The sequence below is a fragment of the Colossoma macropomum genome, unplaced genomic scaffold (genome assembly GCF_904425465.1).
Source record: "Colossoma macropomum unplaced genomic scaffold, Colossoma_macropomum, whole genome shotgun sequence".
Taxonomy (NCBI): Eukaryota; Metazoa; Chordata; class Actinopteri; order Characiformes; family Serrasalmidae; genus Colossoma; species Colossoma macropomum.
The window spans coordinates 20,079,819-20,223,997 of NW_023494793.1; the positions used below are offsets into that span (position 1 = coordinate 20,079,819).

The following is a 144,179-nucleotide window of genomic DNA, read 5'->3' on the forward strand; positions in this document are numbered from 1 at the left end:
TTGATTCATCAACAATTGATTGATTACCTATTTTGATTCATTCAGTCAAGCATGTTATTCATTTCTAGTTTTCTGCTTTCTGCAGGTGTTGCTGGATGAGCGGGTAGTAAAAACAGAAGAGGGCTTGCTGTTCCGTCGCGTGTTACGTCATGATGAAGGTGTGTACGTGTGCCGCTCTCGCGAACACGGCTTTACCCAAATCATCTCTCGTATCTGGCTGGATGTCTTACGAGGAGACACCCTTTCCGATTTTCTGTCACGTGACAGCAAGCACAGGGCGTGGCCTCCATGCCCCACCCACCTGGGTCCAGTCAGTCGCACCCCAGGGAAGGCATGGTTTAAGGATGTATTGCAGCTGATTGGTCCATCGAACCTCCCTCAAGTGGAGCAATACTGCGAGCGCGTCTGGTGCAACGAGAAGCTGCGACGGAAACACAAGAACATGATGGACAAATATCGACAAGCGCAAGACTTAGCACGGAAAACCAGGATCACCAAGAACACGGGAGAACGGAACCGTACACCGCGGGATACAAGCAGTAGAATGACACAGACACTGAGAGAAAAGTGAGAGACAGACTGATGGACCAAGAAGTTTCTTAGTTAGAAAGACTTTAATCTTTCTCAAACTTAAAGACACATGCTCCAATATACACACTCCTCTCACTCTCACAGACTGTCAGATGCTGTATATAATGTGTTTACTATCTTAACTGCTCTCAGTTTAAGATGAACCTGTGGAGCTAATTTTGTATGGTGTCTCCTGTTATCTTGCTATTCTATGATGTCATTTTTGTTATAATTTGACGACAGTTGGAGATTCAACAGGACAAATAGAGCCTATATGGAAGGGATGGGTTATACAGCAAAAATATGACAATACTAATATCATAATACTTCAAGACTTTCTCACAATAGAAGATATCATAGTTTTATCTTTTCTGAGGTTTGATAAGTTGGAACAGGAAAAAAGAACCACACTGAAAAAATACTATCAACAATTGTGAATGCAGTTATTTTTACTCATTGTTTACGTACTGTGCTGCACTTAATCCAGGCCTAATTATGCTGTCTTTGTAATTAAACATGCAGTTGTTTAGTGTTGTACAGATATTATCCACAATTTGCTCACAAAAGCATGTTTTTACATTATGTGTCGCAATTTATTGTGATACTGATAAATATTTTCATATTGCCCACCCCTAATATATGGCTCTGAAAAAGAGGCTTGCTTTGAATTTACTTGATTAAAGTGTGCACATCGGCTCAACATGAATAAAATAAAATACATCTACATAATTCTTGCTAAAAGAAAGTAAAATGAATGACAGTAATTGTGATGATATAATATATTTCATTCATGTGGAACCAGTTGAATCACATTTTTTACACATTTGAATCGAGTAAATTCAAAGAAACATTTTTAAGTGTGCTTTGATTTTATTAAAACCCAACTTGATATAGGTTTCTATAACAGAAGCTAATGGGTGTGTTCATTACATTGCTCACAGAATGCTTCAGTATACGCTGCAAACAATACCTTGGAGAGCAAAAGTGTCTTAAATGTTTGTAATATTCCTCAAAAAAGTAAAATTATGTCATTGCAATGGCAGATACTTTGGTTTGTTTCAAGCAATAATACCAGATTTGGGAATGCACTTCAAAAAAATACTTACAATAAGTATGAAGTCTAGAAATTGGTGTGTATATATATATATATATATATATATATGTGTGTGTGAAAAAACATCAATGACTAGAGCCAAAATCTGCCAAGTAGCTATTTATCTGACGTTGCTACTAATACATAGGTCAGTAAGTTCTGTATTACATCCTGATCATTACTGAAACCATTAGTTTGCATTTTATATTGAAATCTGTGTTTGCTAAATGCTATTAGCTAACAATGTGATTTTAACCATTTCTGCTATTCATTATTTATGATATACTACACAAACAGCTATACTGTGAGATACTGGCTGGTTAGATCAGTACTGTCTTGAGTGCATTATTGCAATTATAAATTATTGATATTTATTACTAGTATTATAGATAACGATAACTCATTAAACTACAACTTCATAAAAATACAAACCTTTTTTACATTCCACAACGAAACAAAGATGCAGTAAATGATCTATTTGCTGGTTAAAGTGAATTCAGTGAAATAATATTTGCTAAGACTATACAAATATGGTCAGAATGCCAAAACAATTGGAGATATTTATATAATACTCCTCAGCCGATCCCATTGGTAGTAAATGCCTGAACATCCTTTGTAAGAGTCACCAATGCTGGATAGAATGTTCTTCAATGTTCCTGAATGTTCTGGAATCTCCAGATTACTCTGGAAATAGAAAAGCAATATCAAAGTGGGTAAATATTTTGTCATTCTGCATATCTCTCACTCACCAGGACTAAAAGGGAAAATGATAAATGAAGCAGGAGGCCTGTTGTGAAGCTTGTAAAGTGATTTCTTTCTCCATGTAACTTTAACGCGGTTGTTTGCTTTTTTACATTGAGGCTAGTAGAAGCTTCACTCAGTTTGTGTTGATTCATTTATGCTCAGAAAAGTCTGGAAACACATACCTTGTTTATTCTGCAAATATTTCTGTTGATCTAATCTCCCTGAGAGAGAGAGAGAGAGAGAGAGAGAGAGAGAACTTATACATAAAATATACATCCGCCTGGGCCTCTTTGTGGTCTACTGCTGTGGCACAGAGGCATTTGTGAGCTTTTTTATTGAATGAAATTGTTGTCATATAATATTCTACTACAGCTTAATATGTCTTTAATTAAAATGTATAGGAAATGACTGGGTTTTAATTGAAACAGTACTGAGAAGTATGAAAAATGTGCTGTAAAACTTTCATAAGAGCTCAAAAAGTACTTTCAAGACTCTGAATATGGCAACCAGATTAAGAACATGAATATTCCTCAGACTTAATACTGCATATCTACTTACATCTCCATCTTTAAGTTGTTTTTCTAGTTATTTGGACTGACTTTAAGAGACTTGTTTCAGCACTGTAGTTTTTTCTCTGTAGATAACACACGAACCGAGTATGTGAAGAGTTTGCGTTGGAATATTTGATGTATTTATGTCTTATTTAAAACCGTCTCTTGCATGCGGAGTGTACAGATGTGATTATTTCTCTTTAACGACAAGCAAATAAAACTCTATCCGTCATATTCTGTGGTCATTTTCCTTCATATGCATTGCTTTCTTTCCTATACATTGCTTGGTGTTTGATGTTGCAGATGTTTGTCCTTCTCCTTTTCTCTTTTGCATGTGTGGCTATGTGTGAATGCGCATATGTGATTGAATCTGAAAATCCCTTTTCCCCTGAGAATAGGCCTATGCCTTTGCCTATGCTGGATATAAGTGTCATAAATCACTCCAGATAGAGGTTTACAGTCATATGTTGGTTTGAAACCATTTCTCGGAATGAATATATGCAGTACATAAGCTCTTCAAGGCGTCTATATGGCTGCCAGAGAAAGACCACAGCAAAACATAAACTCGTTTTGGTAAAGCTGATTGAGACTGAGTTGTACAGAACCAAAATCAAGTCCAAATGCTGTTTGTTTGGTGCTGGTTTTGTAAAATATGCCCAGGGTTGATACCACAGCTAAGTGACAGCAGGAATATCATCTTTCTCAGCTAATGAACTTCTAATGCTCTGGAAGATTTGATGAAAGCAATTCATGAACAATAACAATTAAACATTCACTTCCTATTAAAATAAAGCTGGAATGCTAACACACAAATAAACAAATTACATTGCTTAATACATTCTTCTGACCAAATGCACTTAAGAGAATGGAGATCTATCAATCATTTCCTGATGAAAGGTCAACTTTTTGATGACAATAAACATGGGAAGACATGCCTTAAGCCATACTCCAGCAAAAGTATTGTTATTTTGATGAAATAGTGACGCACATAAAAGTAACTATCCAGAAAAACAACTTAGAACTTAAGTAGAAGTGAAGTACCAGGTCAAAACTGCTTAAGTGCTGAGTTCCATGTAAAAATTCTTAGTGCCTCCACATCAGCACATGAATGCAAGGTTCTTCAGCTACACTCTTCTCTTTTTGGCAAGACTTTTTCTAACATAAAATCATAAAAAATCAAAGGTGTGACCAATACAGTACAGATGCTGTAACAGAATGAAATTAAACAGAGAAACAAATTAGTAACTAATTGTTTGTGACAGAAATGTAACAAGTAGAACTTTTTCTAGCAAATAAACTTCAAAATACTCAGTAGTATTCTACCATGGTAGAATCTTTCAACTATTTATGTGGCTTTACTCAATGTATTTAGAGCATAATATCAAAGAGGCTGTTAATCTCTTCATTTGTCTATAGCTTTAGATAAGATATGATGGATAAAACTTTATTGTCTTTGTAGTTTTACAGTGAAGCTCTCAGAGAAACCAGCAGAAGAAAAAACACCCCCCCACACACACACTGTTTGCATATATATATATATATATATATATATATATATATATATATATATATGCAAACAGTGCAAACAGAACAATGTAAACATGAATTAACCAGTATTTCACAGGTAGTTCAGTGCATTAGCAGCAACTTAGGGGGGGTGGGGGTTAAGACAGGCTGGTCTGTTTGCTGCCTTCAGTCTTCGGTAGCTATGGGTGTGTGTGGGGAGGGGTGTAACAGAGGCTACAGCTCTAGGGAAGAAGCCGTTCCTCAGTCTGTTAGTGTGAGTCCTGATGGTCCTGAAGTCTGTGACCTTTACTGTAGTCACTGCTGAGTTACACTTGTTTTTGAGTGTGTCCATGTGAGCAGATCCATAATGGAATAAACAGCACACGGTCACTGAGTGTGCGGAAAGGCTGCTGAAGTGATTGTACGTGTTTGAGGAAACATATGATAGCAAATAGAGCACACTGTAAACGTCTAAGAGATCCCACTGTAAATAACCTGTGTGCACATCCAAACAGGAAGCAGACAGAAATAGCACAGACACTGGAATACTGTTTACAGTGACGCATAATAATGAGCCATTTTCTGCTCAAGAGCATGGAAAGAACCTCAGGGTCAAACCAGCTTCACCTGACATTATATACACACACTCCAATACTGTCTGACTGGCTGAGTAACAGCACAGCTGGGTCATAAAATCTACTAGCCATTCAGTCCCAGAGCTTGAATAGGAATGTAGATGAAACACCTGAGACAGAAAATATTCACCCACACATGTACCCAACATACACAAGTTTCTTTTTATATAATCTCACGGTTTGATCATATATGATCATACATGTCATATATGGCCCATTCAATTGTATTATATATGTAAGTGGCTATAAGTAGTAATAGTATGTATGTAAGTACCTATATTTAACAATTATATATATATATATATATATATATATATATATATATGACATAATTTGGAAGGATGCCTGGTTCCATTCACTTACATTACAAGTACCATTTAGGAGATATGAGTTTTTGTTTTGACAGCAGCCATATATGTATATATACACACACAGACATATATATATAAGGGCAGACAGGGGCAGGGGTTTCAAAGGGGCATATTGTTGGGGGACTTCTGGAAGAGTTCGTATCAAGATTTATAGAGCATATGAAAATACCATTATTAATAAAGTTGTCACAATATTGTTGTATTTTGTACGCAGATCTGATTTTAATTTTACAAATGTACTGTAGTCCCTTTTTCTTGTTCCCAGAAACAAAAACAGACCTTAATCTAATAAATGTCCGATTAAATAATGAGTGAAAATGTAATATTATTGAAACTTTTTATTCAACCAGCGATATTCGTATTTAGCTCATCAGTAAAATGCGTTATTGTTATAATGATTACTATTGTTTGTGTTTTTACTCTCTGGAAACAGAAAACTATGCACTCTACCTACATCTTTCCATCTGGTTTTCCAGCTTGTTAAATGGGCTGTAAACATCAAAACTATCTTGATAATTATAAAGATGTGTGACTGATTTGGAAAAAATGAGGCAAAAAGCTACAAAAATTGTTTGTTTCTGACTGCACTGTGACTGTTAATGTGACAGTGTAAACAATCTCATGGCAGGCTTTTCATTGCTTCTTTAGACTTTTATTTTCTGGCAGGGTTCAAACTTTGAATCAATGTAAGATGTTGAATTACCGAGATAATTCATTCAACTGAGAGTGCTGGCGTAACTGTGGTGTTAAGTGTGCTTGTGACTAATGCAAATAGAACCCACCCCCAATTGAAGACAAACAGAAAACAGGATATTCCGGAGAAACTACATCCATATGGTCTCCGAGAGTTTTGATCGACTAAAAGTACCTATATTTAAGAAAGACATGTCAAATTTATATCATGCATATGTAAGCACCTATATGTGTATGACATTTTTTTTCCAGAAAATGTATGAAAACACACACACCCTCACTGCATAATAGAATTAGGGTTAGAGTGCAAGGAGACAGAGCGTTCATGGGGAAAATACTTCAAAAAGAGAAGCTTTGATCAAATCTAAATCTTTCACACTTTGTTTTTTACTCTTTCTCAGCTGATCCTCAGAGGTGATGTTATTTAAAGCTTAACTCCTCTCTCATTTGCCGCTCTGTTTCTCTTTGCTGACTATCAAAACTCTCTCTCTCTTTCTCTCTCTCTCTCTCTCTCTGTCTCTCTCTCTGACTCTTTTTCTTTACATTTCTTCCTCTACTCATCCATCATCACCATCCATTTGTTTTCTGAAACCCCCTTTCATTAACAGCCCTTCTGGCAGTGTATGAGAGAGAGAGAGAGAGAAAGAGAGAGAGAGAGAGAGAGAGAGAGAGAGAGAGAGAGAGAGAGAGAGGATGGGGGAGCTTGTAATATAGGGCGAAAGTGAGAAGCAAGGGAGTGGAAGAGTGAGGAGAGAACTGAAAAAGTCATGTGACGGTGCAAAGAAAGCATGCAGTGTACAAAACGAAAGTGTGAAGAGAGGAGAGAGGCTGAGTTCACGAAAATGAAAGACAGACAAAGCGAATGAGTGAGGCTGCGTGTTTTGAGGTGTTTGGCTGGTGAAGAAATGAAAGTGGTGAATGAGTGAAAGTGTGCTGGCACAGAAAGCCTGACTCCTTTATGTCAACATGTCTAAGTAGAGGTAAAGAGGTTAATGAGTCTAGCGAGCAGGAGGTAATTAGGCCTAATTAGGACCATTAATCATTGCGGCTGTCTCTGGGTCAGCCTGCCTGTGTAACAAACAGTGGGATGGATAGTTCGACTGGATTTTGGGTGAATTGAAGATAAAATCACACACATGTTGCTGCATGATATGGACAGAATACATTATTGTGTTGCTACATATTGTGAATGTGATTTGGTTTAGCTTAACTAAAGATGGCAATAAAAGTATGATTACACCTCAGCTTGTCTGCTAAGGTTAACACAAAGTAAAAGTATTTTCATTAGTGTACAATCACCTGTAACTATGAATCATTGTGCTCTCATTAGCTTAGAATGAGCCCTGCATATCTACGTAAGGAGCGGGTTCTCTTCCAACAGAGGCTGCCATGTTGTGCTGTCATGTTTCTACAGTAGCCCAGAAACAAACTAAACTCTAGCTCAAGAGAGCGCCTTTTGTGGTTTTACATTGAAGCAGAAGAACTGAAAATATGAAGAACCAAAACAAAATCGGGACAGGTGATAGCAAAAAACCTAACGGCCACCGTTGGTTCTACTACACGCTTGGAAAGGGAAGGGGTTAGGGAGGAGTATTGCAATCTGCAACCTCACCCCTAGATGCTGCCAACTCTTACACTGCATATTTAAAGGGACATTCTGACATTAAACTAGCATTTAATATGTTATTTGACATGTTATTCAGTACTCATTAGCACAGCACTGGAGCCCTTGGCCTTATCGATTTGATTGAATTCACAATTTTATATTGTGTTTGTGTTTTTGTCTATCAGTGCTCTGTAACTATCCAGGAGGCATTATGCAATATAATATGTCATACGACCACTGGAAACCCCCCCACTACTGACTGCTAGTGTAGCCATTAATTAATTAATGATATTCAGCTTTGTAGCAGAAATATTAGCTATTGGCTTGCTTCCTTTTGCATTATTGAGCAAGAGGAAAAAAACAATTAAACAGCCTGCACCCCAAAGCAGTTGCAGTGCAGTGTAGTTCCTACTACCTTCAAATGACATCATCATATGGGGTTTTCCTAGTCTTCAAACTGGAAAATCTTCCTCTAGAGTCTACTGTGGCATGACTATAGGAGGCAAGTAGGCATGTTTACAACAGATGTAGCAGTAGTTACATTTATCATTTTGACCAAAGTTTCCCTTTAAGGGATTAAAGTCTGTTTAGAATAATATCACCTGCATTACATCTTGTACTGTAATTATGCATCTTAATGACAGAGCAAAGTAGTCTGCTCGGCAGTACGGAGGCTTGTTAATCATTCTTTGCAACTACTAGGTCCACTGGCAGTTCCTGAAACTGACTCTTATTTACAGGATCTTGGGAATGTAGCCAATGAGCTAAACCAGTCAGTTTAGCTTGTGATTTGCCTTCATTATATTACAAAAAAGAAAGAAATCAATTCTTGATGTGGTTAAAAATTGACCTGCATTATTTCTAACCAACATTATTTACATTTGTTGGATCATGTGAATGTCTGGGTTCATCGAATCATCTGCAATCTGGATCATATTTTAATATTTGCTCAAGAAGTTCATAGCACATAATAAAATAATTAGTGATTTGTTAGAGGTGATAAATTGTGCAACCTTAATGCTCAGCTTGCTCATAAATCAATCATCTGGCAATGGAAGCACTTCAGCAGTTATGTTTGAGTGTATAATTAGCCACAGCAACACCCTCACATAAATTACCTGCAATTACCTGCAATTTATAAGAAAGGGGAAGTGGAAAATGGAATCACAGGATGTCTCGAAATCACGTTTAAATGTTAAACTCAGGTGAAGTGTGTAAAAACACAGGAACGCAAAGCAGTGAGAACGTCAGGGAATAGAATGAGCTGGTGGAGAACTGCTGAGTGATTCTGTCACTTTAGAAAAACAGAAACACACTCTGCTATGGCTCTAATGGGGTAGAAACCAGATGTGTCTCTCTCTCTCTCTCTCTCACCCTCTCTCTCTCGCTCTCTCTCTCTCTCTACTTATTACCCACCTGGTCTGGTATTTGTGTGTGCAATGAAACAGTCTCAGGAAATGAGTGGTCAGCGTTGAAGGTGTGAGTGCATGCTGCAATTGTATATAATATTCATAAATTTACGTGGCACATAAGTATGTTTGTGTGAATGTGTGTATGGACATCATTCTATAAATGCAGCTCTGATTTCTGAGGTTAAAAGGGAATACCACTGATTTTTCTCAATTTTGAAAAATCAGTCGAATTCCCCTTTAAACTCAGAAACCAGGCCTGCATTTGTAAATTGACATTAAGATGTAAACAAAGTCTTTTGTGGTTTGATGTGAAATGTTCCATTGTAGAGAAACTTACAGAGTCAGAATTGTTCACAGTGGTGGTGATAGGAACCAGACGTCTGAAGCTTTTAGTGCAGGGGTGCACAACTCTGGCACACCTGATTACACTCATCTGTTATTTTCCAGGTTTAGTGGGTGTGCTTGAGCAGGGGAACCACATAGCTGTGCCAGATACTGGCTCTCCAGGACCGGAGGTGTGCACCCCTGGTTTGAAGCCTCTACAAGCTCCCTTACAAAACATTATTACATGAAATTAAGAATATGTTGCCTGATTTCTGAGACATTGTTTTACGATAGTTTTAAACAAGATTTTGGGCTATAATGTATTTTTAAAATCCATTCATGGTGGAGAGGTACATGCAAGGTGCTGTGAAATAGTGAAATAGTCCTCAAAGAAGATGTATTGTTGTAGATTTACCAGTATTTTACCATTATAAACACTACATAAACTTAGAAGGCTTGTGTAGGTTCACTGGTAAGAGAGAGAGAGAACCTAAAATGGCTTTATTTGTGTTGTAGACATTATGACTCCTGGTTCAACACCACTGTAAAAAAGTGAACTATATCACATCATCAAAAATAGGTCAAACTTTTTAGCACATAGGCGAGGAATGGTCTGTTTACAGCTCTCTGACTAACATTTGTTACATTAACTTGTCATTGAGCTGTATTACACTTGTAATCTGATTTGAGCTGCTGTAGATAAGCAAGTTAACTCTGCACAGCTGATAGCATAATGTTGCCGGGTATGGCACATGCAGCACCTGTACCTCACACGATTCAGTCACAAATGCACATATTTAAACCTAGCACTTGCAAAGTCATTGGCTCTCTCCATCTGCACGTTTCTGATGTCACCTTAGTATGAAATTGGAGGAAGACCACAGGGCTTAGTGCCTTTTGGAACAGATACATTTAGCCTTTCAGAGTGAGATATAATCACTTTTGTTAAGCTCACGGCATCGCATCTTATTCATCAGCTTTCTTGGAAGCATTTAGACGTGCTTAAATAAGATATCATTGTGTCTTTGAACTATGACAATTGTTTACTGTAAGTGGTGGTTTCCTGGTTTTGTTGTAGTCCCATTTTTGGGAATCATTTACACCTATATGTCATGCCGAAACAACAGTCTGTGGTTGCCATCCTATATGAGTCAAACAGCCACTTCCTGTCAAAGTTGGTGGTTCCTGGACATGGTAAGCAACAAAATGAACCAGAATTTCTGACAACAGCAGAGTTAGGCTTGTGTGACTAGGTTAGGTGTAGTACAGCAGAGAGAGAGAGAGAGAGAGGGAACATGATGCAGCTGTGGTTCGGCCTTGGCAACCATGGAAACGGCCATAACTTTTTTTTTCCAAAGCGATATTGCCCCCTACTGGTGTAGCTGTATGGTTGCCAGGTGAACTAGCTGAGTACTCACAGCTGCAGGAATTAAAGTGTTTTGCACCTGTGCCTCTCCAGAAGCCAGCAAAGTGAGAGTCGTTAACAAAACCAAGAATGGCAGGTTTCATACCACTGATCCAGGCATCCTTCACTTGACTACACATGAATCAGTACAGCAGAGGTGTTTTGCAGTAACTGTTTATTTCTTTGTGTTAATCAAATACAGTCTGATGCAACAAACCACATAGAAATAGTCAGGAAGTACTACAGTGTTCCACGTCAACTTTGGCCTTCAACGTTTGACCTCTCCATAAAATGAACTCACACTTTTACCCAATAGATTACAGAAGTTATAACATCTAACTGTAGACACACAAAAACACACTTACTGACATGTTAACGTGTGCCATACACACACATACACGCACCCACACACACACATACACGCACACGCACACACACACACACACACACACACACACACACATACGCACACACAATCACACATTTTCTCTCACTCTGTCTCTCAGAAGTTGAGAAGTGTCACAAGGCAAAGAAATCAGTGGGTTTGGTCATTTGGATGATCTTTCAGAAAGCATCGTAAAAAAAAAGGCAAAGTACTGGCAAAATAATTTTCCTACAAGAAATGTTTTGGATTAAGTCCTTAAATAGGGTTTAAAAAGGAAGGGAATGAACAAATAACTTCAAAATATACAAACATATATTTTTCTCCAGTTTTCTCCTCTAGCACAATGGATATATTACAAATGTCAATTTGTCAGCACAATTCACCACTACATATTAGCTTATTTAGTCATAAATATGCCATAAGAACACCAGATAAACCAAATATGACACTGTGCTTCCTCTCCATTGTCAAAACGCTCAACTACACGTCTTTAATCATGCAAAGGAACAAAAAACTGGCATAGCCATTCTTTACATCATAAAGCATTATAAATAGCACACGACAATCCACCATCTCCAACCCAAGACACTCTTATATGCATGGTTCCAAAAGCAACCCAAAAAAAATGATTTGATTATCTTACAAAGTCATTCTCTTATCGCTGACCCTTGTACAATGTCAGAGGGCAACACCCATAGTGGCCACAAAGGGGCATCCTTGGCCAGTGCACTCTGCTCTAATGGCCTCTCCCACACTTGCAGTCCACACTTGCAGTTTTGTGCATGTTTGGACATGTTCTAAATTCAGAAATCCATTACGTAAGTGTACAAAAACTGCTAATGTGGACTTTGGGACATGCCAGAGTGGGGAACTCTGGTTCCGGAGGGCTAGATTTCTGCACAATTTGGTGAATTTCCAGCTTAAACACACTTGATTCAATTCATAGTTTTATTGCCAGGTTTAGGCCAGTGTTTCAGCAGGGAAAATTCCAAATGGTGCTGGACTCCAGTGCTCAGTTGCCCAATCCTGCAGTAAGATCACTGATTTTCCAGCTGCTACTCTCACTACACCGAGCCAGTGCTACTGTGCCCCCTAGTGGCCATACCAGAATCCATTAGTTCCACTTTCAGGCCCTCAGCTTTGGACTCAGTCCCCTGTTCCCACTCACACTTGCCAAAACCTCAAACTCCGAGGGGAAATAACAGAATTTGGCATCAAATATTTGTAACCGCAGAGGCTGCTGCCAAATAAGATAACATTACATTTCTGCCTAAGCGTGGCCCTTAACTGTATATGAAACAGGCACTACTGACTAAAGCCAGTGTGGTCTGAGGGATGAGATATAATTCATCACCAAAAGCAACTGAAATCACTTACAGTGATCCTCCATCAGCAGAAAAGGCTGGTGGGTAGATGTTAACAGCACTGTAATATCAGACTTTATTTTACTTTGTAATTCATTATTGCTATTACTACTACTTGATATATTATTAATACTGAATTAATTTAGAACTTATTAAAGCACATACTATCATGACTGTTGGTGCAGTGATATTTCAAAGCCAGAAACATGCACACAGGTCTAAATACACACACTCACACCCACACACACACACACACACACGCACCTAGACACAAACGTATGGGACCACACACAATCATCTTGTCTTACCAGCAGATTAATTGTGGGTAAAATCTCTGTTTTTCTATTATAACTCAAATTCTTTACCCACATCCTTTCATTGTCCCATACTGTCCCTCTGTGTTGATGCTATGTCTGATACTGCCTCTTTCTGCACAACACATGTCATCAAAAGGCAAGACAAAACTAAAATATAAGCAACAGCTTCCATTTTCTATCCCCAAAGGCTTCAATCTGAAATCTCACCATGGTCAGTACCTCTCAGAAATTTGTGATTTGTGTGAAGTGGGAAGAAAAAGCTGCCCTTAAAGTTTTTGTCCAGCAGGTTGTTAGTGAGCAGCTATGTGTCAAAGCCAACCAGTCTTGCATTGCAAAAACTATTGCAAAAGTGTTTAACCAGGAATGCGCAGTCAGAATATAAATCGGCATAAATCGGAATCGACAGATTTTTGCTCAAAATAAGCAATCGGCCAATTTATAATTTTGATTTTGGCTAATCTGTGTTGCAGTTTTACATAGTAGACATAAATAACGTGAGCCAGGTAAAGGCACTCACATTGTATTTGAATACTGCTGCTACACCTACACTGTAAGAAATAAAGGTTCTGTGCAGGTACATTTTTCATTCATCAAGGTACAAACAATGTAAATGTACCTCAAAGGTACAACAGTGGTTTTAGGGTCTATTTGTGAACCTTGAATAAGTTTTTCCAGGTGAAAAAGTACATATTTGTATCTTTTCATAACCTAATGTTTTAAAACAGAACAATATAATAAAAAGCCTGGAGATGAGACGGGGTGTGTGGAGTTAATACAACTTAGAAAATATAACTTTACAGTTTTTTACAAATACAGTTTTGATTTCCCTTTGTTTCTGGTCGGATACCTGCGGATACCAAACACCTCAGGGCAGCTTTAACAGGGGGGTGACAGGAAGCTAGTGGTGGAGAGCAGTGGGTGGAACAGATGGAGTGGTTTAACACATAGTGGTTCAGGGTCACACTGAGAGAATATGGAGGATAGCAAAGTCTAACTCTACAAACAGCACAAAGCACTAACACACATATAAAAACACATGAGAGAAATATACAAGAGAGAGTGTGTGTGTATGTGTGTGTGTGTGTGGTGTACCAAGACAATGCAGGACAGTTTGTGTGTGTGTGTGTGTGTATGTGTGTGTGTGTAACAGTTCGTTGTGCATGGTTTGAATATTCCTCCATTTGGAATCTTAGCCAGAATGAGACAGTTTGTTTGTAATGACATCATCCTCGTCTGTAGTTTCTCAGCTGGGTTTTTGTCTTTGTAAAGATGCCCACGCAAATGATTATTGCATTAGTTAGTATGTGTGTTTGTGTTCAGCTTAAAGGGAGTGTTTACATAGTGTGGCTGTTTTTGTACCATTTGGGTGTGTATGTATTTCTGTGTGTGTTTGTGTGTGTCCATGTGCACTGTGCGTGTTTGTGTGCATTTATGTCTGATTAGGTATACTAGCAGTCCTTCTGAGTAGGAATGGTTAAAGTGGATGACCACATGATAGAGTTTATGAGGCAGCAGGGAGGGCAATGGGGATAATAGAGTGTAGAGGACCAACGACCATACACATGGAGTGGACAGCATGGCGCTATTGACTTCCATTTTTGCTAGCGAGTAGCCGTAGGGATGCATCGAAATGGGAACTGTGAGCCATTGCCTCATATTTTTTATATACATGTCTACCAATGCTGATACCAATGTCAACCAATTACCTTGTCAACCATGTCTTTTAAATATCACCAGATAACTTCTGTGCGGAAGAAATACCTGACTGTATATGTAACTTGTGCTCCGTTAGTGGACAAGGGTGCAGATGGGGTTAAAAATGATACTGCAAACAGCCACAAGAGGGCGTCAGAGACATACTGGCTTCACTTTTCAACTGCCAACCATCCACTGATGTATACAGTCATTGGTAGGGACAGGCAGAAGGGTCTATAGGGCAGTGAAATGTTAAGCAAGAAGGGACAAGGGCAGTAATGGGGCAATGACGTGTGGTAAACTGGACAATAGGAGTGATAGAAAGTTGTCGATGGAGTTATAATGTATAGAAAAGTTGTGTTAGATGATAAATAGTCACTAAATGAGATGTGTGCAGATTTGTCCGACTCCAGTGATCTCTCTCTTTTTTTCTTTCTCAGTCTCTCTTCCTCCCACTCTCCTTATCCCTTGTTACTCTCCTGCGCTCCGAGGCGCTCGGGGGGCGGGTCTTCCATCATGTGTTCTGCGGTTCCGCCCCTTTCTCACCTCCTTTAGATGCTTCCACTTTTTGTGCGTTGACTGAAGGGGGTCAATAGGTGGTGCCTCGTTAGCTGGCTCTGAAATGCCTTTGGATGACTGGCCGTGCTTACGTGACCACACCTGCTCACAGATCTGGTCAACCGTGCTCAGGTTGGGGTGATCAACCAGCTGCATGAAGTCTCTGTACCACAGCTTCTGATTGGTGGAGGACTGTCCTTGGCTGTGGACAGGGCTGTGAGGAGGGGCAGGGCCTGTAGATGGCACAACCTCAAGTGTGATGCCCAAGAGAGTTTGGGTGAATCCGTGCTCCATCGCATGGCACTGGTACACACCCCCGTCTCTACGCACCACGCGCCGCAGCAGCAAGCCACGGTCCATCTGAAGTACGCGGTCGTCCAGACGCACCTGCAAATGCAAACAGAGGCACAGACAGGTTTGTTTTTAAACACTGTCAGGATATTGGGTTATACATATGTCCTATATATTTCATATATACAGCGCTGTGCAAAAGTGTTAGGCAGATTTAAAAAAGCTATTCAACTGGACAGTTTGTGTTCATTTATTTGGAAAAACACATATGCCAGAATAAATACAAATAACATTAATACAATAAGTAGCAATTTTTGTCATTTTTTTCATTTTTAACATACTTCGGAAATATTAGATACCCCTTTACATTGGGGGTAATTTTTAGGAAAACAAAGGCATACACATAGACACACACACACACACACACACACACATACGCACACACACACATACGCACACACACACATACGCACACACTCTCACACACACACACGCATTGAAACTAGCATCACTTCTGGGTTGGAGCAGCCAGACTGATAAGTATTGAGAGATAGAAGATCATTAATTAAAAAGAAAGCAACAGATTTATCATTTCTTATCAACCCTGTCTTGCCTCTTTCCAGTATTTCACTTTCCATTTCCCTCTTTCACTCACATTATTGCACTTGTATTTTATTCTTTATTCTTTCTTTCTTTTTTCTCTCACTTATTCTCTATTTTCCTCTGTATTCACCTTCACTACCTCTCTCAACCTCTCTGTCTTTCTTCCTCTCTTTGTCTTCTTATCTCCCTCATCCCTCTTTCCACTCCTGTGTCTGTCTCTTTTACCTCCTCTCGTTGGTTGTTGGGGTGTCTCTGGTAGGTCCAGGTGACCTGAGCCTGCAGTGATTTGGGAATGCACTCCAGGAAGGAGCTGCTGCCCTCCACTGCATACAGCTTCTTCTCCAAAACACGCTGTTTCTGGTGATCTGCAAAACACATCATGGAGTATTGTTAGCCCCTTTTCCCATTGTGGATCCTATGAACATTCATAGTAATGAATTATTCTCTAGTAATATTTATTCATAAATTACTTTGCATGTTTTTTTATATTAAAGTTCTTGTAGTCTGACGGTACGTAGACAAAAATAGTATAATGTCCGGAGCAACTCTGTAAATATAAACACTTAGGCAGCATAGTAGCCACTGCACCTTATAGTACATCCCTTACAGTAAGTGTAATAGTACATCTTCATTAAGAGGGAGGTTACACCAGTCTAATCAATTGTGAGACACTGAATAAATACACAAATACATTAGAGCCCAAACAAACACAGTGTGAAATGTTACCAACTTAATTCCAAAGATATTGGGACAGTACGTGAAATGCTAATGAAAACAGTAAGCAGTGATCAGAAAATTCTGTTTGATCTGTATTCAATTAAAAATGGTACAATACACAATATTTCATGTTTTACCTTATGAACTACTTTTTTTTGGTAAATACATGCTCATTCCAACTGGCGACTTGTCCAGGGTGTATCCTGCCTTCTGCCCAATGACAGCTGGGATAAGCTCCAGCACCCCCCACAACCCAGAAGGATAAGCAGTTTAGATGATCCAGTGGTGAGCCTAGACCCATCCTTGTTCATCAAGGACTAGGCCTTTCCTAGACGCTTCTTTTAAATCCAAGCATATTTATGATGTTCATATGATATTAAAATCGAGTGTTATATTATACACCCAGCTGTTATGCCCTGTCTTTCTCTTTCTCTGTTTTACTCTTCCTTGTGCTTTTTGTTGTTATTTTGGTATTTTTTTTGGTTTGCTCCTCATTTGTCCTGCCCTGTCTTCAGCCCTCACTTGTTTCTCATTTCTAGCCCTGCCCTTGTAAAGTGTTCTCACGTGTTTCTTGTCTTGAGTGTTTGTATAGATACCCCTTTGTGTCTTTGTTCCCTAGCCAGCATTGTTCATGGTGTTCCTGATTCCCTGCTTGTGTTTCCTTTGTATTTATCTAGCATTAGTGTTCTCAGGTTTTCACAGTCTGTTTGTTCTTAGTTTTCTGTGTTACAGAGTTTTTGTTTTTTTCTTCATGGATCCCTGTAATGTTTATTTACCTGCTTGTTATCTGGATGTTCCCAATAAAGACCCCCACATTACACATCTAACAAACCTGCCTAAAAAAATGCTGATCAGACCTATCTGAGAACTGCCTGTCCCTAATATTCTAAGAAGCACGCATGATTGACATCCCTCTGTCCTGGACTGCCAGCCTGCTACACCACGGAAGCAAAGAAAACACTAAACAATAGTGGAGGATAATGAGTGAAATGTGGTGTACATATACAAATGGTGTTGTAGACTAACATTCTGTGTCCAAGGCTAATAATATGATCTAGATTCACATGGTGACTCTTAAAGAAGGCAAGATTTTTATTCACTTTACTGCTGTGCATCCAGGTAGGCTGGCATGGCTGGTTGGACATATGGACATACAAACAAATGGACGACAGCTTGATAGCTCAGTAATGTGTAATAGGTTAGGTTTTGGTAGGTGGTTGGCTTTCACTCGCAAAGTTTCACAAACTCAAACACAGAGAAACAGTGGGGTAACAAAGCTGTGTTAATGCTGTGTGAGTGGGACAAGCCACATCAGCCTTGTGACCGGTGGGGTTTGTATTTACACAAGCTTTACTCAGAATTAGGACCACTCACTTTATATCAATAGTGGAGAATTTTGGTGAAATACATTGGTCTTTAATTGAACATTAGAAAGCTTAGCATACTGTATGCTTTGTACATGTACACTGTGCACCCACAATAGCAAGATTAACCTGATTAGACATAAATCATGGATGTAGGTTTCCTGTGGCTTTAAAGCTGATATGCAAATATAATTAAGAAAAAAATCACCTCCTGAGCAGAGTGTGTTAGGATCACCATTCCTTACATCCTGGCGACGGAACCGCCTACAGTAACACATACACACACAATGAGTTAATATTTCACACAGAAGTGATGAAAATGATCTTAAACATTACAGCAACAGCAGCATATTGCCAATTGATATGGTACGTACAATACATGTGTCACAATTTAACTATATCACAATTCATCACAAATATTGTAATTGGATGGTTAAAGCTCAAAACAAAACTTAAAAAAGGGCAAATTTAATTACATGTTATTGATACCCTGAACAACAAAGAACGAACCAGTAACATGAATACAGAACTTGAATATTTAATGTTGACTTTTTCAACTTAACAGATACTATCGCAAAAACTATACTCCAGTCTCTGGTTTCCTAATAAAGTCAAAGTGCGTCTGCACTTTTTTTAAACACCACAGGAGCTGGTCCTATTTCTGACATGGTGAATGTGCAGCAAACAGCAAGCTAAGGAGATCTTATTCACTGGCCTTTCAAAGCTACTACCATCTATAGGCATCAGGTAGATATTACATTGATCAAACTAAAGCAATTGGTATGAATATAAAGATTAATAATAATAAAATAAATAAGTATATGCAAGCGTTCAATGCAAACTATCAAAAAATGAAAATTGTGCAGCAATTAATCATATTATCATTATGGTTTTATCAAGAATTAAGCTGGTGCAATTTTAAAGTTACACAATGGTCCTGCTGTAGCGCACCGTTTGGTGTTGGGCAGGTAACGCGTGCATGCATGTCCATCCCAGGCGCAGTAGGGGTCTCGGGCCAAGCAGCACTCAGCACATGCTTTACCGTACATACTGCAGCGATGCAGAGGCACCTGAGCAAGCCCTGTATCAGAACCCACATAGAGCTGTTGCTGCAGGGAGAAAGAGAGAGAGAGAGAGAGAGAGAGAGAGAGAGAGAGAGAGAGAGAGAGAGAGAGAGAGAGAGAAAGTCAAATGAGCTTCTTTATCTGTTAAATTACTAAAATGAGGAATGGACAAGGACACTCAAGGGCACACTTTCATTAGTTAGAAATCTAATCTGGAAATCTAGAAAGCTCCCAATCTTGTTGTGGTTTGATTGCCTCTTTTATCTTAGATCTTAATCGATGTAATTTCTTGCAGTGTTCATTTAGGGAAATATTTTCATGTAGCTTTTTTGGGGTGGAATTGCTGATGCTGCTGTTATCATGTTATTGTTCAAATGAGAAATCACCCCAGTGTCATTACTCTCACTATACAAACACCAACCTCTATCAATACCTTTTTACGGCCCCTGAGCAGTGACTAGGGGGAGAGAGGAGGTTCATCTTGCAAGACATATAAACTTCTATGAACTTCAATTTAAAGGAATAGTTTGGTAAAAAATCAAATCTACTCATTCTTATCCTTAATTCAGATGAAACCAAGGGCTCATGTTTGGTTTGTTCAGCCCAGACATGTTTGGTGTCTGAGGTTCTCCAATGTAGAAAGCAAGTAATAAAAGCTTATACCTCACTAAGTGCCATCTCACACTTGCTTTAAACAAGCCAAGTCAATCTACAAAAATTGACAAAAGTACAGGCAAATTTCAGTCTCCAGCTGTACTGCTGTTTTTAGCAATATGATGTTCTTTGGTCCGTTTTCTTCAAGCACACTGCTTAAGGTCGTAGGTTAAGGAAGACATCAGAAGAGGACTCTTGAAGCTACAGACATGCTGTAAGTTATTAAAGAACTGCATCAAGAGATGAAGGCAACTTACTCGTTTGGAGGAGATCTGCATGTTGATGATGGATGAAGAGTCCTGAAGAGAGAGAGAAGAACATGAAGCTGTGTTCACACACATGCTGACCTTGAAGTATAGTTGGTCTGCAGCCCATGTGTCAAACACAAGGCCCGAAGGCAAAGTCAGGCCCGTGGCACAATCCTATTCGGCCCGCATCGCTTGTGTCACACCCAAAATCAAGCTGCATGCGCACATATAGCAAGAGAAAATTATAATGCCTTCTTTTCCACTGAAGAGCTTAATGGTTCTAACATTAGCTTAGCCCAGCAGGCTACAGTTCAAAACACTACTGAAGAGGTTCGATTTTGGCTTTCTGTCACTCCCAACCCCAGTCAGTTGACTCAGACATGAGTTTCTATCATCTGCACTTGTAACAGCAGAGCACTACTTAGTCAGAAGCAAACCCGTATTGTGTTTGGATCTGTAGCGGAGTGCTGCTAAAAAGGAGAGAGGAGCCAACTTAGCTTAGCTAAGACGGTACAGATCCAGAGACCACAGAACACATGATTTGACTCCCTCAAAAATGAGTCATTATCATATAAACTTGCACCAGCAAAGCTTCTGTTATCCAGAATCAAACCCATTCTGTGGTGAACAGAACTGTTAGCATGCTAAGCTAATGCTAACAGCTCCTCTCTCCTAGTTAGAAACACCGTTTAACATTTAGTAATTGTTGTTAAATTGATAGTTTCACATTTATTGATTGAGAGTTGAAAATTGTGCACTGCTTTCATTGATTTGGCAATTGCGTGAGTGAACTTAACTTATTTTAACTGTTTTTGATTTAGAAATAACTCAGGATGGAGTGGCACAATACCGACCAAAAAGCTAATAGCTATGTCATAATGTTATCCCACTGAACAGTTCTGTGGCAACAGGCACGGGTAACTAATTTAGAAAACCATGCACCCAGGCAGCCAACAATTATCAAGGGAAGCTATTCACGTCACACTAAAATGCAATGTTAAGTTTAACAGTGCATAGCTATGAAATCAAAAAACCTCCAACCTACAAAAAGCACAGGTCTTTGCAGTGGTTAACATATTTATATTAATAATATTATTTTTATCAGTTGCAGTTAAACAATCTTGAAATATCTACCCCTACTAATCATGTCCGGCTGGGTGCTAAATTTTTTGTTAGGGGCTGCATGTTTTATAGGCTCTAAATATTGAGTGTAAAGACCTAGTAAATATTTCTTAATTAAACTTTGTGTGTGTTGTCTTGAGAAATCATTTTAGATATAAGCATTATAAAATGCACATAATAATCATTATGATACTACTGAATATTGAATGTTATCATGATACATTTTTCCAGCATATCTCCAAGGCTCACCTTGAAGACCTGCAGCTCCTCCAGGAGCAGCTCTGTGTTGCTCCAGCCTCCCTTGGGCACAGAGATCACCTTCAGCACTGTGCCAACATCTACCAAAAGATATGAACATTATAGCCCAGAGGTTTGCAAACAACAAAATACAAAGAGACAGAAATGAGATGCATCCCACACCCCAACTGATATAGTGGTATTCAGATTTACTAGTTCAGTTTATCGCTGCCATACAGTTAATCAATATTATTAATATTGGGCTTTCCAGTAGCACTAATATGTTTTACTCTGTCATGACTCATAAATTTTGAAAATGTCTTGCTCTTACACTGTAAATTCAAATGTTAAGGTTTTAAACAGCTTTTTTAGCTGAGCTGTCTCCCTCTTGGGAATAAACTGACTGCAACATAAACTTTAGTGTTCAAGACTGTTTGATGTCAAGCTTTCCCAAAATAGTTTGAAAAACTAGGTGTCATCAAACTTGATGAGCACAGTAAAACACAGACAGATGCTCTCTGACCTGTTCCGATGAACATGACGTCATAGTGACCATCAGCTGCGTTGACGCGGTCCACTGCAATCTGTGTGAAGCTGTAGGGAATTCCAGTGCGCAGGAACAGCGGGCGGCTCCCCAGCGGCATTACTGGGTTATACATTAGTGGATGATGACGTGCAAACTGGATCACGTTGTCTGGGAAGCCCTTAGTGGACTCAAAACTGCCAAACGTCTTACTTGGACACTAAGCAAGAAGCAGAAAGTGGGCAAATGTGAAAAAGATAACAGGGAAATGAACATGTAAAAAGAAAGACTACACTTTATTTGGATAGTCCCTTATAGCTAATCTACAAATGCTTAAACTGCAGAAACTAGTTGGTGAAAGTCAGTTCATTATCAATGACATTAGGATAGTGTTAGGATTAGGATTAGGATCAGGGTTAGGGCTAGGATTAGGGTTAGATTTAGGGTTAGGGTGAGGGTCAGGGTCATGGAGGAGGATCTATATAAAGCATCTACAGCGGACCATTAAATCCCCATGTTCCTGTTCAGTGCTCAATGCTCTAACTGTAATTTCTCGTTACAGTGAGGAGCTCACCATGCCTGGTCGCGGGTAAGGGACTTTGCCCTGGTAGGGCACCCACTGATAATTGGGTCCTTCTTTATGGGCAAACGGCCCCAGAAACGCCCTGCGGATGTCATTCATAGTGTACAGACACACGGCTGAGCCTCGGAATACACTACTGCAAGAAAGAAAGACACACACGCTCTTAATACACTGCTGGAAGATTAGCAGAAACACTTTATAAAGGAGACCAATAGCAAAAACTTTATGAAGTACGATTTCATAACATGCCTTGGGCATATGTATATATATAAATAAATAAAGTTCAGAGTATTGACCCTCTGACCTGGAAGTGGAGAAGACAGTGTAGACCAGTGGATTCTTCCTATCTCGGGTCTGCAGCAGGAACACGTCCCCTAAAGGGTGATACTAGGGTCAAAGGTCAAGCAAATATGGCCTCAAGTGGTCAGAGCTTAAACTGACACAAGGGACTCTCTTGGGTGAGTGTATGTCTGAGAGGAGCTTATGCGTGTGTGTTGTTGTGTTTGCAAAGTCTATGTTAAAAATCAATCAGATTTAAGTTGCATAATTACTTTAAACAGCCTCAAATGCAAATTACTTTGGGCCCACTAGCCAGGTGGTCTTCTCCAACTAGTTTGTTCAGTTTAAAAAAATTGGGGAAAAAGTGTCTGATATTTTTTTAAAGTATGAAAACTTCATAGTTTACATGTATACTCATATATATCCAAAGACAGAAGTTAATTCTGCATTCTCAGTGGGTTTGTTTGATTTTTCTTTTGCTTTCTGAATTTACATGGTATCTACTGCTATATCGTGAATGAAACCACAAAGGCAGATTAAACTAAGTACCAATCTAAATTAGAACAGTAACTAAGTTAGTTATTTTATAATGTTCTTTCTTTTTTTGTTGTTGTTTTTTCCGTTTGATTTTAATGTTTGGTTACCAGCTACAGTGTGTGGTGAGTGAAGCAAGTTCATCAGATGTAAAATATGGCTGCAGAAAAAAAAAATGATGTGGGGGTCAGATTAAGGATAAATTGTAAATATGTAAAAGCCCTTATGAAGCACAGGCCAGTAGATTACCACTGTAGTTTACCCCTGTTTACTAAACATTTGGATTTTGTCATGATTACTTCATATTGTTTGTTATTTCAAATGAAGTACTATAAATGTGTGTGTGTGTGTGTGTGTGTGTGTGTGTGTGTGTGTGTGTGTATGTGTGTATGTGTGTATGTGTGCGCGTGTTCTTACTGAGCTCATCAAAATGTGTCTCGCTGCCTTCGTTGCCCGGCACAGAGCAGACGAGTCGAGTCTTCAGAAACGTCGTCCACTTATTCACCAAACTTCTCTGTCCTCCCATATCATTCTACAGCACACACACATACATGCTAGACTTACAAACAAGGCCACACAGAGCTGATTCAACCTCTTTTATTGTTTTGCTTGTGTCTTCTTAAGAACTCAACCATGACCGAATCGATTCTCATTAGCCAATCAGTGCTTAGCTCCGCTGAAGTCAGAGTAAAGCTGCTGAGCTGGCTGCTTACCCGGCACAGCTGGCCAATCCGAGCGTAGGTGACCTTGCCAAAGCCTTGAGCTTCGACGGCCGTTTCTCGGAAGAAGAAGAAAACTTTATCGTCATCAGGGTTTTCGCTCTCTGGAACTGCAAAAGCGCCAACAAACTTCGGTTCTGGAACACACACACACACAAATCCATGTAACAGATGTTGAGCTGGACGTTGGAGCATCTTCCGGTATCAGCAGCTTAAATCACTTAAGGACCTCAGTTGCAAGCACTTCTTGGAGCTCTGGAACTCATTAACATAAGTACACCTACACAGAGATAACAATAGGGCTTGCACAGCTATTCTTTCTTACTTGTCTACTAACTACTCAAAAAGTAGTCGACTACTCGTCTTTTCCTTTAGTTGAACAGTTCCAAATTTGCCACTTCAAAACTTTCAGAAGACGCTGATGCTTTTCTGAAGTGATGCTACCCTGCCTGTGTCCCCTGTGGTCCACCTTGTTATTAGGGGCTACTAGAAGCTTCATTTTGAGGTGCTTATGCAAAGCAGAAGTATTCTGAGCTTGTTTGACATATGTTTCATGTTCTTATCATATCTGGATAGTTCATTTACACTTTTCACTAAAATGAGTCGTCCTCACTGTGAGAAGACGAGAAGGCTTTCTTGTGTAAAAAACACACCAACGTATACAGTCATATGCAAAAGTTTGGGCGCGCTGGTAAAAGACATGTTTTGTTGATTTTCTAAGTAAAAATAAGTTAACACATCCTCACACTTCATTTCAATGAACAATTACTCTTTATTCACTGAAATTCACATATTGAAACAAAAGCATAAAATGTAGCCTGTGCAAAAGTTTTGGCGTAATTAAGATTTTTTGCTTGTTCTCTGAAGAGAAAAGGTTTTATTACACATTCCTGTAACTTAAGACCAGCTCAACCAGTTTGCATTGGAGTCCCTGTAGTTACTGAGTAATAAGTCTTAGTATGTAATACTAGTCTGGGATATTAAAAGGTTAAATAAATCACAATCAGGTAAAACATGTTAAGTAATTTAATGTTGATAGATGTTGTTTAACTTCTTCGTCAATAAAAAAGAAGTCATTTACTGTAAACATGGTGACGGAGATTTTGAATAAGTATTGCCTTTATCAGTAATCAAATAGATTAGATATTGTAACCAATAACCAAATAGGTAGCATTGGCTAACAGAGAATATTAATTCTCTCACAAAAGGTCAGCCTTAGACTGTCTGCAAAGGAGATTCTAGACACTGGAAAGCCCCTGGGTTCACAGAGAGGCCTGTGTGTACCTACTGACCCAGTGAAGAGAGGGGCAAGTTGACCTTGAAAAGTAAAGCCGACTGGTACAAACCTGTTGAAACCAGTTTTTAGGAGTGAGCTCATCATGCGATGACCAAATTGATGGACAAAGAGATACACCTATTGGAGAATGAGCTAATATCAAAATTTGAGAAGTAAGGTGGGGGGATATCAAATTACCCCAGATAAATGGTATATAAACTGTTGTTTCGAACACTGTATTTGTGCAGTTGCCACCTGATGCTGAAATAAAGAAGCCTTTTTCCCTCTTCCACAAACCCAGCATCTGAAGACTCTTTCCTTTTAGACATCTTTTGAGAACTTAGACTTAAAACAGTTATTAGTAAGTGTTTAGCTGGAATTAAAAGATTTGTTTTTTAATTCATAATATTATGTTGGAGGCTTGGGGTTGAAGGGGATAGCCCTTGGTCCCGACAATGGTCTCTCGCATGAGCAGTCATCTGCATCAGCGGAGGGGAAGGCTTTGTCTTGAAGCTGTGGTGATTTGTCGGCACCACTACATGAAAATCAAGCCTTGTATAATTCTATGTGGGATACTGAAGATACATTCCATTTACACTTGTGTTGAATGTGGTCAACATTTGTCTCTGACCACCTCCGAATGTGGTTTGAGTGATCCAATCAAAATGCTATTGTAATCTACGCCTTGGATGTGTTTATGCCTGGTATTTCTTCCCCAAACAGATGTAAACAGCCCCTTTGTTGTGTTTTAGTGCAGTCTTACATAACTTAAACATGGCGGTGGACCTTCTTGCATCTGTTATGATGTTTCCAGACTAACAGAGTATGTTCGGCTTCATGATGTAAATGAAAGGAAAGCTGCTTTCTGGACCCTCCTCCTGCATGTATATTGCTGCTTCAGTCACTGCAGTATTTCATTATTAGGATCAGGTGCTGTCTTTGACTAATCAACAGCTGCACAGAGCACCACCTAGTGGACATACAGTACTATTCAACTTGTCAACAATTCAACTTATCCATGCAAACACGCACCGTTGAGCCAGCGAGAGTCGTGTTGTTCAGTTCGTATGGAGGGTCTCTGGCCCAGACTGCGGAAAATTGTGAAGTCCCGCCCCATCAAGTCAGTGGCCACGCCTGAATACAGCTCATCACCTAGGAGACAACACAGGTAACAGTCACTTATGTGGAAAGGCAAGCCCAGTGCTTGCCTCTCTCTCTCTCTCTCTCTCTCTCTCTCCCTCTGTATGTCTCTTATCTCTCTCCTCCACACCCTCCCTCTTGTTCTGATCCAGTGATCTAATGAATATCTGATGAGCTGAATCAGGTGTAGGGAGATGTGGGAGCACATTCTGTGTTGATTACTACAGTAATATCTGATGTGGTTTGTTTATTTTAGATTTCATTTGAAAAATAAATACTTTTAACTGCATATCTCAGGTTGTTAGTGACCTGTACCAACATTTTCCCTTCTACTTCATCTATTTTTCCAGATAAGTGATCTGGAAAAAATCTAATCACAAAATATCAAAACACAATTGCAATATTTATTTTAATTTAGTTTAACTTAATTTAATTCAATTATTCAGTTGTTGTCAGTAAACAGTCTTGAAAAGTCTTAAACTTTAACCTTTTGCATTGGCCCTTAAATTTCTTTAAATCATTCATGTGCATGCTGGCTACAGTAAAAAGTAACAGTGCATAGAATTAGTGCTTTCTACATCATACTATGTGTCCTATCACTGCATAAAAGATGCATGAGGCACCCTTCATTATTGCATGCATTGATATTTTTTTCTGAGAGAGGGCGCAGGCTCATTCAGAAGGCAATTTGATCAGTAAGCACTTATTATTGTTTTGTTTAAAAAGAGTAACAATACATCGCAACTGATTTTCCTGTTCAGAAAGATTATTTTTGATAAAATTAATATTTTTGGCTTTTCTAGATTCTTCACATGTCAAATAAATGCAACAGAATGGCAGAAATAGCCATGTTTTTGTGTCAGTCTTAAATGGTTACTGAGTGTTCAAGTAAAGAGGTTTTATTCCCAATCATTTTTGACCATAAGACAGTGTGTATGTATAAGGAACAAAGAGAAAAGGAAAGCCATACTGACCTATCAGGACAGAGGCTGCTGCATGACGTGGGTCATATGGACTCTTCCCTTTACCGTCTTCTACTAGAGATGGATCGATCCGAAACACATGATCCTAGAGAGAGAAAGAGAGATAAAGAGAACAAGAGATAGAGAGAGAGAGAAAGAGCACAAAAGAGAAAGAGAGACAGAGACAGAATAATAGAGATAGAATGAGAGAGAACAAAAGAGAAAGAGAGAAAAAGAGCACAAAAGACACAGAGAAAGAACAAAAGAGAGAGATGGAGAGGGATTGAAAGAGTGAGAGCGAGAAAGAGAACATTAAACAGAGAGAGATACAGACAGAAAGAACAAAAGAGAGAGAGGGAGAAAGAGAGGAAAGACCCAAATTGAGAGAGAAAGAGAGAGAGACAACAACAAAGAGACAGATGGAAAGAGAAAAAGAACAAAACAGAGAGAAAGAGAGAGAGAAATACAAGTGACAGAGAAAGAGAATGAGAGAGATGGAGAGAGATTAAAAGAGTGAGAGCAAGAAAGAGAACATGAAACAAAGAGAGAGAGACAGAAAGAAAGTAAGAAAGAGAGAGAGGGAGAAGGGAGAAATACCACATTTGAAAGAGAAAGAGTGAAACAACAAAAGAGAGACAGATGGAAAGAGAAAGAGAACAAAAGAGAGGGAGAGAGAGAAAGAGAACGAGAGAGAGAAAGACAGAGAGAGAGAAAGAGAGAGAGAGAGAAACTGTTTTTGACAGCATAACACAGAATCTGCCAGTGGAAAACTGGACTCTTCCTCACAGCTGTGACTGTGCAGCCGTGGGTCTCTCAGGCTCACCTCCATCTTCTGTCCGACCTCCACGTAAGCACAGGTGGGGTGGAAGGCTCCTGTCCCGCACGCATACAGGTGAGTGCGGTTAAAGTGATGCAACACCTTCACGTAGTTAACACAGTCCGTCTGCAAAATGCACACACACACACACACACACACACACACACACACACACACACACACACACACACACACAAATCAGCCTTTATGACATGAATTTTTCACATGCTTCACACAGTTCATAGAAGAGAGAGCCACCATCTGGTTTGTCTCTCAATAACTTCCTGCCAAGGACACACACTCACACACACTCACACACGCGCATACGGCTTCATGCTCACACTCACACATAAACATAGACTGGTAAGTTGTTTTGTATCCGCATGTTTATTTTGTCTCTTCAGAAATATGACGTCACCGCTTTGCGTATCCATAACGACAGTCTGACACCTTGACTGACCTTTCATGCTCACTGTGATTCCGGAGCCATCTGTAATCTCTCTGACTTTCTTTCTTTTAAACACACACACACACACACACACACACAAACACAACACACACACTCTTATAATGACTTGTGACGGCGCTCACTGGAGCGTGCCACGTTTCCCAGAGCTCCCTGAATTGCTACGACAACACGAGAGCATCGGAACGTCCGGATTCCACAGCAGAGAGAGGGAGAGATGGAAGGATGAATAGGGAATGGATGAGAGGATGAAGGGGAGGACTGTGGGAGAATTTAAGGAGGAAAAAATGCACCGGCCACTGAAGGCCCAGAGTTAATCACTACCTTTAAACACTGCCAGCGGCTTCCATGCAGAATAGATGAATAGATGGAGATGAAGAGAAGAGAAGAGAAGAGAAGAGAAGAGAAAAGAAGAGAAGAGAAGACAAGTGAAGAGAACGATTGTCCTCTTTATCAAACCCCTCCACATGGCGGAGGATAAGTGATCCCCCTCTATCAGTCTGTGGCTTTCTCCCATTTCAGTAGCAGCTGTCTGTACTGTAATCACTCCTTCTCTCCGCTTGTCTTTTTGAGAAAGTGGCATCCCTCGTTCATCACTTCCCTCAGAGGAACATTACCTCCAGCCCATGAACTGAACCCCAACATCTGTTTAAGTGGGGTCAGATCACACACACACACACAACCCACACACACACACACAGAGGCCCAAACATCTGTCTTAGTACAATAAGCTTTTATCCTGTGCCTCAGGGGACTGGAGTATTGACCTTAAGGATGATAGATTTTTGGAGAGAGAGAGAGAGAGAGAGAGTGAGAGAGAGAGAGAGAGAGAGAGAGAGAGAGAGAGAGAGAGAGAGAGAGAGAGAGTTATGTTTTTTTAATAAGATACCAAAACAAACCAACGGAAAATTGAATTCTTTCTCATAGAATAGTACTAAAAAAGTGAATCGATCTTTCTTTTGCCTTCACCACACTCTCTCTCTCTATTTTCTCTCTCTCTCTCTCTCTCTCTCTCTGTTATGTCTCTAATTCTGTCTGTATCTCAGGCTGATTCTGCAGCTTGTCTATCTGTCTGCTGCTCTCAAGGTTTTCTACGATTAGATTAAACCGTCTACTTCAAAATGACATCATGTTCCATTCTCAACTGCCTGCTCTTCTTATGTTTATTGGGCTGTTGTAACTTCTTAGCTGACAAGTTTTAGTAACAGCTGAACTGTGACTTAAAATCACTGAACTCTACTGACATCATTATTGTAGGGCTACTATTGGTGTCTCTTGACAGTATCTAATCTGTGAAAGAGCTGATGAGCTAATAGGAGGACCTTCTAATAGAAACACTAGCAATTCATTTGGCGCTGTTCAATTTAATGACATTTATGGAGACAGTAGCTGATTTAAATACTCTTTGTCAGCTTAGTATGGAAAATATGGGCCTGAATATGACCCTTAACAGAGTTAAAGATTGTAAAGATTGTGTACTTGGGGTAGAAAAAGCTTAAATGACATTATGCCCCACACGTATACAGTGGCCCCAAAAAGTATTGGACATTTGTGTCATACTTAAAACGTACTAAGTTCATTGTTTTGGGAATGTCCAACTAAATTGCATTTATTTTAAACTTAAATTTGCATTCTTTCAAAAGGCGGCTGGTGATTCAGATCATTGCTGTTTGACAGTTTCTTTGCAGACTTAAGTGGTTTACATTTAAAATGCTTAAAAATACTTTATGGTCCGATCAATGAACACAAGCTTACCAGCACCATTGAAACAAATCCCACTTTATATGTAAGAAGGGGTGATACTATAATCTATTAAATAAGTGTACCAATAGAATGTATAAACAGAATGTACCAATAAGTAATAATAATAATAATAACAATCATACACACACACACACACACACGCTCTTGCTCTCTCCCAGAACAAAAGCCTATCTTTGAGCTTACTGCTCCCCATGAAGTGAGTGTAAGGGGGGGTCAGACCCATCGACAGCCAATTAAGTCACTGACAAACCGTGTTTATAAAAGGAAGGATCTCTCTCTCTCTCTCTCTCTCTCTCTCTCTCTCTTCTATTTCAGAAGCTTTACAGCTCTCAATTAGTGAGGGGTACAGGGTGGAGAAAAGTGTGTGTGTGTGTCTGTGAAGGGGGGGCAACTAACTGGCACAGAGGGTCTTTGAAGTGAGCCCCTGAGACAAAGAGATGGAGAGAAAAAAGAATGAGAAAAATGAGGAATGAAACAAAAGATGCGAAAGAGTCAGTCAGTGATCTAAGAGAGAGAATATATGTGCAGTTGTGACTGTGTGTGTGTGTGTGTGTGTGTGTGTGTGTGTGTGGTGATTCTGAGCTGTCCTTCCCACTAAGTGGCACTCGTGAACTTTAACCTTTGACTTTTGTATTAGCGTGATCATTAAATCCTCGTGTGACTGTGCACATTGTAGGCAGTGTATACTGACCCCAACATGGCTTAAACTAGCAGGAGACCTCAGTGCTTTTGTATGTGTATAATCTAATGAAAGGCATAATAAGGATAAATAAATAAATATCCAAAGTCAAATCTGAAAAAAGATGCTATAATTCAGAGTTAAATCACTTTATGTTGGTAAATAAACCTGCAGTGCAGTCATAATGAGATCCAGTTGATGTAGTTGAGTTTGGGAAACTGACTGATTCATGCTCCAATCACAAATGGGTTCTTTTTGTATAAACTGTTGCCAGGTTGGACAGCTTTACAGGACGCTGGCACAAATCCTATTCAATTTAATGTCAATTTAAATCCTTACCTTTATGTCAAAATATCTGAATGTAGTGTTAATTTCAAATGAAATGTACATATGTTATGTGTCATTTTGTTAGGATAGAATTAGAGATGGCACAAAACCACTTTCTCTTCTCCAGTATTAATAGTGAAACCCTGATTTTTTTAGTGGATACTGTCCAATATTATTTCTTCAAAAACTACTACGTTTTAAAATAAACTATTTTTAACTGAAGCACCTCACTTAAGATAAGTATTATGATGACACTGTGCTCAAACTACTCACACTCTACCACCCTAAAGGAAGGCATACACAGTTAACACAATGTGAGCGTATGCTAGTTCAGGCTTGAATCTAATTTGTTCTTTTTCCCACCAATATCTGATCCAGGCATTTTCTGCTGATGTCGGCCCAATACTTGGCATTGGATCGGTACACTCTCAGAAAAAAAGGTTTTAAACTGTCACTGGGGCAGAACCCCTCTTGTCACTGGGGTAGTACCCTCAAAGGTACATCTCAGTACCTTTAGTCAGGGAACATAACTGTACCATAATCCATTGAAATTATATATTCTAAGTTGTATTGACTCCACACACCCCGTCTCGTCTCTAGACTTTGCATTTTATTGTTCTGTTTTAAAACATTAGGTTATGAAAAGGTACAAATACGTACTTTTCCACTGGGAAAAACTTATTCAAGGGAAACATAACCCAGCCTAGCTTTTTAAACTGAAAACCCAATGTTATTTATGAAAAGATTGCTATAGTGTCTCATTAGGTTGAATGTGTTTTTGCTAGCATTTTATAAAGCATGTCCAACCTGGCAACAGATGGGTGGAGCATGGATGGGTCAGTTCATTCAAACCCAATTCAAATGGGCCATTCAGTATAAGCCTCAGTACTGCATTAGAACATTACAAAATGAGTGTGTGTGTGTGTGTGTGTGTGAGTGTGTGTGTGTGTGTGTGTGATTTCAGCCTCATAATGTCACCCTCTGACATCCCAAAGAGAGACTAAACACTTCCCTCCTGTGTTTGGGAGGATGAGTAATTACTTTATCAGAGGAGAAAGAGAAAAGAGCAAAAGAATAAAAAAGAAGAAAAGAATGCTTCTCAGTGTCGAAACAAAGAGGGGATTTTAGCGAATGATAAACGAGTACTTTTGTGTCTCCTTGGGCTAAAAAAAAGAGGAAGCAAGAAAATACAGAGAGAGAAGAAATCGAGGGAAAGAAAAAGAGAGCAGGAGAGAAAGAGAGAGAGAAAAGAGAGAGGGAAAGAGAGAAAGAAGAGAGAAAGAAGAGCAAAAGAGTGTCACAGAGAAAAAGAAAGAGATTTGAATACTGAAAAACTGAAAAGGAAGAGATAGAGGGATCAAAAGAGAAAGGGAGAGAGAAAGAAGAGACAAAGGGAAAGAGAAAGAAGAAAAAGAGAGGGAGATAAAAGAAAGATTGAGACAGAGGGAGAGAGAGACAAAAGAAGAGAAAGTGAGAGAAAGAGAAAGAAGAGAGAGAGAGAGAGAGAGAGAGAGAGAGATTACAAAATAACTGATTGAGATGTAGAGATGGATGGAGAGAGAGAGACAGATTAAGAGAAAAGGCTAAAGGATTTCAGTGTTTTCTTCATGGAGGTCTAAATCCCTCCCTTTGGTGTCTGACACACACACCTACTCATAATAGAGGGCAAGTCAGGGGTCAGTGCTCTGAATACGGACCCTCCATATGGGTGTGTGTGTGTATTCCCGTGCCAACTTGATCTGTGCTTAGATCTCTGAATCAGCTGATATTACTCAGCCACCAGAGACCACCCCCCCCCCAGCCCCCTGACACACACATACACAACTTACGTAGATGACCTGAAACACACCCTGCACTGAAGTGTGTTCACAGCCAACCCACACACATCCGCATGATGCATTTAAAACAATTAGAGCCAGATGTACATAAGAGTGCAGGTGCATTGCAAAAGATGCCTTGATGCAACCGCAATAAGCACCCATAATGCACCTGAATTTAACCCCTTACCCCTTAGTCATGGGCCTGCCGACGGGCCCAAGGTTTTATTACACACTTCTATGACCTAAGAAAAGCTCCAATAGTTTGCATTGAAGTCCCTGTAGTTGATGAATAATAAGCCATAGTATGTAATAAGCCTGGAATGTTAAGGGGTTAACAATCAATTTACTAAGACTGCAGCTTATCATGCCAAAAACATGTAGCCCTGCCCACTAACTGCTCACTCATGAGGGTTTAAAAGGAACTAGTGACCAAACAGAAAATGACCATTCAGTGAGACAGTGGTGCTAATAAATGAAGTTCTTTCCTGCCAAAACATTCTACAGGAGTGTTTTTATACTCCAGCTAAGAAAATAGAGTTTGTGAAACAATAGCACACCCAGTGAGCACATTTTGTGCTGCATCTTCTCATTTATGTACATCTGGCCCCAAAACCAGGGGTCGGCAACCCAAATGTTAAGAAGAGCCTTTTTTGTTATTTCAACAAAAATCTAACCACCTTAGGAGCCACAACATTTAATGTCCATTTTACCATCTTGGCTGTAAATATATCCTAGTATGTTTTAATGTGTTAGTATAGACTAACAAATTTAATATAAACAAAAACTCAGACTTATTTTGTTTGCTTTAAGCTTTAGCTCAGCTATAGCCACTTTTCTCACATCTCCTGCAGGAAACTTTTTCTGGAAAAGTAGAATAGTTTCTTGTAAAATGTCTCTCAATGTTTGACTTTTTACAACGCTGAAGTCAGCTTCTCAATCACCAGCTTCTTGTTCGGATTTTCCCTGTTCCATCTTAAATGGTGCAGCAGTTATATTCTGGCGCATCAAGTGCCATTTTAGGTGGAACTGAAAATTCGACTTTTTTAGTGTTTGACAGCTTCTCATTGCAGATAAAACATATCAGGAAACCAGCTGGAGTGCTTATAAATGCAAATAAGTCCATTCGTCTCCAAATTATCGATGTCTTAAATCTTTCTCTTTGCCTCTTCGTTAGCTGTCAGCTAGGCGAGACTGTTGTCTGCGTTGCTGCTTTGCTATGTGACCAGCAGTCTGCGTACTGATCTTCAGAGTTAAACATTGGTGAATTAGCAGTTATAGGCTACATTAACTCCAGTGTTAGAATGATCAGCAGAGCTTTATTTTACTGCAAAGGACCATTATTTTATTTTTACCCAAAAATCTAAAGCAGTTAAAGAGCTGCATGCGGCTCCGGAGCCACATGTTGTTGACCCCTGGTTTAAACATTGTTGCTCTGATAGCAAATGTTCTTAGAGCACATGTCTGAGGCCTCCATCTAACTGCTGTGACCTTAGCACAAATTTATGCTTGGTTTTAAAAAGTGATGCAAAGCTGGCTGCCGTGACCTGATCAGACTAGTAAATCAAGTGAAATACGTAAGCAGCCGCATGTGAAATATCTCCTTCCACATTTTGCACAATGCTGCCATGTTTGTTGAGGCCCTCCTTTAAATGCAAATGCATGAAAAAGTGAAGCGCACTCTGTGTTTTACTATGCACTGGGCTTGTGTATCAGTTTCATACATAACGTGGGCAGAATGGGCCTGATTTGGCTCAAAAGGCTTTATGCATCAGGCCTTCAGTGTTCAAATCTTTTCTGTGACACCAAGTACTTTAGTAGAAATGTCTGGTGTTTGTCCAGACTGCACTCATATACACAAAAAAGACACACAACCCACACATGACTGCTCATGAGGTTTCGGTCTGACAGTAGAACAACTTGGCAGGAAGTTTGTGTGTCTGCTAGTACACATGAACATCATTACCTGCAGTCATGAGCAGAATGCGTAAATACATTGGCTCACGCTGCACATGTTTTCAGTGGATTTTGATTAATCACAGTCTAGACAAAAACAAGCAAAGGAACAGGTCATCAAAGGCCCCTTACAGACAGGCTGAAATGATGTACAGTCCTTATGGATTAATTTTACAGCAGCGTAAAGACTGCTAGAGGAAAAGCTGTTTCCAATTAGACTCTAAGTCACGGTGAGTAGAGTCATATTGTGATTAATCAAAAACACAACACAAAGCAGAACTTCTCTAGAAGGCTTACTTTTCTGTTGTCATCTGAAATATTTGTAAAGTTTTAGCTTTCAGACTAGTCCAGATGGACTTGTCCTCTAGATGAGCAAAAGACTTCAGTACAGAACATTTATATATATTTTAATAAGAAAAACATTCTTAAATTTATATGTAAGTTAATGCAACAAGATTTTATCATTTTTTTTTATTTTATACATGTACTTTTGGACCTTTTACAGTGGTCTATTCTTCATGACATGTTCACATAATGTAAATGGTAGCTGCTGTACTTAAAAAATCAGGAAAAACTGGAGATACATGGTTTTAATATGACAGTGATGGTATGTTAACAATGTTAGCCTTCAAATGCATTGATGTTTCACCAAATGTTTATGTTTTTATGTTAAAAGTATCCAGACATCTCTTCTAATTAGTGAATTGAGCTGTTTTAAGGTGTACCCATTACTGGCTCAGATGTTCAGCTGCGCACACATAGCTTGTATAATCTCTCTAGAAAAGCACTGCCAATAGAAAAGGATGATCTAGAGCAGCTACACATGAGTCTAAGATCACCATGTCCAATAGCAAGCAGGTATAAAGCTCCCCAGCACTGGACTATAGAGCAGTGGAACTGCAGTCTCTAGAGAGATGAAGCTCTATCCATTATGATTTGGAGTGGTATTTTAAATCCAGAACTAATCATCCAACATCAGTACCTGACCTCATTAATGCTCTTATGGCTGAACGCAATCAAATCCTCACAGCAATGTTCCAACATGTACTGTAAAGCCTTCCCAGAAGAGTAGAGACTGTTACTGCAGCAAAGGGGGAACAAGCTCCTTATTTATAGCCTTGATTTCAGAATGAATACCTTTGGACATATAGTGTAAATCATTAATGTTAGCTACCTGGCACTATGGAGCCCTGCTGGTGACATGCCGTATAAATAAAAATAACACGTAGGAATGAGATCCTAATGCATGGCCACGACTTAGTAAGACATGGGAATGATATAATTACGTCGTGACTACGAGATTAAGGTGTGGGAATAAGATCATGCCTTATTAAACTGTAGTCAAGGCTTAATCATCTCATTCCCATGCCTTACTAAGTCATGGCCATGCATTAGGATCTCATCCCCACACTTTACTAAGTTGTGGCTACAACTTAATTATCTTGTTCCCACGCCTTACTAAGTTGTGGCCATGACTTAATTATTTCATTCCCCTGCCTTACTAAGTCATGGCCATGACTTACTTATCTTGTTCCCACACCTTACCACCAGGTTGGTTGTCACCAGCAGGGCTCCGGGCACTTAGATTCAACATAAATTGATCTACAAACTGTCAGATAGACTAAAACTGTCAACCATTTGACTGACCATAACAAAATAATAAAATGTAAATGAAAAAAAAAACAAAACAGGTCAATAGTAACCCGAAGGGTGCACTGAAGGGTTTATAGCAAAAGTTTATGGCCGGTTGCTGTTTTTTTGTATATGGATGTATTTATAAGTTACATGCTGTAGGTTTAGTAAATGTATTGCATGTTATCGATGTATGAACACAGAGCTGTGACTTTCTCTGTGTAGAAACTGTGCAAATGAAACTGAGAAGCTTACATTGATGTCTTTCCCTGCCCAGTTGCACTCCTCCCTCCAGTCCACAGGTGCTGGCCAGTAGATCTGAGGGAGACACAAAGGAGGGAGGGTCAGAGGTCAGGGTGGAGTTTAGGTAAAGGTTATGACTATAGCGGGGTTTGACTTGCCCAGTAGCCTGAGGGACATTCTCTCTGGATACACTGTAGTTAAAACACACACACACACACACACACACACATACACACACAGACGTGCTAGCGAGAACCCCTGTTAGTGACATGATCTAATGTGTGTGTGTGTCTAAGTGTGTGTGTGTGTGTGTGTGTGTGGGGTGTGTGTGTGTGTGTGTGTGTGTGTGTGTGGTCTTCTCTGAGATATCGGTGCCCTACACAGTGACCTCATCTCTTCTTTTTCCTCTTGGGGAGATAAAGATCCATCACTCTGTCATCGGCATGCTGGCCTGCATCACCTTTGTGACATCTGGCATCGGCTCTCAGGCCTGCAGAGATCACCTTTAACATCCATCTAAACCAACATCTGTAAACGGCTCTTTACAAAAGTCCCCACCCCCCTTCTGTCCTCTCCCCCTCCTTAACTTCCCTCATTTCTCTCTGTCTTCTTCTCTCATTCTGTGTCTCTCCCACTTGTTCTTGCTCTCTCTCTGTCTGTTTTTCCATTATCTCTCCCTCTCTCTCTTTCTGTCTTTTTCTCATTCTGTTCATCTTTTTCTTATTGTTTTGTTTTCTCTTTCTCTAACACACACTCCCCGCAGGTTGCGAGATGCACATACACACTCAGCTATCACTTACATACTCTTAGATAATTTAAAGGCTGATTGTGTTTTCTCTGATATCACTTCTATCTAAGTCTCACATTCTGAGAGACAGTAGACACTCAGGTTACACTGATCAGCAAATGAACTGAAAGAGAATTGAAACATGGGTCGGGGGCGGGGGGGCGGGGGGTTAGCTACACCTTTGTTTTCTAAATCTCTTCCAATCCATCTTTTCTTCACTCTACTCTCCACTTCATTTGTCTCCATCAGCTCTAATCCACAGTACTGCAGTGTACAACACCTGATCCAACTCATCAGCTAATTATCAAACCCTTCATTAGCTCCTTAGCCAAGCAGAGGAAACTGTGCAGTGCTCTGACACCTGGAGAGAGAGAGAGAGAGAGAGAGAGAGAGAGAGAGAGAGAGAAAGAGAGAAAGAGAGAGGGAGAAGAAAGATGTACCTTTTGTTCTTGTTTGGCGATGTTGTCCAAACTGAGAGACAACAGGAAGTTGCGCGCTCCAACAAACAGCCGTCCTCTCTCCTCGTCCAATAGCAGCGCTCCAAAACAGCATGAGCGTTCCAACTCGAACCTCTTCACACCGTTAAACTGCTGGAGCTCTGCAGCAAACACACACACACACACACACACACAATTATATATATACATACACAGAGCCTAATGCAAGTTTTATTGAGACAAATGTTTTATTGTTTTTTAAGTGTAAATTAACATATCTTCTATAGCGATCACATTTCTGCACATGCTAATGCACAATAACTGTTTTTAGCTAAATTTAGCACATTGAAAAAATGTAGAATAGAAATTTTTCACTAAAATTAGCAAAAAATGCCATATTTATCTTTGTTCTCTGTAGAGGATGTGCTAACTTATTTCCACCTAAAAAATCAACAAAGCATGTAATTTGACTGTGCATACAAATAGATTTCTATGAAAAAGTGCCGAAATACCCAAAACACTGTCAACTATATATATGTGCGGGAAAAATCGATTCTTAGACGCATCGCGATGCGGACGTGAACGGTTCTGAATCGATTCATTCAACGTCAGAAATCGATTTTCTAAATATTTAATTTATAACGTAATGTTGACGGAACGCAAAAGGCAGAACTGGAAGTGGGAAAGTGCAGCGCCCGGACAGTCTGTGGCGGCACATAACAAAAACACTACTGGATGAGCGAGAAATCCGACCGGCTCCCTCTGCATTAAAAGCCAGGTTAGATCAGGAGTCACAACACAAATGATAAGAAGAGCCATTTTGCCTTTCAACGAAGTCAAACCACCTTGGGAGCCACAACATTTAATGCCCAGTATGTCTCAGTATGTGTTAATGTTCTAGTATGGGCTAAAAATATAAACGAGAGCGCAGATTTACTCCGCTCTGCTTTAAGCTTCAGCTATAGCCGCTTTCCTCCCATCTCCGCCAGAAAACTTTTCCTCAAAAGTTGAATAGTTTCTTGTAAAATGTCTCAGCGTCCGGCTGTTTTACGAGGCTGAAGTCGCTTCTCATTCGCCAGTTTCTCGTTCTAATTTTCCCGTTCCACCTTAAATTCTGCCTTAGGCGCCGAATGTAACTGCTGCACCATTTAAGGTGGAACGGGAAAATACGAAAGAGAAGCGAGTTCATTTTCGCAACTTTTTAGAGAAAGACAGTCTCTCAGCAGATGTAACCAACCGCGCTGCTTATAAATGCGAATAGTCCTCCAAATGTTCGTCTTAAACTGTTTTTTCGTTCGCTGCTGGCGAGGCCAGACCTCGGGGCTATGTGACCTGCTGTCTGTTCTCAGTCGTTGAGAACCAGGGCTTTCGCGCTATGCTGCACACTGTGGAGCCGAGATTCAGCGTCCAGTCTCGAAAATACACTCTCTCTACAACAAAAGGGTGGCTGTGACGTACTGCGTGGACACCCATTGCCACTGGATCTTATTTCAGGGCAACAGCGCATTTTATCGCAGATGAGTGGCAGCAGCGTCTCTGAATGAGAGCCTTCTAGTTCACTTGCCACATCACTTCAATTTGATTTATTAATAAAGGATATTTTAGATAATTAAAGCAAAGTATTCGTAATGATCCGTAATGCATTTACATTATGGATCATTACAAATACTTTGCTTTAAAACTACCAAGTCCTCAGACAGTAGGAAGATAGAAATCATACATAGAGAAAAAAGATGCATCGAGATGCATCGATAATCATTTTATAATCGCATCGCAGCCCTCTGAATCGTAATCGAATCGAATCGTGAGGTGCCTAAAGATTCCCACCCCTAATATATATATATATATATATATATATATATATATATATATATATATATATACCTATCAGCTCCACTTACTATGTAGGTACTTACTATATAGGTGCACTTTGTAGTTCTACAATTACAGATTGTAGTCCATCTGTTTCTCTGCATACTTTGTTAGCCCCCTTTTATCCTGTTCTTTAGTGGTCAGGACCCTCATTATGATATTGTCGTATATTAAATGAGATTATTTAACCAATTTCTAGACATTTGTACTTGTTTTAAGTAATTTTGCCTAGATTATCTTGTTCCACTGGCTTTTTTTTCAAGCACTATTTATTGAAAACTACCTGCATTATTTCTTGAAATAAGCAAAATTATCCAACAGAGTAAAACATTTTCACTAGATAAAACTGCTCAAAATAAGTGAAAAGAGGGGAATATGATACTTTGCAGTGTGTGCTCACACATGTGCACACAGGCTATAAACAAATTCTAAAATGCTTGCAAACATGCAAACAGTAAATAAACAATAAAACCAGCCACGCACACAGAGTGAGAAATTTCACCTTTGTAAGTAAGCTTCATCCTTGGTGAGGATGACGATGAGGTAGAAGATGCAGATGATGAAGATCCACTGGACGACGCGCTGACAGTGATCAGCCCGAGCAGCAGTGATGAGCTGCACATCACTGTCATCACCATCATCATCGTCATCATCTTCAGGCGCTAGCAGAAGTGGTGATGGTTATGCTGGATTTTGGTTGGTCGGTTGGCAGCAGTCGCTGTGGAAGGGCTTGGTGTCCTTGTTGCTGTAGCTTTGTTTGTGTGGTTGTGAGGGTCCAGACGAGAGTGTTTGACACTAACAATAAAACTGGAGAAAAAAAAGAAGAAAACAATTGTTAAATAACTGCAAAATCACTGCTATTAACACATTCTTCACTGCTCTCACAGTCTTCTTCATTTATCTCATTCATGTCCCCTCTTTCAACCTTCCCTCCAATGCGCTTAACTAATATTAGTCCAATATTATTTCAGGCATGCACACACATACCACATACACCCCTCCATACACACACACACTGACACACCTATTTCAGTCATGCACAAATGGTCTAAATGGTACCACTGTTGCTCTCTTTCTCTGTTCTCTTAAAGTAGGGAAGAATTTGATATCACATTCTTCTCTCTCCCCCTCCCTCTGTCTCTCTTTCATATGTGTGGTGTCATTAAGGCACACATACTGGGCCTTTGCCTTCCCCCAGAATGCCCACTGCTTCACTGCATACCCAGAGTGGCCGTGCCAGGCCACAGTCACACATACATACACTCTCTCACATCGCCTCACAGCTGGAGTGGCGTATCTGATAGCACCCCTCACAGCCCTCTAATCACACCCTGGGCCGCTGTGTGTATGTGTGTGTTTTTTATATCCGTCCAAAATAAATGTGTATTTGCTCGGCCGTCACCTCATTGCTTAGAGAATGACAACTGCACAGCACTTTAGTGGAGACAAGACGCCGAGCCCTCCACATCATCTTTCCATCCATACTGGGACAGCAATCCATCTCTCTTTTTCTCTCTCACTCTCTCTTGCTGTATTTCCCTGCATTTAACCCTTAAATTGTCGCCTTATACCTCCAAAATGGTAATATTTAGGTTAAAGGAAAAAAATAAAAAAAACACCACGTTTCTTCAAATTTCCACATATTTCTGTCACTGAGATGTAAACAAAGCACCATTTGCTGTGAAATGAGCCACTGTAGAAAAACTTCTTGATTCTTTCTGCTTTCTTAACAGTGGTGGCGATACCAACCAGAGGTCGCAGTGTCTATGACAAAAATATAACCATTTTATATACTATCGAAAATGTCCAGTGAACCTATGTTACCAAAAATAACATCTTGTCAAGTGAAATGATCTTAAATCTAGTCGATGTATCTAATATTTCCCATTTTGAGATGGTTGTGCACTTATTATAACACTAGCTTATTTCTAGACATTTTTACTTGTTTTTAGTCATTTCAGTAAGTAAAATGTCTAATTATACTGGCAGATCATTTGCTGGTTTCAAGTACATTTCTTAAAACAAAATTATCTTCGAATATAGTGAAACTATAAACAAGTAAAACATGTCTAGAAATAAGACAAATAATCTTAAATTAAGGGTACAACAATCTCAACCATGTCAATCCTTTAGCTGAGGATGTCTTCTCCACTGGATCCTTTTTGCCTCTTGGCTCACTTAGGGCATAGGGACTGTCTGGAAAACTCCAGTTCCCATAATTCAGTGGGAGATCACGTCACTCCTCCATCATCACCAGCAACCAGTAGACATTCATTTCAACGCTTGACCTCACCTGAGTTCTGAGTCTACACACCTGTTTTCCATTACTTGTAATCAGTTCGTTTGTATATAACCCAATTTTCTCGTCCTTCAGTCACACTATAGTATCAACGCTAGGAGGGTGAAGGCTAACACAGGCTTCCTCCGAGACCTGTGAAGCGCCACCGCTTCTTTTCGAACTGCCGCTCACGCAACGTCACTGGACAGCCGAACGCGCTCGGAGGAAAGCGCCAACCGCCAGATCTGTTACGTCAGCTAACAAACGCCTGCGCTGACTAGCATCGCGCTGAGTGATGGGGGGAGAAGGAGGGGCCATCCTGTCCACCCAGAGAGAGCGAGGCCAATTGTGCTCTCTTGGACTCCCGGCTACGGATGGCTGTAGCATCACCAGGGATCGAACTCGCGATCTTGTCTTTTAATCTGCAAGCGTCTGATCTGTTTTGACCGCCTGATAAGCAGGATAAATATTAGATTTATTGGCTATATTTAAGATGACAAGATGCCATTTTTTGCATCTTTTTCTTTTAGATTGTTTTCCTTCTTGAAAATGTGGGATAAAATTAAAGATATTGACCTTGGAATAGAAACAAATATGAGCGATATTTTATGGGATTTTTAATAAAAACATGACAAAAGCATGATTTTTTTTGTGGTTAGTTATTTGTATTGTGAAGTCTAAACTCTGGAAAATGAGGTGTAGGATGACGATCAATCAGCAATTTATTACAAGTGCAAATGTTTTTTTTTATTTAAACTGAACTAAAAAGACTGAAGACAATGAGCATATTATTTAAAGTGGATGAGCTCTGCATTTCAGGTTTAAGGTTAAGAAGAGACTGAGAGAAATATGATGATGAGCAGGCCTCACAGTGACCCACAAAGAGCATTGTGGAAAAATCCAGCGTGCCGGTGTGTGTAACTCTACCACAGCGCTGTGAGGTGTGTGTTATGTCAGTGGGTTAAACAGTTCGACAGATGAAGTCTGCACTTTCGTTTTACATTCTGCTGCTCGAGCTCTCTCTCCATCCCTCCCTTTCTCTCTCACCATCACACGTCCCTGTGGACTCATCAGGAATAGAGTGAACATCCATTTATCCCTCTTCATTTCTCTATTTTTATTTTCACTCTCTCTCTACTTCTCTTAGTCATTAAACAGTTCCCTTCAAACATCTGTCACTTTAACAAGGCCGGAAGGTCTAAGCTTATCTGAGAGAGGAAGAGTGTCTGAGTGTGTGTGCGTACGTTTGTGTGTGTGTATATATGTGTCTGTCTGTGTGTGTGTGTGTGCACTCATGCTCGCAAGAGTGGAGAGGAGGAATAAATTGCAATCTTTTCATCCATTACGCCAACCACCAAGGCCAAGAACACTGACAGACACACACACACACACACACACACACACACACACTCTTGCTGCAGTGTTGAATATGAAACAGGTTTAATCTGCAGTACTGAGGAGATGAGAGGAGACCTACTGACTTAACGGAATATGAATAGTGATGCAGTAAGTCGTGACCTTTTTTCCACTTTTCTATCTAAGCATCTCTCTTTGAGTTTAGCAATTTACAATCACCGTCATGCTATTTCTGATACTGTACTGCACTGATACATATGAGACTAAGCAAAAGTCAAAAGAGACCACCTTTCAGTTAGTTAATTTCCTGTCAAAGCAGCAATGAACCCCTTAAAATCCCAGGCTTATTACATACTAAGGCTTATTATTCAGTAACTACACAAACTATAATGCAAACTAACTGAGCTACTCTTAGGTTATAAAAGTGTGTAGTAAATCTTTGGGCCTGCTGGTGGGCGCTGACCATTTAAGGGGTTATTTAAATGTTATTTATTTTTCAGTGTAATAAAAGCAGAAGACATATAACACAAGATTCCACAGGAGCCTTGACAGCCAAATATAATATCTGGGTATTTAGAGTGTCCACCCTTTGCCTTTATTACAGCTACTATTCTTGCTTTCAGTTTTTCAAAGAAATCTGCTGCCTCCAGAGGTTCAGTCTTGGAAGCTAGTTACATTTTCTGCAATGTACAATCCAAGTAATCCCAAACACATTCAGTGATGTTGAGGTCTGGACTCTGGGGTGGTCAGTCTATTGTTCTGGTGGTCTATCAGGTCTTGCATTAGTCCTGTTTTCACTGCTGTAACTCTTTTTCCCTTCCTGATGCAGGTGGATTATCTTATATCATATCTCCACAGAAATATCTCCTGAAAAACGTGTCATTTGTACTTAATTGCTGATATGACTAGAAATGAAACACATGAAGGGTGGTCTCCGACAATTCCAAAGTACATGGTTTCAACACACGATCGCATTGATATGACTAATTCTTGTTAAAGTGGAGGGTCTTGTGGGGAACTGGAGCTTTCCACTTTGCTATTGCTTTTGTTAGTTTGCTGCTCATTGATTTATCCATAGTTATAGTTCTCCTGAGAGCACTATCCAGCATAATTTGCTGAATGACGCTGAATGTGCTGCTTTAATAGCCATTTACAAATTGTATTTAAATGAGAGGTCTACAATGGTCAGTTCTATCCTGTACAGAATATACAGCATACAAGCAACTAGGCTTCATCCAGCATTAACAGCAATTTAAAAATTGGTGGCCTTTAATAATTTGTCACATTTAATGCATGTATTGTACTGATAGCATACAGCAAATTGTATGCTACACACATACAGTTGGAGATGTGGTTAGGTAGGGCATAACCCTCCCCAACCTGTGAGAAATGGAGAAAATAAAAAACGAGTGCAGGCCTCTGTCCTTCACACCTCTTTAAGCTCACTGTCTCTGTTTTACAATACATCTTCATTACAGCCAAGGCTGGAGCTCCACACACACAAAGCACAGTGAGTGATCAGTTCATTTCAAACTGGACTAAATGGCTCCACACCAACACAGTCACAAAGAACAAACAAGAGAAGGAAGGAGAGGTAGAGGGAGAGAAAAACACAGAAGTAATGCCTTTCAACACCTCAAATTCCAAAAATAAACAAACAATAATTACCCTTACGACCTCAGTCACAGAGTAAACAATACACAAACCGGAGAGAGAGAAAGAGAGAGTGAAAGAGGGGAGAGAGAGGGTAATTACTGTGTCATAAGCCTCTTTTGCTCCACAATAGGGACATGTGAAAGTGAGGCCCATGAAAAGAGAGGGAGAGAGAAAGAGAGAGAGAGCGAGAGAGAGAGAGAGAGAGAGAGAGGAGAGAGGAGAGGGAAAGGGTAAAGGAGAAAGTGAGAGAGAGTAGGAGAAAGGAGGCGATTGTTCTGCAGAGTGGCTCCCCTGGCCTCCTGCCACAGAGAGAAGAAGGAGAAAAGAAAGAATGGACAGAGAAGAAAGGAGAGAGGGAAGGGCTGCGCTCACACAGGGAGAGCGAAAAAGAGAGAGGGAGAGAGGGAAAGAGAGAGAGGCAGCAGGTGATGGTGGCTTTTGGTCTGAAGGAGAAAGGGGGCAGACATTCATCCAGGGTTCAGCCCGGGGGTCCGAGACTGGCAGTGTGCCAGAAGAAAGAGAAAAGGGGAAGGAAAACTAAAGAGAAGGGATTCACCTGCACAAAACATTCTAATTCAAATTTAGATTCACATTTTAATTCAAATTCATTAGCTTTATCAGCAAGAATATTTTGGCAAAGCATTAAAATTTCTCACATCAGTCTATTACAGGCTACATGTCCAACATTGACACACACATTCCCTCCCTCCCTCTCCCTCTCTCTCTCTCTCTCTCTCTCTCTCTCTCTCACACATACATTAGAACACAACCATTTACAAAATTAACACATATACACATATACAGCACCGTCTACATTAAGGGTGTCAGATCCAACCACTAAAAGGCCTTATTTAAAAAATCTCAACAAATCTGTGGGCCAGAAAACACCTTGTAGCAGACTTTGAAATATTACTATTAAATACATTAAATACATTAATACATTAAATACATTAAATATTAAAACACATACACACACATAAATGTCCCCAGGAGGTATTTTAAACCTACCTATTTCCTTGATCTAGATCTTTGCTGCAAGTTCATTTATTCTTGGGATCATTTTCTGAGCTACTGAGCTGAGTGTTTTGTGGTGTTTTGTAGTGTTTTGTAGTGTTTGTGTTGGTTGAACTGCTGCTGAAACACAGCTAGTGTGTTTGGTGATATGACTTCTGTGGAGTTGTGTAGAATTTTGGTGTAATTTCTGTCCCATATATTGTTGTTTATTCGCTCAAAAATGCTAATATTTGAATAAATACAAATAATATTGATATTATAAGCAGAGACTTTATGTATATCAGTGTTTTGTATTAAACCATTCAGTCATCTCTTTATGCCCCCCATTACTACATGTAATTATCATCCAATAACTGTTGTGTCCGATCATTCATTAAATTAATCAGGTGTGCTGGATGTAGATTGAAATAAATCCATGCAATGGTTGGAGTGCACCGAGATGTCAGGAACCAAACCTCTTTTCTACTAACCAGCTCAGAAGATATTAACTACTTTTCTGAAAATGATGAATTCTTATTTATTTTTCATGCATTAATCATTGCTGATATATGCTGGATAATTGAAAAGGTCAACATGGCCTTCATTGACTGCATCAAAGCCTTTGACTGTGTTGACCATGTAAAACTAATGGAACATCCTCAAACATTGGGTATAACAGAGCATCTCATTGTTTTAATGAGGAACCTCTATACTGATCTGCAAAGTTGGCTTCAAGATTGGTTGATGACATATCAATAATCTAACAAAACTACACTCAAGTCAGTGAGACCTGAAGGCCCTTATAAGTAAAGTTCAAGAACAGAGTGAAAAGCGCAATATGAAGAAAACAAAGGATATAACGATGGGAAAGTTGCTTACTTTACCACTGATGGTGAAGATGTAGAAGTGGTTGACAGTGCTTGCTTACTTGGATTAGTTATTACAACAGGATCCAGTGGTCAAGAGATACAACACGGATTGGTACTCGACCGAACAAGGATGAAGGCGCTTGATAAGATCTTTGAATATCATTGCTGTCGGAACAAAACCTTGTATTTCCAAAATGATAACTTTACAGTACAAAGAAAAAAAACATACTTTACTTTTAATGTAAGTCAATGGAACCAGACTTTTTTACAAGTCATTTTGGACCATTTCTTTTCGTCCATTCGTCATGAAATTTACACACAACGTAAAGGACGAGAGGCATTTTCAAATCATGTCAAAAACTGAAAAACGACAAAAATGGAGATATGAGGTTTTGTTCCAGCAGCAGTGATATAATGATGTGCCTCTACAAGCAAACATCACAACTGTCCAGGCTGTGGTCTTTTCTGTGGTACTTGTGGAAGTGAAAGCTGAACAATAAGAATGCTAAAAATCTTGATGCCTTTGAACTTTGGTGTTGGCAAAGACTCTTAAGAAAATCTTGAATGACAAAGAAAACAAACGGATCCTGGACCAAATCAAGCCTCACTTCTCTCTCAAAGCTCAGGTAACTGAAAGTGTCTTATTTTGGACATATTTTATGAAGTAACAGTTCATTAAAAAAGACAGTCATGTTTGAAACAGTTAAAAGTAAAAGACGCAGTGGATGGCCAGCAATAAGGAAGGAGACAATCAGAGGAGTCATGAACGAGCCATTACGAAGCCGAACAGAAGACTGGATATTCTGAAGAAATACTATATATATATATATTTTGTATGATACTGTACGGAGTAAATGGAGTCCGTAACAGTGCAGTCTATAACCCCAGTGGGAGTACAACCATAAGTCCCAGCGTGCGTGTGAGCGTGTGTGGCAGTGATCTCCACGGTCAGCCACAGGCACTTCAATCCACTTTGAAAAACACACAAAAACTCCTACACAAGTGCAGCACACACACACACACACACACAGACACACACACACACACACACACACACACATACATTCTATGAAACTCTCAGACTGATGGCCGACGCACACTCACATACATACAATCAGAACAAGAGCAGGCAGGAATAATGGACTTAACTCAAGAGCAGAGAGCGAACGAGGGGGAGAGGGAGAGATACAGAGAGAGAGAGACAGCGAGAGAGAGAGAGAGAGAGAGAGAGAGAGAGAGAGAGAGAGAATTATGAGGGCCAGGGAATAAAATATGTTAGGGCTCTACAAGACATTTCAGCTGTGTGTTTTTGACTGTGTGTGTGTTTGTGTGTGTGTGTGTTTGTGCATGTGTGTGTGTGTTTAGTATTGTTGTGTATTGAGTGTGTGTGAGTTTGTTGTGTGTGTGCTGTGTGCTTGTGTGTGCGAGTTTGTTGTGTGTGTGCTGTGTGCTTGTGTGTGTGAGCCTGTTGTGTGTGTGTGCTGTGTGCTTGTGTGTGTGAGCCTGTTGTGTGTGTGTGCTGTGTGCTTGTGTGTGTGAGCCTGTTGTGTGTGTGTGGAGCTTGTGTGTGTGAGAATTGTAGTGTGTGTGCTGTTGTGTGCATAAGGTGTGCATGTGTGTGTGTTGTGTGCATGTGTGTTGTGTATGTGTGCATGTGTGTTATGTGCCTGTGTGCGCATGTATGAGTCTGCAAGTTTGTTTGTGTGTTGTATGCTTGCATGTGTGTGTGTGTGTTTTGTGTGCCTGTGTGTGATGTGCATGTTTGTGTGTGTGCTTGCGTGTTTGTGCGAGCATGCGAATTGTGTGTGCTGTGTGCGTGTGTGTGTGTTGTGTGCTTGTGTGCACGGGCATGGCACAATGCCAGAGTTGCCAAGTGCTCCCCAAAGCTGTCTAAAGGAATGAGACATGAAAGAACCGAATAGACAAGAAGACTCTGGAACACATGTTTATCCCCAGCTGGACGCATTCTGCCCCAAAAGCATGTGTGTTAAGACAAAACTGGTGTTCAAGCCTAAATGTGCAGTTTACACAGAGGGTGCATGAACAAAATACAAATTTCTATTGCTCATACACTCAAGCACTTACAGGAGGATGACACAAAATCCTGGAAATGCAGCTGATTACATATTCTGTTTGGTTTACTGAAAGTTTTGCGTACATTTTTCCACCTCCTAAAGCTTGGCATAAATTAACGGTAGTGCTCCAAAAGCATGTTATTAGGAGACTTCTGGGAGGCAGCATTTATTGTAACTACACAGAGACACAGACCTCAAAAGACAGTTAACAGTACTAAAAAAGAATAAACTACTATAGCAAAATAACACTATTACAACTCTCAGAACTCCTCCAGAGTTTGTTTAGTGACTCTTATGGCACCGACTGTTTTTTTTTTTTAATAAAGCAGCATTTATTACCACTGCTATCTGATCATCACTGAACTTGCACATCCTCATCAGTCACAGGTTTGTCGACTGTTCCATTATATCACTGCACCTTTTAAACCCTGCCTTCAGAAACATAGTGCAGCTGTTATGAGGTCCTGTATGCAGTTCACCTGACCAGCTATATTTAGAGCTGCACCTTCTTACATATGTATGTATGGCCCTCTTATTCTATGTCTCTCTCTCTCTGGCATGGAAGGGACAGTGGTCAGTGTGCAGTTGTTAGATGTGTTACAGTATGTTCCATAACTAACTGGATAACATTAATCACTGCATGAGGTGGAAGTGGTGCAAATACAAGATTACTTATAGAGTACATGTACACACTCACACACGCACACACAAACATTCCTAAAGTAATAAGATGTTGCCCCAGGCTACAGCATCCCACTGCTCTAAACAAACTAACCTGACGTCAAGGAGAACAACTGACGTATACAATGAGCTGATTCATCACACACACACACACACACACACACACACACTTGAAATTTGTCCGTCACATTCAAATAAGGATGATAACCCTGCTTCCTTCTTTTAGGACACAGCATAGTTTGATGAGGGTGCCAAAGTATGAGATTCTAAACAGACATCAGATTGGTAGCTTTCGGCTTGTGTTATTGAATAGCGTATAGACTGTAGGAAGGTTGTTCCTTAGATGGGGGCAACCATATGAGTGATTTATAGCAAAAGAATACGGATATCATATAGTGCTAGGAGATATATGATCTATATTGGAATCACCCTGAAAACATTCAGTAATCAATTTTTGGCAAATGGATGAACAGAAATGGTCCAAAATTGGTGGAATAAAATCTCATTATGCTGATACACTACTATAATATATATTATAAAACGGATAGTTCCGGTCCTAAAATCTGAATGGCTAAGCCGCATTTGAAGCTGATGTAAAATCCATGATATACACACACCTATGACCACCTGACAACAACTGAATTGTAGATTACTGAGCCACGTCCTAAAAAAACTCTTGTGCTGTTGATGGTATAATCTTTGACTCTTATTCTGCTCTCATAGTACATAGTACCACCGAGTATATTGATGAAGTACGAGCCTGTTTTTTGTTAGAACTGAGGGGCTGGCAGCTATTGTTCTTAACCAGAACTAGGCTGGTCAGCTAGCTAACAGGCTAAAAGATAGCCAACAGCCTAAACAACTCCATCATTAATATCGCAGGCTTGAATTAAAGTACTTACGGTATGATTAACTGTAAAACTGCAGTATAAAAGTCTAAAAAATGTTGAATGGATTACACATTTCAAATGTCCGTGTTTCAGTCAGAAGTCGCATCAAACCCAGGCTCAATCCCAAACGGCTCTTTACCCCTAAATACTGTGCTACGAAAGTTAAGAAATTCTAGCCTCTACAGCCAAATAGTGCTTCATTTATCGAGTATGGATGTGGCTGAATCCCAAATCATTATTTCTTGGCTATATTTTGCACCATTGGTGTGCAAGATCCAGTAGTTAAATTCCTATGTAGAGCACTAAGTAGAGAGCAGGGAGCTGTTTGAGATACAGCCCAGCACGAGAAGAGGGCTGCTGGATTGGTGCTAAATAAGACTTGCGATGCTAATTCGGTGACCAAAAAGTACTTATAAGGGAAGGTTTCTGCATTACACTGTGCTGTGTTATCATATGTCCATTGTTATATGACAAAAAGTTAAACAATTCATGAAATGACCGCAGTATACAGTAATGGCCTACTGAACATTCTTCTCCTCATTCAGTAACTCACAGCCTCTCGTGGCCTCATTGCTTTAGTGTACTATATTACAATAGTATATAGTATACTACACCATAATAACTAATACTATAAAATTGGTCTGAGAAACAAGGTTTCATTACAACAGTGAAGATCGTGAAAAACCTTTTAAAATTCAGTAAACTTACAAAATTAAGCTGAAGACTGACTCAACAAAAGGCATTCACTAGTATAGAGGCCACACAGATACAGCAATGGAGTGTGAAGAGTGAGAAAAGCGCAGTGAAACAATGCACATGTGTGAGGATAAATATAGCCTACTCTGACCTTAAATACACCCTTTCACTTAAAAGATGAATGGCAATTCTACACACAGTCTTACACTTCTGTGGGAAGCTTTACTCCAGCACTTCCAACACTGCTGGCTCCGCTAGAGTGTGTGTATGTGTGTGTGTGTAAGAGAAAGCATGCCATTAGTTAGTCCCACAAAGAATGATAATTACCCCATCTCTATTCCCTGAGTTGCTCTCGACCCCATTCCGGGGCAGCATCTCTCTGGCCGTGAGAGAGCCATAGCTAATCGCTGTGAATGCGATGGACACAGCAACATGACATAAAACAAATTCCAGAACTAAGAGGGTGATTATCACCACGGCGACCATCACCGTGTCACCCACATGGCTCTCACCGCTGTTCTCCAACCTCACTGGGCAAGTACGCAGAGGAACTACTTTGTGATTGGCCAAAACAACAAGGCTTCAGAACGTCATAATTCCCACAGCTGACAGCTTTAAGTGCTCTTTTTTCTAAGTGCTAAAAACAATGTGCCTAACTAACACAGTAACGTCCTAAAAGTGTAAGTTACACACCATCTTTATCATGCTTTTTTCAAAAGTAGTCTTGGGAAACTCTCTGAATATAATTTATGTCCTGTTCCTTTGTTATTTTCCAAGCTAAAGTTATCATTTATTCATTCATATCCATCAGAAATGTTACAACATCCAGCAATAACAATCAGGTTTACTAACGGTATCTCTGATTGATTCTGGCAACCACTTGTTTGAATAAAGTAACTAAAAGTACTCAAACATTAGTGGAACAAATATTCATCCCACTTTCCTTTATGGGGGTATTTAGTGTTTTATTTAGGTGAGTATTTTGATGCATATCCCTTCTATTGTATGATAGCTTGCAGTCTTCTAGGCATGGATTACAAAGCTACGTTCACATTACGAGCCTCATTTCTCAATTGCAATTTTTGCTCAGATCCAATCTTACTAACACGATGGTTCACATTCGTTTGGCTATGTGACTCAAATGTGTTATTAATGTGAATGAGCCTGTGTCCTGAAACAGCCCGCATGCCCATCATAATCAATAACATCACGTGAATGATCCACGTGCATCATGAACAACAAACTATCCAGCGCCACAAGACCTCATTGCACAGATAATTTGCTCTAAACAGCTCTCTGCTGTTCATTATTAGAGCAAACCAAAGGTTAAAAAAGGGTCAGATGCATTGCCTTTTCACTGTTTACTGGCATTAACTCCTTAAATGGCCAAAGCCAAACCAATAAACCAAAGTTTTATAACACATTTCTATAACCTAAGAATAGCTCAACCGGTTTGCATTAAAGTCCTTGTAGTTACTGAAAAATAAGTCTTAGTATGTAACAAGCCAGGGATTTTAGGGGATTAAGTTCAGGTGTGGTCCTGCTACCGCGTTACCCTGAATGATGGCACATGTGCACTGAAAAAACCTCAATTAAATTCTGATTCTCACTAAAGTCGCATGACTACGAATAGGTTATGTATCTGATCTAGGATCACATATGTAATTGGCTCAGTTCTGATTTGGAAAGACCAGATTTGTGTGTCCACACAGCTCTGAGAAACATTAAGGCAATAAATCAGATTTGTGCCACTTCAACCTGGTAATGTGAATGTAGCTCAAGGGTTTACACAACTGATGCTTAACCAGGCTTGCTGGATTTTCTTTTCACTGTAAAAAATGAGACGTCAGCTCAAAACTATAAGGTAACTGGGCTCTCTGTTATGGATGGCTGTGGCACCACTGGGGTTCAAACTCATGATCTCCTGTTTGGAGTGAATGCAATCTGTTCTGTGTCTTTAAATGTTTAATAGACTGTAAAAAATATTCATTGTTTTAACTCTGGAAAGTAAAATATAAACATGTGGTGCACTGTTCAAGGTTTCACCCCAACATCAGGAGGTTGTGAGTTTGAACCCCAGCAATGCTGCAGTTGTCCATTTCTGAAAGCCCAAGACAAGAAACTTTCTGGTAGGATTGTGTGGATGGAAAAAGTCCTAGCTAAAGTAGAAAACACATTGATATTGTTTACCTACCTGAGATCTAGAAAAGTGACTAGAAAATGGACTTTTCTTTTTTGACTGAACAAAGAAGTTTGACTTGGGTTACCTCTAGTGTTCTCAAGTGGACTGAACTAAAGAACAGCAGCGTGGTCAGTTGTCTTGTAATTTTAAATTGAGGTACATTCTCATGGTATGTGTTTTGGATGGCCAGAGTGTGGTAAGTTTTGAAGTCCCTCCTCGACTTCTGTATATTTTCCACACTGATGTCAGAATTTTTATGGATCTGCAGTTTTTGTCACAGACATTTTGTTACCAAGCAGTGTTGCAGCAGTTTTCCATTAAAAATGACTGCTTACTTCTTTCAAACTGTAATAGTACTAATTTACTTACGACTTGCTATAAAAAGCAATTACTTCCATATTAGTCTTTAAAACCCATACACATCTGTACCAACAAAATGATGTACGAGAACAGGAACAAATAATCTATATAGAGGAAATTTATACTTTAAATGCATCACTACTAATATTATTCTGTTAGGAACATATGATGAGTGCAATTCTTTGTAATTCAGAAAGTCTAATGTAATCATAAGCATATATACTGTAATATTGTTACACTACTTCTTTACAGGAAAAAGTATCCACATTATTGTAATGTGTTACTTTGCACCACATTACTCTCAGCAATATTTTTTGATGGATTATTTCAAACCAGTACAGTACATTACATGTTAATGAAATTTTTAATTGTGGCTTTCGAGGAGTAGCAATGGAGATCTCTGGTTGAATTTTTTTTTTCATCTTTGTAAAGTAAAGTTGGCTGTAAAGTGTTCTAGTTTGCTATTGTGCAGTTGGAAAAACTGATAAGTAATAATAAGTCATAATGTAGCTAAATATATCCATAAGGTTGACACCAAAACGCAACAATAGCAATATAAACAAAGAATAATATCCTAAACACTCACATATTCTGTTTCAATCATGAAGCAAATCAAGCACTATGTATTTTAACTGTCATAATTCTGATTTGTGCCTTTTTGCTCTGGAAAACTAATTTTAAAAGCTTTTATGTGGGTTACAAAGTCTATTTCTATGACAAGTACTCTCTGTGGTGCAAATTATGTCCAGCGCTCATGAAAAAAGCATTTCACTCTCTCTCTTTTTTTCTTTCACGCTCTCTTTCAGGGTCACTCCATCATGAACTTAATCCTCATCAACATTAATCCTTTCTGTCTTTGAAGTGGTCATCCCTCGTCCCACCCAGGTACCACAGTTCAGCAGGAGATTCAGTTCCCAAGGATAAGGGTCATCTAAAGATCAGTGAACCCTTATTTAGGTTATACACACAATTATGCTCACAATAGACCCCCCATCCTTTCACTAGCCCCTCCTACACAAGCATTGACTCACTTCTTTTAGGAGATTAGCTTAGTGTCTGCCTTTTGCCATCCCATCAGCCTGCTGTGACCTCAAAAAACAAGAGAGTGGGAAACCCACCACACGCACATACTCCTAGTCCTGCCCTGAGGTGGGATTAGGGATGACTGACAGGTGCTTTCCAGATGAGATGACACTAATTAAGGCTGTGTCAGCTTCTTCGTACTGTTCCATCTTCCCTCTCTCTCCCTCTTTCCATCCCTCTCTCTCTCCCATGCAGGGCTGCATTGTGGAGTGGATTAAGAGCAGGCTGCTGCTCAAGTGATCATTCATCCTGAACATTTCTCTCTTTCGAAAAATCTCTCTCCTCTTTTCCTCCCCCTCTCCGCCCCATAAAGCCTCTCACCTCAGCACAGGCCGCTAACCACGCCATCAACTATATCCAACAAATCACACATTTTGGTTGCTTTATTAGCTGTGGTATCCAGGAGAAAGATTCAGTGACGTTTTCCTGAAATCAAAGTTTAAGCTGTAATATGAAATTGCTTCAGTGAACAGTGATGCGAAAGATACTGGAACAATACTGGAATTTTGATGCACATATCTGTGTTATAAGTGTAATAAGTGTTAGGACAGGCTGCTATAGATACATTTTTCAAGCAGCAAGCAAACAACGAACAAACGTGTGTGAAAAGAGATGTCAGTAAACCATGAATTTGGGCACTGTGGGCGGGGTCCGCTTGGTTTTTGGACAGCATGTAGGAGGGAGTTGGTTAGGTGTTTGGGCTGTGTGTGGGTAGAGCTAGTTAAAGTAAGAACAGTAGACAGTAGATGGAGCTGGCAATGTTTTTTAGCTGTGTACAATAGACTGAGGTGGTTGGAGTTTGAGCAGTATATGGAGCTAAAAATGGTTTGCTTTGGGCTGTGGGCAGTAGATGGAGCTACCAGTGGTTTGGTTTCTGGCTACGCACGGTAGGTGGAGCTGACAATGACTTGGTTTGGGCTGTGTACAATAGGTGGAGCTGACAGTGGTTTGGTTTGGGCTGTATACAGTAGACGGAGCTAACAATGCATTAGTTTGGGCTGTGTACAGTAGGTGGAGCTAACAGTGGTTTGGTTTGGGCTGTGTACAGTTGAGTTAACAGTGGTTTGGTTTCTGGCTACGTAAAGTAGGTGGAGCTGACAATAACTTGGTTTGGGCTGTGTACAGTAGGTGGAGCTGACAATGACTTGGTTTGGGCTGTGTACAGTAGGTGGAGCTGACAATGACATGGTTTGGGCTATGTACACTTAGCGGAGCTAACAATGCACTGGTTTGGGCTGTGGGCAGTAGGGGAGCTAACAATGTTTGGTTTGGGCTGTGTACAGTAGATGGAGCTGACAATGATTTGGTTTGGGCAGTGTACAGTAGGTGGAGCTGACAATGATTTGGTTTGGGCTTACAGTAGACAGAAGAGACAGTGATTTTAGCTGTGTACAGTGGACTAAGCAGGTCTGTACAGTGTACAAAGCTGATAGTGATTTGGTTTGGGCTGTGTATAGCAGCTGACAATGGTTTTAGCGGTGCTCAGATGGCTAAGCTGGTTTGAGTTTAAGCAGTAAAGAGAACTGACAAGGATTTTTGGGCTGTGTACAGCAGGCAGAACTAACAATAGTTTGGAATGTGCACAATAGTCCGAGCTAACAATGATTTGGGCTGTATATGTTGGGCAGAGCTGACAGTGGCCTGGTCTGAGTATAGTAGGTGGAGCCAATAATGATTTAGTTTGGGCTGTGTACAGTAGGTGAAGCTGACAAAGATTTGGGCTGAGTATGCATACATAGCTGACACTGGTTCTCTCACTCTTTCTCTCTTTCTCTCTTTCTCTCTCTCTCTCTTTCTCTCTCTCTCTCTCTCTCTCTCTCTCTCTCTCTCTATGCACATATACATGTACACAGACCCAAATGGCAGGACATACAGAACACTGGTGGTATTAATACCTGCGGAGCACATCCAGTGTGCAGATCCAGCACACTGCTGACAGGCTAAAGATGACAGAAGCATGTGTGTGTGTGACCTGCAATGCTGAAATGTGCTGCAGGGAGGCTGTCAGGGCCTCTGGTAATATACTAATGATGCATGCATGCCAGCTTTTCCAACAGCAGTAATGCTATTCAAGCAAACAGGAATGATACCAGTAATAAGCCAGTGACAGAATCACCGAGTGAGCAGCTCTGACACACACACACACACACACACACACCGGCCCCCTGGATGAGAAGAGCTGATGTGAGTAGACAGCAGGCTTTCACCAACTCTCTCTGAGATTACCAGCCATTGAACCCTGCACATACCCTACTGAGTATGTGTGCATGAATGTTAGATCTGTATAAATAGAAACAGTGAGAGAGAGAGACAGAGAGAAAGACAGACCGACAGAGAGACAGACACACAGACAGACAGAGACAGAGAAGGAGAGAGAGATACATAGAGAGATAGAGAGAGATACATATAGAGATAGAGAGGGAGAGAGTGAGAAAGAGAGATACATGGAGAGAGAAAGAGGAAGAGAGAGACACATAAAGAGAGATAGAGAGAGAGACAGATATAGAGAAAGAGATACATAAAGATACATACTAGATAGAGCAAAAGAATGTGAGTGAGAGAGAAAGAGATAGAAAGAGAGTCGGTGCAAGAGAAAGAAAGGAAAATAAGAGACAAAGAAAAAAATAAAGAAATAAAGGGAAAGAAAGAGAAAGAAAGGGAGAGAGATAGAGAAAAAGACAGTGAGAGAAAGAATGAGAGTTTTTTCACCAACATTTCAGGTCCCTTTTATTGACCACTGAATACTCCAAAAAAGGACGGAGCCAGAAGAAAAGGAAAAAAGGAGCAGTTCCAGCATCAAAGGCTGGATCTGCCTGTTTCAAGCTAAACGCTCTAATGCATCATTTCCCTGAGACAGGAGCCACATTATACGAGTGAGTATCAAACACACACATGCACACAGCCTTATCCAAAGGCAGCAGGAAAAACTCTTTTATCATTACACCCTTAATCCTGCTCTACTTTTACTGCAGTCTCACATTTAAAGCCCCTCACACACACACACACACACACACATACACACACACACAGTCCTGCCCCCTCCTAGAGACCTGTCTCATCAGTTGAAGAGGCAGAAATCCCCTCCATTTAGGTGTAATTGAAGGCACAAACACGTGGAGAAAGTGATAAATGGGTTTTACACACACACACACACAAGCGCACACATCAGGTGCCTTGTTCACTTGAAGTAGAGAATCCACTTCTGACACCAGACGATGTCTGCAGGTGGGCCATTTACTGTTTCCACGGAAACGCCCACCTGGGAAATCACCGTTATATTGAGAGAGGAGCAGCTCCCGACGCACATTCATGCACACACGGACACACACAGGGTGTAATAAACTAGAGGTTTCTCTTTATCTACTGCCAAAAGGTACCCAGTCAAAAGAAGACAACTGCATATGGAGTCTGTTAACCTGCAGCACTAACACACTCACACTCAGGCCTTCACAGACACACACCATGACTGTGCTTCTTTTCCATGCCGTGGCTCTAGTCACCTTGTCAGCATGGATGTTTAATTACTCTCTTACATCTGCAGCTGTTCTGAACTCCCCCTCTGCTTCCACCCCCCTTACTCTCTCTTTCTTTCCCTCTGTAGTAACTTAATTGGCCATGTTCTGGCAAAGTGGTACCATGCACCAATAAATCAATCTCAAATAGGGCTGCAGCAATTAGTTATCAACAACACATGAGTTATTCAAAAACAAATGCGTCCTATGAGGTTTGAATGGTTTTGGTGAGGTTGACAGTCTGATAATGTCGGTTTAGTTTGGAGCAGTGTTAGCTTGCATGTAGCAATCTTCATATTTCGACTCTTTAAAGACCTCATAATTCAGAGGATCTGGCAACTTACAGAAAAAAATACATATATATAAATATATAAATAAATAAATAAAAACAATGCATATATCCTGACCATTGAAAAAACGGAGTGAAAGGGGCTAACAAAATATACAGAGAAACAGATGGACTACAGTCTGTAATTTTAGAGTACACCTATATAATAAGTGAACCTGAAAAATGGACAATGAGCATAGATGCAAGGAGGTGTTCTTAATAAAGTGCTCAGTCAGTGTATATAGAGAGAGATTCTGTGAGTGTGCGGTCTTGGCCCTGTGTGTCATGGTTATGTGTAGGGCTGGGTGATTAATCGAATTTTATTTTCAATTATGATTTTGGCCTCCAAAGATTATGAAAACAAGATAATCGAGATAAAACGATTATTGAGCCACATTCCATTTCGCAATGATGTTCTTGTTTTGTCTTCTGTCATAAATCCAGCACACCCTTTCCTTTATTTTTATTTGTTTTCACATGAATTATATGTAAAGTGAAAGGAAATCCACTGTGAAAGCCATAAGGTTTTTTTTAGTTAAATAAATTGGAGGATGATTCCAAAGTCAATAGTAATCAATAATTGTGATCTCAATATTGATTAAAATAATCATAATTATGATTTTTGCCATAATCAAGCCGCCTTAGTTAAGTGTGTGTGAGTGTGTGTGCATGTGTCAGGGGTAGCTATGGCCAGGGTGGTTCAAGTAGAGCCTACATCGAATCCTCCTCTTATTCCAGATTTTTGACCTTTAAAAAAGGAAGGACTCTGGTTAATTAGCATTTACCTGCTGGGGTGTGCTGTGGAGGCTGAAGTTGACTTCTTATCCATGAGCTTCTTATTCAAAATTTCTGTTCCGCCTTAAGTGCTTGAGCAGTTCGCTCGAATGGTGCAACAGTTAACTGCCATACTACTTAAGGTGAAATGGAAAATTCTGGCCAAGACTGAAAAAGTCAACTTCAGCTTCTTCTGTGTGCTTTCAGTCGTTATAGTAACTCATGTTAGCCAGTTAAATTTTGTGAGGTAAGCAATTGTGTGTGGTATTTAATATTTTAAAATGTTTCCATCTGAATACAGTTTTCTGTATATGCCATTGTGTGTGATATATATAAATATATCTTAGTTACAGTATCATTAATATTTGATTTGATCTAAGTGTACAATGGGGTCACATATGTGCGTGTGTGTGTGTGAGTGATGCATTGTTCTCTGCAGGCTGTGTGTGTATTCAGATGGATGTACCATGGCTGCGTGTGTGTGTCTTTCACAGTAGCACTGTATGTTTAAGCATGGTGTGTGTGTGCTCCTGTGTGACTGCTAACACCCCACTGCTCACACACACATGAAAGCGCATACCACACACACTTATGCTAACCTGTGAGGCCGGTTCGACTTTATTTGGTCAGTTTTCCAATTATAGTGCAGTTATGTGTGGAAGTCCTTGAGCAGGGGTTTTATACCTGTGTAAATTTGATGTTTTCTTCACTTATTAATACATGTGGGAGCAGCACACGAGGAATAAATGAACTGAATTTACACTAGACTGGAAAATCTGGTCTGCTCTTGAGTCTGTGGGGGAATGTGCTAGAGCAGGAGAATATAATCAGCTTATTGATTTTAAGCACTGTAGGAGCTCCATGAAATTTAACTATGTCAGATACAGGTTGAGGGAAAGGCCTGGAGACTACAAAGGAAAATTCCATTTCTACTGAAATTAATAAGTACAATTAACAGGGCTCTATGATACATTTTCTTGCATTTTATGCACACTGCCTTTTTAACATGCCTTGTGCTTAGAAAGAAGCAGGGCCCTCTTTTTTAGTGGACAAATTAACACATTTGATTAACAGGTAAACACAAGACAGCAGTTTGAGAGAGCACAAATGACCAAGACAATAAACTTTTTGAATGAGACATAAATCATCACCAACAGAAAATGTAGATAATATTTCTAAAATAAAAACATTATCATCTGAATGTCCCCCTTATAATGATTTTGTGTACCATAAATGGTTATAATTCATTTTTACATTAACACTTCTTTATCTTATTCTTAACCTCTCTTTATACTTCAGAATTAAACAGGCTGCTTTTCTTGCTGATTGACAAATTGATATACATTGATATACATTGATATAGCAATTCAGACTGAAACACTACTTATAACTTCATTGTGAATGGGTGGAGCTAGACTGCTATAGGCTACATGGGCAAATATATGTAAAAGTGTTGGCTTTCGTGATGTTACAATGATTTTGATACTTGTAAACAGTATTTACATAATCTGTCAAACTCTTTAATTTTTAAATATGAAAAGAGATTTAAAGTAAATTCCACCACAAAAAGAAGCTTAAACACAATAAACTAGACATTTTACCACTTATTTGTGTGTTTTTGTTTCTAGGTTATTGTTCTTTTTTCTCTTTCACACACACACACACACACACACACACACACACACCTACTTCTCAGATATACACTAGAGACTTAATAAATTACTCACTATATAATTAATATCATTAAACCACAGGACACATGCACCCCCACAAGAGCACATGTACACACACACACACATGCTAATTCACACCAGAACTAATTTGACTAATTTAGGTTACCACTCATATTCCTTTATTTTAATTACAGTTTCATTAGCATTTGGGTCCAAATGTACATGTGGGAAATTGGAGTAATCCTCTGGACATGCTAATGTCACATTTACTTGCTATACATCAAAGACGAGTATATATCTATTTATTTCTTACACACAGTTTCTAGAATACCTTCTTTGAAGAGCACTCTTAGCGTGCCAATAATTCAGGTTTAAAGGCAAATTACATTATACATCATTTGAAAATGCCAAATTTGACATAAATCAACAAACTCCTGTACCATATTATAATTTGTAATAGTGTAATCTGAGATGTGAAAAATAATAACGCATTGAGTTGACTTGATTCAAATGTGTACATAATTTCTGCAATAATAAAATGCATTACAACACAGTTTTGTCTTTCATTCCATTTACTTTTTGCAATAACTGAGATTATATGATATATTTTATTCAAGTAAATTCAGTGCATTAATCTTTCCATGTGGGTTGATAACTCAGGTTACACTGTTAGAAATTATGATAACGTACAACGTGTTTGAGGTTTTTGTTCTCTCAATTATTGTAATGAGTGTAAAGTACATGCAAAGCGTGTATACAAAAATTCACCACGGGTCAGTATAGACTGGAATGCTGACTCAGTGCTTTTCTTTTGACAATCTCACTTGAATTCTAACTGAATTCCATGTCCGTTCGCCTATCTTGTTAAATCCTCTATATATTCATAAGAATCATGTTTTTTTCCTTTACTATTGTATCATTTCACTATTGGTCCAAATATAATCATAAGTAACACAATATGGGTAGTAACCGTGTGTGTGTGTTGGCATTCATGGAGGCTCCAGAGGAATGCAGGCAGGAATTCTCTTTATTGTCTGATCTCCGCCTCGCTGAGCACTCCCCTTTCTCTCTCTCTCTCTCTCTCTCTCTCTCTCTCTCTCTCTCGCTCTCTCTCTCTCTCTCACAAACACACACACTGTTCTCAGTGCCTTACTGTCCCACCACTGCCCTTTGCAGAAGCCTGATGTCCCCTGTACCTCATGCCCCTTTACATTGTTCGGCCCTATATCAACCCCTCAAACCCCACCCTGAGACACGATGCCAGCCTGACCCCATTTAGCTCCATCTCAGGACCATGTGGGCACCATCTGCTTTGGCAGCACCAACGCCTACTGACAGAAATGTTATACTCTATGTCTAATGACAGGTGACTCTACTGCTGAGCTCAGAAGAGCATCAAAGAGCATTTGCTTGTAATGAACCAAAACCCTTACTAATGGAAACACTCTGCTTCACTCTCTTTGTACACTGTGAGAAGAGGCAGAAAATGAATTGAAGTGTTTTTGAATTTGAATCATGTCTATTATGTTCCATCGTCATTCTCCAGTGAGTTCCCTATGAAGTAAATGCTATGTAGTGAATAGCGAATGAGCTAACCATTCCTAGCACAGCGAGTGACAAGCTCAGACTCATAGATTCACAGAACTCACAGAATCACAGTTACACTTGTACTACAGTACTAGTTACTATAGTGTACTACAGTACTATAGTGTACTACAGTACTATAGCACTACATTGTACTGCAGTACTACAGTGAACTACAATACTAGTTACTACAGTGTACTACAATACTAAAGCATCACATTGTACTACAGTGCTACAGCAATACAGTACTACAGTGTATTACAGCAGTACAGTAGTGCAGCACTATGGTATGCAGCAGTACTACAGCACTACGGTGTACTACAGTACTATATCACTAGTGTACTACAGCGCTACAGTACTACAGTGTACTACAGTACTATATCACTACAGTGTACTACAGTGCTATAGCATGACAGTTCACTACAGTACGACAGTGCTACGGTGTACTACAGTGCTACAGTGCTCTGGTGTACTACAGTACTACAGCACTACAGTGTACTACAGAAGTACAAAAGTAGTACAGCTAGCCCAGGAGCATAGTTACTATAATACCCTACTACAATTACTACACGGTTGCTGCAGCAGCACAATTCTACAAGTACTACAGTTACTTTGCTAAAATTTCTATAGTACTACAGTACTACAGTATTTTTGAACTACAGTAATTACAGTATTACATTGCTGCAGTTACTACAGTAAAACAATTATCATAGTACTACAACAATGACTATATTAATTTACTTCGACAATTACAATTACTACAGAATGATATTGCTGTGAGTACTACAGTTTCTACACTATAGTTTCTACAGTAGTGGGTTACGATTTCTACTGAATTCCTACAGTATTATAATACTACGGTTTTGCCATTGATAAAGTATTACAATTCCTACAGTACTCCGGATAATTGTACTAGAGTTACTACCCTACTATTTTGCCATATTCGAAAGAGTGACCAGGTCAGTGACTGTATCATGAATATTTCCAAATATTAATTTTCTTTTTATAACCTATGCTGTAGGAGTGCAATAACTAACATTTCATAATTTTGTTTAGCATCAAATGGTGCCATTGTGGATGTAGATAATAAAAAAGGGCTAAAACTCAGCAAGAAGCACACATATGTGTGCGTTAGTTTACAGTTTACATTAAAGACATGCAAATGTCTTAACAGTCACAACGCACCATCACTGGCTCACACCAGCAAGCACAGCACAAAGAGAAAAGAAACAAAAGAACTTCTCCTCTCTCGCTGCCCCCCTACCTATCCCTCCTACCTATCCCTAAAACCACTGCTTTCTCTTCACACACACAAAAACACTCTCACACACATAAAACTTCCCCACTCTTTGCTGAGGGGCGCCCTGGGGCAAATAACCATTAAGGGTGTGTATAGAGTTCAGGTGTGTGTGTGAGAAGGAGATACAGACTGACAGGTATTGGATTACCGAGATGCCCCAGGGTGCCAATGGTTAGAATGTCAATGATTTTTGGTGACAGACACTCAATATTACACACAGAAACACACACACATAGATATACACACACTGACAGTAGGACATTTGATCTGTCCACACAGTTCTTCTGTGCAATCTATTATTGCAGTGCTCTCTCTCTGTAAGTCTCTCAGTATCTCTCTCTCTCTCTCTCTCTCTCTCTCTCTCTCTCTCTTTCTTGTGAGGCAATATGGGTAGTTGTACAGATATAATATGATAAATACTTTTGCAGGAGCAAGTTCTCCCCATCTCTTCTGTCTCTTTCTCCTTCTCTCCCTTTCCTTTCTCTTTCTCTCTCCCTCTCTCTCTCTCTCTCTCTCTCTCTCTCTCTCTCTCTCTCTCTCTCTCTCTCTCCTTGTAGATATGCAAAGCATACTGAAAATATGTGCAAAGCACAGATAAGTGTCACTTCATTCATGAGCTTAAATAAATTTGCTTGGAGTGGATTAGAGTGATTTGCTCTGATACTTTCTCTCTTCCTTACACATGTGCACAGACTGACAGGCAGCTCCTCTCATTAGGGGTGTGTCTAGTAGAGCGCAGACTGCAGAGAGTCCTGTCTGCACTCATCCTTACACTGTACACAGACACACACACAAACATGCAGCTCTCCATGTCCAATCTCTACCAGCATCTTTTATTATTTACAGACCGCCTGCTGCATACACACTTCGGCCTCTCACAGCAGGGAAAGGTGTCTGCAACACACACACACACACACACACACACACACACACACACACATACAGTACTGTGCAATAGTCAGCCTTCGTTTATTAATTTTCAGTCAGAATGGCCAGTAAGTACAAGGTATTCACTTTTAGGAGATCTGAGGACATAGAAAGATAATCCACTTTCATAGGGAAGGGCTAAGCCAAAGGAAATTAGGTTAAAAAAAAGAGAAAAAGGGACTCCTAACAACAATGTTGAACCTGGTAGACCACCAAAACTGTCATGATCAGATAAACAGTACTTAAAGCTCTCCTCTTTGAGAAAGAGGAGAAAATCAAGCTCAATGTTTCAATGTAATGCTCAATTTCATACTTCACTTTTCTGCATGTAGCTTTACAAAATGGAAGGCACTAGCTTCATTCGTTTGCTGCTTTTTATTATTTTGCTTGGATGCAAACTCTCAAGCATAACAACTGAGAGTTATTATGAGTTGTGGCAATTTGTGCTCGAATGCCTTCTTTGCACCATATATCTATTGGACATTCCTTCTCATCCGCTGTCCACAACAATACATAACATGAAAAGGGTAGTGATTGGATAAGTCACCCAATCACACAATTCCTCACGTAGCCCCAGAAGCATATAGCCAGTGATTCCAGAAGGACTAGAGATCCGCTTTCTGGACCGCTCCCAGGCTCGAAAACAGCTTCCACTCTTGACCAAACGTACCAAACTCGCAGATCAAGTGGTCCTGGGTCTGGAAAAAACTCAAGTGTAAAAATGCCCTTATTCACTCTCTCACTAAGTATGTAACTCACTAGCACGTTTAGCAGCCTGGAAATTCTCCACAACATTCACAAATACCTTAAAAATACTTGGCTGCTCTGCTAGGTAGAATGGTGTGCTTAGACACACACACACACACACACACAAACACACACACACACACACATACACACAAACACACATACAGCTCTGATGAGCATTAGCTAATCCACACCGACGGCCCTGCTCCATTACCCATAATCCTTAATGCCTTTTTAATGTCTCTCTCTCTCTCTCTCTCTCTCTCTCTCTCTCCCCTTTCTCCCACTCTCTCTTTTTCCCTCTCTCTCATAACTTTCACATAATAATAATCTAATTGCCAGTGGCCTATATACAAGTATAGCAACCAACTGAATATCATTACATTTCAGGGTCTAACAGATTTTGAATGTGTAAAGCTGTAGGATGCTCTGAAAGTCCGGGTCAGGCTTTAGTTTCTGCAGGAGGCCATCTGCCTCTCTCAGTCAAACTGTGTTTCAAAGGGAATACATCAGTGTCCCGCGCACCCGCACTGCTTTCACACCAGTGTCACACCGTATTGGGCTCCCTGCCACACAGAGTTAGGGTTTAATCGAGACAGAGAGACAGTGAGAAAGAGGGGGGGGGGATGGAGAGATGAAGGGATAGAGGGATGGAGGTGTGAAGTTATAACACACTCACCACAGTCTCCAACATGTTTTCAACCCTTAATTCCAGTCATCGCCTGCTTGTTTTACAAACAAAAACATTGTAAACTGCCAATCAATACCACATTTGTGTCTGTAAGTAGAAGAGCAGATATGTAACTGTAAACTGAATTTATAAAAAGTTATTGTTGTGTTTACAGTCTTATTTTGCTAAAATAGTAGCACTATTGTTTACTTTTGGCCATGTTTTTGTCATTGTTTTGAAGCTGAAGCTAAAAGTGCAGACTCCATTTTAGTGGTACAGCAGTGGATGTCTTTATCCCTGTGATTGGGTATTCCCATTGCTGTATGATATTTTTGCATACTGCATGCTGGGTATTGTAGTGAGAAAACACTGATGGACACTAAACATAAAATAAAAAGATTGTGAATTTTGTCAACTCGCTGAGGCTACGGGGGTGCAATGCTACATGCTACACAACAGAATACTACATAACATCATAAGTAACATATGAAATACCAGAGGTCTAAAGTCACCAGATTTGTGACTCGTATTGGACTTGAGTCCAAGTCATATGACTCGAGTCCGATTCGAGTCACAAATCTGGTGACTTTGGACTCAACTAGAGAAAAACGAGAAAGACTTGGGACTCGACTTTGACTTTAACACCAAGAAATTGAGCGTCAGGACTCGGAAAGACTCAAGACTCAAAATGGAAGAAACTTGGAGAGTCTGACTGCAGACGGGACACCTGACGACTACACAGTCGATTATTTTTCATGTGAATGAATTCATTTCCTGCTGTAAATTGAATAAACAGCAACATCGTCAGATGTCTGTCACTGTGCTTATGCTCAGTTTATTTTATTTCGAAAGACAAGAGAAGCATTAGAGCTCAAGTTATCCTTCATAAGCTGGAAACAAGCGAAGCGCCAACAGCATCAATTCACCCTCGCTCAGCGCTTAAACTCCAGTCTTATTGGAGAAACTCACCTGGCGATCTGACCATTTTTAGTGGTTGTTTTTAGTTGGCTGAGCTTGTTTTTATTTTAATCCTGTGCTCCCAATGTTCCCAAAAATCATCAAAATTATCTTTTTTTTTCAGTAGTACTTTTAAAATTCTTTTCTAGTCGCTAGTCTTTGTGTATACAGTATGCCTGTTATGGTTATCTGTGTACCATGGATTTTGTTTTTTAGTTGGAAGGGTGTAAAAAAAAGGGTTATTGACTTGGGACTCGACTTGAGACTTGCCTGCACTGACTCGGGACTTGAATCGAGACTCGACTATCTTGACTTGGGACTTGACTCAGGACTTGAGTGTGAAGACTTGTTACTTGCAACTTAGTGACTCGTTCCCACCTCTGTGAAATACTAGTTTTTGGCTGAAATATCCATTAAGATTATGCACACACACACACACACATACACACACACACACACACACACACACATACAGTTAGCTATTCATTATCACAACACTGGTCTTCACTATACTGCTGTCACAGAAGTATGCAATATGCAAATGAGCCCTCTAACTAATCACATAATGCTTTACTGTGTACTGTTAGCATCCTGACCAATCACAGATGCTCTTTGAGTGCTTGGGTGAATCAAAGCATTTGAATGACCTAATAAACATAAATCATTTTAATAAAAATTATGCAGGCCAGTTGTTATCCATATCAAGAATATTCTAATGCATTTTTAGCATATTGCAATCATAACACGGTACTGAGCAAAGTACTGTATGTAGCAGCATAATGACAATATGCTATCACTTCTTGCAGTCCCTGGCTGTCAATTCCACTACAAGTGATGCAGAAGGAAGATGCACATAAATTCACACGTCACATATGAATATGCATGAACATAAAGCAGCTATTATGCTCACACACACACACACAGAGCTAATCAGACAAGTGGTGGCATACTGACCGACCCCTACACACATACATACTGCCTGTTTTTAATCAGCAGTGTTTAGTTATAGCCACCCTAAACGTCTATACACACACAGACACTACTATACCAGCATAAACACACACACACAGATACGCCTGCGGGTCATGCTTAATGAGATTGCTCCTCTGTAGGGGCTAGTTGGCCAATAAACAAACATTCACTCACACACACACACACACGCGCACACACACACACACACACACACACAAACACACACACACACACACACACACAATGGTTTCTCTGTTAAAACTTGTCATGGTTTCACTCAAGATGCAATCAAGACACATAAACCCAGACACTCTTAAGAAAAGGTGCTCACTAATAGTTAACACACATGCTTTAACTGGCTCACACAAGAAAGAATCTTTATCACACTGTATACAAGAACAAGAAGAGAGAGAAAAACTTAAGAGAGAGAGAGACAGAGAGAGAGAGAGAGTGAGAGAGAGAGAAAGAGAGAGAGAGAGAGTCAGAGAAACAGAGAGACATAAAAAATAAAGAGATAAGTATATAAACTGAGAGACACACAGAGAGAGAAACAGAGAGAGAAAGAGAGAGAGAGAAAGAGAGCAATGCAGTACTAAGCAAATGGTTTGCATACTTGAGAAAATGTGAATAGCAGTCTATCTGGCAAGTAAGTGTATTAGCTCAGAAACCAGTACTACTACAATAAATACAAATAACATTAATACAGTAAGCAGTGATTTTATGTACAGTATATAAGTGTTAGTTTAACCTTTTCCTCTCCTCGTGGCAGCCCAGTATTACTTGAAGTTAGCCTTCAAAACCTAGGCTGACTAGTCAATGCTTCATCATGTTAAGTCGAGTGCGCTGTTGGTGGATACGCAATGGCTGGGGTCATTCCCAGAGAAATCTCATTCTTTAAACTAGCTCAAATGTCAACTATGTTTTATAAATATGAATATCTTGTTACAGTCCAACTGTGTTCATTTATTTGCATCAATCCTGATGATCTATTGTGTTTTTATAAGGAAAAACATGCTTATTTAGCCAATATAAACAATTTTCAACAATGTGCTTAGGTGCCCAAAACTTTTCCACAGTACTATATACAAATAGGGAGAGATACACACACAGAGTAACAGGAACAGAGTGAGAGTGACATAGAGAGAGAGTGAGAGAGAGAGAGTAGTAGAGTACCCACAGCCCTGCAGTGTAGTAACAGCACAACAAAAGGCCATGACAAAGACCTTAATCAGCACATGCACACACACACACACACACACACATAGACGTACGTAGTGTTTCTTTAGGCTGGCTCCAAAAGGCAACACTCTCCCTTTCTCCCCTCTAATCCTATGTTATCTCTCCATCTCTTCTATCATTCTGTCTCTCCCACATACTTTCTCACAGTCCTCTTTCTGTCTCTCACTGTTTCTGTCCGGAGTTCTCTCTGCATCTCACCTGCAGTTAAGGAGCCTAAAACACAGATAAAACACGGTATAGTCCTTATTCGCTGTGTATAAGAATACAATCCTGATCTTTTCAATTTTAAAACCCCATTTGATATTACAGAACAGTTCCCCAGCCACCTCTACACACTTAAAAAAAGAGGGTTCTTCAAGAGTTCTTTGGTAAAGGCAATGTTTCTGTTTAGAAGAACTAAATAAGGTTCTTCTATTGTTACAAGCTTGATGTTGTAACAATAGCAGAACTCTTTTTGGCACAATATAGAACCATGTACAACACATTCTTCATCAATCTGAAGAACCATTTCACCATGCAAAGGGCCATTTAAACCTGCAAATGGTTCTATGCAGAATGCTTGGTTCTAAATAGAACCATTGCCTTTACTAAAGAACCCTTGTAGAGCCGTCTTTTTGAAGTGTGTAGACCAACTCTTATGTAACTGATGACATGTTTAAAGTGATAATTTGGTGAAAAAATTAATTTACACTATTTTCTATTTAACCTACGTGAAGTCAGCCAACCAAGACATTTGACGTACCTAACAATGACATAATTAGATTGTTTGCATACGTGCAAAAGTATATTGTATACCTAAAAGCATGAGTGGCATCCAACATTTTATATTTCCAGTATGTTATACAGTGTCAGAAATGACATAAGTAAGTCTATTTGAGAGTACTTAACTCGACACAGTTTGAGAGTAGCGTGTGATGATTTAGGCATGAAGCTAATTGGTGGGATTATAAGCTTTCATTACATAGCTACTTTCATAGCTCCAGCGCAAAACTGAAGAAACAGACTTCGAATCCTAAACGTGTCTTGGCTGATTGCTTACATTTGGAGTGAAAAATGGTTTAAATAAGGTTTATTTTGTAGAATTACCACTTTAAGGTGCAGAAGGCAGACTGTCCTAAGGGAGTGTTTCTGCTAGATTCCCTGTGTTGTTGCAGTATGCTGATCTGGCTGATGCAGTGATTCCTGATCAGGGCTCTAATTCTGAAGATGAAGGTAATGAGGTACGCTGAGGCTAGCACAAATGCTAATCGTGCGACTCTGACATGAAATATTTATCATCCCACTCATCACCTTAACTACAGTACACAAACACTTCACATAAACACAGGCATTTGCATTACCTTTACTCCTAATAGACCACAGCACAGAGGATTGAGCTCAAACAAACAGGCTGTATTGATGTATTGGGATGCTAGAAATAAGTTTAATGTTCACATACATGTATCATATACATTAAGCAAGTAATCCAGCAATGCATAAATGACCAAAAGGTCTGATTTAACCCATAAACTTGCAGTTATCACTCATAATAACAAAAAATTCTATTCATTATTTCTTCATGTAGCATAATGAAATAAGTGAGGAAACTATCAAAACTTGCAGTTGATATCATATTTGTATGTGAAAATGATATTGGGAGAGATATTTTATTTTGATTTGAATGAAAAGTTACTGTTGTGTATACAGTCTTGTTCTGCAAAAAGAAAAAAGTATGGTTTCGAACTTTTTGTTTTTACATCAAAACATGAAAAAACATCTTATAAAAAAGCTTACATTAATAATTTTATCTGAGTATTTACTTACTTCAGTAATAAAACATGACTAGAAGAGCTAGGCCTTCAGTTCGGGCCAGAGCGAAAATGTAGCACTCTCATAGTATGTTAGCCCTAAGCTAATGGCGATTCACATGAACATTTTTTTAGCTATTTTAAATTAAATGTGGACAGTTAAAGCCTGTAAAAGACATCCCGTGTTTTATTTGAAGCTTGTAACAGACATATTAACAGATAACATACCTTATATGTTGTAGTTTTACTGTGAGTCTTTCAGGAAAGAGTTGTAGCATAGAGCTGCAGCTGCTGTTTTACATTTCTAACTGACATGAAACACACTGGTCAGGCAACCGCTCTTATTCACAGTCAGTGGCAAATCTAAGACTTTCATCTTTGGTTGCATACACTGGAAATCAAAACTTCATGAGCAACCAGTGGTTAATTTGACACGTTAGGCCTTCATTTCAGCTCCTGAAGGCCCTGAGGGCTCCTCACTGATGTAATGTAAATCTAATGTGTAGCCAAGTGACACTAAGAAGTTTAGACTTCTAAGAGGTTAGACATGTAATCCACCAATGAGCATAGGCTTTGATTCAATGAACAAGACCAGTAAGATACAGGCTCAGGGTCTGTTTTGGTCACGCCCCATCTCCTAAACTCTCAACTCTAATGACGTTTCAACGACACACACAAGTGGCCACTTGCTCAGTGAGGGGGGGCGTAGGGAATGTGTGTTCTAATGGAACGCCCCGCAGCGACAACACACCTGGAACTGCTGCACATCATCTGTCCAAACAGCCACAAGCAGATAAAGCCACTTTAATGGCTTAGAACATGTGGGTGCCATAGATGAGGTTACTCTGTTAAGGTTCCACTGCAGCTATGAAGTAAGATATCATGAATGAAGTATTTAACCCTTAGATGTCAACAGAAAGAAGCAGTAAAGCAATAAAGTGCAGATTCCAAACTTTCAATCGATACCATATTGTGTTTTTAAAGTGAAGAATAGATCTTTTATCATGAGTTTAATTGATGAAGAGCTACTTTTGTGTTTACAGGTTTGTTTTACCAAAAGACAATGCTTTACATGCTCCCCACTTTTTTGCCAATTCTTGACATCAAAAAAAAACAGAAAAATGTTTGAACCTGTTAATAGAGAATGTACATCAAGGGTAAATGAAGTTTATTGCATGACTATACCATGTAATTAATGTGTAATAATAATAATAGTAATAATATCTTTATTTATAGAGCAATTTTCATATGTTTTACAATAATAGACAAGACAATGACAGTTGAAGTTAAAGAAGATACCAAAGACACATAGAAGTTAATTGAATGCTAAGTTAAAAAGATACGTTTTGAATTGTTTCTTAAACATTCATGTGTAATACATGAATAAACTGCAATACTATGCCAATGCAGTTAACTTCTAAAAGGTCAATCACTTTTATCCTATATAAACACTTGACAACTGCTTTTTCAGTCATTTTCCCAGGAACTTATGAACTTGAGGACTTAAGAACGTCCCATTGAAAGCACTGCTTTCTAGTGACACCCAGCTGCAGAAGGCTTGTGACTGGCCTTTTCAAATTCAAATGCACACTGGCTGCATTGTAGGCAGATGAGAATCTATAGGAACCCATTCTGCCTTCATGCTTTAGTCAAAAGCTGGACTGTGTGAGGCCATACAGGAGGGAGAAAAGGACTGTGGGTTAAAATGGGCTCAGATTAAAGTCTGTAGCCCCAACAGCTGGAGCACAGGAGGTGCAGTTTCACCTCATCCTGATCAGCCCTCACATGACTGTATCTGGCACATACATACCTCAATTAAATGAGTTAGCATGTTGTGATGGATTTACACAAAAAAAAGTAGTTTACAAGTCATTTAAATGACAATATCAGTTTTAACAACTTCAGTGGACAGTTTCCAACATTTATGTGTTTTTTATACACAAAAAATTTCATAATTTATCGTTCATGTCTTTAAGTCTGATTTATGTATGTGTTCTGCCTCTTTTGTATTATGCCTCTATCAAAAACAGTCCAGGCTTTCAACTTTAATGTGAATGGGTAGGGTAAACTGATGTAGGCTAAATAGGTAGATAAACGTAAATGTGTTTGTGACATCACAAAAGCGATAGATTCAAAGCAGGCTGTGTTGCAGTTTAGTTTTCATATATGGACTGCACAGGTTGGGGAAAGAATGGTACCCACTACATCAAACTCTTATTTATAAAAGTAAGGAAAATTCATTTTTCTGTGAATTTAGGCCCTTTAAACTGCAGATACCTGCACACTGACCTGCATTCCACTCCTCACTTTCATAACTGCATAACCTACATATTAGTCTCACCAAATAATTTACAGTAGTTACTGAAGAGATGGGGATTTTAGCAGCCCTCGAGTGGCATGTCATCCTGACTTATGACTTGCCTCCGACTTGCCCTTACCTGAACATCTCTGTGTTATTGAATAGTAAGCCTTAAGATTAAAAGTGTTCAATAGTGTCAAAAGAGAACAAACATACCACAAAATATAAAAGGCAATGTGCAAATGAATTTCCTCGAACACAAATGCACACAGAGAGAAAGTGCACCATCAGAGCATTTTCTCTCGGTAACAGCTGGGAAACGGACGGCGCTAAGTACTCCTGAGGTCTGAGAGATGGAGAGGGAATGTGTGTGTGTTTGTGTGTGTGTGTATGTGTGTGTGTGTGTGTGTGTGTGTGTGTGTGTGTGTGATGTAGGGGAGCCAAATTAATCTGGGGTCTGATACCCCCCTTCGGGAGCAGCTCAATTAACGACCCATACCGGCTGAGGCACTCGGCTAAAAGCCATCCACTCCCTCTAACTCTCTCTCTCTCTCTCTCTCTCTCTCTCTCTCTCTCTCGCTCTGTCTCTCTGTCTCTGTCTCTGTCTCTCTCTAACTATCTCACTTATTCTCTTCTCCCCCTGAACTTCTGTTATTCCTTTTCCTCCCACATCCCCCTGTCTGTGATCTACAGCATGAGGGGTGCAGGGATGCAATGAATGAAAGAACAGGTAGAGGAGAAAAAGAAGAGAGGAAGAGAGAGAAAGATGGGAGAAGAGAAGAGAAGAGAAGAGAAGAGAAGAGAAGAGAAGAGAACACATCAGAAGGGAAATGAAGGACAGAAGACACCAGGAGTGCAAAGAATAGAAAAAAGTTATCAGGAGAGAAGAGAACACATCAGAAGAAAAGATAAGAGAATAAGAGAAAACATTAGAAGAGAAGAGAAGAGAAGAGAAGAGAAGAGAAGAGAAGAGAAGAGAGAAGTAGTACAGGATGTATGGGTCACTATGTGTAGGTGTGAGTGGAAAATCAGACAGACTCACTGAATGACAATCCAGACCAGCCTTTTGTGTGTGTGTGTGTGTGTGTGTGTGTGTGTGTGTGTGTGTGTTAGTCCATCATGTGTTATGCAGCTGCACTTGTGAACTTTGTTCCAAAAAGCTCAAAGAAAACTTTTTTAACCTCAAACTGAAACGTAATGTAAAAAACACTCAGTCCAACCAAATCCTACAGCGCACACAGGAGCTCCCTGACTCCTTTAATCTATTGAAGGAATGCTCTGTGATTTCAGAACAACAAAGCCATGTCCCCCGCTTGGCCTGCTGTAAAGCTGAATCAGGATAGAGGACAGCTTCTGGATAGCTACCCTCTGCACACACATACACACACACACATATCTATGCAGATATCTGCATCAGTATTCATAAATCTAAAAAAATAAACACTGTTATTTTAACTGCTTAATCTGTCCTGTACTGTGCCTCATTCAAAAAGTAGTCCAGGCAAGAATACTCTTTTTAACTACAGTGTGAATGGGTGGCGCTAAACTGCTGTAGACTGAGTAGGTGGATATATGTAAATGTGCTGGTTTTGTGACATCAGAGCAACAGTGAATTCAGAAGGGACTGAATAATCTATACAGATTAGTTTTCATACATGGACTGTACGGAATGGGGAGTGAATGATACAATTTGAAACTTTAGCAGTGTTTATATGCTGCATTAAATTATGTTATTAATTCTGTTTTCCATGGTCTGGGCCCATTACAGGAGCATGCAAATACACACATACACAGTACCACATTCACCACTGGCTTACTGTCTTTCTCTTTCTCCCACACACACACACACACACACACACACACACACACACACACTCACATATACATATACATACACATGTGCATGCTGCTAATGCGAGATATATATCTATATCCATATATCTATCTATCTATCTATCTACATATATATACATATATATATATATATATATATATATATACATATATATACACATACACATACCCAGGTCATCGCACACCACACACACTACCCAAAATGCTAATTAACCACACACCCACTCAGCTGTGTTTATAGTGAGTGAAAGAATGTTGTGTTATTTAAGTGGAGGCTCTGAAAGGACAAAGTCTCAGTGTTTCAGCCAAAAGTCCTTGTGTGTGTGTGTGTGTGTGTGTGTGTGTGTGTGTGTGTATTTAACACATCATCAAATGAAAAACACCAAATCTCATTCAGTGGAATTTCAGCAGCATCCTTACTGCAACGTAACACACGCACTCACCCGTCCACTCCTGATATGGAGCTCTGCACATGGGAGAGATCCTTCATGCTCGAGGTTGAAAATAAAAATCTCATAAAATGTTGATGATGACAGCCTTTTGCTTTTTGTGCGAACGAATGAACAACTTCGCTTCTTTTTCTCTTTCCCTCGAGCAATGACAGAAAAGTCAATATTTCAGCGCAGCGGAGGATAGTAAATATTTCAGACCAAAAACTGACAGCGATCCTGAATTTACTACTCTCTATCTCTCTCTCTCTCTCTCTCTCTCTCTCATCACACAAACACACACACACACACACATTCCTTCTCTCTCTCTCTCTACCCATCTCTCTCTCACTCTCTCACACTTATACACTCCTACACTCTCTCTAATATCTTCATATGAAGACGTCCCATCCATGTGCTGGGACTAAGTGTGGATATCACACAATGCACCTATAAAAGCACAGGACACACTTGGCCCAAACACCTGCCCATACGCACACATTTACACAATACACACACACTGATGGATCATTCTCAGCACCGCAGTGACACTGACGTGGTGGTGGTGTGTTAGTGTGTGTTTTGCTGGTATGAGTAGATAAGACACTTGAGTTTTAAACACCTCAATGTCGCTGCTGGACTGAGAATAGTCCACCAACCAAAAATATCCAGCCAACAGCGTCCTGTGGGCAGCGTCCTGTGACCACTGATGAAGGACTAGAGGATGACTAACACAAACTGTGCAGCAAAACATGAGCTACTGTCTCTGACTTTACATCTACATGGTGGAACAAGGTAGTGAGTGTCTAATAGAGTGGACAGTGAGTGGACACAGTGTTTAAAAACTCCAGCAGCACTGCTGTATCTGATCCACTCATACCAGTGCAACACACACAAACACACCACCACCACAACAGTGTCACTGCAGTGCTGAGAATGATCCACCACCACTATATATAGTCAATTTATATGTACAGTTGTATGCAAAGTTTGAACACTCCTGGTCAAATTACATGTTTTCTACATGAAAATAAGTTCATACATTCTGTACAGGGAGCACAGTTCAATATGGTGTTTTCTGCACATTTTAGTGCACAATTTATGTCTATTTAATGAGTCTACCATGTTGAAAAAAAAAGAAAACAAAGTGTAAAATGTATCGTAACTTTTGTACAGGATGCATTTTGTTTATTTATTTTTTCCAACATATTAAATTGAGCAAATAAACAGTAACTGTGCATTAAAATGGGCAGAAGTGTGTTCTCTGTAGAGGATACGTTAACTTGTTCACATCTAAATCGACAAAACACATGTAATTTGACCAGGTCAAGAGAGAGAGAGAGAGAGAGAGAGAGAGAGAGAGAGAGAGAGAGAGAGAGAGAGAGAGAGCAAGGTAAGAGTAAGGCAATGTGTAAATGTATTTCAGAGAAAGATTAAGTGTATGTATGGTTGTGTCTGTTAGAGATAATGAGATTTTGAGAGTATTAACAGTGGATTATGCTGTTCACTAAAATGCTCTTGAACACAATACAGTGATTAGTGTGAAAACGCCTTTAAATTAACTCAGCCACCCCATGAGAAACACACACACACACACACACACACACACACACACACACACACACACACACAGAAGGTAGCCAGGCAGTTCTAAAGAACAATTCCAGTCTTCACTCACCTTTGTACTGGTCCTTTCCCCTTCTCTCTCTCTCTCTCTCCCTCTGAGTGTGTCTATGTGTGTACACACTCAGCGTAGCGCCGCTCCGTCTCTGACAGGTGCCATGGTCCCGTAGACTCCAGAGGAACGGCAGGCTCTCTCACTCTCTCTCTCTGCAGCTGCCGCAGGGGGAGAAAGCTCTCTCTGAATGTGTGTGTGTGTGTGTGTATGTGTGTGTGTGTGTCAGGAGTTCAGCATGCGAGGGCTCCTCTGGCAAACACGTCTTATTCCTCTTTTCCCCCTTTCTCCTCTGTCTCTGTCCTGTCCAAGAGCAAAAGGGTCCAACACAGCACTCTTTTCTCCCTGTTTGAAATTCTTACATTAATCTATTCCTCTCCTCTGTTACTGTACTGCTTTAAACAGGCTGATGTGTTCTCTGCATTACACTAAACTCTCTCTATCTACCTCCCTCTATATCTCTCTCTATCTTTCTAGCTCTACTTTGGTTCTTGCACTGTTTGACTCGTTCCTTGCTACTGCGGAGTGCTCCTGCTCTCTTTCCCTCCCTCTCTCCCACTCTGTCTCTTCCTCTCTCTCTTTCTCTCTCTCTCTCTCTCTCTTACCCCTCCCTCTTTCGGCCACTCCTTCCTCCACGGGGCAGGCTATTATGTGTGGAGACCGGTCAGAAGTAAAAGACTCCAGCTCTTCGTGCAGATCTCTTTCTCTCTGCACTGGATTGTGATAATAATAATTCTAACAACAACAATAATCTTTATATTGCACTTTTCATTTTGAATAAGAAAAACATAAAAAGCTAAAACATTACACATTCACACTTTACATGAAAGTATGAATGAAATAAGAGCACAGTTTTAATATTTTTGGCATAATTAAATCATTACAACGTAAACAAAGTCATTCAGGGTGGTTTGATGTGAAAATGTTCCATTTTAGACAAACGTATTAAGCCAGAATCGTTCACAGCAGTGATGATAGGAATACCTGAGACACTGTTTTATGATAGTTCTTAGATGAGATTTTGGCCTAATACTTATTTTCTGTACATAAAGAGTGTTGTTAGCATTACATATTAACAACTCAGAGGACACGTATAGGTTCACTGGTCATTTTGGAAAATAGATAAAATAGCTATATTTGTGGTATGGACAGTGCGACCCCTGATTCCTATCTCCACCACTGTATGGAAATCTGTGAGTCTGTAAATCTCTCTACAATGCCTTATTTCACATCAGACCACTCTGAATGACTATGTTTACATCTCAGTGACTGGACATTTGCAGAAATGATAAAAAAAGTCAGAATTGTTCACAGTAGTGGTGATGGTGAAATTAGTGGAATACCTCTTTAATGACAACATTCATCCTCTGCATTGTGGATAAACATATTTTGCACATTAAAAACATCTCACTGTGTGTGTGATATCTGTGGCGAGTTAGTGTTGTGCCATTAGGTTCAGAGAGGTGTGTTTAATGGGTGTGTTTCACATGTGATTGGAACACTGAGTTAATCATTTATGCATTGCATTGCATTCTCAAGCTGAGGTCAGACACACATGCATGTACACACCCACACACGCACACACGCACACACACTCTATACAATAATAAGTTCTATATATTCTTTTTATACACGTTACTGCATTTGTAACAGTATTGAAATGTTATACGTCTCTGTATGTCAATTCAGGTAGATGTTGATCCAATTTCCCCATTTTGTAAATGTTTACATATCAGCGTCAGTGTCAGCATCATCAGATATGTACATGCAGAGGTTGTTAGTTCAGGACCAGAAAGTAAAAATCCTTCCCAGGATTTTGTTCAAATTGCCTGGAATGTATTTTTAAGTGAGTAAACCAGTAGATGAATAATTTATTTTGTCAGAAAAGAACAGAGAACTCACTGAATCAGAGCGTACTTTGTGGCAGCACCTGCCCATTGGCTCCTATTATAAATGTGTTTGAAGTCAAATACATGAAAATTGAAATTATTGTTTGTGGTAATTGATCGCACACTACAGATGTTGTAGATAAATATTAGGTCAGAAAAATGCTGTGGTACCCAGTTTATACCCATTTGAACCTCTTATATATGCACTCAGCTCTATTATATTGACAAAAGCAAACCATCTGATCCAGGAACAGTGTGTTGGGTTCACTTCTGCTTTCACTTCTCTTAATCATACACATTGTGAATCATCCAGAGATGATGTGTTATGCAATGACACCACCTCTTATCATTCATATATGCCCTTGTGTGTGTGTGTGTGTGTGTGTGTGTGTGTGTAGCCACGTTATTTGATACTTTGACCACAACATGTCATTGTCACGGGTGTCATGGACACCCAATCCCCAACGTGTAATGTACACTTTTGCTATCCATTGTACACACACACACACACACACACACACACACACACACACACACGCACACACACATAGTGGCACCAAAACATATTTGGATCAGAAATGCAAATTTTGCAAAATTCTTTTGACTGATAATCAACCATCATGAGCAAGTAATTGTTAACCAATAAGCCTAAAAGGACATGACCCATCAAAACCTCAATTTTAAATGAATTGTTCTGGTTCTTACATCTGATTGGCTTAGCCATGTTCTCCATTGTAAAATACTTGATATAACTCACTAATGAGCTTGCACATCAACTGAATTCTATATTAATGCATAGAAGCAATAGAAAGTGTTCCTTGTGTACCCTGCATAAGAACCTGGTTTTGTTTAAGCCGAGGGGCTGACCACTACAATGTGTTTTTCATGACTAAATGATCAAAAACTGAAAAGGTGAAATATACAGTGATGGGCGACTGAAAATTGTATATTCTATACTCTATGCCACTCACTACTAGCCCATGACCAAGACTAGCTTTGGCTCAGTGTACTCAAAAGCCATCACTGTCTACCACGTCCTCTATAATTTTGCACACTCATGTGAATTCATCACACCCATTGTGTATCACAGTCTCTGAGAGCATGAATGAAATAGGTATCTGTCTCATGGCAGATTTTTGATTTCAAAGCGATACACCATCGAGGTTCTACTACTGTCCTCTCTGAAAGTGATCCTGAACACCACAATTTAGCAACGCACTTCAATTTTAAGTAGGTCTATATCGAGACACCAATTGCCTATTGTGTCCTCACACAGATGATTCAAAAACATTTACCAATTTTAACAACAAGCCCGCCTATTCAATAAGGACTGTTGTTTAATAGAGATGAAATCAAATTAAGGATTGGTAGAAAAAGACCAAAGAGCACACACACACACACACACACACATTCACACACACACAGTCAGTAACTTGTATGTGAGGACAATAAGTGTCTGAATGGCACAGGTGGTGGAGCCAATCACAATGCAGGATTCAAGCTGTAGAGTTCACAAAGGTCTTGACCACCCTGAAAAGTACCACAATCAAATAACCAAAAACAGAAAACATTTCCTTTGATAGCCTCAGTCCCCTATTTTCAGTACTGTGCAAAAGTCAGACACCATGGTTCATTTATTTGATTTCCTGTCAAAATGTCCTTTAAGAATCAGTGAATATTTTTTGGAGAGATTTCTGAAGTGATTAAATATAAGACAACCTGCTTGCATAAAGAAGGGCGAAATCAAAGTAAAGTGAAAATAACGATAAAAATTGTGGAAAAAAAATATTTTACAATCACAGATGTTTCATCTCCTATACTGTTACTGTTTCTGAGATACAAAGTTCTCCTACAGCAGGAATATGACATCTCCACATACTGCTGTCCTTTAGTCATAGTGTCATCATAAAATATAAACATAAAACAGTACTATCTGCTCTCTCTTTCTCTCTGACGGAAAGAATGTTTTCAGAAAAAAAAACAGGATGCCTTCCAAGATCATCTCTCCAAGAGGGACACAAACTCACACACACACACACACACACAGGCAGTCTAGTGATCTCCTTAATCACTGATCACATACTACTGTTCAAATATTTGCAATCACTGTTTTCAGTAATATGAGACCAATTTTGTTGCAGATACATTTATAAAATCATTCTAATATGATGCTAGTCCTCTACAACTTCATAGATTATAAATACATTGCAAGAATCATTTAAAAAAAATGAAAATTAACATCCAGAATGTTTCATATTTGAAAAGTCATAATCAAGACTAAAGGCAGAAAACTTGAACAAAAAATGACCATAAATAGATTATTAAAACAGAAGGGAAGCCTCAGGGGCCTTCTAGGCTTCCAGAGAAGGCCTGGTGATTTACAGGAATGCATAAACACTGCGTTTTTATTTAATAGGATCATCAGGCATGTAGTACCCTGTAAGTACTGTGGTCCTACTCTTGTTTCATTGTTAAGTTTGGTTTGGAAACAAAAGGGTTAAAATCTTGAAATGCCCAATGGGAAATGATCCAATCTGAGTTTTTCCTCCAGGGTGTCTTGGTTAGGCCTTAAGGAGCTGAACTGAAGGCCTTACACATTAGATAAGCTATGGACATTATAAGGACGTAACATGGGTACCATGGGTCTAGAAGTCTTAGCTCTATCACTGACTGTTAATATGAGTGATAGCCTAAGTTTCAATCAGCTGTTAGGAATGGAAAATAGCAGCAGCTCTATGCCAGGACTCCTTACTGAAAAAGTCACTGTAAAACTGCTAAATACAGTGAAATATATCGCTGCTGTCATTTTTCAGTTTTTGATATATTTTGAACATATCTGCTGCCCTTTACATTGTGTGTAAATTTCATGGTGAATGGACAAAAAGAAATGGCCCAAAATGACTTGGAAAAAAGTCTGGTTCCATTGACTTACATTAATAGTAAAATATGTTTTTTCCTTCTCCTGTAAAGTTACCATTTTGGAGATACAAGGTTTTGTTCTGACAACAGTAATATATGTTGATGTCCCTTACAAGCTTAAAAAATGTAGAATGGCTGTCACAAACTTAAAATGTCTGTGTTAGTCTAGAATGGCTACAATATGTTCATGTGCACTAATGTTAGCTTAGCACTAATGTACTATCAGAAATCCGATGGGCGCTCTATCAGAAAGTAGCATTATCATAGAGGTGTTTCTTTTCCTTGACATTTATGGATTAAACTGAAGGCCTAGCTGTAATAGTCACAGTTTGCTACTAAATTACAGCATGTTGTTTATCTTTTAATAACTTTACATGCAATGTGTTAAATACTGTATAAAACAGTTAAAATACATTTTGGTAAACAGACAATTTTCAATAGACGTTGTCAACTTTTTAACAGTAGTGTATGGGTGCATGTTCGTTTGTGTGTGCATAAGTGACAGAGAAACAGCGTATGGTGTCATGTCTGTCTGTGCGTCTGTCTGTGCGTTGATTTACCGGGGTCTGTCTAGTCAGTATTGTTTCTGCCCGAATGACCTTTGACCTTAGTCACGCCTTTGTGACCTTGTCACTTCACACTGCACTTCGGGTTGAGCCTGTGACTGTGTGTATGTGAGGGGTGTGAGGAGTGTGTGGCCTAAGAGAACAACACTTTTAAATAATTACAGAGAAAAGCCTAAAGAGCAGCATAAAACATCCAGCACATTCTGTATGAACAGGCAGGGCACTGTGAGTCTGTTATCTGTGTGTTACTGTCTTTGAAGGCTGATAAACATTAAGGAGAGAATGAGTGTAAGAAAACATTCTGTCTCACTGACGCTGCACTCCGACAGAGTCTGAGAGAGAGAGAGAGAGAAGGAAACGGAGCAAAACAGAGAAAGACACCAGTGAGAGCGCGAGAGAAAGAGTGAGAGAGAGAGAGAGAGAGAGAGAGAGAGAGAGAGAGAGAGAAGGACATGGGGCAAAACAAAGAAAGACACCAAGAGAGAGAGAGAGACAGAAAGAGACTTTTGACTTTTAACCCCCTTTTATTGAAGCATTAATAATTAAAGGATGTTACATCCTACAGAGACAGAAAGAGAGTGAGAAAGAAAGAAAAGGAGAGACTGAAAGAGGAGAGAGATGTAGAAGGTCAGGCAAAAGTAGAAAGACTGAAAGAGAGAGGGAAAGAGAGAGATGGAATGAGAGATGCAGAGAGATAAAGGAAGAGAGAAAGAGAGTGTGAGTGTGAGGGAGTGATGGAGACAGAAAGAGAGGAAAGAAAGAAAGAAAGAAAAAGAAAGAAAGAAACAAAGAAAGAAAGAAAGAGTAAGAAAAAAGGAGAGACAGAGAAACTGAGAGAGAAACAGCTACAGAGAGGCAGAGAGAAACAGAAAGAGACAAAACAGAAAGAGAGAAGAGTGAGAGAGAGAGCAGAAACTGCACAGTTAGTTGTGCTGTAAAGAGAAAGAAACAGCAGGACAGAAGGATAGAAGGTGAGGATGAGAAAGAAAGAAGAATGAAAAATGAAAGATTTTAAATATCGAGGAGAAAGTGTTCCTTCTTTTCTTCTATCTATCTCTCTTTTTACACATTCACACATTCTTACATGATTTATTGACTAACTTGAAGAAGGGACTTCCCTGTACAACATGTAACCTCTAATTCAGATACTCTGCCCACACCGTCTGGGCTTTCCCCCCACAAACACACACACACACACACACACACACACACACACACACACACAGACACACACACACACACACACAGCGTCTCCTGTGTCTCGTGTGTGGGCCTCTGCCTCTCTAATTGCAGAGCAGACCCATGCCCCCCTCTGATAATGATTTTAGAGAGAAACCATCACCTTCACCCTCTCTTTATGTGTGTGTGTGTTTCTGAGACAACTTCAAACACACACTCACACACACAGTGAATCAGCTTGAGTGCCATTTCCAAACAACAACCACTGAATGGAGAGAGCGACTCAAACCCATTTTCTAACACACAGGACTTCTAAGACACAGCAGTGGTGGACCTGCTGTCAGTGGCTTTGGAATTCTTTGGACTGTCTTTGAGTTCTGAACTCTTGGGTGCATCAGCTGGGAGAAACTCTGAGTAACGCTGGACACTGGTCAGCCACTTCCTCGGTTTCCACTTCCTTTGAAAAGTGTGTACCAGTGTCAAAGCAGAACAAGGACTTAAGGCTAAAACTTAAAAACTCATTAAAGTTAAAATGTCAGGGCAAACAAATCCCTGAATGAACTAACATGGTTCAATCCATGTGAAATTATCAAAGGCCTCCCGACTAACCACTGACCACAAGGCCTCCTGACTAATCGCTGACCACAAGGCCTCCTGAATAATCACCGACCACAAGGCCTCCTGACTGATTTAGGAAATAATTTGCTTTCAGAAAATAAAGTTATTGTGCACAACAGATTGGATGTCAACCTTTACACTTGTATCTTCTTCAGTTTCTGATGTTTTAACCCTCTGGGGTCCACAAACTGCGCATCAAACCTTATGTTTCTATTTATGTTTCTCTATCTTTGCGTTAAATACAGCGCAGAAATACAGTTCAAACGTCTCCTGAATCTGCAGAGTCTACTCTTTCCATTCTATCTAATCGTGAGATCATTCATGACTCACATGCAGAGTTATGAGGCTATGAAGAGGGGCTTAGGAACATGTCATCTCCCTCTCACTGTGTGTGATTAGTAGATTCTTGTGTCTTTGTACACCCTTCATGTGTCTATGTAACCCTTCATTCTTCATTTGGTCAAAACTGGAGACACATTTAAAATGGTGTGCAAAGAGTTTACAGCTGCTAAAGTTGCTGCAGTGATTTTGGAAAGTAGCAACAAAGATAACAGATCACTTAAAAGATAACAGAGTATTTTGATATGAAACATATGGGTATCATTTATATACAAGAGCCTTTAAAGGTGAATTTAAGAAGCCTAGCGGGTTAAAAATAAATGGACATAGGAGTTGAGACTGAAAAACGGGGAAATCAGAAGGGAAATAAAAATAACTTTCATTAGCAGGTGTCACGCTACCCGTTTTCCCCGAAGTCTTCTCCACACCTGTGAACTCCAACTCCCATAATGCATCTGGTTCTGATGTCACAGTCACAAGCCGGCCATCAGCCAATCATGGACAGTTAGATAGATCCTCCTCTCCTGAATTCTAATTAAACTCACCTGTTCTCTTTAGTTCTGTTCGTATGTATACCGGTTCATTTTGTTCACTCCTTGTGAAGTATTGCCAGCTGCCTTATTTACATTCTCTCTGTCTTTGCCTCTTTGGCCCTCATTTTCCCCTGTCTGATTTTCCTTTGTACTTTGATGATATTGGTGTTTGGTTCTCAGGCTGCTGACCCTTGCTTGTTTATGGACTCAGATCTTGGTTTCCTGATGTACCTGTTTGTTGCTCTCTTGGTTCCGACCTGGCCTGGATTACTGACCCTCTTGCTGTCCTGTTGTCAATAGGTGTCTGGTTCGTCTGCCTTTGTTTTTTGATGACACAAAGAAAAGATCCATAAGAATTAATGTCCAGTATTAAAAAGAGGTCTATTGAAAAATGTCTAATGCTGAAGTCTTCAACTCTAAATCCAAATTCAGTCCTGGATTTTGGAATAAAAACTGGATTCAAGGTCCAAGATTGAAGATCTCTGGTCTATGAGGACTGCTTGTTATGTTGTACTACAAGATTGTCAGTCAGGAACTTGTTGTGGAATCTGGTGATCTGCGACAGATTTAGCCACTTTTGAGACATTCAGTATTAAACCACAACCAGACTGAACACAAAAAAAAAATTGTCTGGCAGAAAAAAATTAATTCACCAAAATGGAAAAAGGATAGAACAGAAGAAAGTAATTCAAGTAACAGTTAGTTTCACTTTGAGACATGAGCTGAAAAACAAGAGGATGGGCTGTTATCTCTTCCTTTGGGAAAGCAAAAAAATAAATAAATAAATGGAAATGTCAATGTAAAGTCACTTGATGCTGTCAACTACCAAAAAAAAACTAGCTACCTATCCCAATATTTCAGTCCATGCTCTCATCCTGTGCACACAGGAGACTCCAGAGAGCATCATACTGAAACTCCACATGTGCATGTAAATCACCATTTACATCACTGTGAATGACGGTCATTAGATCACATCCTTTCTATGTCCTCAATCAATCTGTAGTTCCTCTATGTGCTTTTCTCTTCTTTAAACAATACATGTTTTCCTTTCCATCTCTCCATCCTGTCTCTTATCTATGGGTTTTTCCCTCAGTTGCTCTAAGCGCAAGCCTACCTGCTCCATTTTATATCCTTTTTTATCTGTCTCTCTTTCACCTACTTGTGAGGTATCTTTAAATGTGCATTTTCATTACTCTAAAGATTAAAGACTCTATGATTATAACATGCATACTTACATAACAGTGAAGGGAGATGCACAGAAAGAGCAGAGGAATGAAAGATGAAGAGGGAGGGAGGGAGGGAGGGAGGGAGAGAGAGAGAACAATCCCTTTAAACTTTAAGGACCCATATGTAGGTCTACATTTCCATTCTTCCATATACTGTTAACTATAAATCTATCATATTCACTTCATTATAGTTACAGAATAATTTGTAATAAATGATAATATTTACTGATTAGCATTACAGTGCTAATGATTATTCTAAAAGGACAGAGAAAGCTGTATAACATTGAGAACTAGAAGGAGAAAGTTCATGAATGAACTAAAGCCAAGTAGCTCCTAAAGTTGTCGCAATGTTATCCCAGGTGGTTGCTAAGGTGTTGCTAAGCCATTGTTACAGAATCCCAGGTGGTCGCTGAGATGTTGCTAGGCCATTGCTAAGCAGTTGCTATGTTTTCCCAGGTGGTTGCTAAGGTGTTGCTAGTCCTTTTCTATGGTATCCAAGGTGGTCTCTGCACTCTGTGTTGCTAGGCTGTTGCTATTGTATCATGCACACAGCCTCACAGAAAAGTAGATCCCGCTCAATGTTTAGGTCTCAAATGCAAAATCAACATCATACTGATGAAAATATGATAACAATAGCAGATAATTCACTTACATCCTTGAAGCCACGTCCTTCACTAAGTTTTCACTGAGTTCTCTTTGAATACTCTTTCACAGTCATCTGATTTAACCATGGTGAATGAGTCTGAAGCACAACTGACAATGTTGTTCCGCATGTTGCGTGCAATTACACCATTCCCAAACATACAGCTTTACTGAACAAAATAACAAATACGTTAACGCATATGATATATTCCATATTCTTGCCTGATTATCCATCTTCATCCTCTTTTATCATTGCCTAAACTTTCTGTCCTTTCTCTCTCTCTTTCTCTCTCTGACATTTTCTCTTTCATATGCTGGGAGAAACTCTGAGTAACACTGGACACTGGTCAGCCACTTCCCCGGCCACAACGACTGGAACTCTTTATACATGGACACATTGATAAGTGTGTGCCAGTGTCAGAACGAAGACTCAAGGCTAAAACTTAAAAACCCATTAAAATTAAAATGCCAGGGCAAACAAATCCCCTGTATGAACTATCATGATTCAATCCATGTGAAATATCAAAGGCCTTCCGACTAACCACTGACCACAAGGCCTCCTGACTGATTCAGGAAATAATTTGCTCTCAAGAAATGAAGTTATTGTGCACAACAGATTGGACATCAACTTTTACACTTGTATCTTATTCAGTTTCTGACTGATGTTTTAACCCTCTGGGGTCCACAAACGCACACTCTTTTATCATTGCCTAAACTTTCCGTCCTTTCTCTCTCTCGCTCTGTCTCTCTCTCTCTCTCTCTCTCTCTCTCTGACTTTTTCTCTTTCATATGCTAGTCCTCACTCCATCTCTTTTCATCTCTCTCTCAGATGCTCAGCATGTTTTTTAATCTCCTCCACAGAGACTCTAGTATAGTAAATGCAGTAAAAATGCATTGTCAGCATGCAAACACGCACACGTTCATGCACGCGCCCAAATCATAGATGAAAAGTAAGTAAATCTTTGAAAACTCTAAAAAAGTACACATTCGTATTAGTGAAAAACTTCCTCCAAGGTGAGCACCATGACTCATGAGCCATCATCCACCAGTCCCCCAGTGCAATATAAATCTGTGGTACATTCCAATAAGTCCTTTTATTTCCTTTTTATAATTTAATCGTTATTTTGACTGAAAGCTAAGGATACTGCATTAAAAGACCAGTTTGGTGAAAAATCAAATGTCATGCAATGTGCCTCATCTCCCAAATGTAATCAATCAACCAAGGCATTTTTTGTGTCTGCTTATTTAGTTTTGCGCTGCAGCTACGAAGCTACCGTAGCTAACATGGAACAATGAATTTTATATTTTACCAGGTTAGCATCATGCAGAGTGCATGCCTTTCCACGCCCTTGAATTACACACTTGCTTCAAACTGTGCTGTTACATAATCTAAGATAGACTTGCTTACATGATTTCAGACAATGTATCTATAAAAATGGACATAAAATATGTTGCATTGCTAAAACAGTAGTTGTGCTTTCCAAACAAATAGCACACCTGATAGCATCTGGACAGGTGTTTAATCAGATTGACTGGTTTTCCTCATTGTTTAATCCAACTACCACACATCTCCTCTTGTGCCTTCTGTTGTGGAAATGGGTATAAAGAATCCCCAGACCCTTGGATATCGAATATATGATTAGCAACAGTCATGCACAAAGCTGTGGCAAATTATAAAGCTCTGAAAGCTTGTAAGAGGTGCCTGTACTTAGTTACAGTAGCTAAGCTTGACCGGGCAATCTGTATTTGAGGGCATTGTTTAGCCACTGTCTCATTTGTAGAACACTTTTAGGGTTTTGTTTTTGTTTTGTCAGCCAGCTTGATGGGGAGTGAGGAAATTTTTTTATTTCCATGGCTGATGACGTTTGGGTTTTGGTATTAATTGAGTACTTTTCCATCATAATTGTACGTATAATGGCAGATATAAGTGTCAGTGTGTGTTTTCAGTGAGCATCCACATATCCTAGTGGTTTCCCAGTGGGTATATGAGGTATAGCCGCTTATCTAGACTACACCTCCAGTTGGAAGTGATTTCAATGATATTATAGTTTCAATTTTAGTTTATGTATTTTATTTCAGTAGACTTATCCTACAGTTTTATATTTTGCATTTTATATACAAATGAGTGTTTTGTGACATTAGCACAAAAGCTAACATGGTAGCTATAGGCAGGGGTGCGAATGGCCAGGCTTTGCTGGGAGTATCTTGGTTGCTTTCACATTCCAAACGCAGTGCACTTACAGTAGTTACTATACTGGATGGGCGGGCGCTGCTGCAGCACTGTGACTTTCCATTGGCTGAATGGGCTGCAGGTTGAACTTGACGTGCATTCATCAGACACTTCACTTCATGAACACACTTTAGACCAAAGTAAGACAAGAATACACAGTTTCCCTAAAAAAAAATAGTTACCTGGGTTTTCAAGATCTGAGCCAGAATGATGTTCCATCTCTATTTTTAGTCCCAGAATGGGGTTCCACTGCCACCACAGCTATTGACTTCAGTGACTTGTTAGCTACATTGGCTTTGCATCTCCACTGCAAGATTTAGACAGTCTTTGGCCATGAAACATGTCTTGGCTGATAATATTAATACGAGTAAAACTCCTTCTATTTCTATTAATTGAAGTTCTGAACTGAATCTGCAATTCTTTGTTTTTCCTCTGCTGCGGCTCTTGCCGTTAATGCTAATGGAGCCCACACACAGCAACTTGCAAATCAATGTGGCATGTTCTCTTGTTCTCTCAGTTTTAGCTTTATCATGCACATTACTTTGTTCTTTTAGCTTGTGGCATTTTTTTTTCTCTTTGTCCTTCTGTCTAAGTTTGGCTTGTGCAGCTGGTTTGGTAAATAGTTTAAACAGATGTTTGCCTGGTAGCCACATTAGAATGAAATATTCTGTGCATGATTGAGTATGGATGTGTGTTTGGATATGCATCTGCAGTAACCTTCACATCATTTATTTGTCTGTCTGGGAAAAATATGTATGTTCTTCAGCATTCCTGTATGTCTGTGCATGCACAATTGTGTGCGTGTGTGTGTGTGTTTGTGCGTGTGTACTGGCGCAGAGATGTTAGGGTGTACCAGGGAACACATGGGACACTAAGTAGTCCAACTGAACTGAATAATGAAATGTGCAGTGGCACATCTCTCTTTCTGTCTCTCTCTCTCTCTCTCTCTCTCTCTCTCTCTCTCTCTCTCTCTCTCTGTATTAGTACAACTTTCTAATTTTAATACTAATGTCATGCATGTTTAATGAGAAATGAAGTTCATCTCTTAAGTCAATGAAAAATGTATCATAAGGGACACACTAAAGTACACATATAGTTACAGACTCCAAACACACACCCACCCACACACACACACACAAGCACACTGTAATTTAACGATTCCAATACTTCCATATACCAAGAGATCAATATAGAAGACAGTCATTTCCATAGTGTGTGTATGTGTGTGTAAGTGTAATGGGCAAAAATATGTAAATGTGTTCATGGTTGTGACATTTGTCTAAAAACAGTAAAAAAAATGAAGTTTTCCAAGATATGTGCCCTTTAGGGCATATAATAACCCCAAACTTTTGTGTAATTTGCCCCAGCAGAATTCAATCCTACCGTTTAATCCTGAAGCACAATAACACCAGCGTGTGTGTGTGTGTGCTTACTTTCTCAGGGTTTCATCCTGCAGTCGAGGAACCTACTTCATAGGGTTTTCTTGCAGGACTTTTTTACACAGCTCATAGACCAGAGCACTTACCTCAACAACAAATAAATCAACATCATTAGTCGTTAGTGACAAACTCCACACAAACACACACATACACACACACCCACACACACACAGACACACATACGCCCTCAATGGTATGTGACAGACTCTCTATTCATCACTAATGAAGTGTGCATGTATGGACAAAGCAGTTGTGGTAAACCTGACCACACACACACACACACACCTGTCTAAATGGTTGTAAATGGTCAGATCTACATAATACAAAAATGAACAGACTGAACACACTCGAACACACACACACACACACACACACTCACATACAGAGAGAGAGAGAGAGAGAGAGAGAGAGCAGTGAAAGTAAATAAGCCTTTGAAATTTTCTCTAGACTCATTTTAGTCATTAACTTTTATAATATATAATCAGTTCTGCTGCAAATACGTGCATATGAATGAATGAAATGAATCTCATAGTCATAGTCATTTCAAACAGTTTGTAGAAAACTGTAAAAATGAAGAACCAAGCTGTAGAATCTCTCATATTCAAAAGGGAGGGACGAAATCTTGCTGATCAAATAGCTTTTAAGAGACAGAAAACTGCAATCATTAGTTTATCATTTAAAAACACTTGCTATGTTTATTGCCTTGTCATAACTTCTTGTTTTTCTCAAAATACTTTAATTTATGGCAAATGATTCCAGACTTTTGAACAATATTGTATATAAACTGATTTATCGTGATAATTGGCTGATTCTGATAATGTTATTAGTCACTGATAAGGAGGAAGAGGAAATTGTTAAGACAACAATACAATATCATCAAGTTAGCTGCTGATGTCAAGTGCCATACAGGGGTCAAACAGTAGCAGTGTGTCAAACACAATGAGCCATAACAGTATAATGATAATGCACACACACTGAGCAAATGCAGTCAGGTTAATGATTCTGATGATAATTGACTTTTATTCATTAAGTGAATTGTGGGTCATTGACTATGAACTCATAATACAAGTGTAAAAATGCTTTGAATGCATCAATTGTTTAAATGTTAGAATAGATTATAATCATTTCTAACAATATTCAGTGAAGTATGCACTCATGTTTTGGACCAAAATTAAAATTGTCAGGTCATTTTCAAATGTAAAAATCTAAAATAAATAAAAAAATAATTGCTCCAGTCACATTTGTGCATTCAGTATAAGCATGGTGGCCAGCCAAGCAGGCCAGCCCAACAGAGATGCTGTCTCTTACTGACTCACTAACTGACTGACTGACACCAATAGCTGAAACATGCATAACCAAGCATCTTCCAAGACAAGCAGTAGGTGGTGGTAAACACCTAATTAAACGAAGTGATGTCATTACCTGCATAACCATACCCCAAACGTAGGGCTAACATACAAATAATTAAAGAAAGCAGAAAACATTCACTAAAACATGCAATGGGTCTTACAAAAACAACAAAAGCACTTCCCAATACCAAGTACTGAAAAACAGCAGTGTATACTGAGTGTTTATTTGAGTTTGGCTCAGTCTGACTGTTCAACTGGATATTCTCACCTTGCATTATGAATAAAATAGTGTTGTTTAGAATTTTTCACTGTTCCAGGTGAGGACAAAGTCATCAAGTACTACCCACTAAGTGGAGCACAATTTAAACTGGAATAGTATTTTGATGTGTCAATTGTAGTATTATCACTTTGTAAAGAGTTTGTCAATGTTCAGGTAACCTTAACTATCTCAGCAGCTATGATGCTAGCACTTTTAGCCTGTATGCTAGCAGCTAGAGAACGAGTGGTGTTTGCTCTCAAGAGAAAATTGTACATTTGCTTGACTCTACATGTGATTTGATATCCATGTTTGTGTATGTGGGCGTAGAATTCATCTTAGCATCTGTTATTATGCTAGTAAGAGTCATAAAGTCTGCTAATTTAGATCTAATACAGAGCTAATTAAATCAGTGTTAACACATTTATTCATGACATAGCAGTATATACAGCATGTCAGAAAGGAGCCCACAGAGAACACACATTTTTGGGCTTCTTTGTTATATTAATTTAGCAGATTTTACGAACATTATTATTATCATTATTATTAAAAGTAGTGGTTGTATTTGTTTTATTATTATTATTATAGTGTAATATGATAAGAAATTTGTGTATTTAAGAAAAAAAATGTCTTGTAAAAAATTCAAGTGGGCATCCACTAGACCAGGGGTCGGCAACATACGACTCTGGAGTCGCATGCAGCTCTTTTACTGCCCTGTTGCTGCTCCACAGCAGAACTGGATTTTTAGGTAAAAATAAAATAATCGTCCTTTGCAGTAAAATAAAGCTCTGCTGATCGTTCTAACACAGTTTTAACAATAAATGGTCTTAAACTCTGCTCATTCACCACCCTATAACTCTGAAGATTGGCGTACAGACTACAGGTCGCACAGCAATGCAGACAACTTTCTTGTCTAGATAATAGCTAAGGAAAAGACAAGGAGAAGGATTTAAGATGACCATCAATAATTTGGAGACTAATGGACTTCTTTGCATATATAAGCAATCCAGCTTGTTTTCCTGATATGTTTAATCTGAAACAAGAAACTGTCAGACATTAAAAGTCGAGAAGTTAAAGTCAGCTTCTTGTTTGAATTGTCCCGTTCCACCTTAAATGGTGCAGCAGTGACATTCTGGCACCTCAGACACAATTTAAGGTGGAATGGGAAAATTCAAACAAGAACCTGGTGAAAAGTCAAACACTGGGAGACATTTTACAAGAAACAATTATACTTCTGAGGAAAAGTTTCCTGCCAGAGATACGAGAAAAGCTGAGTTAAAGCTTTAAGCATAGCAAAGTCTGCGTTTTCGTTTATATATTTTTCAGCCTATACTATTACATTAGCACACACTGAGACATATTTACAGCCAAGAAATGGACATAAAATGTTGTGCCCCCCCTGAGCTAGACACTGCAGGCAGATGAACTAAAAATGCTAACTGGCCACCCTGTACATAATGCACATGAAAATAAACGTTAAAAAAATACCCCTCTGCTGATGCCAGGCCGAGTCTTATTTAAGCAGAATTCCAAATGGTATCAAAATAATGTAATTAAATTCAATCTTGGGGAAATCTGAGATTTCATGAAGCACTGACTCATTTCCTAAAGAATCATAATCAACTCAAACTGTTGAGAGGTCAAAGATTTACACCTATAACTCGTACTAGGGGTGTCAAGTACAATGAATGTAACTGTCAGTGTTGGATTACCTAAAGAAACCAAGGGGCACTTTGTTTCATTTCACTTCACTCCTGCATTGTCTGCCCTTCACTGTGTGTCCAAAAGAAAGGAAAAGAAAAAGACATGGAAAGAAAGCGATTAATCCCACAGTAGCATTCTGAGTCAATCAGCGCAGACAATCTAGAACAAAGAGTGTGTGGAGGGTCTAGACACGGCAAGCCCACCCAGTCCTGTCATTTAAAATGTGTTTTCCTTCCTCTCTGCAGGTTCTGCCCTGCTTCTCTTTTTCTCCAAACAACCTCTCCGTCCCTCACCTCCACCGCTACCTTTTGTAAAAAAGAAACTTTTCCCTGCTTTGGGCAACGAACCGCAGAGGACACACAATGTGTCAAATTAACAAAAAGAGAGCACACACACATGCACACAAAGGTGGGGTTTCCACTGGGGGTGGAGGGAGGCTAAGCTAGTTAGGGGTGAGCTTGAGATTGAAGAGGTAATTGCTAAATAGGTCTAAATACTTTTGCTGCCCATAATCTAGATCAGGGGTGTCAAACTCAAACAGTAAAAACAACATTTCAAAAAATCTCAACAAACCTGTGGGCCAGAGGATTTTTATTTCATTTTTAATTAATGTTGTGCTATAACCCAAAGTGGCCATTGTTTATTCAACATACACACAAAAACGTCAACAGTAAAATATAGGCACTTATAGTACACCTTGAAATATTACATGGATTCTTGAAATATTCAAAATTTAAATGTCCCCAGGAGCTCAGTCCTTTAAACCTACCTATTTGCTTGAATTAGACACCTGGCATCCTTTCTTTGCTGCAAGTTCATTAAGACTTGGGCTCAATTTCTGAGCTGCTGAGCTAACGTTAGGTATTTTGTTGGTTGAACTGCAGCTGAAAAGCAGCTAGTGCATTTGGTGATGTGACTGGTGTGGAATTGTGTAGAATTGAGGTTTAACCACTGTCCCATAGACTTTAGTTGTGGTAGGAGAGTCAGAGCCTACAATATATTGCAGTGCATGCTGGGGACCGTAGTGAAGTGCATTGTAAAATGGGCTGATATTAATAGAAAATTAATATACTTTTGCGGGCCTGATCTGGCCTGCGGGCCTTGTGTTTGACACATGGGATCTAGATTAATTACAATTACTTAGAATAGAATAGAATAGAATATAACATAATAGAATATAATATAACATAATAGAATAGAATAGAATAGAATAGAATAGAATAGAACAGAATATAATAGAACAGAATAGAATTATAGCACAGGTTGATGGAGTAAGAAACTAAAGGAGACTACACTGTTGATGCAGCACTACACCTCCAAAGTTCAGGCTTACGAAGTTGGTTGCATTTTCTGTTTCTCACAATTCAAGTGGTCCCAAACACATTCAATGATGTGGAGGTCTGGACTCTGGGGTGGTCAGTCCATTGTTCTGAGAACACCAGCAGCTTCTTTGTTTGATTTACCATTTTTTTCCTTCTAGTCTATTTCCTCTTCTCAGTTCTGTCTTCTTAACAGCTACACATCCTTTCAGACTCATAGTGTTGAGTTGTCTTCTCACAGTGGAAAGATGGACAGAAACACCTGTGGATTTTTTCATATTTGAAGCAAGAGTGGAGCTTGATTTTCTCCTCTTTCTTAAAGATCAAAGTTTTAGGCACTGTTTATCTGATGGTGACAGTTTTTGTGGTCTACAGGGTTTACACAGTTGTTAGGAGTCCTGTTTTAATATCATTTAATAATTTTTCACTTATTTTCCTTTGACTTTCCTCCTCTTTCTGTAAGTGTAGTGGGGCAAACAACAGAGAGGGTGAGAATGAGAAAGGTGGGGGGTGTCACACCCGACCCCCACAGCCCGAGTCAATGGCCTGTGCCACATCTCTGAAGCAATGAGGTGTGTGTGTGTGACAAAGGATACAACTCAACAGGGAGTGATAAAGTAGGAAATTAAAAATCTCATTTGTGATTAATCATTGGCGCATTTCAGGGCCACACACACCTGCAGTCCCCATAAGATATGGGGTTGACGATAACCTGCCAGATGGCCCTGGAAACAGAGAGAGAGAGAGAGAGAGAGAGAGAGAAAAGAGACAGACAGACAGAGATAGAGGGAGAGAGAGATGAGGGAAAGACAGAGAGAAAGAGACAATAGAGGAAGAAAAAGAAAGAGAGAGAGAGATAGAAAAGAGGAAGAGAGGGGAGGAAGAGAGACAGACAGAGAGAGACAGAGGGAAAGACAGAGAGAGAGAAACAGTGAAAGAGAGGGATAGACAGGGGGACAGAGAGAGAAGGAGAGGAGAGACAGAGAGAGAGATGAGGCAAAGACAGAGAAAGAGAAGATAAAGAGAGAAATATAGAAAGAGTGAGAGAAAGAGAGAGAGAGAGAGAGAGAGAGAGAGAGAGAGAGAAAGAATAGAGAAAAACAGGGGATAAGACAGACAGAAAGAGAGGGAAAGAGAGAGAGAAAAGAGAGAGAGAGAGAGAGAGAAAGAGAAACAAACACAGTGAGAAAAAGAGACAGAAATAGAAGGAAAGACAGAGAGAGAAACAGAGATAAAGAGAGACAGAGACAGAAAGAAAAAAAAACAAAAGAAAGAAAGAAGAAAAAGAGAAAAAGGAAGAGAAAGTGAGAGAAACAGAAAGAGAGAAAGAAAAACAATAAAGGTGGAGACAGAGATGAAGAGAGGGGCCCAAACTCCTTTTTCCCTGTGTGTCCCTGCACTGACTGTATTTGCTGAGTGCAACACGTTGCAGATAAATCACACTGCTGCTGTCCTCGGGGAGAGACAGAGGGACAGAGACAGAGCGAGAGAGACGGGATCATTTCTGCCTGCAGTATTTGCACGTGCATTAAGTGCAAACCACAGCAAAAGGGACGACAAGGACATTTATCACACTTAGACTAACTGACCTCTCTCTCTCTCTCTCTCTCTCTCTCTCTCTGTGGGCTACAGCAGGCTCACCTGGGCAGGTATGGACTTGTATTTGAGGGACAGGCGATGCTTGCGGTGTTCACACTGGCTTTACCTGAAAGAGAGACAAAATGCATGGCTTGTGCTCATTTATCATTCTTTAATGTTATAGTTGATAACATTAATTGTGTTCATCATTATTAATGTGCTGCCTGATGTCTGAAACATTGTTTTATGATAGTTTTGAGATATGATTAAATCCATTCATGGTGAAGAGGTACATGCAGGGTGTCATCAGGCAAAATTGTTCCTGAAGAAATCTTATCTTTTCAGATGAATCACTATTTTATCAATATTACAATTACATACAAAACCTCAGAGGGTGTATGTAGGTTCCCTGGTGGTTTTGGATAGTAAATAAATTGGCTATATTTGTGTTGCAGATATGACGACCCCAGGTTCCTATCACCACCACTGTAAAGGAATCCAACTTTTTAAGTTTCTCTGCAATAAACCATTTCACATCCAACCTCACTGAATTTGTTTGTTTATATCTCAACCACTGAATTATGTAGAAACTTTGAAAAATCAGTGGAATTCCCCTTTAAGCTTCAATTACCAGTTAGCAACAATAGCCTCGTAGCTTCCGTGCAAAACTAAAGAAGCAAACTTTAGACGCAAAACATGTCTTAGCTGATTGACTGTATTTAGCATAGAATAGAAAATTGTATATTTTGTTTTTACATAAACCATCATTTTAAAGAACACTTCTTCTGCAGTCTGAGGCCTAAACTGACCTCACAAACTCAGTGACCACTTTTGCTGCAGTAAACTGATATCTGTATTTTGCCTCACCAAAAACAGCAGCTTCTCTGCTCACCAGTTTACTTCAAACATACCATGGAGCTTTCTCAACAGGGGTGTTAGCTGGTGTGTATGGACACGCAGGGCTTGAAGGCATTGCCTAGTGGGTATATTTGTGTGTGTGTGTGTGTGTGTGTGTGTGTGTGTGTGTGTATGAAAGGTTAAGGGTCATTCTCTACTCTTCCTATTCTCTCTTTCTTTCATCACATCACCTCAGTCCATCACTCCATCCCCCTTCATCTTTCAGAGAGAGAGAGAGAGAGAGGGGGAGAGAGAGAGAGAGGCAGGCAAGCAGGCAGAAAGAGAGAATGCAACCTAAGGCACCATATGCTTGTGGCCTGCCCTCTAACTCTTCCTCTAAACACACACACACACACACGCACACACAAACACTAAAACACATACAGGCAAGAGGCCTTTGACTGTGACACTAAATATCAAAATATTGATATAGCAAAATGTAGTGAACAAAATTTGGGCAATACGTGAACCAATGCAAAAGTTTGGATACCTGTGGTCAAATTCTGCTCGGAAACCAACTTAAACATGACATATATTAAATAGTAATAAGTCACCAAACTTTTAAAACTATTTATATATTTGTTTGTTTGTTTATAAATTCACTAAATAAATAAAAAATATTTGTCCATTAAAATTATCAGAAATATGCCATATTTACGTTTGTTCCACACAGAGGGGTTCTAACTTCTTTTTACCCAGGAAACCAACAAAACATGTCATTTAATCAGAGATCACACTTTCACATACGACTGTATCAGTGTTTATAAATCTCCTTTTACACAGTAAAAAGGGGATGAGAAACCACTACTACTGTAGCAAAAGCAGTAACAAATGGATCTCTGTTTATACAGTAGGGAATTGGATGTATAAAAGCTAATACAGTGAATTTTACTGACTTAAAAAATATATAGAGACTCCATGCACATCATCTCTTGGATTTATTATTATTGCACCATGTAGCACAAGTTAGAAAAGCTGCTGCAGCATATTTTTGCGTACTTGGGTGCTGTTTTGCATATAACAGCTTTATTGGACATCGTCCATAGACATAGAGTTGTCTGTATGAGTGTGAACACTCATGTTGCGTGTATGAGTGTTTTCATACACTGTGAGCATATACATCGCAGGCATTGGCTGAACACAATAGGCGATTTAAACATACAGCTTGAGTTTTTTACCAAAGAACAACATTTCTAAAAACGCACATATGCCTGGCTTTATTGACTGACTGATCACAATGAGCATGTATGTACAGGTGAGGTCAGGGTGGAAAAGGCGTGGCCTATAAATCACTGACTGTGATCATAGCCTCCAGATAGACACACAGATTCTCTCTCTCAAACACACACACACACACACACAACTACACCAAGCTCAACCTCCAGTAACCTGTCCCTGAAATGTGTGTGTTTGTGTGTGGTAGCTTAGGCCAACTTACTGAGGGATTTCAAGATTGTTGTACAGCTGATTGCATTCAATAATCAAATAATCCTTTCATTTACCTTATCCCTCCCCTACTGTGGTCAGAAGAGAGAGAGAGAGAGAGAGAGAGAGAGAGAGAGAGAGAGAGAGAGAGAGAGAGAGAGAGAGAGAGGGGCTGTGGCAAAACAGGACTGAAGCAAAAAAAAATAAAAAGTGGGTCGATAACTGGTGGCAAAAATCAACCAATAAGAGGCAAACGATTAAGGCCAGATTTGAAGAAGGGAAGAATGGAAGAAGGGGGGATGTATGAGAAAGAAAGAGAGTTTAGGAAAGAGGGTAAACACAATAGATGGCTTGATATCAGCTGGTACGAAATGACCAATGAGAACTTAATTGAAGAGAAAAAGGATAGAGTGAGAAAGAAATGAAAGGATCAGCAGAGGTGGGCATGGACAAATGCCAAGAAAAGATTGAGGGGGAAAAAAAACCATACTCATAAGCTTATTGGAGGTAAGGAGGTGGAGCCAACATCAGCTGATCCAATGACAGAAAGAAGAGAGAGAGAGAGAGAGAGAGAGAGAGAGAGAGAGAGAGAGAAAGAGGGTTTAAATGGCGTAATGAGCAGTAATCGGCTTGGTTCAGAATGCTGGGTATTTGAGTGTCTGCTGATTGTAAGGTCTTTTGTTGCTGCCAGGTCTAAATAGCTTCCGCTCTCCTCAGAGCGTACAGTATTTGCCGTTTCACTGAGCTGATCATGTAGGTCACTGTGTTCACACAGACCCAAAAGGGCAAACTGCTGATCAGATTCTTATCATCTTACTACGTGTGACAACGTGTTACAATTCAAAAGCCACACTCTTTTAAAGTGATAGTCTCTTTTAAAGTGAAAGTAATTGTCAATCAGTCAAGACATGTTTAGCATCCAAAGTTCGCTTCTTTTGTTTTGTACTGGAGCTACAAGGCTGATGTGCACTATATGGACAAAAGTATTGGGACACTTACATATTACACCTATAGGAGCTTTTATGACATCCCTTTCTAAATCCATAGGCATTAAAATGGAGTTTGTCCCCCCTTTGGAGCTATAACAGCTTCCACTCTTCTGGAAAGCTTTCTACAAGATTTTGAAGTCTGTCTGTGGGAATTTTCGTGCATTCATCCAGAAGAGCATTTGTGAGGTCAGACACTGATGTTGGACGAGAGGGCCTGGTTTGCAATCTCCATTCTAGTTCATCCCAAATATCTTCAGTGGGGTCAGGGCTCTGTGCGGGCCAGTCAAGTTTTTCCACACCAAACTCATCCAACCATGCCTTAATGGACCTTGCTTTGTGCACTGGGGCTCAGTCATGCTGGAACAGAAAAAGGGCCTTCTCCAAACTGTTCTCACAAAGTTGGAGGCATAAAATTGTCTAAAATGTCTTGGTGTGTGAAGCATTAAGATTTCCCCTTCCCTGGAACTAAGGGGCTTAGGCCAACAACACCATTGCATTATTCCTCCTCCACCAAACTTTACAGTTTGCACAGTGCAGTCAGGCAGGTAATGTTCTCCTGGCATTCTCCAAACCCAAACTCATCCATCAGACTGCCAGATACAGAAGCGTGATTCGTCACTCCACAGAATATGTTTTCACCGCTCAAGAGGCCAGTGGTGGGCTGCTTTACACCACTCCATCTGACACTTGACATTGTGCTTGGTGATATAAGGCTTGCATGCAGCTGCTCGGCCATGGAAACCTATGTCATGAAGCTCCTGGTGCACAGAGGAGGTTTGGAATTGAGTTAGTAGAGCGTTGGTGACTTTTATGCCCTATGTGCCTCAACACTCAGCGACCCACTGTAAATTTATGTGGTCTGACACTTGTGGTTGCTGTGGTTCCAAAACACTTCTACTTTTCAATAATACCACTCACAGTTGATCGTGGAATATCTAGGAGCATGGCTAGGTGCTTGATTTTATACACCTGTGGCAATGGGACTGAACAAAACACTGGAATTCAATGATTAAAAGGTGTGTCCCAATACTTTTCGTCCATATAGTAAAGCTGCAAGTAGTGTAGGGGTCGACCCCAGGCCCTTAATTTACTCCTAGGTAGCAGCCCTGTTTTCAGGGCCTTATGTTCCCCAAGCCAAGTGTTTCCTCTTTGTAATTTTTAGACACAGCCCTGTATTCCCAGGGTCATATCTTCCCTTACTGAGTCACTAGGAATGTCATAGGAAATGTTCCCATGTTGCCTCAACCATATTTCCTCAACATGAATAAAAAACATATTGCTGTTGTCGGAACAAAACCTTCTATCTCCAAAATGGTAACTTTACAGGAGAAGGAAAAAACCTTCTTAACTTTTAATGTAAGTCAATGGAACCAGATTTTTTTCCAAGTCATTTTTGGCCATTTCCTTTGGTCCATTCATCATGGAATTTGCTTAGTTCTGACAGCAGCGATATATTCTGTTATATGCTCAGTAAAAAATATGAAATTGTGTTCATGTTAAAGCTGCTTCCAAATATATTTCCTAATTGAAACACAGATTGAATATTACAAAACATTACCCTGTTTTACCTCTAAACCTACTAATTAGCTGATTGTCTAAATCAACACATACTTCAAAATGGACAAAAGGATGTCACATAGCTAAAACAACAGTAGCAGCCAACTTGTAGTCTGCGTTTTGTCTGTGCTTTTGACCATTTCTAAGATAACAGTGTGTCATACAGTGTCAGAAACTACATAAACACGTCTATTTGATCCAGTTCAATGCAGTTTTAAACATATGTGATTATTTAGGCATTAAGTTTGCACACTGCTAAGAGTATGGTAGGGTATATTACTTGTTAGCTAAATTAGATGACGTTTGAGCTTAAAAGGAATGTTGTGTAAAATGGATTTCATCACTCTATGGAAGGTCTGAGGTCATTTTCAGTAGAACTGTGGTGCATTTCTTTGTCTAAACTACTCAAACTAAAATGAAAAGACAATGGACTACACGAGGCTAGGTCAGGCATTTCAATACATGTGAAGTGCCTGTAACCAACCAGATGACACTTGTTTGAATGTTAACCGTGAATCACTAAAATCATTGGAGTTGGTAAGTCATAGCAGCAGGAATGTAAACGGATTGTGTAACTGCTTTTTCCTATTTGATGAGTTTCCAGTTCATGCAACATTTGAACATAGTTTACCACTTTAACTTCTTACTGTTCGCTCTCATAACTTAATAATAACTATTTTGCATGATTTCCCATGTAGTTACTAAATTATAAGGCTTGCATACAATGAAGCATAAGGGGTTAAAGGAATCAGGAGTGTGAACATGAATTTTAATCTCTCTTATAATAGCATAAGAAATACCAAAGCAGTATTTGTTGGTTATAGTAATCTTCAATTTACCTAGGACTTGTTTAGTATTATCTCAGCTCCCCTCAAATTAACAGAAAATGTGTTTTATGATCATACACATATTGCTATATGTTTACAGTTTACTGCTGAAAGCCAAAAATCTTAGACGCTCTTTGTATTTTTTTATAAGGATAATTTTTACAGAGCAGATCACTGAAGAGACACCATCTGGGATCCAGTTTATAGCTCAGATTTGTGGAAAATGGGTCAACTTTCAGACTGCAAACTTTGTTTGCACCCACACTAACATGTTATCATGGAAAAAAATGGAGGATATGAGCCTTCTAAGCCCTGAAAATGTGGCCTTGTATGCCTGTTTTGTCCCTGGTATGCATTATGCTTGCTACAATGCCAGTTTATCTTTATGACAGCTTCTTTTATTTGGCTTAGTTGAATTGTTTCTGGCTTATAACAACAGGCCTCAGTTATTGGAGTTGAAAATTAGCCAGTTGGCTATCATTGGCACTTATAACTTCGTGGTTGATTAATGTGCTTAGTCCCTGATAACATAAATGAAAAATAAATAAATGTCCAGATGACTAAAGCCTGTTTCTGGGACAGCTCATAAAGTCATGACTGCCAGTGAGAAGTTGTGCTGTCACCACAGCTCCCTAAACATATCATCAAAATTAGCGCCGGAGGAAAAGCGCACGTCCGTATGTATGTATGTTTGTGTTATTGCAGGCCAGCTGCAGGTGATATGCCCTCAAGACAGAGGTAAGTAATAGACTCCCTCACTTAAAACACTTTTCATTCATCTCCTCTCAGTTGTGGGCTTTCTGCGAGATAAGGTTGCCTAGGGCGACCGCAACAGGAAGGACGATAAGTAATGTACACTTACATTTCCCCTCCAGTCAACATGCTGAAAATTAGTATCAATAATCCTTCACACACACGTAACACATTCACAACAACATCTTTTTAGCGTCTCCTTGTTTTCAGATTGTCCCGTGAAGAATCTGTTAGGCTATAGCAGGCCGAGGTCAAACACGCACTTATTTAAACAGCTGCTCTCTCTGTCTCTCGTCTCTCTCTCTCTCTCTCTCTCTCTCTCTCTCTCTTTCACTCTCTGTTTTTCTCTTTCACCCCTTTTTTCCTCTCAAACGTGGCTCCTTATCTCTCTCTTTCTTTGTCTCTTTTCTGTCGCTTCTACTAATAATTCACGGGAGTTTCACTTGGCCTCTCCATGACTTCGTCTGAAAACCTGCCTATAGGAATTCACCCACACACACACTCGCACACACGCAGAGGAAATGCCAGGCTCACTATGTTGGACATGCAACAGGTAGTAAACATAATGTAGCAAGAGCTGCTATTAGCACAGCTTTCAGAACATAACAGGTGTCCAGAAGGGAGACAAAAAAGCAGCTTTACAGATAGATAAACACACACTTGCACACACTAGTGCACACTGGCACTGACACAGATGCTGGCATAAACACACTCTTGGAACAGTGTAGAAAGTCAGTTCAAAACACATGTATAAAATTAATACATTATCTGTATATGATACATTATACATTAGCTACACATACATTATAATAAATTACATCTACATACATATGAAGAGCTAATGGTTATGAGTTATTCTTAAACATAGCGAATTCTGAATCCTAAATACATTTTATCACAAAAGCCGTTCACATTTTACAGCAGAAAAGGCAAACGCCAGCGCTGTTCTCCAGCAGAAGCCCATAAATCCAATCAGCACGCAGTATTCGGGTCAGGTGACATACCGCTGCTGCAAACTATTTTAAGCAGAATCTCGAATGGCTCCCTTCTCCCTGCAAAGTGCACTAGGTAGATCTTAAAACAGCGGCTACTGCCTCTAAACAATGCACACTGTGTCTAATAAAGAACCACTTTGGATTCAGCCAGTTCCATACTGGACATAAAGGGCCAAAATTTCATAACTCACATAGTCCACTATATAGGGAGCAATGAGCCATTTGAGATTCAGCCTTAGGATTTTAGGTATGATCATATATAGATGTTTAATATTGCTCATTCATGGGCTGTTTTTGTTGCAAATTTCAGCACTTTACCTGCTTGTTTTATGTTATAGAATGTTAAATATTGCACTTATAAGAATACTTATACTTGTATCCATTAAATGGCTTTGTTTAACTCTGATATATGAAAAGAGTATTTCATTCAAATTCATTAAAATGGAGATATCTGTTTAATTAAAATTTGTTTGTACTTCAATTACCAACTCAAGATGATTTACATCCCCACTTGCACTGGTCTTGCACCGTGCTTGAAAATTGCAATTAGCAGCTAAGGTGTGTTTGGGTAGTTGCTTATGTGAACGTTAGTGTCTCTGTGGAGGGGAACATAATGTCAGTGACACTTTGGGAGTCTTTTGTTTGGAGGACACAGCTGGAACTTGTTGCTTTTAGGACTAGAAGGGTAGAAATGTTAAAAGTGCAACAGAGTGCACAAAAGATCAGCGTGGACAATTAAAAACTGATAGATTTGATATTATACTTAGTGCTGGAAGCTTTGTGTAATTTCCTGTTAAATGTGTCTCTTGTGTTTTTTCTGACATGAAAAATTAATAACCGGTACTTAGCGGCTATTGGAAATCAATATTGTACTGTGCTGTACATTGTGCTGTATATAGAAGTGACACATGCCTACAGGCGCACACCAATGACAACTTTTTACGTGAAAAATAAATGCAGAAGTGGGCGACCAGACTAAGTGATGAAAACACACACACACACACACACACAAGCTCTTTAATCAAGCCTAGTGTGTCTGTCAGCGACCCACTGAGCACAAACAGATCTCCAGAGAGGGAGACAAGACCAAACACAACCTGCTGTGTCTCATACACACACATATATATACATACACACACACACCTGGCACGCAAGTGGAGATATACGTTTGAAGTCGGATCTGTTATGAAACCATGTTAACATTAGATGAGCTACGAGATGCATTAAAATGTCTCGTTAGATTTAAAGCTGAATTTATGAGTTCTGGAGAAAGAGAGAGACAGAGAGAGATAGAGAGAGAGGGAGAAAGAGAGAGAGAGTAAATGTATTAGATTTTCAGATAAGATAAATAAATCATCGTAATCTTTTCCACTGCCGTAACTAACTGATTGTACTTCTGAGCGTAAGAGCCTTGGCTACCGTCACTGCAGATCCATCAGCTTTTATAACGTACAGCAGTCTGTGCGAGGGCTGCAGCATGTGGATAAAAACCTTATCATTATTATGGTGTTATAAACACATTCTTAGCTGTGAATTCTTAATGCATCATGCTTAAATATTGGTCTATATTACTTTTGACCAAATTACATTTATTAAACCTGAATTGATTCCTCTGGACTGGCTTTTGGGTCTAAAATCTGTCATTTTCTTCCTAAAATTTTTACTAAATCCTTAATTAATGCTAGTTAGGTTCAATCTGTCCATCTACTTAATTTGATGGCACCACCAGTCCAAAAGCCATGTCTCAACTAGTAACTAACTAATGCACACACAGCCACAAACACTAACTACAGTCGCTTTAACATGACAACAGCATGTTCAGAACCAGTCAGTAAACGTGCTACCATGGGAACATGATGGCAGTTTGCTCTTAGTCCTTGCATTCCATTGAAAACATCCAGTATGAGTTTATATGTTTACAAATGAATTGAATTAAAGAGAACACTCATAGTCTTTGCTTGTTTGCTTATTCTTTAATATTTCTTTGTGTAGTTGTTTTTTTTAAATGGAACATCGAATGGAAAATTGAAACTTTCTTCACTTTTTCAATTAAAGAGTTTGATGCAATATGTAAACACTGTTAAAATTGCACAACATAATATTCATTCCCCAGTCTATAACATCCGTATCGTCGCTGTTCAGAGAAAACCATGTATCTCCATTTCTGTTGATTTTTATTTTTCAACATCATTTCAACACACCAGCTGTCGTTTATGTCTTGTCAATTGGAATAAAATCTCTTTACATTGATCTAGATTAAAAGGTAAGAGTGTTTTTGCCTTTTCCTTTTTCCTTTTTTTTTCTTCTCCTTTTTTTTTTGGATAGTGACGGTATATAGAAACTACACTGCAAAAACAAGCTGTTTTGAATTCATGGTTTTAATGATGTCACAAAACAAACCGTCAGGCTCATATAATGAATCAGACGCTCGCAGATTAAAACCCAAGGTAGAGCTTTACTTGAGGCTAAGGGATTCACACAACAATTGAGGTTGAAACAGTCCAAGGTCAAAACCAGAAAACAGGATATCCAGAACAGGAGAATCATCCTGTTTGGACCAATCAAGAGAGGTCCCAAAAACACGGTCCAGGGTGAAACATGGTTATGCAAAAACGACAACGACCGAGCCAAAGGGAAAAGGCAAAAAACAGGTCAGGAAAAGGCAAAAAGGTCATACATGGGTCTTCAACAATACAATGAACACTTGATATGCAACTGGAAATGATGGCAATACTTTTCAATTGACTAAATTAAAGCCCTGGCTTATACACTACCTAACTGATTGCATGTAATCACAAACAGGTGAGACATTAGAATTCAGGGGATGAGGAGCATAGAAAAGAGAATCCATTGGCTGATGGAGAGGAGGGAGGAGACATAGGCTCCCCCAGAGACTCACGGGAGTTGTAGTGCTCTTCACAGTCCATTGATACTACGGAATCCGCTGGTTTCAAGAAACAGACAGAAGGAGCATCTTCAGCAGTTGGCATGACACAAACACTTTTACAGGTATTCACCTATTCAGCCTAAAGTAAATTAGCTTCACCCTGCTCATGCTGAAGTTATAGGGAGTGTTTCAGTTTGGACTGCTTTTTGAATGAAGGACAATACAGTACAGCCAATCAGAACAGAGTTAATTTACTTAGTCTTAAAGGCACAGTAATACAAACCTGTTTAACTCTAAAGGATTCGGAATAGGAGGTTGGGAAAAAGCCACATAAAAAGGAATCCACAGACCTTGTATGTAGACTACAGGGTGAAAAAAATGTAAGGAAAATGTAGGATAGGGGCCCTCTAAACAACTTTTCCTGGCCAACAAATGCAACAGCAGCTTCAGTTGAGGACCCATATGGAAAACCTTCCAAAAGCATTTATCAGATTTATTTTTGCAATGTATGAAAATGGCCAAAAAGTGTATTTGTTGAATAAATGTGTAAAATGCACTTAAATGTTTTATTTAACATTTTTGTATTTGTTACTATGTTTTTTTCAATTGTATGTTGTGTTACCAAAGGTTTCATATATAACTAAATATACATGAATTGAATGAATGATACTGACTTCTGTGTTTTGCATTGTACTTTGCAACAACCATTGTATACATCTGGTAAGACAGAGCTCACACAAAATGTATAAACAAGATATCCAATCATCAAACTTCAGTTTATCAATACCTACAGCACTTGATTTTGACATTGTGTAAGTTCACACGCAATGGAGCACACAACATCAGCCCCACATGGCACCATGAGGCGCAGTGGATACAAACACTACACCATGTTAAAGGTTCATTCGCTAATATTTAACATTAAGAAACTGGAATACAATTTTTTTTCAAAAGGTTTTCCAAACAATAAAATGCATTAGACAAGTATTTTGGGTTATTTTCATATATTTTTAAAATGAATTTGATAGATACATTTACATATATTTATTTTGTATGCTACATTTCAATGTGTAATTTATATGTATTTCAAAATGTATTTCAAATAAAAGTATTTTAAAATGTATTTGGTGAATATAGTAATATATTCTGAAATACTGTTAATTAATTCTGTTTGTGCTTGGAATGTATTTTGGAGGGACTGTAATGTATTTAAAATGTAAATTAAAATATGTCTATATATATATATACATACATCATCTAAATATATATATGCGGTTTCTGCTGGTTTCCCCAACATTAACACCGGCTTAGGAGGAGGTGGAAATATTTAGAACTTCTGTACTCAAAGTAAAAGCTAGTTTATGTGGTGCAACCTGTTTTGATGTAGTACTGCATAAGGTTGAACTTATATATAACTTATAACTTACTCTATAACTAGCCTACATGTGAACAGCTGGTGCAACAGGCCTCTGGAGCTTATGAGCTTGATCTGTGACTTGTTTGAGGGCTTATTTGCATATTGCAGCCTTCTACAACATCAGTATTTTACAGGAAAATATTACAATAACGATTCCCAAACAATATATTCCTGTCCTGCTGCAATGAACAGTGCAATAACACCCAATATCATCAGCTGCAAGGCAATGCTCTGAGATAAGTTTGCACCACAGATTCTTTATTTATTTATTTATTTATTTATATGTTCTCTTTTTTATAAAATGAGATATGAAACAAGGACATGCCTCTCAAAATAGAATTACACCAATATACCTTTCAAAAAGACAAAATTGATTATTCAAACCAAAGGACATAAGATAATCTTTCTTCAAGCTTAAATTTCCACAGCACAATATGTCCTGCTTTAAACATCAAAAGTGGACAGGCATGACCTTATAAAAAAAGAGTAGAATCAAGTTTATACCTTTTTTAAAACAAAACAAAAAAAAAAACTACACTAACCAGCATTAAGGCTCAAGTGTTGGTGGCTGTCTTCAGGGGAAGATTAAGAGCTCCTCATAGATTAAGTGTCATGCCAAACACACACAATCAAATCACACAAAGTGAAACAAAGAAAAATCACATTTACACAACTAAAAAAACACCCAGTGCAGCGATGAGCTGTCAAGCTACAGCCACCCACTTGAAACCACTGACCACTTGGCCTAGCCCAATCTAAATCAAAATAGAGACAAATTCAACTAGATAAAAAGTTATACAGTCCATATACAACCTCAAAATGAAAACACTTAGAACCTTAAAACTTCTTAAACACAAAAAAGTTCACTAAACAAAAAGAAAGGAAAACGGGGGAAAAAAATACAGGCAAAACAGCAGGATGACTTGAGACCCTGTCTTTGGACAAAAAGAAAAAAAAAATATTATACTACAAAATTATATTTTACATAAAATAAAATTACTTCCATGTAATGATTACCCTTATAATCAAGTTATAAAACTTCAGTGCTCCATATGCATATAGCACCTTTAAACTAGCTAGTATGAAGCAGCTCTAAACAAACTATCAAAACCCCTTATCTTTGCAGCTTCAGGAGACCAATAAAAATGACAAAAGGCACCAATAAAACTAAAGAAGATTCAAAACCACAAACCTACCTCTTGTAGGATAAGATTAGGGCCTACCCAATAAAGAGGAAAGGAGTAACACCTTACTAATGACTGCAACAGATACCAAAACTTCAGTTAGATCCAACCATCCATTGAACTAAAGTCACAACCAAGATTTTTTCCTACCTTAGGCCATCCAAAGCACCAACAAAAATGCTGAGAGATCCAACTGCTATCTTAGCAGGCCACAACAAACAGCACCAAAGGCCAACAAAGAAATACCGTTCAAGGACTCCTGCAACCAATTAATAGGGGGAGACCTACGGGAAATGGGAAGACACAATAAAAGCCTCCAAAGAAATATTGCACCTGTCATAATAAAAGGCATCCAAATACTTCGTCCTGCCACATCATGTTGGCTGTAATACGCAAATATGTCCTCAAACAAGCCACGACCTTTACTATTTACTGTGAGCTTCCTGATCAGGCTAAGAAGCTCCAGATGAGCTTCTGTTGTATATATGTACTACCAGTCAAACAGCAACCAAAACACAGCACATACAATCATTTGCAAAAGTTTTGGCACCCCTGGTCAAGTGACATGCTTTGTTGATTTTCTAAGTGAAAATAAGTTAACACATCCTTACAGAAAGCACACTTTTGCACAATTTTAATACACAGCTAATAAAAATTGAATAAAAATTGTACAGTAAAACTGGCAACACAATGCCATACTTTGCTGTGTTCTCTGTCGAAGATGTGTAAACTTATTTTCACTTAAAAAAAAACAACAAAAGATGTCATTTGACCTGGGGTGCCAAAACTTTTGCATAAGGCATTTTGTCCCTATTCTGCATCTCTAACATATTCCAGAGAGTGAAAGAGAGAGCGAGACCACTGGGTCTTCATTTGACTCCAGTCCACGAAGCACTCACCTCAAAGCAGAGAATGACGCTATAGGCTTGGCATGTGTGTTTGTGTGAGTGTGATGTAGATTAACTTAACAGGTAGGCTGATATATGTGGGCAGGAAAAGCCCTGAGAACCTGCAGCTCTTTCTGATCTCAATCAATGTGGGTCATTTACACTGCTGATGACGCGCGCACGTATACACGTGCACTCGCGCACAATCAAACAACATTTTAAGTGGCTTTTTCGTAATTTCTGCATAATTAAACCAATAAGATGTACACAAAATAATTCTGAGTGGTTTCTAGAACAAGATCTGTTTACACTGGTAGTGATAAGAACCAGATATTCGAAATGTTTAATACCTTAAAAGCTGCCTCACAAGTTAAGTTTTTACATGGAAATAAATATGTTAATAGTTATAAATATGTTAATATCTGAGATATTGAGTGTGTATTCATGCTGTCAATAATCTGATCATAATAAGATGTCTGCAGTTATCTGATTATTCAAATGGTCATGTAAACAGCATACTCCAATTTCTTAGATTGGAGTAAGGTCTAGAAATCCAATTAAGAAATCTAATAAAGAGAGCTGGATTTTAGCTCAGTAATCAGATTTCTCAGTGCATGTAAACTCTTATATATCTCTGTTGTCGGAAGAAAACCTTATATCTCCAAGATGTAAACTTTACAGGAGAAGAAAAAAACCTACTTTACTTATAATGTAAGTCAATGAAACCAGACTTTTGTCCAAGTCATTTTGAGTCATTTCTTTTGGTCCATTCATCATGAAATTTACATACAATGTAATGGGCAACAGGTATTCTCAAATTATGTCAAAAACTGAAAAATGACAACAAGGGAGATACAAGGTTTTCTTCCGACAGCAGCGATATGTTCATATTTTCAGGTAAAGTTGCTCAATGATTAAAGCAATGAAGTTTTCTTCTGTGAGTTTATTGGCTAGTTGCAAAGCAGAAATCTGATTACTTCCTGACTTATGTAGACCAAAAGTTTTTCCATTATCTGATTATTCAAGTGTAAATGCATTGATCGGATTACTGTCAAAATTGGATTTTCAGCAGTTATCGGATTATTAAGTGCATGTTAACACACTCATTGTTTGAAGATAGTTCTGAGATAAGCTTTTGGCCTAAAACATATTTTAAAAACCCATTCATGATAGAGAAGTGCATTCAGGATGTTGCAGTGCCCTAAGACTATGTTTCAGATTTAACTCAGAAGATGTGTGTAGGTTCACTGACCATCTTAGATAGCAACCAAACTGACTATATTTGCAAAGCAGACATCACAACCCCTGGTTCCTATCACCACCACTGTAAAGAATGCAAGTTGGTAAGTTTCTCTCCATTGAATCATTTCACATCAAACCACTTTAAAAGACTTTACTAACATCTCAGTTATTGAATCATTGAAAAATAGATGGAGTCTCCTTTAAGTTATATGGTTGACTTGGCACTTTAATAATATACTAAATATTCTTTTTCACATTTTATTCCATTTACCCAAAAATTCAGCCTTTACTGTCAACTGACTATCATCAGAGAGGGAAAAAGTGCACTGCACAAGCTCTTCTCCAAGCTGCTGTCTGAGCTATGGAGGTACAGTACAGTTCTCCTGACAGCTGGCAGGGTTCTGACACATTCTTTTCTGCAAGTTTTGATACTGAGCCCCTTCAGGGACCTTTGCGAAAACATTTAAATCATTTCACTGAAAGCTTTCGCCAGTAACTTTTGTGAGCACACTGAATTTTTGGTGCACACTTTATTGTGTGTGAGCGAACCTGGGATGTAAATGGATCTGATGTGCATGCAGATGTTTCTTGCAAACTTTCTGGTGCTCACCTGAAAGCTCCAATCTTCTCACAAAGGTGATTTTAATTGGCATTTTGTTTGTGTTTTAGAGTGTATTCAGTCTGATTAGAGTGTTGAGCTCATTTCTCTGGATTGTCAGGCACAGAGCACAAAATGAATATAAACAAGTGAGATGAAAGTCTGAGCAGCCAATTAAGTTTGATTCTCATAGCTGAAGTCTGTGAAGTGCTATTCTCCACTGCAAATGTTCCATAACGGAGGACTAGACTGTGTTTATGTGCAGAAAGCACCTGAAGGTTGAAGTCCACACACGTTAAAGGTGCCTAAAACACGCAGATTGTGAAGAGTGTATGTAATGACCAGCTTAGGCCTTTCAGCAACCTTGGATTGTGTGTGTGTGTGTGTGTGTGTGTTCACGCTTTGGGGTAATAAATCTTCCAAGCATACCTCTGCAACGTCCAGGCAGAGCATGCAGTTGGATGGATGGGTTGAAATATTAACAGGGGACAGAGGAGCAGAAGGATGGAGTGATAGAGAGGAGGAGTGAAACAGCTGAGCTCACGCTTAAAGCAAGATTTCACTTTTTTCCTGAAGGAAGCAGGACTGTACGACAACAAAATGGAAAAAAAATGGTAAAAGACTAAGCGGGCTTCAGCTCATTTTTTCCACTGTCTTTTTCCCCTTTTTTTCTCCATACTTCAAAACGAAACTCGTTCAGTCCACTAAAACGTTTCCACAATGCTGCCCCATACAAACCCCCTTATAAATACTCAATATGTTACTGCTTGACTTCCAACAAGAAGCATTCTGTCTCCCTCTCTCAGTGTGCCAGCAGCTGAACCACTGTTATTATCTAATTCAGCCAGTTATTACGAAGAGAGTATCAACTTTCACTGCACACTCCAACACTGACTCATAGGGGAGAGAGAGAGGGAGAGAGAGAGAGAGAGAGAGAGAGAGAGAGAGAGAGAGAGAGAGAGAGAGAGAGCGAGCACCACAGCAGTAGCTAAGAAATCTCTTAAATCTCTTAATGTTGGTTCTTGTTATCTCTATGATGCTTTGGCAACACTGTAACTATATATGGCCTCATCAATATAGATCACTGAAATTAATTACAGTTCAAAAAGAGGGAGAGGGAGGACAGGAGTAGGGGGAAGAAACAGAGAGAAAGAGAGAGAAGAGACCAAAAGACAGCAAGAAAGAATGGGATAAAGAGAAATCGAGAGAACAAAGAGAAGAAAAAGAGAGCAAAAAAGAGAGAGCAAGAGAGAAGAGGGAGAAAAAGTAATACAGAGAAAAAAGGGATGACAGAGAGGGAGAGAGAGAATAGAGGAAGAAAGAAAGAGAAAAATACAGAGAGAAAAAGAAGGCGGGGGAGAGAGAGAAAGAACAGGGTGAGGGTAAGAAAAGGAAAGAAAGAGTAAAAGAGAGAGCAGAAGAGGGGGAGAAGAAGGATTATGAGGATAAAGAGAAATATAGAGGTCGAAAGTGAAAAGAGAAAGAGCAAAAGAGACAGAGCAAGAGAGAAGATGGAGAAAAGGTAATACAGAGAGAAAGAATGAGAGACAAAGAAAGAGAGGGTAGAAGAGAAAGAGTAAATGAGGGAGAGAAAAAGTAAAAAGAGAAAAAGAGACAGAGAGGAGAGAAAGAGAGACAGAGAGAAAGTAAACCATGGAGGAGACAAAGAAAGAGAGGGCAAGAGAGAAGAAGGAGATAAAGTAATACAGAGAGAAAAAAGGAGGAAGAAAGAGGGAGGGAGAGAGAAAGGAGAGGAAAGAAAGAAAAATACAGACAGAAAAAGAAGGAGGGAGGGAGAAAGAATAGAATATGGGTGAAAAAGGGACAGAGAGAGAGAAAAGGGGAGAAAGAAGAAGACAAATACAGAGAGAAGAAGAGAAAGAACAGGATGAGGGTGCAAAAGAAAGAGAGAGCAAAAGAGGTGGAGAAAAAAGTAATAAGGGGATAAAAAGAAATATAGAGAGAACAAAAGAGAAAGAGCAAAAGAGGGGGAGGAAATGTAAGATAAGAGAAAAAGTGAAAGAGTAAAAAATAGAGAAAGACAGATAGGAAGAGAGAGAAAGGGGGATAAAGAAAGAGAAAAATACAGAGAGAAAAGGAGGGAGAGAGAAAGAATAGGGCAAGAAAAAGAAAGAGAAAGTGAAAAGAGAGAGAGCAAAAGAAGGGGAGGAAAAGTAGATAAATAATAGAAATATAGTAAACATAGAGAAAAAGAGACAGAGAGGAGAGAAAAGAGACAGAGAGTAAGCAAGCCAGTAGGAGACAAAGAGAGAGAGAGAGAGCAAGAGAGAAAAGAGAGTACAAGTAATACAGAAAGAAAAAAGAGGAAGAAAGGGAGGAAGAGAGAAAGGAGAAGAAAGAAAGAAAAAATATAGAGTGGGTGAAAAAGACAAAGCAAAGAGAGAGCAAAAGAGAGGGGGAGAAAAAGTAATATAGAGAAAAAGAGACATTGAGGAGAGAATGGCAGGCAGAGAGGAAGAGAGATGAAGAGAGAGAGAGAGAGAGAGAGAGAGAGAGAGCACAACAGCAGTAGCTAAGAAAAGCAAACATTTTATGCGGGTTTTCTTCTCTCTTTTTCTGGGCTACTGGGGCAAACACTCAATGAAACCTGAGACACGGCAGCGATTTAGTGAGCTTCTCTCAATCCTCCTGAAACACATCACGGTCTTGACACCAGCATCAACAGTGCATATGAAACAGTAGCTGCTGGGTTTATTAGCACTAATCCGATGGGAGCCAGCACTGAGGCCTGGTGCTTAAAAGCCCACAATTTGGCACTAGATTGGAGATTGGAGGGCTGTGCGTGTGAGAGGGAGTGTGCGATTTGGTATTCTGGTTGTGCTGGGTAGGGCCCAGATGTCTCTGGCATTCTGGGTCGCATCAGCCTAAACAGAACCAGTGAAACAGGAAGGGAGTGGAAGAAGTAAGGGAGTTAGGAAGGAAGCGGGATTTATTCCTCTGCACGTTCTCAGAATGAAGATTAAGAAAAAAATCCAGAGTGATGGTAATGAATGAATTATCTTCCACAATGAAGATAAAATGAAACCAAGTAAACAAACAATTATCCTTGCCAGGTCACACATACAAGAAAGCATGAAACATGAAAACTTTGCTGTTTTTTGTACTTTTAAACCTCTTTAATATTCAGTATCATTTTTTTTGTTATGAGAACATGCAGAAATATGTCTGTTGCCTAGAAGCAACACTGTGTGACAGTGGAATGGATTTGACCAGTCAGAAACCAGGTCTCACCACTTCAGGCAGCACGGCTCTATATCATTTCTTCCCATTGTCACACAATGTTGCCTTAAGGCAGCATACCCCAATATGACCCCTGCACACATTATTTTTTAAAAAAATGTTTTGATATTTAATAATCAAGTCCATTTTATACAAGAATTGCAAGTGAATTGAATATACATTTTTTTAATTGCTCCCATATGTGCAGTAGTAGTAGTAGGTTAACGCATGTATGCGAATGCAGGTGACAGTTCTTGGCCAATGCACTGCAAGCACACAGTCCTTCTGTACAAACTCAGCATGTGCTCTTATGTTACTGTGGCAGTTAAAACAATCAGTATGCAAAGGGGCAATAGAGGATAAATCAGAGTGGCATCTACACCATTTTGGACATAAACAAGAATAAAGGTGCTGTCATTGTATGTCAGGTTTTTAGTAAGTCATGTTTTCAGTCATTAGGTTGTATAGGCAAGTAAGCACCTGGTTAGATTCTGTATTCAACAGATAACATGATGTTTCCTCTGTGAATGTTTGCACCTCTTTTGCAATTAAAGATGTCAGTCCTTGGATGTCCTTGAAAAATAATACAATTACAAGACTACGTAGGTGACGTTTCAACTAACAGCACTGAGTTTTCTGACCTTAATATGACTAGTGATACAAAACAGATATCTAGAAGAAGTCTAACATACATGCACAGTGTACAGACACTCCGCGTCAACGTGCACCGGCATTCTGCAACATTCTCAATTGCTCAGCGCTCCACTCAGCATTTTGTCATTATTCCATTAAAGTAAAGCCATATTGAGACCACAGAAAGCCACAGTAGATCACATGTGGCTTGACATTTACACAGAGAAAGGCAGTCAGTCTTTTGGATAAACAGACAAATGTATAAAAACAGAGAGTTTGTGAAGAGATCTTAAACTGTTTCCAAGCATAATAAATGACAATGTTTTATTTCATTAAATTTAAATGAGAAGAGTGTAAAAAAATAATGCTGTATGTGCTCAGAGCATTGTAGTCAACTGTAGCCATTTTTAAGGTCCAGAAAAAAGATTGAGGAAAGAGTCCAGAATAAAGATTAAGAACACATGCAGAATGAAGATGGAAAAAAGTTGATGTTCCTCTGTATGTCAGAATGATGACTGAAGAAAAATGTCCAGAATGTAGACTGAGAAAAATGTCCAGAATGAAGACTGACAAAAAGGTCTTGAATGAAGACTGAGAAAGAGATCCAGAATGAAGACTGAGGAAAAGGTCCAGAATGAAGACTGACAAAAAGGCCTTGAATGAAGACTGACAAAAAGGTCCAGAATGAAGACTGAGAAGAGGTCCAGAATGAAGACTGAGAAAAGGTCCAGAATGAAGACTGAGGAAAAGGCCTTGAATGAAGACTGAGGAAAAGGTCCAGAATGAAGACTGAGAAAAATGTCCAGAATGATGACTGAGGAAAGGCCTTGAATGAAGACTGAGGAAAAGGTCCAGAATGAAGACTGTGGAAAAGGTCTTGAATGAAGACTGAGGAAAAGGTCCAGAATGAAGACTGAGGAAAAGGCCTTGAATGAAGACTGAGAAAAAGGTCCAGAATGAAGACTGAGGAAAATGCCTTGAATGAAGACTGAGGAAAAAGGTCCAGAATGAAGACTGAGGAAAATGCCTTGAATGAAGACTGAGGAAAAGGTCTAGAATGAAGACTGTGGAAAAGGCTTTGAATGAAGACTGAGGAAAAGGTCCAGAATAAAGATTGAGGAAAGGGTCCAGAATGAAGACTGTTGAAAAGGCCTTGAATGAAGACTCAGGAAAAGGTCTAGAATGAAGACTGAGGAAAAGGCCTTGAATGAAGACTGTGGAAAAGGTTCAGAATGAAGACTGAGAAAAGGTCCAGAATGAAGACTGAGAAAAAGGCCTTAAATGAGGATTGAGAAAAGGTCCAGAATGAAGACTGAGAAAAAGGGCTTAAATGAGGATTGAGAAAAGGCTTTGAATGAAGACTCAAGAAAAGGTCCAGAATAAAATTGAGACAAGGGTCCAGAATGAAGACTGGTGGAAAAGGTCTAGAATGAAGACTGTTGAAAAGGCCTTGAATGAAGACTCAAGAAAAAGTCCAGAATGAAGATTAAGGAAAATTTCCAGAATGAAGATTAAGGAAAAGTTCAGAGTGAAGATTGAGAAAAAGATCAGAATGAAGATTAAGAAAAAGGCCCATAGTGAAGAAAATAAAGGTCTTGGGGCTCAACAAGCACTACTGAAAGGATGATAACTGTGTGTTTGTGTGTGTCTATGAAGACGGCCTCAGCTGGTCATTGTGTTTTTCTCTGGCATCATGGGGAAGCATGATAATCCTGACTTTATGAAGAGCGCGCACACACACATACACAAACACACACACATGGACCCATACACACACACACCGTCTCGTCACACTCCCACTTACAATTAACAGCACAAACACACTGACAGACATGATTAATCACTCCAGTCCCAGGAACATTATGCATCAGATGTTATCTGCTTTTTTGTCATTACTACCGTCGCTTTTTTAACATCTCTTTCTTTCTCTCCAGAAGGTGTACGTTGTCACTCCTTTACCTCCACTCCCCTCTCTTTCCTCCTCTTTATCTGCTTCTCTCCCCTGTAGTTGTCGCCATCTGTCTGAATTCAACGTGATAAAGAACAGCAGCTCCATATTCACACACACACATGCACACATTCACACTGGAGCACTAAAGAGCTCAGTCACTAACAGGTCAGCCTCCCTCACTTGCAACAATGGAGACTTTATACTGTAGAGAGAGAGAGAGAGAGAGAGAGAGAGAGAGAGATGGAGACGGACAGAGAGAGTGTTGCTCTGGGAGAGTATGAGAGAGAGCACGAGAGTGAGAGACAGAAGATAGAGAGGAACAGAAGGATGGAGACACATGCAGAGAGAAAGAGCAAAAGAAAGAGAGAGAAAGAGAGATGGAGACATATGGAACAAGAGAGAGAAAAACATAAAGAGTGTGAATGCATGAAAGAAAGAGAAATGAAAGAAAAAGTGAGTGAGTGAGAGAAATAAAGAGATACACAGAGAAAAAGACAGAGAGATGGAAGGAGACAATCTAAAAGAAAAGAGAGAGGGACTATATAGAGAGAGATACTGTGAGCATGTAGGAGAAATAAAAATAAAGATGGAGAGACTGTGTGAGAGAAAGAGGGAGAGAGAGAGAGAGAGAGAGAGAGAGAGACCACTAATACAGAAAATTAAACCCATCTGTACTCTTACTGTGTTAATTATACACATCAGCCCCGCCCACTTTCTGGCCATCTGCCATCCAATCACAGCTCAGATTAACAACCGCCAACCGTTTAAATGGGTGGCAGTATCCATAGCGACACGCCAGGGTGGCAGTTGAATGATGAGCGGACTGAGGTGGGTGGGGTTAAGCCGTATGCTCCAGACATCACCCCGCCAAAGACACTTACACATTAACGCCTCCATAGAAACGACTTCTGCCCTCGTGATGAAATGAGAGAGCAGTTAATGTTTCACCACTAGATACAACACATATACACACAGAGAAAGAGAGGAAGACTGCCACACGAGTCACAGAGATCAAGCCTTTAAAACATGGAAACAAGGCCATGTGTGCTCACTTCTGTATGAGGCAAGAGCAGTGCTTCATGCGAGTGGTCTTCGTTTTCCCACTAGGAGTCACCTTATGAATACCTTTCAGAGCTGCATAATGAGATCAGAAATTTCAGTGCAACATCAACATGAGTTGGCCGAGTTGTGACGTCAAAAGCATTTTCATCATGACTGAAGAACGAAGGAAACAGTACAGCAACTGAGAGATCCAACACACAAATGGTAAATGAATGATAACGATAAAGTAATTTTAAATATCTGCAGCCAGTGCACCAGCTGAACATGAGTTTGATCGTAAGTTGGGGTGTAAAGTCCATCCTAAACGTTAAGTTGAGAGTTTAAGTTAAGTTTAAAGTAGCGACACACAGAATTTCCACTTATAGTACATCTTAATTAGTAGTGTGTAAAGTGATCGTAGATCAAAACACTGTTGCACAGAATGACGTTTACAGCCAATCAGTAACGCCACCCTCCATAAACAGGAAGCATTACATGTATGATCTTGACACACAATAAATTGCTTGTGTTTCTCTCTTTCTGTGCTAGATTTACTTCGCTTGTCGAATTGGCTACAATTCAGAGACTATATTTCACAATAAACTGGTGTCCTCAAAGCGTCCATCTCTTGTATGTGTGTTTATTCTGCTCTGCTGCTTAGAATTTTGTTCTGATGTTCAAACTTGGCTCTTGGGCACTATATTTTAACAGCACTTGATCAATGAATGGTTGGAACCGCTAGCAAAGCTGCAGCTAATGTGATTGCTATTTGAATCTGATGAAAGACAAAACAGCAACGTTAGCTATGTTAGTCATATTTTTAAAGAGGTCACCATCACACACAACCTGAGCTATGATGCAGTTATTGCTCTACACACAGTTTACTTGTGTACTTGAAAAGAGCCACCCACCTGTTTTGTAATGATCCTGTAGAAAAGTATCTTGATGCCAGACATACGTTTGACTCAGGGCTCCGTTCATGTCTGTGTTGTATAAATCTAGGAAGTCTGTGATCTTTTCTATGTCCAATCAATGAAAACAGGTGTAATCTATCCTGCAGAACTGGTCGCCGATGCAAACCGAGACGTATTTCCTTTTCTTGAAAGTTTTCCCATCAACCAAATAGACCAGCCATTTCAACTGATTTTAATGGCAGAACTTACACCTACTATAGGGTATGCGTCAATTTTACAGTTATAACTTAAAGCTATGTTGAAACTATGTTACTTGATGCAACTGGTTAAATTCTAGAAGCTCGTAAACTTGAATGTAGTGGCAGTTTACGTTCTAACTAAGCTACGATCGAACTTACGTTCAGTTGGTGCAACTGGCTGCAGGGGTGTAATAATTCACAACAGTGGCATAACTTAAAAAATGAAAAAAGAACAATGTAACTTGCTTGTTTACTCACTATTATTGTCTTTCAAACACACTGAAGCTCTCAAGCAATGGCATAAATGATGATACTGGGGGGGCATTCACACTGAGGCTTTTATTGGCCCCTCATATAGTTACAGACAACTGTACAGCCATGTTTCACAGAAAGATCCAACGGCTTAACAATATAGTTAGTTCCATCAACATCTGCAATATAGTTTTAAAATCTTAAACAGCATAAAAGTATCGTAAGTGTTGTAAAAGCATTTATGTCGCTTTTGTGCAGTGCAAAAAAAAACTCTAAATGCTCACTTATATGATAACCAAATATCAAATAGTGTGTTATTTTCAAGCCATCAGTCATTAAGTGTCAAACCATCAGTAACAATTGTTACATGTTCACCAGAGCCGGTTAGTATTAGTTCGGCTATCATGATAACAGCTCCATTCACCACAGAACAACACTTTGTTCAGGTCTAGCTAACTAAAGAACTGTGTCAACAAAGTTGCTAATGATTCAAATCTGTGGGAGTGTTTAGATGTATAAACCTAATAAGCTAAATGTTAGCTTAGTGAACTCGCTACAGACCCAAACAATGCAACACACTACAGTACAGGTTTGATTCTGACTAAAATATGCCCCTGTTGAAACAAATGTTGACGATAAAAACTAATATCTGAGAGAGCAAAAGTGGAGTGACCGGTGTTTGAGTGACCAACAGCTGAAATCAAACCTGTTCTGTGGTGTTTGGGGCTGTAGCATTTTGGCTAAGCTAATGAGAGCTTAGTTAGCAGGCCAAATGTGCCACACACCACAGAACAGGCTTGGTTCCAGCTAACTGATGCTAAAATGACAGCCGTTTAGAGCATATATGAGAGCACATAGTCGAATGACTGTGTTAGAGTAGTGTGTGTTGCTCATAGTTATCGTTTAGCCATTATCATGCTTAGTTTTCTTGAGCTTTTTCCCAACTCTGGTTTTCCTCCTCTTTCAAGGAGAAATATGAAAAGGTGGAATGTGTTTGTTCAGATGTGGATTAGAAATGTAACGTCATAATTTTCAAATAGCATCATCATTTTCAAATATTGTCAATCCACCTTTTATTTATTTATTTGTTTGGTTGGTTGGTTGTTTGGTTGGTTGTTTATATTCAACTTGACTAAATCAAGTCAACAAGTTCTTTCTCTGAGAAAACTATTGCCTGATTTGCACTTGTAGCAACATTGACAGAGAGAGACAGAGAGATTGCAAGTGACCCTTGCAATCTATGACATCATTTCCTGATCTGAATCCTCTCTTTTTCCAAAAATCTCACTTGTTGTTGAAAAAAGAAAGAAAGAAAGAAATGTAGGAAGTTTTCTTCCCACACTGTCTGTGTTAATACAAAGGCCTAGTCATGCAAACCTACATCTCCAAAGACCGAAACGCAGATTATGAACAGAGACCTACAAACACACAAGCAGTAAATCACAGTTCACACACTGCAATAAACACCACCCATATGACTTAAAAAGATGGAAAGACCCATATATACCAGACAGCTTGGGACAGACTGCTGGGCTAAGGTCAGCTCCACCCTGTTGGAATGGTCGTAGTCACCATAGTACAACTTTAAACCTAGATGAGCATTCTCACCGAGAAGTTTAACAGAGTAAATAAATATGACCCCAAACAACCTGATTAAGGTGGGCTGATCCCACTTTGTAAAAAATAAAACCATGTCAAAAAAAGGCAGTAAATATTACAAACTCAAACTTTCTATTGGTGAAATGTTTGTGTTTGTTAGTAGAAGAAGTGAAAAGTTATTATGCTGTGAAATGGATGAAAAAAAGAAAGGAAATCTATCCTTCACATTTTTTGTTATTTCAAGGTCAGAAATGTAAACTTTCTCCAGTTGATGCAGGATGTAAAATGTAGTTCATTGCTACATTATTACTGTACAAAGGAAAACCCAGTAGTCATTTGAACATCCTCTTAGCAACCACCTGGGATGCCATAGCGACAAACTGTGTTTACAGACAGTAGTTTTCAGAAGTGTTCCTGAGCTCATGCAGTGATTTCCACTACAGAATCATGTCTATTTTTAATGCAGTGCCGCCTGAGGGCCTGAAGATCTTGGCCAGCAAATACTGGTTTTTGGCCTTGTCCCTTGCATACAGAGATTCCTTCAGGTACTCTGAATCTTTTAATGATTATGTACTGTAGATGATTAAAAGCAAAAGTTCTTCGCTATTTTATGTTGAGAAATGTTATTCTTAATTTGTTGCACTATTTGATGATGCAGTCTTTCATCTTTAATTCTGAAAGACTCAGCCTCTCTGGCATGCTCTTTTTATAGCCACTCACGTTATTGACCTGGTGCCAATTAAGCACCAGATGTTTTTTTAGCATTACCCAACTTTACCAGCCTTTTGTTTCCCCATCCCAACTTTTTTGGAATGTGCTGTTGGCATGAAATTCAAAATGGACATATTTTTTAAAAAACAATTAAATTTCTCAGCTTCAACATTTGATATGTTGTCTTTGTACTATTTTCAATTAAATATAGGGTTTAAATGATTTGCACATCATTGCATTTTGTTTTTATTTACATTTTGCACAGCATTCTAACTTTTTTGGAAGTGAGGTATTGACTCCACACATCCCATCTCATCTCCAGGCTTTTTCTTTTATTGCTCTATTTTAAAACATTAGGTTATGAAAAGGTACAAATACATACTTTTTCACCTGGAAAAAACTTGTTTAAGGTACACAGTTGGACCTTAAAACCACTGTTGTACCTTTGAGGGAACTTTGATGTACGAAAAAATTACCTGCACAGAACTTTTATTTCTAACATTGTACAACCAGCTGTAACACCACAGGAACCAGCAACACTACAGTGACTACCTGGAATCCCACAGCAACCATCTAGCAACACCCTAGCAACCACCTGGAAATACTATATAAAGTCTATAAAGTTATCAAAACTATCCAACAGCTATCGACAACTGCTTGAACTTTTTAAGTTTTTCTAGTTGGCTTTGTCAGGCCAACTTAGAGTTTGTGCACAAACATTCATCTTGAAGTTTATGTTGTTCTCTCAGATACATAAGAGTAACGTCAGTAACGAAATTCAGAAATTGTAATGTGATTACAAGAAAGTTTTTATTTTGTTACAGAAAAGTAATCATGTTACTGTAATAATACTTTGTACTGCTTTACCCCAACACCATCCGAGAGGAGGTTAGCAGGTCAACAACTACAACACACATACACACACACACACACACACACACACACACACACACACACACACACACACACTCACTCACACACACACACACACACTGTAATAGAAACAGCTCTCTCTCTGTGAATGACAACTTGATAATAAAGAATGCCAACAGTTGCCAACCAGGCCGATCACCCAGCAGGTGCCATGGCAACTATGGGTCAAATCAAGCATGTTTACTGGGAAAAACACACTGTGCCAAAAACACACCCTGATTAACATAATATCAGCAAACGAGTGAGTAAGTGAGCAAGAGAGAGAGAGAGAGAGAGAGAGAGAGAGAGAGAGAGAGAGAGAGAGGGGGGAGAGAGAGGAGGACAGAGATCTGTTTGTGCTCCTGAAAATCAATCCTAAATATTAAGACTACTGTGGTTTCCAGTTTCCAGTTTCTCTGTAAAATTACAATTTACTCAGTGTAACTAGATCTTCAGCCACAAGTGCAGTTTCTTCCTTTTTCACTTTCCACTCAGTAAACAAGCCCAAACTGAGCTGAGAGAGACAGAGAGAGACAGAGAGAAAGAGAGAGAGGTGGAATAGAGAAACAGAAGAGACCTAGAAGAAAAAAAAGAGGAGAGAGAGAAAAAAGAGAAACAGAAGAAACAGAAAGAGAGAGAAAGAAAGACAGAGGGATAGAGAGATAGGAGAGAAAAAAGAGGGGTGAGAGAGGGAGAGAGAGAGAGAGAGAGAGATGAAGTAGAAAAAGGGAAAGAGAGAAACAGAAGAAACAGATAGATAAATAGAGAGAGAGAGAGAGAAGAGAAAAAAGAGGAGAGAGAGCAAGCGAGAGAGAGAAAGAAAAACAGAAGAAACAGACAGATAGAGAAAGAGAGATAGGAGAGAGAGGGAGAGAGAGAGAGAGGAAGAGAGACGGGGAAATAAGCATGAGAAAGAATGAAAAACAAAGAGGACACCATGTCGAATGGACAGAATGTGAAATCGTGAGAAAAAAAACAAGAGGAAGAAAATAAACAGAAGATGGGATTGAGACACATGGGACACGGTTCACACGGTGATCAGGTCAGGCAGACAAAACATACACACACACACAAACACACACACACACAAACACACACACAAACACACACACAAACATGCTTCTTCCACTGCCAGTGTATTGCTTTTCTATCCCTATAACTTGTCTTTCATTCTCTTTTTTTTTCCTTTCATTCATGCAGCAGAAAGGCACATGCACCTGTTTCAACTGCCTCTGCTGAGACGAAAAACAGTCAAATCCAGTCATTCCGCTGCTCCTTCACACAACACACAAACGTCTTCAAATACACCACCCACTGGCCTTCTCTTCACTAATGAAAGAATGAACGTCCACCGAGGAAGAAAAAGAGAGTGAGAGAGAGAGCTGTCCTGTATTTGCCATCCATCAGTGTGTCACCTGATAGAAGAAAAGAACAGCATAAAGAGTCCCCCAAACAGAGAAAAGACAAAGATGGTGACTTGAAAGGAATGACAAGAGAGTGAGTAAGAGTGAACAGATTCCAACAGGTCCAACAAGAGGAAGTGGTTAAAACTCAAAATGAGTGTTTGAGCCTTTGCTTTACAGAAGAACTTCATGAATGAAGGTAAGAGCTCCATTCATGTATGACACAATGCCACTATAAACACACTATATGAGCAGCAGTGAAAGGTCACTCTCATACTGACTGTTTCTCACTTACCATCAGGGAGGGAGATTGATATGTCACAATATGTTTAAATAGCATTCATACACAGAAGGCCATGCACACACACACATATTGCGCAAAAGTAGTGTGTAAAACTAATTATCTGGGCAGTATGTCAGTGAGTAAGTGGTTTTGCCAGTTAAAACACAATATATCATTTGACTAAATACATAAAAATGAACATAAATACAGTAAAACATAGCAAAAGTGTTTTGTTCTTTTAAAGCAACACTGTGTGTTTTTTGTTAAAACTGAAAGAAGAAGCATTATTGCATCAGGAGGAAAAAAAAACTGCTAAAATATGGTGTGTGTGTGTGCTGCAGTGAGTCACCCTGGAAAGCCTGAAATAGTCATTTAAAAGTCAGAGCAAGTTGGGTTGGATTCTGCAGGTGGTTTTCTAACCAGGTTTTGACCGGGTTCTCTTTTGATACTCTCTCAAAAAATCTGATTCATCCGTTTGGGAAAGGAGTCCAAAGCACTACCAACATTGCAAAATGTTCTGGTGCGCATTGCATGCAATTACACAATTTCCACCAGAGAGGTCCCCAAATCCCCAAAACTCACAGAGTGCAGTAGTAAGTTGGTTAGTTATTGATCAGAGAAATACATTTACATCTCAATTACATATCATTATTATTGTTTACTGATAATAAGAAGCAACTGCTGACTTGTACATAGTATATGTGTCTGATGTGATACCAAATCCCCTACCTAACTTGAATTAAGGAAGGTAGTACCATAATCAGCTCAGTCATCACACCATAACTCCTAAAATACTCCTAAAAATGGTTCTTAAAGGATTCTTTAGCACAGGCAATAGAAACTTAAACACCCAGAGTCATTTGCATGATTAAATGGTACTTTAAACTGATGGAGAATGTGTATAGAACCATACACAACACTCTCCATCAACCTGAAGAACAATTCCACCATGCAAAGAACCATTTAAGCATGCAAATTGTTCTTTGAGTGTTCCAGGTTCTATATAGAACAATTGTTTTTGCTAAAGAACCCTTAAAGAACCAACGAGTCTATGTAAACGTTGATGCTAAAACCTGAGTAAACTGATAAATCAATGTGACGAATCTGGTATTTAACTCAGCGTTTAGTAGCTCAAATGGTCAATGAGAGGTCGAGCCACAGACACAACTGAGACATCTGAATAAGTACAGTTAGGCTAACCATGAGAGCCTAAGTTAGAATTAGAAAAGATATGTATCACTTTCAGTGTTACCTAGACAAGCCAACAGGTTTTTACATCATCCACTGAAAATAATTTACTTTGTGTTTAAGACAACGACCACCCTATTTATCTAACGGGTTGTGATTTAACTCTCGGTGGCTAAAAGATTCCCCTTCACTTTTGAATGACTGAGGCAGTTCATATTTATAATTGTACTCCTCTATCTGCTTCCTTTGTGCTACTGAAGTTGTAGTACAGCCTAGCTGGATAAATGACTGAGAAAGCAAAGTTAAAGCAATCCTGGGACTGAAATGATTCTCAGAGGTCACCATTCAGAAACAGCAAACAGTGCCTAAAAGAGTTAATCAAGTGATCTTTTTTTTTTTCATGTCAGCTAGTGATTGGGTCACCCAACAGTTTCATGTTGGTTGACCTGGTCAGCAGGTCCCCCAGCAAGTTCATGTTGGTTGACCAGCATGCCAGCTCCCAAAACACAACATATGCTGGTTTTGGTGTTGATGTTTCCAACAGGGAGGTTTTCACAATGGACAGTCTGGGCCTGCAGAGGGTCAGGTATTAATCATTTGTAATTGAATTAACATTTTAAGATGAATTAGTCAAATAATATAATACCAAATCCATTGTTTTCTTAAGTACTGTTCAGACGGGACCATGTTTACCATGTCTTTACTGGTATGTTTATTATTGATTTTAGTCCCGCCCAAAGTTATACCAGTGATTTTTATGGACTGTGCACCCACATCAATAAAGATTCCAGAGGCTTTTACCTGCTATAAAACTCACCACAGAGATAAAGTTATACTAATCCTGTGCAAATTTCCATGACAGTAGATAGTCCATCATATCCTGTGGAAAAGGAGTTTTTGCAGTTTTTCTGTATGTATTTCTGTAAGTATGGAGGATGTACTTGTGTTCTCTGTTGGGGTTTTCAGTTTAATTTAGTTAGACTGCTTTAGAACTTTACCCATTTACCCAAAATAACTATCTAGTACTTTGGAGTTTGTATCTCACTCTTACCTGGTTAATGTGTAGAACTTAGCAGAGTTTCCCCCAAATCTATAGAAGTATCATAATAATATTGTATTGCACGGGCTGATTTCCACCCCTACTTATATGGGTAACAATAGTCACTCTCTCTCTCTTCTGTCTCACTATATCTCTCTCTCTCTGAAAGACGTGCAGTGAAGCAGTGTTTAACACACAGGCCAACACTACAGGATCCAACACCACAACAGCCCTTTGTGCCCCAGCAAAAGAATGAGAGCGAGAGAGAGATTTCGTCTTCCGACTGCCCACAGTGTTACTCAGTTTGAGTCCACCCCTCTTAGACAGAGCAGTGGCTATCTCCAATAAGCTATGACCTCACACCAACCTACACACACACTGACAGAGCTCTCTGTGGAAAGGGTGAGAAAAGAGACGGGGACAAAACTTTCTGCCCACAGTTCCAGTGCCACAATATGACTCCATCTGCCACTTCACTCCCCATCGCCGCCACCCCCCCCCCAATCCCCACCCCATCTCTGTCTCTCTCGACTTGAATGACTTGCTACTAGGCTGACTATGACAACAGGGCAAACAAGGCCTTAGAGAGACAGAGAGAGTAGGCTATACAGGAGAAAGAGGGAGAGAGAAACAGAACAGGCAGTGATGGAGGGGGTCAAAGTTTGGGCAATTGAGTCCACAGTGGACAGGGACGCAAAAATTAATATAGCAACAAGAAGAATTTGACAACACAAACTGTATAGCACAGATATTGTGCATACCCTAACCCCAGCCTGCCAGTGTTTATATTTGAAAAAGCACCGCCATCTGCTGGACAAAAGCAACATTACAGCAACCACATTAGTAACGCATATTAATGTCTTAGTAAATCCAGCATACGAACTGAAGATTGTTACACTCCTTTCTTCTCTTTTTTGGATTTTTCAGTCTGAAATAAAGCGCTAAATCTCTAAAGTCAGAGATGTGACCTCTCTGAAAGCAGTGTAGATGTTGTCACTAACAAAACAATGAAATTGAACACAAAAAAGGATTTAGTAACTATACACCAACCAGGCATAAGATTATGACCACCTCCTTGATTCTATGCTCATTGTCCATTTTATCAGCTCCACTTACTATATAGGTGCACTTTGTAGTTCTACAATTACAGACTGTAGTCCATCTGTTTCTCTGCATACTTTGTTAGCCCCCATTTATCCTGTTCTTCAGTGGTCAGGACCCCCATGGACCCTCACAGAGCAGGTATTATTTGGGTGGTGGATCATTCTCAGCACTGTCCTGAATATTTACTGTAACGTCCATGCTTTGTTTCATGTCTGTTGATATTAAATTTATTACAGTCTTGTGACATATGAGACACTAACACTTGGAAAAAATGTTCAAATTTTCATTTTGCCAAAATTCACCAGTTTTCAATGTAAAGTTTGTGTTTCTTTGTTACCTTGCAGTGCACTACACTGTAATTTTATGGTTCTGTTGCCACTATGGTGAAAGAAAAAATTGCAGTGTACTGACTGCCAGGCGATCTCTATCACACTCCAAAACAGAAGCCAATATCTCCTATATCTCATATCTCCACCTATAGTGATAAGCAGGCCGTGGCCTGGTAAGTTGCAGTGTCATAGTGTCTGGGTATGCAGAGCATGCACTTGTGTATGGGCCTGTGTTTTGGGGGACCCAAAAATCAGTTCTTAGGTTATAAGATCATGATCGCATCTGCTTCTTATCACCGATTATTGACACTTTGTTAACCCTGGCCTCATTTTTCTAGTACTTCACTCAGTCCTGAGCAACCATTACTATCCACTGTTACCTTTCAGCTTTTTACTAGTGCAACAGAAAGTTTCCCTCAAATACATTTTTTGAATGTGAAGCTACTTGTATCAAACACCTGTTACCCTGACAGAACAGGGGATGTTGTGTTCCACCCATTTTCAAAGCCAAAAACAAATAAAAAGCACGTCAGCTTTGAATTTGAGTTAAACCTCACCATCACCTGAACACACTCACAGACACACACACCTTACCTAAAGACGCTTATAGTTTAAGTGAAGTTTGCACTTGATATGAATATGAACTTGATCTTGATAAGAGGTCAGCTTTTGGCAGTAACATTTTATTATAATGTTGTGTAAGAGGGAAATGAATAGGGCAGTGACCCACTACTGCTGGCGCTGCGACTCTCGTAAGGCATGGCAGTGCTGATGGCCATGCCAGGAGGATTGTGGGAGGCTTACGTCCTCCGGAAAAGGGACTTAAATGTTGTTTATTTTGTTTCTTTCAGTTAAAGATATGTGGTATGTGTTTATGGTGCACTGCTCATGGTGGAATCATGGCCTCCCCTGGCGCTACAATACTGCCAAAATTACCAGCTCTGTTTTTTTTTATCTGATGCCTAGGAATTGAATTCAGTTTCAAAAATGCACTCTGCATTGTGGTAAGAACAGTGAGGTTGTGTTGGATGTGAGTTTTCTGCCTACTTAATATAGCTTCATAAAAACCTCTGCTTATAAATAAGAGAGACACCCATTCACCCACACTGTTTATACACTGGTTGTTGTCTTTTATTATATTTTACTTTGGCTCCATGAGCAATTTGCGCTAATATGTGAGGTCATGCTGGCCTCTCCTTGCGCTGTTTGTGTCTCGAATTAAAGGAGCCCTGCCCAAAAGCTTTACTTACAGGCCTAGGGTTGACTTGCTACACCACTGGTGAGTTGGATGCAACATTTGCTGCATTGCAGCTTCGACGTAGCTCACGCATTTTCTCTGTAATCATGTTTTGTGTTTTTACTTATGTGTTCTTAACCCCTTAAGTGTCTGGCGGGCGCAACATTTTATCACACACCTCTGTAACCCAAGAATAGCTCAACCAGTTTACATTAAAGTCCCTGTAGTTTCTGAATAATAAGACTTAGGACGTAATAAGCCTGGGGTTTTAAGGGGTTACATTTTGGAAAGCACAAAACAGAATATAAGTTTGGTAATCTGCACATGGACTCTGTGAAGAGGACAAAGTAACTTCTCTTTTTGGAAGTATTCTAACAAGGTTTTTAGGTTGTTACATCAGAATACTTAACTGTGTGCTCTGGTCACAGATCAAGCAGCATCTGACTGTTAAAGAACACAAGCTCGTTTTTGGCAGCATCTGATTGGGACTGTTGACCACTTTTACGCAGATGAATCAAAGACATGTTTTATGTCAGGGACTCTGTGACGGCTTTGTATGAGGAGATTTTACAATCATGACTTGTCCATGGCTTGTGTAGTGTAACCAAGAATGAGCAAGAGGAAGCAGATTAAGAAATGGTCAGTGACCTTAACCTCACCCTAGCTTAGAGGAACTGCCCAGCTCTGATGAGATGATAGCAGATAATGTGTCTATGTAAAAATAAGTCAACAAATCCTCTAGGAGCAACAAACTTACAGATTCTCTTCTGCTTTTTTTTTTTTGGTGCACAATTTCTATTTATTTGAGTTTAACATATTGGAAAAAAATATAATATAAAATATAATATATGCACAGACCTTTTGCACAGGCCACATATGTATTTTTAAACTGTAATCATGTGTTAAAATGCGTTTTCTGTAAAGGACATGTTCTCATGTTTTACTTATTTATCAACAAAGCATATAATTTGACCAAACATTTGCATGCGACTAAATTGCAGGCTCAAAACTCACAGTATCAGACATAGAAGGTGTTTGTTTATTGTATGAGATGCCTATTATTTTTTAAGTTTTGCAGATGTAAAAATATTAAAACTTAAACCATCAAAACTGCCTATTGGAGCTTATTAAAAAGTAGTTTAAAAGTTTTTTTTTCCTTAAGTGGGCTTACTCAGAGCTTTCCCCTATGGAAAGGTGAATAAACAGCAAAGGATAAGTCAAATTTTGTATGTGGCAGAGTTCATGATTTGATGCAATGGACAGGGCCATTCCATTCCTCCCCATCCCCTTTTTTCATATAGCTGGGCCAGCTTGCTTCATCCAACAATTCACTGTTATCACCAGGATTAGTCAGCAGTTCAAACTTCTGCAAGAGGCAATGGATTTATAAGCAATGTAAATGTCCATCCACAGAAAGTAGCAGACAGCAGGGACATACTTTAACACTGTACAGTGGAAAATCATGTTACATAACATCAGATGCATTGAAAAATCACATAAAATCACACAGAAAAAAATACAAATTTTGGCAGCTTGTTGAAAAGAAATTATAAAGAAGAAGTCATTAAGAAGTTAACTTTAATTTAACTTTTATGATGGGGTAAAAATATGTTGCTAACTGTTCAGATGCCAGTTAACAAATGCTGAAATTGCTATATGGCATTTTTATGTTCCACTCTGAGAAGTCAGGGAGAAAGTATGGCAACAGAAAACAAAGGCGATGTTTGGCAATACTCTGATGCACTTTCATATTCTGTAATGTTTTTCTGTATATTTTCATTTGATGTAGATGTTGATTTTTTCCCCTTACATCCCATCAAGTAACTGAAAATTTGTTAATTAGAACTTTCCCTAAAACTGTGACAGTTAGCTTCAAATTAACTGTTCAGCAGGTCAATATTTGTTATAACCCAAGTCCTGATTTCTTAGATGTACTGAATTCTGAATGAATAAAGTGGATTTCTTTGAACACTGTCTAAGTTTCATTCATTTTGACATGAAGCCGTGAAACACATACCTCTATTAGGCCATTAGGGACCATTTCCTTCTATACAGGTGCTCTTGTGGGCACTGAACAAATCTTTCACTTGTTGAGAACGTTTGCAGTAGGGTGGTGGCCGAGGTTAATGCAGAAAAAAAGGTAACCCAACCTTTGGAACCTAAGATAGTTAGCTTATGCTAGTCATTCTCTAGCATTACCAGCATCACAACCTAGCTGTTCGCATGCTGTCTGATTCCAAGCACAGAAGTATAACAGGGAGATGTATCGTACCAAACAGGTTATTCACAGATGTGACCAGGTTGGGGTCGTACACTGCCTCACCTGTCATCCAAGGTTTGCTGCAGTGGCCCTAAATCCTTATTTTCTGCAAACTGTTCATGGCAGTTGCTAGAAACTTGCTTGAAAACTTGCTAGAATCCTCACTTAATCGGTCTGTCCAGTTACCTAATCATATATGCTAAAAACTACAATATCTACAAATACAATAACTAAGAATTACCAATAATAACTAACTATAACACTAAATAACATGCTAAATGCAATGAGATGTTATGTATGGAGAAACATCCAAAATGGTGCCGATGTTCTCCCTTGCTTTAGGCTCGTATGGTTTCATATTTATGAGCGCGGCACAAGCAGAGCCATCTCGGCTCTGAGCAAGAGTAGAGCTTCATCAGGGGGCGGTAATGTTGGTTGACTGGTTTGTATACTGTGACGTGTCATCATACTTTGGTAAGAAGACACGTCATCCACGCCTATAGCAGAGTTGAACCAGAGGGGTGCTGCAGAGGAGGAACTGACCATGGAAAAAATGATATTTTTACAGTTTGGAAAGATGTGTTCACATTTCAAGTAAGGCTGGTATGTTTTATTATTACAGGGCAGTGCATTTCAGTTATTAATGAAAAAAAGGTCTTAGGGAGTATTTACCCTTTAAGGTCTACGTCCCAATCAATTTTAAACTGGTCTCGTCTTAAACAAAAAGAGGGTTGTGCTTTTGCTTTCGCCACACCAAGACATTGGAATGGTCTCTCAAGTGACACTGAGCATGCTCTGTTGTTGGCTTTTTTTACCAAGCTTAATACATACTTTTATCGATTAGCATTCAGCAGCTGTTAAACTGTTGAACTGTGGATTGAGGACTGTACACTGTTGTATTAATGTACAGTGGTGGTGATCAGAAGGTGGAAATCCTGTTTGTGTTTTATTGTAAAGCACTTTTGTTTTAAATGTGCTGTATAAATAAAATTTACTCATTTACTTACTTACTTACTTACTTACTTACTTACTTACTTACTAGTATTATTGTAGAAATTTTTAACATTTATAGCCTGGCTAGTATGTCTAAATGTCACGGTTTGCTGCCATCAAAATTAGAATGCACATCCCTGTTATATATTACAGTTAGACATTATGAAAATATAAAAACAAACTAGATTACAAGGAAAGATTCAGAGATTTTGAGGTGTTAATGAGAAAACTTGTTACGAAAAGACAATAGTCAAATGGTTAAACAAAAATCATAATTATAAAAACATTACATACAGTTGTATGATGGATATTATCTTTTGTCTTGTCAATGGAAAAATATCTACTAAAATAAAACAGCGTACAACAGCAGACCAACTTGGAACACATTTCCTTTTGGTTTTGAGTACAACAACACAAAACCCTGCTGAAGGTCAGTATCAGCTGACCCAAACACAGTCGTAGAAACATTCAGCCTTGATACTATTGGCAAAAATAGACTCTCTTACAGTTCTCAGTGGAGCAAATCACAAAGGTGCATCATGGAGAATCCATTGCAGCTACTCTATGATCTCTGGTGTAGTTCAGGTCTCTGCTGACTGTTTTCTCTTCAAGGTCTCATACTCTGCTTCTGGAGCTCTTCTCTGCAGTGCTGTGTACACACCCTGACAAAACCGCAGAAGGTTACCACATGTTAGTTCTAAACACAGTCCATATGTGCATGCATTCTTTTACATTTTAAATACAGGATTGCACAAAGAGGAAATGTAATGAAAAGAAGCCAAATATACTGAGTTACCAGTTTATTAGGTAGTTAAGGACTGTTAGGTACTTTATTAGATACTTTGTACCAACAGACAGAGGGTGTAATGATTTCAGTATGTATCAAAAAATTAAATTGGTAACAGTGTATGATGTCTTTTACAAGCTTCAGATTAATTTAATCTAGAATGACCAAGGAATGTTCACACACCACTGTTAGCTTAGTGCTAACAAAGCATTAGAAACCCCATATGCAGTATTTAGTATTGTTATTGTATAGTATTATTATTGAAAATGATAACAGCTGTTTCAGTGGTGGTCTTTTTCCATTGATGGAATGTGGCTGTAGGTCTACTGAGTTCCAGTCATTGACTGTAACCTACAAAGTGTACCTATTTGGTTGATGTCTCTGATAAAATGGCCAAGAAGTGCAGGTACAAGGCAGGTGTTTCTAATAAAGTGGTAGGTCATTGTATATACAGTACTGTGTAAAAGTTAGGGACCACAATTTATTTATTTATTTCCAGTCAAAACAGCCATTAAGTACAAGTTATTCAGTTTTTAGAGACGGGAAAACACAGAAAATTCCACAGAAGCCTTAACAACTAAATACAATAGCAATTCTTTCAGTATTTTGTGTGATCCTTGGCCTTTATTACAGCTTCCTTTTTTTTCAGGTCACTTGCTTGTTCAGTCTTAGAAGTTGGTTACATTCACTGCTCCTCATGATCCAAGTAATCACAAGCACATTTATGAAGTTGAGCTCTGAGCTCCTGATCTTTTTTTAACCCCTTAAAACCCCAGGCCTATTACATAATAAGACTTAGTATTCAGTAACTGCAGGGACTTCAAAGCAAACCAGTTGAGCTATTCCTAGCTTATAGAAGTGTGTAATAAAACCTTGGGTATGCTGGTCTGCCCTGGTCATTTAAGGGTTAATGATCTTTTAATCATGTTTTGAACCAATGTTTTGAATACAGGATTCTGAAAAATGAATAACATACTTAATGGCTTTTCTGGCTGTTTTGACTGGAAATTTGATAAATGAATGGTGGTCCCTGACTTTTGTACTACTGTATGTATTGTATTTTTTGTTGTCTGATGCTATTCTATCTTTGACTTTTGACTTTCCTGCACAGTACTGTATGAAACAAGCATCATATTTACAGTATCATTGACCAACAGGGCTGCAGGCTTGACGGTGGTGTGTAAGTTACTGGTTGGAGCTGTCCTGGGCTGAAAACAAAAAGAAATACAAAGTTTCCACACTGGAGTAGCACACACACACACACACACACACACACACACACACACACACACACACACACACACACAATGTAGACTTACCCTCAAAGTGTAGTAGTCAGATGAAGTGGTCTTGGTGTTGAGGGCTGTGTAAGTGTCATCTTCAGGATGCAGATGGCTCTGAGAGAGATAAGGACAAGGCCACATCCGTCGTTACACAGCATTTAGCTTTGTATGAGCATGTGGCTAATAGAGAAAGTGATAGTAGGAGAAAAGTCAGTACCTGACTGAATGCATGTCCCTCAGGTCCCCTCTTCCTCCTGAACACACAATCAAAATCAATTACATCAGTTATCTTCAGTAGAGATATGGCCTGTTTGTTTGCTTGTTTGTTTTGAAGGGACCATTCACCCAGATTAAAAAGAACAGTAGCTGATTTCTTTGTAAAAAAAAAAAAGTGACTATAAAAATGGATCAGTAACACTTTACATTAAAGGCTGCAAAATAATTGACAATTATATGATGATAAGTAATTAAATACATATTATTCACATATTCATTAACTGCATTAAGCATTAGTTATTGATTAAGTACTTAGTACTTAGTATTTGAGTACATTGTTAACTGATAGTTTAGTTTGTCATTAGTTCACAGCTGAATTACTCATTAAGTGATAACTAATAAGCATGTTAACTCCTATAAATAAGTAACATCAGAACTAATTAGAACTTAATTAGTGTTTTGAAACACATCAAAATAATAGTCTGTGGTATCCAACAAATGGAGATTAGGTTAATAAACACTGGTGTATTCCTTTAATATCCTTAATATCGCTGTCAGAAAAAAAAACAAACAAACAAACAAACAAACAAAAAAAAACCTTGTATCTAAATGGTAACTTTACAGAAGGAGCAATAAACTTTTTTTCTTTTAATTTTGGACCATTTCTGTTGGTCCATTTATCATAAAGTTTTAACACCGTGCAAAGTGAAACTGGAGTTTTCAAATTCTGCCAAAAAAGTAAACAACAAGAAAAAACAGAGATTTTGCGCGACAGCAACAACATATTTAGTTAAGTGGTTCTCAATCCCCATTCTGGAGACCCTTCATAGAGAACTTGGTTTGTGTTTTCTGTGATTGAAGGTTTCTGACCAGCTCATGAAGGGCTTGATAACTGATGAGTTTACTAAGCTTTATCCAGGCCATCACACACTGGATACACTATTCTGTGCAATTTAGCAAAGTGCTGCTATACTATGCTGTAGAATGCCTGTACGTGAGTGAGGATACAGTCCACTCGTATAGATTTAATGAAATAAAACTTTCAGCATAACTTATCATGCCTGCCATCAGTTTGCTACCTCTTTACAAACTCGCTGTTTTAAAGCTGAAAGACGCGAAGTGAAAAAATGAATAGGCTAGTAACATTAACTGAAGTAACAGATCACTAGCATTTGTCTGAAAGACTGACTGCCTTTGTGCAAATTTCAAGCCAACTGTGGCTTTTGGTGGTCTCAATATGGCTTTAATTTAATGTAGCAATAACAAAATGCTGAGTAATGTACTAAGAAATTAAACAGTCCTCGGAATCACAGAGCTCCATCAGATGTTAACAATGAATTTCAGTGCCAGAGTGCACAACATCATGAAAAACAATGGTTTCAAATTTTTGAATGCGATGCAGCACATCCAGTGCAGCACATCCAGTTGCCTTTAGGGTCCTTCAAGTCTGGGTCTGAGAACCACTAAGACTGTGTTTTATGTACTGAGCTAATGTTATAATTCTTTTACATTCACCTGATGTACATAATCGCAGAAAGAAGAAAGAGAAGCAGAGACATCACTCCTACTGTTCCCCAAATAGCAGGATAAGTCCAGCAGTCACCTACTGATACTTCACAGAGAAACACTTTTAAAAAAACAATACATTGACATAATTTCTTTCATTTTTTTCTATTCATACTCATATACACTGTGTAGTCAGTAAAAATGATGACCTACAATGACTGTTAGGGCTCTAAAATGTCAGAACCGAGAAAATAACAGTAAAGAGAAACAGGTCATCTTCTGTGAAAATGTATTGTATCTGACAACAGTCAAATTCTGAATCGATGGACACGTTATAAAACCTTAATCTAATGTATGACAATCAAGACACAAATTAAGAACATTCTCTGTAGTTAATTCATTCATGAATTGTCACTTCTTAATGGGTTTATCCCTTCAATTCTGAATTCAAGCACAAATTATGCACATAATTATGCACTGCAGAAGTAGCCTTTGTTCATCTGATTACCAGGACTACAATACAGCTCATTAAAGCCATGCTCCTACAGGATTTGTAAAGTTATAGCACATATGAAAATTTTATGGCAGCTCTAACATTGACATTTAAGCTTGTACCTAACATTATGGTGACATACTTATGATGTGATGCAGCTTTACAGTGACTTAGTAAAGATTTGAACTTATTGCCTCAAAACACTATTAAACCCTTAAACGACCAGGGCCCAACAGCAGGTCCAAAGTTTTATTACACACTTTTATTACACACACTCCAGTTTGCATTGAAGTTCCTGTAGTTACTGAATAATGAGCCTTAGTATGCAATAAGACTGAGATTTTAAGGGGTTAACTGTTAACTATGTAAAGAGAAAAATACTAAAAGGCAGGATTAGTGAGAAAATGTGAGGAGACAGAAGAAAGTGGACCCTAGTATAGGGAAATCATGATAGAACCTTCCAAGTGGGCAGCTGCTGAGGTGTGAAATCTGACTCAAAGGAAGAGCCAGATTTACAGCAGGACCCAGGACGGAGGACGGGCCAGCAAACGGGACAGGGAGGACAATATGAACAGGGTTTAGAGGTGGGACAGGGACCAATGTAACGGCAGGAATGAGGACAAGGATGGTGATAAGTACTGGACTAGACACTGGTATAAGGTAATAAGCAGGCGAAGCTAGGTGGAACAGGAAACAAGACTTGCTTGGGGAAACAAATCCACTATCATTTTCTAATTGTGTTGGTGGTTAATCAGATCTCAAGAGAGTGTTAAGTCAATGGAAAAGCCAGCATGATCTAACTAGACACTACAGATAATAAAATCCTGATTGGATAATGTTCAGGATTTTAACTCAAAACCCAAAACTTAACAACGAAATAATACTGTTAGTAAAACACTTGTCTGTTTATGTTTCTGCAGAACTACATGAATCACTGGAGTTCCTGTAATTGCATGACACCATGCATTTAGGATTGCTGTGTGAGGTGTAGATGAATGGCCTGTAAGAGGACTACGATTCATCAACATGAATTACATAGTTGTGATGGAATTGGCATTAGTTAGTACTCCTCTTAGGAATGCCTCTTGAAAGGAATCCATTGTGAAAACCAAGATCAGGTGGCAAAAGTGTTTTATTACCTCTCACAGCACATGTATAGTTATCTGTCTTCTTGTAGCTGGGCAGGTCCAGGTAAAGCTTGTTGTAGTTGGTGATTTGGTTTGTCATGGGTTGTCCGTTCTTGTACCAGATGTAAGTGATATCATCGTTGAGAGTACAGGTGGTTTTACAGCTCTGTGTTACTGTCTGCCCTGATACTACAGCAGCACTAACTCTAACCTCCATACCTACAAACAAAAAAGATACAGACTTTTTAGACAGATTTAAACTGATAGTTTAATGAAAAATCTAATTTACAGAATTTTCCCAAATCCTAAATGAAGTGGGCAAGATGGAGTTTTGCTACTTAATTTACAATATATACTAACAACAAGTAATGGAAGCCCACTTAGTAAAATTGTGTAAACTGGTCAAAAAATGGGAAAAAGGCACTAAAGGACAAAAGTACTTACAACACTTAGGCTTCAATGTGGCTGCTATTACTGTTTTAGCTATGTTATGTACTTTTGTATGTACTGCGCATTGCATCTCATTGCATCGCAGGATTGCTTTAGCGGCTAAGAAAGCATTCAATGCTCTCTTGATGCTTAGACAAAATAAGGTAGCATATAAGGTATCAAAATGAGGCAGCATTTTTGAGGTATTTCAGAATTTAGCCTTATTGTTGGGGGCATGCATATTAGGGCAGTGTGTCAGAAACCACAGTGCAGTTAGAGGGAGGTGTTTGATATCTACATGCACTTTGCATAATGGTAGTTGTGGTGCAAGCTTCCATTACTTGTTAGCTACACTAGCCTTGTAACTCCACGTGATGTAGCATGTGGCAAATGTTGCAGATTCAGTGACATTAGTTACTTGTGACAGTCAGCTGAACTCCTGGTGAACCAATGAAGACCCTTGGCGCAGTATTAGTCATGAAACTGAAGCGATAATTTCCAGAATCATTCTGTCTTAGGCCGGTCAGTCTTAGAGCGCAGTTCTTGTTCTTGTCCCCAGCATACTCCACACGTCCCACGAACTGCTTGGACTGTCTCATGTCAGTATGATTGTAAGACCAGTATGTTTCAATGACTGCTTGGTCACTGGGATATGAGTAGGTGCATGGGATGTTCACTGACGAGCCCTCCAAAGCACAGACTTGTCTGTCTGCATAGGTCACCTTAAAACAGTTCTTACCCAAAACACCTGCAAGATTCACAGATATCAACAGAAGATTACACACAATTTGTTCATGAGCAGTGCGAAGTAATGAGGTTTAACAAAAACATGAAACAATAAACTGAGAACAAGTAAATTCAGTGAGTTCATTTGTTAAGCTACTTGGGTACACATGAAAGAAAAACGGTTCTTCAAGGGTTCTTTAGTAAGGAAAATGGTTCTATGTAAACTATGAGCACTTAAAGAACACTTTGCATGATTAAATGGTTTTTTGCATTGGGAAAGAGTTTTTGAAAAAGGTTCTGTATAGCACCAAAAATGGTTTATCTGTAGTTACGATGCCGAGCTTGTAACAATAGAAGAACGTTTTTTGGTGCTATATAGTACCATTTTCAAAAAGGCTCTATACAGAGCCAACCAACAGCACATTCTCCACCAATATGAAGAACGCTTTCATGATGCAAAGAACCATTTAATCAAAGGGTTCTTTGAGTGTTCATAGTTCTATATAGAATCAATGTCTTTACTAAAGAACTCTTGAAGAACCACCTTTTTAAAGAGTGTAATCTTTACTATTTTACTACTTATTTTTATGGTATTTTGTGGGGGTGCACAATATATCCACACATGGTATTTGCTGGTATATGGGAAAATTTATACATTCATATATAATAAATATCACTAGATATCATTGTTTGATAGTAGAATTACAGTCAATAATTATGTATAATTACACATATTTAATGTTAATGTACCTCCTTATTTTTTTATTGTAATGGTGGTGGCCATTTTTCTTCATATAAACTCACAAAAATGCATCAGAATAGAGTCCAAGTCCATGTGGTCCATGTGGTCCATGTTGGCCCATGTTGGCCCATGTTGGTTATACATTATAAAAAGGGATGCACAGTTGCAATTGGCAAAGATTTGAATCAGATAGGTTTTGCTCCAAAAATTGCTCCAAATCAACGATTGGCCTGTTTATTACATTGATTTTGGCTGATCTGTGCTGTAAATTTATGAATGTAAATACTGCAAGCCAAGTAAGTGCACCCACACTGTATTTGAATGCTGCTGTTACATCTATACTAAAATGTCACAGCATAATTATGCATGACTCATTGTGCTGAATAGTCTTTGCTATTGGAAATGTGCTAGTTTGTTTGATTTCACCCACACAGTGTGAGATTATGTTATAGAACAAGCTAATAAAAATCTGCTAAAAAAATTGGGCTTTGCCATCTATAGTTATAACTAGTCAATGTTTGAGTTTGTATATAGCTATATATACATTACATAACATTAATGCATCTCTTGTATTTACTTATTACATAAATATCAAATAAGTCATGATAAATTCTGTAAGAGAGTTGGAAAGAATTCACACTCACAAACAGCAGAGGAAAAGATTGTATTGCTGTGGTCTTTAATCGAGCAGGAGTAGCTGCCTCCATCAGTGCTGGATAAAACCAGAGGCTCAGCATTCTGGTATAATGTTAGTTGTACACGTTGTCCATTCTTATACCAGGTGCACCAGAATATGTTCAGTTTGCAGGAGGTGCTGCAGGTGAGGTTTACGCCCTGTTCTCTCTGCTCCACACTGCTACCATGCGTCCTCACCTGTATATCTGAATGAGTTACAGTGATGAGTTACACTGGGTTACAGTGATGAAAAATCAAAACCTTTTTCCTCTCACCCTAAACATAGTTGATCAATTGAGACACGTAGATCAGTAGTTACACCCTTCCTGAAGCCTGGATTTGGTCCCTATTTATGTCTATAGATAATGGTATGTCAGACAATGTAAGAAACAGCACTGGCAAGTCCACTTGAGATTAGTTAACTAAGAGGCAAGTGATGTTTTATGTATGTGATTCGCATGATGCTAGTTGTTGGGATATAAGCATTCATTACTTATTAGCTAGCAGAATTATGCTTGTAGCTCAAGTGCGAAACTAAAGAAGCAAGCTTCAGACAGCAAAAGTCTGAACTGCATATATGAGGGAAATTAATCGCTTAATTATTGATCACTACATAACTGGAAAATCGCCCTGTTGTACAAGAAGTAACTGAACAAATCACTTTGCCAAACTGAAACCAACTGTTACCTGTAACTGTCAGGTTTACTGCTGTTGAGCCAATATATTTCTGTCCGGTTGTGGTAAAGAACAGGAGGCGATATTCTCCAGAGTCCTTCTCTCTTGCATCTCTTATTCTCAGACATGTGGAGTTTTTGGTCTCTACATAATCCACACGGCCAGCGTAGTCTGAGTCTAAAGCCAGATCTTCGGGATGTTCCCCAGTTCTCCATTTAGCTCTTTGTTTGTGGCTGAACCATATCACTGTCTGGACGTTGGTTAATGAGTAAGAGCAATTGAGCAACACCTCTGACCCTCTCAAAGCACAGATGCTTTCTTCATTACATCTCACCAACCACTGTGTCTGACCTAGAGAACCTGCAACAGTCACACACACACTATTAGCAGGAATGAATGAACTTAGTATTACAGTGTCCTCAGGGAAACTGGTTGCGGTGAGACAAGAATAAAAAACTTTCGTAGAGTAAAATATGAAAACTACAGTTTGAAATTTCAAATGTTAGAAATACATAAACTAATGTAAAAGTTTTTTTTTACAGTATTGTAGGATAAGAAATG

The 144,179-nt window shown here is 39.2% G+C and overlaps 3 protein-coding genes across 4 annotated transcripts in view; 1 reads left to right on the forward strand and 2 right to left on the reverse strand.

Moving 5' to 3' along the window:
• The window catches only part of sema3bl (sema domain, immunoglobulin domain (Ig), short basic domain, secreted, (semaphorin) 3bl), a 54,634-nt gene extending 52,669 nt beyond the window's left edge, over positions 1-1,965 (forward strand). Inside the window, exon 16 of the mRNA XM_036578767.1 lies at positions 86-1,965. Coding sequence (XP_036434660.1) covers positions 86-571 — 486 coding nt within the window. The 3' untranslated portion in view covers positions 572-1,965. The remainder of the gene's footprint in view (positions 1-85) is intronic.
• Positions 1,966-15,103: 13,138 nt separating this feature from the next.
• sema3b (sema domain, immunoglobulin domain (Ig), short basic domain, secreted, (semaphorin) 3B) lies at positions 15,104-78,740 on the reverse strand. Of its 2 annotated transcripts, none has more exons than XM_036578768.1 (18): positions 78,191-78,740; positions 40,845-41,149; positions 38,474-38,631; positions 37,259-37,321; positions 28,369-28,488; positions 27,558-27,651; positions 26,476-26,595; positions 24,162-24,304; positions 23,866-23,980; positions 22,940-23,009; positions 22,627-22,771; positions 22,053-22,272; positions 21,542-21,630; positions 20,180-20,221; positions 19,156-19,313; positions 18,413-18,468; positions 16,349-16,488; positions 15,104-15,616 (listed from the first exon to the last, which is right to left on the reverse strand). In XM_036578768.1, the coding sequence occupies exons 2-18, from the start codon at positions 40,993-40,995 to the stop codon at positions 15,143-15,145; spliced, it is 2,358 nt and encodes a 785-aa protein (XP_036434661.1). In that variant the 5' UTR covers positions 40,996-41,149; positions 78,191-78,740; the 3' UTR covers positions 15,104-15,142. The 2 variants fall into 2 exon arrangements, with proteins under 2 accessions (XP_036434661.1, XP_036434662.1); XM_036578769.1 differs by lacking the exon at positions 78,191-78,740 and adding an exon at positions 70,177-70,217.
• A 53,577-nt stretch (positions 78,741-132,317) lies between these two features.
• Positions 132,318-144,179, reverse strand: part of LOC118813438 (contactin-5-like) — a 12,842-nt gene continuing 980 nt past the window's right edge. Inside the window, exons 3-11 of the mRNA XM_036578770.1 lie at positions 143,631-143,978; positions 142,913-143,149; positions 141,219-141,548; positions 140,384-140,590; positions 138,761-138,857; positions 137,247-137,283; positions 137,066-137,143; positions 136,886-136,954; positions 132,318-135,621 (exon numbers count right to left, since the gene is read on the reverse strand). Coding sequence (XP_036434663.1) covers positions 135,541-135,621; positions 136,886-136,954; positions 137,066-137,143; positions 137,247-137,283; positions 138,761-138,857; positions 140,384-140,590; positions 141,219-141,548; positions 142,913-143,149; positions 143,631-143,978 — 1,484 coding nt within the window. The 3' untranslated portion in view covers positions 132,318-135,540. The remainder of the gene's footprint in view (positions 135,622-136,885; positions 136,955-137,065; positions 137,144-137,246; positions 137,284-138,760; positions 138,858-140,383; positions 140,591-141,218; positions 141,549-142,912; positions 143,150-143,630; positions 143,979-144,179) is intronic.

Bases quoted from the DNA above. Each gene is read 5' to 3' on its own strand.
- sema3b (XM_036578768.1), bottom strand. From the start codon at position 40,995: ATGATGACGATGATGATGGTGATGACAGTGATGTGCAGCTCATCACTG. The intron at 28,489-37,258 runs GTAAGCTTCTCA...TGCATTTTGCAG, and splicing joins GGGCAGGGAAAGACATCAAT to ACGGACTGTGTTAACTACGT. The intron at 18,469-19,155 runs GTGCGCTACAGC...GTGTTACTGTAG, and splicing joins TACCTGCCCAACACCAAACG to GCGGTTCCGTCGCCAGGATG.